The sequence below is a fragment of the Chionomys nivalis genome, chromosome 1 (assembly GCF_950005125.1).
Source record: "Chionomys nivalis chromosome 1, mChiNiv1.1, whole genome shotgun sequence".
In the NCBI taxonomy this organism is placed as follows: domain Eukaryota; kingdom Metazoa; phylum Chordata; class Mammalia; order Rodentia; family Cricetidae; genus Chionomys; species Chionomys nivalis.
Window position 1 is genome coordinate 111,532,418 of NC_080086.1, and position 114,599 is coordinate 111,647,016.

The 114,599-nt window shown below is 44.8% G+C and overlaps 2 protein-coding genes and 1 non-coding gene across 5 annotated transcripts; 2 read left to right on the top strand and 1 right to left on the bottom strand.

Annotated features, from left to right (window-relative positions):
• The first annotated feature begins 8,929 nt into the window (after positions 1 to 8,929).
• Brd4 (bromodomain containing 4) lies at positions 8,930 to 87,687 on the top strand. Of its 3 annotated transcripts, XM_057789039.1 has the most exons (20): positions 8,930 to 9,065; positions 52,005 to 52,323; positions 55,217 to 55,354; positions 56,627 to 56,762; positions 58,597 to 58,889; positions 59,242 to 59,604; positions 60,201 to 60,329; positions 67,627 to 67,836; positions 68,524 to 68,723; positions 69,130 to 69,425; positions 70,440 to 70,550; positions 79,314 to 79,366; positions 79,497 to 79,866; positions 80,414 to 81,004; positions 83,431 to 83,543; positions 83,643 to 83,805; positions 83,927 to 84,057; positions 84,171 to 84,376; positions 84,459 to 84,696; positions 84,951 to 87,687. In XM_057789039.1, the coding sequence occupies exons 2-20, from the start codon at positions 52,039 to 52,041 to the stop codon at positions 85,017 to 85,019; spliced, it is 4,095 nt and encodes a 1,364-aa protein (XP_057645022.1). In that variant the 5' UTR covers positions 8,930 to 9,065; positions 52,005 to 52,038; the 3' UTR covers positions 85,020 to 87,687. The 3 variants fall into 3 exon arrangements, with proteins under 3 accessions (XP_057645022.1, XP_057645003.1, XP_057645012.1); XM_057789020.1 differs by having other exon boundaries at positions 83,431 to 83,805; XM_057789029.1 differs by lacking the exon at positions 8,930 to 9,065 and adding an exon at positions 9,420 to 9,505 and having other exon boundaries at positions 83,431 to 83,805.
• Positions 28,921 to 29,027, bottom strand: LOC130889579 (U6 spliceosomal RNA). Its single transcript, XR_009058608.1, has one exon. It is a non-coding gene; the product is annotated as a U6 spliceosomal RNA (small nuclear RNA).
• Positions 87,688 to 92,268: 4,581 nt separating the features above from the next.
• On the top strand, positions 92,269 to 96,405 carry Ephx3 (epoxide hydrolase 3). Its single transcript, XM_057781989.1, has 7 exons — positions 92,269 to 92,679; positions 92,830 to 92,915; positions 93,275 to 93,432; positions 93,576 to 93,704; positions 95,742 to 95,845; positions 95,939 to 96,075; positions 96,177 to 96,405. The coding sequence occupies exons 1-7, from the start codon at positions 92,269 to 92,271 to the stop codon at positions 96,403 to 96,405; spliced, it is 1,254 nt and encodes a 417-aa protein (XP_057637972.1).
• Positions 96,406 to 114,599: the final 18,194 nt, after the last annotated feature.

Genomic DNA, 114,599 nt, shown 5'->3' on the forward strand with positions numbered 1-114,599 from the left:
CTGGCTGTCACACCATATAGAAATACGGGCCTACAAAGAAGAATGACTGCATTATCAAGCAGGGAATTTCCTCAAGCCTCCAAGGGAATGGAGACCCTTACCTTAGGAAAGGACTTCCGGGGAGCAGACACTTATACCACACTTCACTTTCTTTTTTTTTTTTTTGGTTTTTCGAGACACGGTTTCTCTGTGCTTTTGGAGCATGACCTGGAACTAGCTCTTGTAGACCAGGCTGGTCTCGAACTCACAGAGATCAGCCTACCTCCGCCTCCCAAGTGCTGGGATTAAAGGCGTGCACCACCACCGCCCGGCCTTATACCACACTTTCTTAGTCATACTATATGGACCTATTCCCTTCATAACGCTCCGGAAGGGAAGGAAGGTCCTGGTGTCTTAATCTTTTCCCATTATACCATATAATTCTGATTTCTCTGTATTTATTAACTGAAATCTTACCCTTAATGGCCTCAGGCTCTGGATCTGAACTGTAGGCATTTCATCCTTGGGATCAGGGGTGTCTAGTAAACCTTTAACATTCTTGTTCTTGGTGTAATTAGGAGGGCACAGTGAAATTCCTGTTTCCGTGGTGGTGGGGATTTTTTCCAAAAAAAAGTCTACCATTGTCCATACATATACATATACATATATGTATATGTATGTATGTATATTGATGTATATTGGGTTTTGAGACAGTGATTCTCTGTGTTCTCTGTGTAATAGTCCTAGCTGTCCTGGAAGTAGGTGTTTTTTGTTTTTGGTTTTGGTTTTTTTATTTTGGTTTTTCGAGACAGGGTTTCTCTGTAGCTTTGGAGCCTGTCCTGGAACTAGTTCTTGTAGACCAAACTGACCTCGAACTCACAGAGATCCGCCTGCCTCTGCCTCCCGAGTGCTGGGATTAAAGGCATGCACCACCACTGCCCGGCCCCATTGTAAATATTTTTTTATCATTTTACCAAAGCCACACAAAATTTCCCAGAGGGAAAGGCATTAATTTTGAGAATCATTAAAAATGAAAGTAAAAAAGATGCTGGAGAAGTGTGGTGTGCAATGCTGAAACTCTGTCACTTTGTCAAACAGCAATGGTCACCATGCAGTCCATGCAACAACACCATTAAATAACCATTGAGAACATCTGGGCTGATTCCAGGGTAGGTGTCCATGACCACCACTAACATGAACCTATCTCCATTCTTAAGTGAACAACAGCTGTGCAATCAGAATTCCAGGGCCACAGAACCTCAATAGCACCAGGATAAAGCTACCTTTCTTTTCTTTTTTCATAAACAGCAATGTGTGATAATGTCCCATGGCCCTTCTATAAAGATAACGGCATGAGTGGGGATCCTGGCAGGTCCCATTGCGGGTGGGGACTGGGGTGGGGGGTGACAGAATACCATACAGAGACAGAGTGAGTGTGGAGTTTTATTGAGAAGAGGATATTGGGAGGGTGGGAGGGAGGGAGGGAAGGGAGAAACACAAAGATGGAGGGAAGAAGAGAGAGAGAGAGAGAGAGAGAGAGAGAGAGAGAGAGAGGAGAGGGAGAGAGGAGAGGGAGAGAGAGCGCTGCTTGCTTGGACTTGGGCTGGGCGGGAAGAGAGAGAGCTGGAAATGGGCAGAGCTTGTCTCTTAAAAGAACCTCTGCACCTGGTACAATCAGGGAACTACTTACCATACACAGAGGGGTGCCAGGTTCCCGAGGGGCAGGGCCAAGGTGTGCCTGGATACTAACACCTTCCTCCTTTGAACTTCAGGCTTTTTCCAAAGTGTTTCATTTTAGTTTTCAAAGTTGAAAACTATTTTGTTCATTTTATTTTATTTAGGGATGTTGAAGCTCCAATTCAGAGGGAATTGTTTTCCTTTTATCTTTCTTTCTTCTTTTTCTTTCCTTTTTTTATTTTATTTTATTTTGGTTTTTCGAGACAGGGTTTCTCTGTAGTTTTGGAACCTGTCCTGGAACTAGTTCTTGTAGACCAGGCTGGCCTCGAACTCACAGAGATCTGCCTGCCTCTGCCTCCTGAGTGCTAGAATTAAAGGCGTGCACCACCACCGCCTGGCTTTTGAATCTATTTTCAAAAAAGGGGAAAAAGGAAAAAAAATATTTATGTATTTTATGTATATGTGTGTTTTGTCTGCATGTATACACACCAGGAGATATAGGATCCCATGGGACTACAGTTATAGATGGTTGTAAGTTGCCATGTAAGTAATTGAACTCAAGAGACTCTGGAAGAGGAGCCAGTGTTCTTAACTGCCAATGGAGGGAAGGTTATTATACCCCCACATTATACCATGGTGCCCCCCACTCCTTTCTACACACCACCAGCTGTAATTCTCCCAAGCTTCATGTGGTCTTGGGACTTGAGAGAAATGTGGAATGTGGAGAGCTAGCTGATGGATTCTTTCCAGCCACCTGAGATGAGAGTCTTCGTCCTCGTGAGCAGTTTCTTCCTTCCTTCTTTCTTTTCTTTTTCTTTCTTTCTTTCTTTCTTTCTTTCTTTCTTTCTTTCTTTCTTTCTTTCTTTCTTTCTTTTCGAGATAGAGTTTCTCTATGTAGCTATGACTCCTGGAACTCACTTTATAGACCAGGCTGGCCTCGAACACACAGAGATCTGTCTGCTTCTGCCTCCCGAGTGCTGGGATTAAAGACATGTGCCACTACTGCCCTGCATAATGAGCCGCTTCTTTGGGGTCACCTATGTTCTGTAAGTTAGCCCAACAAACTCATTGCTTTGCTAAGATGAATTTTGGGATCATTACTTTGTTCTGTCACTGACATTCTATCTGGGGTTAGGGGTGTATTTATATCTCCCCAGGAAATGTCCATGGCACAAACTGTGAACCAAAATAAATTGTTTTTTCCTAAAAGGTGTTTTGTTTGTTTGCTTGTTTTTTGTCACAGCATGTCACCCCAGATGCTCTATCAGTCTTTAAGAAATTAGGAGATCTGGGTTGTAAAGTGTGTATGAAAATTCTAGTGTGAAAACATTGGGATCAGGTTCTAATTGCAAACTGACAGAATCAGTACAAGACACAACAAGTACTAAAGTTTTTCCAAAGGTGACAAAGCTATATGTATGCACCTTTGATTTAAAAAAAAATTATTACTAAGCCGGGCACTCGGGAGGCAGAGGCAGGCAGATCTCTGTGAGTTCGAGACAAGCCTGGTCTACAAGAGCTAGTTCCAGGACAGGCTCCAAAACCACAGAGAAACCCTGTCTCGAAAAACCAAAAAAAAAAAAAAAAATCATTACTAGGGCTGGAAAGATGGCTCATTGGTTAAGAGTACTGACTGCTTTTCCAGAGGTTCTGAGTTCAATTTCCAGCAACCACATGGTGGCTCACACCCATCTGTAATGAGATCTGGTGCCCTCTTCTGGCCTGCAGTGGCACATTGCAAACAGAACACGGTATATATAATAAATAACAAGTCTTTTTTTAAATCATTACTAAATGTTACATGTATATTCCCTTTCTTTATTGATGATGGGGCTCAAACATGTGGCCTGGGATGTGCTAAGCAAGTTCTCTATTGCTGAGCTATACCTATAGCCTGATAATTAAAAAAAAATATGTGTATCAGTGGGTTATTTTGGGGGGGAAGTTGAGACAGGGTCTCTCTACACAGCTACAGCTGTCCTAGAAATCACTCTATAGACCAGGTTCGCCTAAAACTCAAAGAATTCTCTGTAATGGTCTGCTCTGTCCCTTTGAGACAAGCCAGCCCACTCTTTCCCCAGTTCTCTGAGGCAGGCTGATCTTCAGGTTCCAGCAGTTCTTTCTTTTCCATCTCCTTCTCAAAAGAGGCAGCTTTTTTTTTTTTTTTTTTTTTTTTTTTTTGGTTTTTCGAGACAGGGTTTCTCTGTGGTTTTGGAGCCTGTCCTGGAACTAGGTCTTGTAGACCAGGCTGGTCTCGAACTCACAGAGATCCGCCTGCCTCTGCCTCCCGAGTGCTGGGATTAAAGGTGTGCGCCACCACCGTCCGGCTAAGAGGCAGCTTTTGTCTCTCCCTTCTCCCCACTTCTCCCCTTCTCCTCTTCTGCCTCCCCCCACTCTCTCTCACCATTACACCCCCTGTCTCTGCCTCCCAGGTACTGGAATTAAGGGTGTACACCACCATGCTCAGTCCCAGTTAAACTGAAAGCCACAATAGAAGCAGGAAGATCAGGAGTTTCAGGTCAGCCTCAGTTATACAGGGTGTTGGAGGTCAATCTGGGCTACAAGAAACCCTGACTCAGCAAAACAATAACAATAAAATATTCCTCCTACTGTAGTCCAAAAGCAAGAAAACACTAAAAAGTATGTAAAGAACATGATTGGTAGAATGTTTGTCTAGCGTGCACAAAGCATTGGGTTCCACCTCCAGCATCTCATGCCTACAATATGAGCACAAAGCCTTGTCTGGAGCCCAGTGCTGGTGACACACACCTTTAGTCTAAGCACTTGGGAGGCAGAGGCAGGCAGACCTCATGAGTTTGAGGCCAGCCAAGTCTACATAGTGAGTTCCAAGACAGCTAGGGCTATGTAAAAAGACATGTCTCAAAGGAAAACTGAAGGTACTATGTTAGGGGGCACTGGAGATGGCTCAGCATTTAAGAGCACCTGCTACTCTTCCAGAAGGCCTGGTTCAATTCCCAACAACCACATACGGTGTTTAGGTTCCTGTACCCATCTCACAACTACCTGTCATCTCCAGTTCCAGGGGATCCTATGCCCTCTTTTAGTTCCTTTTTTTTTTTTTTGGTTTTTCGAGACAGGGTTTCTCTGTGGTTTTGGTTCCTGTCCTGGAACTAGCTCTTGTAGACCAGGCTGGTCTCGAATTCACAGAGACCCGCCTGCCTCTGCCTCCCGAGTGCTGGGATTAAAGGCGTGCGCCACCACCGCCCGGCTCCTCTTTTAGTTTCTTTGAGCACCCGCATTCATATACACACAACACACAAATACAAATAATAATAATAATAAAAAACTACTAAGCCTAGCTTGGCAGTGGTGCTACAAGAGCTAGTTCCAGGACAGGCATCAAAGCTACAGAGAAACACTGTCTCAATAAACCAAAAACCAACCAACAAAACAACACCCCCCCCCCCCAAAAAAAGAACTAAGTCTAGCAGGGTGGTGATGGAACTGGTGCACACTTTAATCACAGCACACGGGAGACAGAGGCATAGGGGTCGGTCTCTGAGTTCAAGGTCAGCCTGGTCTATAGCTGGTCTATAGAAGAGCAAGTTCCAGTACAGTCAGGGCTACACAGAGAAAGACCATCTTGAAAAACAAAAACAAAAACAAATTAGGCTTGGGGGGGTATGACTCAGTGGGTAAATGCTTGATTTAAGGTGGAGAGCAATTGAAGATACATAGCCTGTAACCTTCACCTTTGCTCACAGGCTAGCATTCCTGTGTGTGCTATATAATACATGAGAAAGACAATGTGTGTGAAATATAATGTAAGCAATATACAGGGTTTCTCTGTGTAATAGTCCTGGCTGTCCTGGAGCTCACTTTGTAGACTAGGCTGGCCTCAAACTCACAGAGATCCACCTGCCTCCGCATCCCAAGTGTGCACCATCACAGCCTGGAAATTTTCTATTTTCTAGTAGCTACATTAAACAAAACAGGTAAAATTAAGTACAATGTTTAAATTTTTACATTTATTTAGTGTACACATGAGTACAGAGATTATTGGACAGTTTGCCGGAGTTCTTTGCTACTTTCACCAAATGCCTAGATTTGAAATCAGGTGTTCTATACTAGTTCCCCAGGACTAGATACATTGTATCCTTCAGGGAAGCACTTCAAGGCATGGTGGTCTTTAATGTCTTTAATCCCAGCACTCTGAAGCAAAGGCAGGCAGATCTCTGAGTTGGAGGGCAACCTGGTCTACATAGTGAGTTCCAGTTCAGCTTGGGCTATGTAAACAAAACAAAATTCTGGGTGTTCTAAAGGGTGGCCCTTTTTTAAATTTATTTAAATATTTATTTATTATGTATACAATATTCTGTCTGCGTGTATGCCTGAAGGCCAGAAGAGGGCACCAGACCTCACTACAGATGGTTGTGAGCCACCATGTGGTTGCTGGGAATTGAACTCAGGACCTTTAGGAAGAGCAGGCAATACTCTTAACCTCTGAGCCATCTCTCCAGCCCCCAGGGTGGCCCTTATTGAAAGTTAACAACTCAAAAGCTTCAGGAAGTTCCTGAAATTGACCAGATGCACTAGACCCCTCCCTTCCCAAGCTCATATTAAGCATTGAGGACTACTAAGAGATACTTTCAGACCAAACCAGCAGATTTTTTTTTTTTTTTTGGGTTTTTCGAGACAGGGTTTCTCTGTGGTTTTGGAGCCTGTCCTGGAACTAGCTCTTGTAGACCAGGCTGGTCTCGAACTCACAGAGATCCGCCTGCCTCTGCCTCCCGAGTGCTGGGATTAAAGGCGTGCGCCACCACCCAGCAGATTTTTTTTAAAAGATTTATTTATTTATTATATATACAGTGTTCTGTTCCCGTGTATGCCTGCAGGCCAGAAGAGGGCACCAGATCTCACTACAGATAATTGTGAGAGACCATGTGGGTGCTGGGAATTGAACCCAGGACCACAGGAAGAACAGCCAGTGCTCTTAACCACTGAGCCATCTCTCCAGTTGTGAAGTCCTCAATTTGATCCCCAGCACTTCCCATGACCAGTCATGTTTGCACACAGTTGTAAAATCCTGTCTGGGGTGGGGGGAGAGGAAACACTAGTATTGTTATTAAAGGCAAATATGGGCTCATGTTCTATGAGAAACAAGAACTACTAATTATATGGGTTTTTTTTTTTTCAAGCTATTCTCTTGATCTTTGTTTGTAGACAGGGTCTCTCTTGTAACAGTCCTGGAACTCACTCTGTAGACAAGGCTGGCCTGGAACTCAGAGAGATCCCCTTTCTCTGCCTCCCAAGTGCTGAGATTAAGGGTGTGTGCCACAGTGGCCTGCAACCAGGCTAATACTGGGTATTTTTATGATTGGTACAAGCTAGGTTTAGGCTGCTAGCAGCTTTTGTGAAACTGTTCAAAACTGGACAGACACATAACCACATCATCTCTCTTCTGCCCTTAGCATTTTTTTGTTTTATAAAAAGGCAAGCAAGCAGGTTAGGGATGTGATTCTGTGTTGACTAGCCAGGGCTGTCATACAGAGAAATCCTGTCTTGAAAAACCTTAAAGAACTGCATTTCAGGCTGGGATGTTTTGAAAGCCCCAAGGGGTCAAATACCTAGTTTTAAAGCATGTTGGAAGTTGACTTAGTCTTTGAGTGTTAGTTTGGTATACAAGGAGAGTGCCCTAGGCTTGGAGATCAGTACTAATCAACCTGCAGATCTAGAGAGGCCAGCCAAGAAAGAAAGACTGGTTGTGGTGGTGAACACATGTGATCTCATCACTTGGAAGGCTGAGGCACAAAGTGTAAAAATTCTTTTTTTTTTTTTTTTTTTGCCTCCCGATTGCTGGGACTAAAGGTGTGAGCCAGCACACAGGAAGGGTAAGAATTCTTTTTTTTTTTTTTTTCTTTTGGTTTTTCAAGACAGGGTTTCTCTGTGGTTTCGGAGCCTGTCCTGGAACTAGTTCTTGTAGACCAGGCTGGTCTCGAACTCACAGAGATCCACCTGCCTCTGCCTCCCAAGTGCTGGGATTAAAGGTGTGTGTCACCACCGCCCGGCAGGGTAAGAATTCTTAAGACACTTCTCCGAGAAAAGATTCCCTGATGGTTTGCTCCCTTATATAATTTTATGTTTATGAATATTTGCTTGCATGTATTTCAGTGTACCACATGTACGCCTGATGCCCATAGAGACCAAAAGAGGGCATCAGATCCTCCGGAATTAGAGTTATGAGATAGTTGTGAGTTGCCAAGTAGGTACCAGGAACAGAACTCAGGTCACTGGAAAAGCAAGCAGCAAGCTTTCTTAACCCATGACATCTCTCCAGTTTCTATTTCAGAATGCATTGATACAACGATATAATGAAGAAAATTCCATACCTGGGGGTACTGGATGTACTGAAACACGTCTGTATTTTCAGAAATTGTCAGGTCACAACCTTCTACACCCTAGCACGCCTAACCACAATCCTCTGGCTCTTAATGTCTCTCTTCACCATCTGCCTATTTTTTTTTTTTTTTTTTTTTTTTTTTTTTGGTTTTTCGAGACAGGGTTTCTCTGTAGCTTTTGAGCCTGTCCTGGAACTCCCTTTGCAGACCAGGCTGGCCTCGACATCTGCCTATTTTTGAGTTTGTCATATGACCATTGTTAAATATTTGGAGTTCTGTCTCAGCCTTAAAAATCTTTTCTCAGGCTGGGCGGTGGTGCACACGCCTTTAATCCCAGCACTCGGGAGGCAGAGGCAGGTGTATCTCTGTGAGTTGGAGGCCAGCCTGGTCTACAAGAGCTAGTTTCAGGACAGGCTCCAAAGCTACAGAAACCCTGTCTCTTAAAACAACGACAAAAAAATCTTTTCTCGTCTATCTTCCTTGTGATGATCCCCACTAATCTGCAAGGTTTTTTTCCTTGGGTCTTCGTGATGGCTTCCTCCGAAAAGTCTTCTCTCTTAGTTTTCTGGTTGCTCTGAAGGCTCCTGTCTGTGCGGTCTTCTTTTCTTGATCTTAGCTTAGCTTTTCAGTTTGCGGGGTGCACTGCCTCCTTCCTCCGTCCGTGGAGTCCCTTGATTGCATTCGAAGGTTCCCCCAGCCCAGTCTGCAACACTCAACTTGCTACCTTCGGCTGCTGCGATGCTCTCTGCAACTGGGAGGGCCAGCGGGACGCGCACGCCGGGTACGGCGGCCACGCGGGGCCGCGCGCGCAGCGTGCGCGGTGACGTCACTGCGCTGGCGGCGGCGGCAGGGCTGTTTGTTCTGCTCTTCCCGCAGCCGAGGGAACCGAAGCAGTGGCGGCGGCTGCGGCTGCTGCGGCGGCTGCCGGCGGTGTCCGCAGGCGAGCGGGGCCTGTGAGTGCGGTGGCGCAAAGGGCGCGGCGGACGGGCCCCGGCTCGGCGCAGGTGGCCCGGACAGCGGGAGGCGGCGGCGTGCGGCCTAGCGTCTCAGGTGAGGACCGGTGTCCTTCGCGGTCGCGAGGCGGGCTCGCCGGGCCCCACGGCGCGGCCCGCGTAACCTGCATTGCGTAATGGAGCCGGTGCGCCACCACCTACGCCATCGGCGCGGGGGCGGGGAGGCCGGAGCTTCGTGGGCCCGGAGCCTGCTTGCGGTCTGCTGGGGCCGCCAGCGCCGTTGGGGCGGCGGCGGCGGGGCGAGCTCGCGGGCTTTCGCAGTGGAGCGGTTGTGGCTGCCGCTGTCCCCCGGGGCACGGGCGGCATCGGAGACCGGGACCGGGGACGCGGGCGCGCTGGGCGGCGGGACGGGCGGCCGGGGGCGGGTGGGGGGCGGGCCAAGCGCCCGGCACTTCCTGCCGCCGCCATTTTGTCAAGTGAGGAGGAGGAGGAGGAGGAAGCGGCTGCCGCGGAATCCGCGGTGCGCGCCCGGCCCGGGTAAGTCCGGGCTCGGGATGCTGGCCGCGGGTACTCCTAGTCCCCTTTCTGCAGTTCCCCATCGGGACTGGCCGGGGCTGCGCGCTGTGTCCTGGCGCGCTGTCCTTCGGCCACCTGGGTCCTCCTGCCGGCGCTGGGATAGTGAGTTCCCGCTTCCATAATCTCACCTTTCTGGCTGTCCCTGGAGCTCTACCTAGAAAGAGGTAGAAGATCCCGTCTAGAGGGAGAGGACTGCCACCTTCTGCCTGCCCCAGACGGGTCCCAGGGAACAGGAGGGGTGACGAAAGACTGAGTGGTTCCCTCGACCCACCCACTCCCAGTCTGGAAGCCCCCTCTTTGGGCGCTTTGTTTTGCCAGGTTCTCTGCGCTCTGGCGTCACTTGCAATGATCTTTTTTATTTGCGAGTGTGTGTGTCGGTTTAGGGTGGGGATGTGGGGGAGTTGTGATTCAGCAAAATAAAATGACCCCCCTCCACACACAAACACGGAAATAGCACAACTTGAAGGAGGTACCCCCAAGACCGGGCCTTGGTTCGGGATGGGAAATCCCAGGTTAGTGTAGTGGACAGTGTGAATACTTGTGCTCAGGCCGGTGGATGAGTCATGTGCTTCTGCTAAGTGGCTGACCTCTCTTATTCAAGACAGGATTTTTTTTTAAAGTGTTTTTAGCCTGCTTATTTACTTGTTTATGCTTTGTTCAACCTGGTTAGATTATTATCTCTCGCATTCTGTGTGTGTTGGATGTCAATGATGTCTTGCAGCAGGCCTATAGAAAATTGGAATTATCTTTGCTTACCATCGACGGCCCTGGTTACAAAAATCCGATACGCTGTGTACTAAGCCAATGTGCTCTTTAGTGCTGTAATGAATGGTTGGAAAATTTTTATGAATGGAGATGCCAACTTTTAATAAACAATAGTGCCTGTAATTGGTAGACCTTGGAAGTTGTAAAGAAAGTCAGGTACAAAAAATTTGAAGGTTTTGTGAATGTTTTCAATTTCAAGAAGACTTTGGATGGCACTGTATTTTATGGCCTTTACAATAATTGTTTATTTGGTTTTTCGAGACAGGCTTTTCTCTGGGTACCATGGAACTTGCTCTGTAGACCAGGTCGGCCTGGAACTCAGAGAGATACGCCTGTCTTTGCTTCCTGAGTGCTGGGATTGAGGGCGTGAGTCGTGCTGACACTGTTGTTTTAAGGCCTTTCCAATAATTAGAAGAACATTCTTTTCATTTAAATTTGGATGGGGATGGTCTTTCCATGGAGGGCGTTTATAGATAACCCACTCCTTCCTACCCAGAAGATAAAGCCAGGAAGGTTGGAGAAGATAAAACTGTCAAATACTTTTGAGTTGATCACATCAGGAAGAAAAGTGCCTAATCTACTACAAAATACAAGCACCACATATTTGGGGAGACGGTAGAGTTAGGACTCAGGCTGGAGTCAGTCTCTTAAAATGGTGTGGTAGTTGTTTTTAACTGGAAAAAACCCACCCCCTTTTATCTTGCGAGTATTCTCCTAATGCAAATTTGCCTACTGAAAAAAGCTGGGATACAAAAGTGGCTCGGATAGTTTGTGTGTTCTGAAAGTGTGTATCTAGTTTGGAGGGCTGCAGGGGTGAAAATAGCTAAGAATTTCTGGAGAACCTTAGACCACTTAGTAACAGTTCCACTAAATTATTGGATTTTTTAAAAGGAATTTAGACTTTGTTTTTAAGAGATAGTCCTTTTGAGCCAGTTTCTGTGATCTTTGCCCTAAATCACACTTTCACTATTTGGAAATAGGGAATGATGTTGTATATTCAGGCTGTTAAATGACTTGAGAATTAGAAAATTTTAAAGGTTGGAAGTTATGTTAATTTTTGCGCACCACACGCATTCTTCCCTTAGAGGCCAGAAAAGGGCCTCAGATCTCCCAGACTTAGAGGTGCAGATGTTTGTGAGCAGCCATGAGAGTGCTGGGACCAGAACCTAGGTCCTCAGCAAGTACTGATGATCCATCTTGCCAGTCTCTGGATGTTATTATATTTTGAGACAAGGTTTCACTCTAGCCTAGGCTGTTGTCAAACTCTACAGTCCTCCTGTCTCAGCTTCCCAAGAGCTGTGAGCCACAACATCCTGCTTGGAATTGTTTTCAAAAAAAAGTCATTTTGGGCACTTTGCTTCTGACAGCCCACTGTCATTTGTGTGGTATAAAGTATTTTGATGTCTAGAGTCTGCAGAGCTGGCTCAGCTGCTCTTGTGTAGGACCCACAGTGGTCAGTTTACAATGTCCTATAACTTCAGCTCTTCAAAATTGACACTGTCTTAGGACTTCCTGGAGCCCAGAATGCACTGCACATCCCTCCATCCCTCACCAAAAGTTTGAAAAATGTGGGATTGATGACATTGGTTGGAAAGAAGATGGGCAGAGTGTTACAGTAATCTCAGCACTAAGCAGAGAGGCAGGAGACTCCCCAGTTATAAGATAGCCTGGGCCACACATTCTGATAACAAGAAAGAATATTTGTTATTGAAAATTGCTAATGGAACCAGGTATGGTGGCACACGCCTTTAATCCTAGCATTCCAGAGGCAGGCGGACCTCATGAGTTTGAGGTCCGCCTGCCACACAGAGAAAGTTGCTGGACAACCAGGGCTACTTGGAGAGACCCTGAATTGAAAAACCAACCAAACAAAAAACCCTGTTAATAGTAGTATTGTTAAGTCTTTGATTTTTTTTTATTCTAGTAAGAAAATACTGGACATTTGCAAAGTGAGAATTCTGAGACAACTCTTGCTGCTATTTCATTTAATACATGTGGCATGCACATGTAACATTTTCCTTTAAGTTACTTTTTTTCTTTCATCAGAATTAAATTCCACCAGAGGCTTTTGACTTTGCTTTTTCTTATTCTTCATTTGTCTCTTTAGTGCCTAAAAGAGCATCTTAATAATTGGATAGGAATTTGCCATACGTAATACTAAATGCAAGTTCATTTAAAAAAAATACTACGACTTATAAGGAGTGTGAGTTTTAACTAAGGTAACATTGAAGCCCCTAGTAATTGCGGTAAATTTACTGAGTTTGAGCAATGTGGTACACAGTTACTTAATGTGCACTACTGTATGTTCTGAGTTTTCTACTTAGCAGCTTTCAGTGTGCCTGGGTGGGATTGATCTGTTAGTTCAACCTGGCACAGAGAAAGTTTTTTAAAAGGGAGATAAATTGCATAAGAAATGTAGCATTTCTTAACTTTCATGTCAGTAAAATATTTGTTACTTTTTGTTTGTTTGCTTGCTTTTTCCGGGCAGCGTTTCTCTGTAGCTTTGGGGCCTGTCCTGGAACTAGCTCTTGTAGACGAGTCTGGCCTCAAACTCACAGAGATCCGCCTGCCTCTGCCTCTTGAGTGCTGGGATTAAAGGCGTGCATCATCATCGCCCGGCTAGTTACTTTTTTAAAAAAAGTTGATGGTTTTATCATTGATTCTTGTATAAATATCAATTTCTGTCATTCCTTAGCTCTTACTATGTACAAGAGAAAAAAAAAGATATTTTTTTACAGTGGTTTTGGTTTTTTTTTTTTTTGGTATCTCAAGTGTTGAGTATCAGTTTTGTGCAATCTGAGGTTAACACTGTTGTATAATTTTTATCAAACTTCTTGTTTGCTCTTTGTTTTACATTTTTAAGAACACCTTTGAGGTACATAATTCACACAACAAAATTTACCTAATTTTAGCATGGTCACAGACTTGTGCATCCATCGCTATAATCAATTATAGGACATTTCTATGTCCTCACAAAGGACCCATCTTTCTGGTAGCAAGTTACTTTCCATCCTCCCATAATCCCTGGAAACTATAATCTACTCTGCACATTTGCTCCTTCCAGATACTTCTTTAACCTTTAGTGCCTGACTTTCATTAAGTATGCTTTTAGAGGACTGGAGAGATGGCTCAGAGGTTAAGAGCATCGCCTGCTCTTCCAAAGGTCCTGAGTTCAATTCCCAGCAACCACATGGTGGCTCACAACCATCTGTAATGGAGTCTGGTGCCCTCTTCTGGCCTGCAGGCATACACACAGACAGAATATTGTAAACATAATAAATAAATAAATTTTTTTTAAAAAAAAATGCTTTTAGATGTTTCATTTAACATGGATCAGCACTTTATTTTCTTTAATAGAAAATGATACTCTATTTAGGTGTATCACATTTTATTTACTCAACTTTAATGGATAAAATGGGCTTGAGTATAAACTTTTTGTTTGTTTGTTTGGTTGGTTTTTTAAGATAGGGTTTCTTTGTAGCTTTGGAGTAGTCCTGGAACTCCCTCTGTAGACCAGGCTGGCCTCCAACTCAGAGACCCGCCACCCAAGTGCTTGAATTAAAGGCATTTGTCACCACCGCCCAGCTATAAAACACTTCTTTTATACAAGGTCAGACAGGAGTGGTGGTTCAGGCAGGAGGATAGAGACTTGGTAACCCCCTGGGATACATTGTAAAGCCCTGTTTGTTTGTTTGTTTTTGATTTTTGAGACAGGATTTCTCAGTAGCTTTGGAGCTTGTCCTGGAATTAGCTCTTGTAGACCAGGCTGGCCTCAAACTCACAGAGATTTGCCTGCTTCTGACTTCTGAGTGCTGGGATTAAAGGTATGTGCCACCAGTGCCCAGCTGTAAAGCCCTGTTTATAAGAAAAAAAGTTGTGCATAAGTATTTATGTGGACGTGCATTAATTTTATATATATATAATTTGATAGGTCAGGTGATGATTATAGTTAACATTTTGAAGATGTACAGAGACTGTTGGTTTGTTTTTTGTTTTTGTTTTCCAGCAGAGGGATTAGTTTGAGTCTGGGTCTCAGCCAAGGAAGACCTTGAATTTAGCGTCCTCCTGTCTCCACTTGAGTGCTGGAATTAACAGCTATGCTTCACCATCCTCCATTTATGTAGTGCTGGGGAATCATACACTGAATTTTGCAAGTTAGGCAAGCACCTTACTAGTTGACCTGTTCCCAGCCCTGCAGAGACGAACAGCATTGCTTTGTAGTGCTTATATCATAGGGTCAAAAGAAAAGCCTAGCAAAATGCATTTAGATGAATGGAGATACGGTAGCCTGAGAATGTAGGTGCTTACAGAAAAGTTTGATACAAGTATGTAGGAGAAAGTCTGGAACAGGTAGCCAGAGTTTATACTTAGTTCTCGCTGTCCTGAAATTCACTGTTTAGACCAGGCTGGCCTCAAGTCACAAACATCTACCTTTTTTCTATTTTTGCTTCTGTGTTCTGGGATTAAAGGCGAGCACCAACATGCTCAGCCTTAAAATTTTGAATTGTGTATTTTGGGTTTATGCATGTCTGCCTTAAGCATGTGTAGTGGTCAGTAACTTTTGTAGGAATTGATTGTTCTACTGTGTAGGTCTTGAGGATTGAACTCAGGTCCTCAGACTTTGCTGCGAACACCTTTACTTGTTGAGGCATTTCACAGGCTTTATACTTCTGTTTTTTTTTGTTTTGTTTTGTTTTGTTTTGTTTTTAAGAAGGGTTTCTGTTTCTCTGTGTAGTCCTGACTGTCCTGGAACTCTGTAGACCAGGCAGCCCCTTGAACTCCGAGATTCACCTGATTTTGGCTCCCAGTGCTGGGATTAAAGGCATGCGCCACCATGGCATGCTTCTCTTTTTAAGGCTTATTTTATGTGTTTGAATGTTTTACCTGCATATATGTGTGTTAGCTGCAGGCCTGGTGCTCTTGGAGTCAGAAGAGGTAATAGGATTCTGTGGAACTGGAGTTAAGGATGGCTGTATGGATCTGGGTACCAAACCTAGGTCCTTTAAGATCGATCAGAAATGCTCATAATCGCTGAACCATCTCTCTAGTCCCTTATTTTTATTTTTTAAAGACATCTTCTTTTTCTTCCACACTAAACAGCCGGCCATCTTAATACAACTATCTACATATCCTAGGATAAATTTCAGAATGATTCTGAATAAGTTGATGAAACAATGTCCAGTGTCACGTTTAGAACAGAGCAGGTACTTACCTCTTCCTAATTTCCACATAGGCAGGGGAAGATGGAACCCGGGGCCTCTCAAAAGCTAGGCAAGAGCTTACTATTGGGCTATGTGTGCCACAGTCTTGACTTATACGGTTCTTGTCCCTTGATGTCTCACTGTGTAGATCTGGCTGGCTTTTTTTTTTTTTTTTTTTTTTTTTTTTTTTTTAGTTTTTTTTTTTTTTTAGTTTTTCGAGACAGGGTTTCTCTGTGGTTTTGGAGCCTGTCCTGGCACTAGCTCTTGTAGACCAGGCTGGCCTCGAACTCACAGAGATCCGCCTGCCTCTGCCTCCCGAGTGCTGGGATTAAAGGCGTGCGCCACCACCACCCGGCTCTGGCTGGCTTCTTAACAGAGATCTAAGCTATGCATCACAACACCACATCATTTTATTTTACCTGGACAATTGTAGGTGGTATGTAGTCATTTAAAAAGTTTGGAAAGTTTAAAATGTTTTTTGAAGTTAAAAGCTATCTTTTAATCCTATCATTCTTTCAGTTTTTCCCCCTATACTTTTGTAACAAAATTGGGTTAGACCCTTAAGATCATTGCATAAAGTAGGCAAGCACTCTACTACTGAGTTATCTTCCTAACTCTGTGGGGTGTTTATTATTGTGACAGAGTGTATGAGTGTTAGTGCAAGTGTGGAAGTCAGAGGACAACTTTTTAGACTTGGTTCTCCATTCTCTTTATGTAGGTCCTGACTGTCTCTCTTGTCATACTTGAACATCAAAAGCTCTTTGAACTGCTGAGCAGTCTCATTTGCCCTGGTTGGGGTTTTGTTTTTTGAGGTAAATGCCCTCTGTAACCCTGGCTGGTCTCGAAATAAGTCAGCCAGCATTTGCCTTCCAATTATTGGGATTACAGATGTTCATCAGCAAAGCCTAGCTAATTTCTTTTGTTTTAGCAAATTACTACACGGGTAAGCATTCCTAAAAGTACTTAAACTATCATTTAATTCTAACATAATTTATATTTTTGGATGTGGTTTTCAGATTTTCATCTCTAGGAGCAAGTGTATTTTTGAAATTTTTCAGTTACATGCATTTCCATTTCTTTTGTAAGCGTTTAGCAATGTCTTGTTTATATAAATGAGATTCTTAACATAAGTGACTTGTGAAATATAAAATATCTTCTCTTAGGTGTATTCTCAGGGCTTCTGAGAGAAAAATGTTCCTGAGCACTTGCTCTTTGACCTTTCTCCCCTCGTTTGTTCAGAGTAGGAACCCCCCCAAATCCAGTTTCTTGGTCCTGCCATCAGAGCTCCTATTATCTGATTGGTGTGTGTGTGTGTGTGTGTGTGTGTGTGTGTGTGTGTGTGTTTTGAGACTGGTTTCTTCTAGCTTTGGAGCCTGTCCTGGAACTTCCTTCTTAGGCCAGGTTGGCCTTGAACTCAGAGAGATAGGCCTGTCTCTGCCTTTTGAGTGCTGGGATTAAAGGCGCGTGCTACCACCTCCAGACCTTATCTGGTTGTTTTAAGGAAGGTGACTCCAGAGACCCGAGCAGGCTTTCAGTTGCAACTCAGTTTTACTATTCTGCTCATAAGACTGTACTTGGCATCTTGAATCTGGTCCTGCTGTCTGACTTTCAGTCTCTCATTTGTCCCTGCTTGTCCTTGCCTTTTTTGCATTAATAAATGTCTTGCATGACACTCATTTTAATCTTGTCACCAGTCCAGAGCTCTCTTAAGGTATTTACAATCACCACGCAGTGGTGGCGCACGCCTTTAATCCCAGCACTCGGGAGGCAGAGGCAGGCGGAGCTCTGTGAGTTTGAGGCCAGCCTGGTCTACAAGAGCTAGTTCCAGGGAAGGCTCTAAATCTACAAAGAAACCCCGTCTCGAACAACGAAAACAAGGAAAAAGAAGGTATTTACAATCTGCTTGTATTACGTAGGATAAAGAGAAAGGTGGGAAGAAGGTATCAGGCACTGAGTATATCCACAGGTAGGAATAACTTAACTCTGACGCTGATAAAGCAGGGCTTGGTTTTCTGGGCAAGTCATCTGATCATACCACTATCTACCAGGTGCCTTCCAAGGGTACCATGTCTCCTTCTAAGCCAATTTCAGTGAAGACTAATGTAGACGATTGATAATAAAGGTGGGAATTGCCCATCTTACCTGATGAGATACTAAGAGCAGGATAATGGGATTAGTTGAAATATACTAGTTATGAAGGTATCTGCTTTGATGTTTGCTGCAATTTGGAAAATGATCTAGCAGGAGCAGGCCTGATGATGATGTAACTTTATGAAAGAGCAAAAAGATGCTGGTGGAGTGGAGACAGACATATTTCTGCATATCCTTACTGCATATCCAGCTTCCATTGGCTCCGTTTTGAATTGTATTGATGTCCAGGTTTGATGATGGTCTCCAGCAAGGGATTGGTAGAATGAAACTAACAATTGAATGGCTGAGCTGTTACAGTTCCTGAATGTTAGGCTGGGTTCTTGCGATTGGATTTTAGGTCTTGACCACAAGAACCAATTTCTGAGGGAATACCTTTTTGTTAGTTTATGTGAAATTCAAAAGTGTATTTTACTTGTTTGTTTTGAGACAGGCTTTCTCTGTGTATTCCTCTATAGACCAGGCTTGTCTCAAACCCACAGACATCTGCCTGCCTCTGCCTCCCAAGTGCTGAGACTAAAAAGTGCTGGGATCAGAGGCGTGAGCCGCAACCGCCCAGCTCTTTTACAAATAGGTCGGATAATTTAAACATTAACTCCAAATTAAGAGAAATTGCTGGACATCTTTCATCTCAGCACTGAGGTGGCAGAGTCAGGCAGACAAATCTCTTAAGGCCATCCTGCTATGAAGGCTAACCAAGGCTACATTGTGATACCCTATCTCCAAAACAAAATCAAACGAAGGAGAAATTGAGTAAATTTCACATCTCCTGAATGCTGGGATTAATGGTGTACTATCGTGCTTACTGACCCTTTTTTCCCTCTAGAGAAAATCCTGTTAGATCTTCCATTGTGGGGTGTCTCTAGAACTTTGCAGCAAGCAATGGTCTTGGGTATCATTGTATACCAGAAAGATAGCTGTGGAAGTCACTGTCAGCGGTACAGACTCATCTGAAGTTTGTAAAATGGAGTCTGTATTCTAAGCTTTGAGAACAGGGTGGCATGGTATGTGTGACTAATGGCATATCTTGGGTAGGGAAAGTGCAAGCCAGTAGCATTTGTTTTGTTGAAAGGACTAAGAATATTTCTCTCTCTAATTTATTATGTATACAGTGTTCTATCTGCATGTATGCTGCAGGCCAGCAGAGGGCACCAGATCTCATTGCAGATGGTTGTGAATCACCATATGGTTGCTGGGAATTGAACTCAGGATCTCTGGAAGAGCAGTCAGTGCTCTTAACCTCTGTGACATCTCTCCAGCTCCTGTCTAGATCTTTTCTTTCTTTTTTTTAAAGATTTACTTATTATGTATACAGTATTCTCAGTATTCTGTCTGTATGTATGCCTGCAGACCAGAAGAGGGCACCAGATCTCATTATAGATGGTTGTGAGCTACCATGTGGTTGCTGGGAATTGAACTCAGGACCTTTGGAAGAGCAGGCAATGCTCTTAACTGCTGAGACATCTTTCCACCCCCTTTATTTATTCATTCATTCATTCATTCATTCATTTATTATGTATGCAGCGTTCTGCGTGCCTGTATGCCAGAAGAGGGCACCAAATCTCATTATAGGTACCTGGGAGGTACCATGTGGTTGCTGGGAATTGAACTCAAGACCTCTGGAAGAATAGCTAGTGCTCTTAACCTCTGAGCCATCTCCAGCCCCCCAGATCTTTTCTGCTTTGCAGCGGCAACTCTTCTTTTTGGTTTCTATTCAAGGCCGAAATTGCTTATTTGTTTCTAGCTGCTGTTGCATCAAGAGACTTGGGCGGACACATTGTGGAGACAGTGCCAGGGGAGAGGTATTGTTGGACTTTGTATTATGCAATTTCCAGAAATACTAATTAGTAATTCCTGTGTTCTTGAGTGTAGTTAATATCCCCAGTTGTCAGGTAATAAGGCACATGTGACTACAGGTGGTTTGGCCTTTGAGGCTGTGTAAAAATAAAAAAGAAGAGGACTAGTTAGTTAAAGGGGGACTTAAATTTGAAGACTTTACACCTGAAATAGCTGGCATTCACTTTGAGGAAGCATGTATTTTATGGGAGCTGATCATTATTGTAGGGTTGAAATGAGAAACACATGTATAGAACCTGCTGGTGTGGGTGGGCAGTGGTCATACTGGACAGCTACCCTTGAACTACTGTAATTTTCCAGGACTCAGTTTCTCTTTTTTTTTTTTTTTTTTTTTTGGTTTTTCGAGACAGGGTTTCTCTGTGGTTTTGGAGCCTGTCCTGGAACTAGCTCTTGTAGACCAGGCTGGTCTCGAACTCACAGAGATCCACCTGCCTCTGCCTCCCGAGTGCTGGGATTAAAGGCGTGCGCCACCACCGCCCGGCTAAGACTCAGTTTCTTGTATATAAAATGATATAAAAGGTTTAGGTTCTAGAGTTTGGAGTTTGAGGGAAATATTGTTGATGTTCTGTTCATTTGTTTGAGATATGATCTCTGTACCCTAGGTTGGCATCTAATTCAGCAATCCTTCCTTAATAGCCTTCTGAGTATAGGGATTACAGGTGTTGAGTCACCCCACCAGTAGTAATTCTTTATCTTTTTTTTTCAAACAATGTGCCATAAAACTTGCATTAAAGATGTGACAGGATATTACACTTTTCAAGGCTAGTTTGTAAACCCTTTGCTTGATCTTATGTATTGAAATGGTTTTTTTTCTTTGTTTTTTGAGACAGGGTTATACACAGTTGTGAGCTACCATGTGGATGTTGAGAATTGAACCTGGTTCCTCTGGAAGAACAACCAGTGCTCTTTTTGTTGTTCTTGTTGTTATTTTTCAAGACAAGGTTTCTCAGTAGCTGTGGAGCCAGTCTTGGAACTTGCTCTATAGACCAAGCTGCTGTCGAACTCAGAGATCCGCCTGCCTCTGTCTCCCGAGTGGTAGGATTAAAGGTGCGCCACCACTACCTGGCCAGCCAATGCTCTTAACCGCTTAGCTGTCTCTCCAGCCCTCTCCTCATGACTTAATTTTATTTATATGTGTATATGGGTGCTTCCAAGTATGTATATACACCATGTATGTCTGGTAGTCTCTGGAATTCAGAAGAGGACATTGTATATGTGAAACTAGAGTTGCAGACAGTTGTGAGCTACCCTGTGGGTGCTGAGAATCCTACCTGGTTCTCTTAACTGCTGAGCCATTTCCCCAGCCCACATCTTTTGTTAAGGTAGCTTAAGGAAATGTTAGGTCTTTGGGGGTTCAAGTAGCAAATCATCAAACTTGAGTTGGGCACCAGAGGTAGAACACCCATGTCAGATCATGCTGCTGATAATATAGGTTTCTCAGTGTGGCAAAAAATAACTTTAGGAAATAGAAGGATGAAAGGTTTACACTGTGAAGGAATTGTCAGGAAGTCTTGGTTTAGAAGTCAGATAGGTTAAGTTTCAGTAGGCTTACATGAATGACACTCCTGGAAGATAGTTTAGAATTGTCTTCCAAGTTTAGAGAAGCAACTATTAGAGTTTCATGATTGGTTAAACTGTTTCTTTACCCAGCGTTTTGTTAAATCTGCTGCTTAGTATTCTTCTAGTATTATAGGGAGGGGGTGTATTGAGATTTCCATAATCAAAATAAGCTCAACTATAATAATCATTTTCATATGGTTCTTGCTGTTGAAAACAGTTGTCAAGATTGACTGAAGGAAGACAAGCAAACAGGAGGCAGACCTTTCCATTGCATCACCTTTTATTTATTTATTTATTTAGTTATTTATTTATTTTGGTTTTTCGAGACAGGGTTTCTCTGTGGTTTTGGAGCTTGTCCTGGAACTAGCTCTTGTAGACCAGGCTGGTCTCGAACTCACAGAGATCCGCCTGCCTCTGCCTCCCAAGTGCTGGGATTAAAGGCGTGCGCCACCACCGTCCGGCTGCATCACCTTTTATTACCAGTGTTGGCTCTGAATAGAAGCCTTAGGCATAGTATCCCCCCATCAACCCAGGCATGAGTTCATGAACGAACACCGCATGGGTCTTTAGGCCATGCTCTCCAGGGGAAGTTGAGTGGTCAAGAATTAGACCAGCCGCACTTTTTGCTGGTGCATCAGTTTTTAGGAAAGGTTGGAGAGCCTCTAGAATTAGAAGATCTCTTTTAAAAAAATGCATACATACATAGTTTGAATTTTAAAAACAGATTCATAGCCGGGCGGTGGTGGCGCACGCCTTTAATCCCAGCACTTGGGAGTCAGAGGCAGACGGATCTCTGTGAGTTCAAGACCAGCCTGGTCTATAAGAGCTAGTTCCAGGACAGGCTCCAAAACCACAGAGAAACCCTGTCTTGAAAAAAACCCCCCAAAAAAAACCAAAAAAAAAAAAAAAAAACCAAAACAGATTCATATTCAGAAGGAATTTACTGTGTTTTATTTCAGCGATAAATTCTATGATGTTAAGATGTTTTGTTTTGGAGATTTTCACTTATATCCCGTTCTTGTAGAGATTCACAGACTTTTTTTGACTTCAGATTGGTCTGGAGTACTCAGTAGTGTTTGTCCCTGTAAATATCCAAGGAGGGTTTTCTAGAGTCTTCAAGTTACCTCTGTATCAACAATGCTGCCATATTGCTGGAATTCTTTTAGCCTCCCTCACCTTATTACTTGTGTTTTTTTAATGGGAAGGAGAAATTTCAGAATAGTGTATTATAATCTACAGATTAAGAAAGGTTTTTTTTTTCTTTTTTCTTTCTTTTTTTCCCATGAACTCTACCCTGACTTCTTTTCACATCTCTTATCACTGAGATTTGATGTTTGCCTGGAACCTCTGCTGTAGAAAGCAATCCAGCGGTTCTTAGCCAGGCTGATCATTATTTGGATAGGTAGACTTTGAGTATGGTCTCTTATGTAGCTTTTAGTGCCTGCTCTCAGTTATGGGAAAATTGTTCAGGTATATATGTGAATTTGCAAGCTGAAGAAGAAGATAGTTTATGAGAAAGTAAGTATACCATTCTTGGCACATCAGGTATGAGAGCACATTATACCAGGCTGCATTTGGGACTTCACTCTACTCTCCCTCCCCACTTCACTGCCTGGTGGAAGGAAATACAAAACCATAAACTTAAATAATTCATACTCCTGTAATTGGCAGAATTGAGTCAGGATGGAAAAGAACTCATTACTGAGAACAGTGTAGTGTCTATTATAAACTCCTTCACCCCTCTCCAGTTTCTCTGAATATACACTAATGACTTTCTGCATTCATTTACTTTTGTTAGCTTTTAGTTATTCCCATTTCTTTTTGATCCACCTGCCTCTGCCTCCCAAGTGCTGGGTTAAAGGTGTGCACCACCACCACCTGAATAGTTATTCCCATTTCTTAGTTTAATTCCACTCATGTAAAGGCATGCCTTTTATTAACTCAGGCAGTTTTCCTTTTCTGTTCTGTAAGAGAAGTAAGATTACTTACAGGAGTTTTACGTTTTGTTTGTGTTTTTGAAGTGGGTGCATGGGATTGGATAGGTGGTTTCCATTTCCACCCTCAGCTACCTTCACTTTCCTCAGGTTGCATCCTGTATTCCAGAGGTCCACTTTTGTTACTCCAGCATGCTTTGTGTAACATGGGCTGTGGATAGTTTTGATGGCTATCTTGATTTACCAGGTCTCATTTTGAAAAACCTCACTGAATAAAGCTAACACTTCTATGTGTTGTATCAATGTTGCTAGAGCAGCTTAATGTTATAGATGTTTTAAAGAGAGGCTTCTCTTCTTGAGCACATGTAACAGTGGAAATAGCATCTAGCAATGCCAGTATTGACAAGCTTTGCCTCAGTAGTCTGTGACTTACATGATGGGCATGAATTGCTTCCTCTTCTGTCCAGTGATTCTTGGATACTGAATATTAGTCCTCAGAAGTCCACTATTAAGCTTTGGGATTGAGTGCTATGCAACTTCTCTCTCAGAGGTGCCCCCCCTCTTAGATAATCTGGTTTCATCCTTATAACAGCGATCATCTTTTAATCAGTTGACAGATAGTTTGGTTGTTTCAACTTTCTGTCTCTTACGAGTAATGCTGTGACTTTTTGTACATGAAGGATTTCGTTTTTGTAGAATGTGCTTCCTTTCCTTGGATATATAGGATATATACATGAAAGGATAGAATTATGAGTTTTGTAGTGCCCTTGTTTAAGTAGTTTTCAAGGAACTTCCTAATGGGTGTTGAAAGTGTTTGCCTTATGTTACATTCTGCAGGATTCTGTTTGGTTTTTCGTTTTTTTTTTTTTACACCCTTGCCTGTTTATTTTTTGGGGGGCCAGTTCTCATGTAACCAAGATGGGCTTTGAACTCTTTATGTAACTCAGGCTATTTTCTTTTTTTAAGATTTTTTTATTTATACAGCATCCTGTCTGTAAGCCAGAAGAGGGCACCAGATCTCATTACAGATGGTTGTGAACCACCATGTGGTTACTGGGAATTGAACTCAGAACCTCTGGAAGAACAGTCAGTACTCTTAACCTCTGAGCCATCTCTCCAACCCACTCAGGCTATTTTCAAACTCCCTCTCTTATTACTTTGGCCTTCTGGTTGGGATTAGAAATTTGTGTCACTACACTCAGGTAATAGTCGTGATACTGTTTCTCAGATGAGTCTTGTCATGAGACACTTCAGTTCCTGTAGGGTGATCCTGTATACAGGCCTGAATGCATGATGTGGTCAAGATAGATGTTGAACTTCTTAACTTATTTTCTCTGTGCTTTTGCTCATTTTTCTCATTTTCATATATTTTACGTGTGCGTATTCAATTTTGGTAGAGATTTGTGTAATCAAAATTGTTTTTATTGGGAGTACAGAACAGACACATTAAGAGAGCAGTGTTGTCATGAGCATTTTACATGTAAAATATGTGTAAATTTTTCAGCAAATGCATAGGAATGGAATACCTGGGTCACCAGGGATGCTGATGTAAAATGACAAGTATTTTTTCTTCTTCTTCTTCTTCTTCTTCTTCTTCTTCTTCTTCTTCTTCTTCTTCTTCTTCTTCTTCTTCTTCTTCTTCTTCTTCTTCTTCCTCTTCCTCTTCCTCTTCCTCTTCCTCTTCTTCTCCTCCTCCTCCTCCTCCTCCTCCTCCTCCTCCTCCTCCTCCCCCCCTCCCCTCCCCCTCCCCCTCCCTCCCTCCCTCCTTCCTTCCTTCTTCTTCAAGACAAGGTTTCTCGGTAGCTTTGGGGCCTGTACTGGAACTAGCTCTTGTAGACCAGGCTGGCCTCGAACTCACAGAGCTCCGCCTGCCTCTGCCTCCTGAGTACTGGGATTTAAGACTGCGCCACCACTGCCCGGCAACCAAGTATTTTTAAAAAGACGACTTATTTTTTTGTTTGTTTGTTTGTTTGTTTGTTTGTTTTGGATTTTCGAGACGGGGTTTCTCCATAGCCTTTTGGTTCCTGTTCTGGAACTAGCTCTTCTAGACCAGGCTGGCCTCAAACTCACAGAGATCCGCCTGCCTCTGCCTCCCGAGTGCTGGGATTAAAGGCGTGCGCCACCACCGCCCGGCTAAGACGACTTATTTTTATTTCATATTTTATTTCAAATGAATTGGTGTTTTGCCTGCATATATGTCTGTATACGGGCATCAGATCCCCCGGAACTGGAGTTGCAGACAGTTGTGAGCTGCCATGTGGGTTCTGGGAATTGGACTCTTTAGAAGAGCAGTGCTCTTTACTGCTGAGCCATCTTTCTAGCCCCTGACCAAGTATTTTAAAAACAATCGTAGCAGTTTACTTGCCAAGTTTTTAAATGTTCATTCACATTTTCGCTATATGTTAATGGAATTAATTTTGCCAGTTTTGATTATGTAAAATGTCATTGTGATTTTTAATTATAAAGCTATTGGTAGGATATGAGCACTGTTGTCTTTGTGGGTAGAGTTTGGTGTCCCCTCTGCATGTTTTAGAGTATTGTTTGATAGAGGGTCTTATTTTTAATGTATGTGAATTTATTAACTCCTCCTTTGTGCTTTGCAAGAACACTCCTGATACTAGCTACATTCTATGTTGATAAAATTTTCTGTAAAGGACTAGTTATAAAGGTGCTTTTTTTTTTTTTTTTTTTTTTTTTTTTTTTGGTTTTTTCGAGACAGGGTTTCTTTGTGGCTTTGGAGCCTGTCCTGGAACTAGCTCTGTAGACCAGGCTGGTCTCGAACTCACAGAGATCCGCCTGCCTCTGCCTCCCAAGTGCTGGGATTAAAGGCGTGCGCCACCATCGCCCGGCAGGACTAGTTATAAAGGTGCTTTTACCATCAAGCCTGATGACTTGAGTTTGATCCTCAAGACCCACATAGTAGGAGAGAAATGGTTCCCAAATGTTGTTTTGACTTCCACTGGTCTGCATTCCCCACCCAAATGATTAAATTTGATAAGAATACTTAAAGTCTTTTTAAAAAAGTTGTACGATTTGCCTTTCCAGTCTGTGTGAGTTTGAGGTATAGGTAAAGGGATCATGCAGATTCTTGACTGACTTTTTTGTTTTAGTTAATAAGCTTGGCTGGATCTAAACCCAAGGTCCTATATATACTCTTTTATTGTTCAAGATCCTTATGAGGTTTGAATACCACTGCGAGCCCTATGCCTCGGTGTAGACTGTCAGTAATTGCTTCTTGGTCTGAGTACAGACAGATTTTATTTACTTACTTACTAACTCATTTTTTATTTATTTTGATTTTTCTAGATAGGGTTTCTCCGTGTAGCCCTGATTGTAGTCCTGACTGTCTTGGAACTCACTCTGTAGTCCAGGCTGGCCTCAAATTCACAGATCCACTTGCCTCTGCCTCCCGAGTGCTGAGATTAAAGTGTCTCACTACCACCTGACAAGGTTCATTCTTTAAACATGTGGGTGGTCAGGGAAAGTTGGCACTTAAACTGAGAAAATTGCTACTAATGCATTGCTTACCAATTCCAGTTGTGACAACTAGGCTCAGCAAATTTCCTAGTGGGGGTACTATTGGTTCTCAGGTACATGTGTTTAGTCAGTTTTAGTTCACATCATAGCTATGCATTCTAGAAGTGAAAGCACAAGACTTTTTTGGGAAGCTAGGAAGATAAGGTATAAAATACTTACTTGCTTTACAGTCACGAAGACCTGAGAACTCATGTAAAAAAATTAGAAAAACATTTCAGATGAGGTGACATTTACTTGTAATTTCAGTATTGAGATACTGAGATGTAGTGACAAGTGGATCTTCTGGAACTTGACAGCTAGGCAGCTTAGTTCACTTGGCAAGCTTTAGGCTAGTGAAAGATCCATTCTCCAGAACAAAACAAAGAAACCCAAGCTGGGTGGTTCTAAGGAAAGACATGATGATTGTCCTATGACGCGCTCTCTCTCTCTCACACACACACACACACACACACACCAATAATACCTTCTGTTTTCTGTATCCCTGTGATCAAACAAGTGGGCTGCAGGGGATCTGGTGACTCTTTTTTTTTTTTTTTTTACATTTTTGTCACATGTCTTCTCTGAATCTGAATACTTTGAGACGGGATAGAATGGATTGAAATTGTGTGGTAGGTTTAAAGATGTAGGCAGTGGGAGAAGTATTTTTTCTGGAGGAAGGTAGGTAGTGACCATGAAAGATCAATGGTTAGTTCTTTTAAATTTTATTCGAAGTAATCAGATGTCAGAATGACAATATTCAAAGGTCTTTGAATCTATGCATGGCTTGCTAATGGGATCTTGATTGTGCTGGGGTTTTTTTGGTTTCATTTCTTTGGGTTTTTCTAGACAGGGTTAGACCCTAGCTGTCCTGGACCTCACTCTGTAGACCAGGCTGACCTTGAACTCACAGAGATCCACCTGCCTCTGCCTGGGATTAAAGGCAAGTGCCACCACTGCCCAGCTATGTGGGAGTTTCTGATAAATTTCATTTGTGGGACAGAGTCCTGTTAGCTTGCCCAGGTTGGCCTTAAATTAATCTGCTTCTGAGTAGTGAGACCTATGAGTGGCCACTGTGCCTGGCCTTGCTGTATGTTAGTTAGGGTCTTTATCCTGTGTCTTTTACAATGAAGGCTGTTGTAACAGGAGTGTAATAATTAGCCATCAGATACTTACCCCTTCCTTCACTTTAAAAACTGGAAACATCAGGCAGATGTTGGGACTTGTTGAGTGAGACTGGCCTATAGTGATGGGAAAGCAACTATCTGTCCATACTACAGTTAAAGGGGGCAACTAAGGTGTGGGTACAATTTTGATTCTAAGCACTATTGTGACTTGTCTTAGAAATATGAAAATAGGTGTTTATAGGTTTTTTCATTCTATTTTAATGACAGTTTATATTTTAATCACAGAGTCCCGTAGACAGATATATCATTTTAGCTGCTTTTTCCTCTGAACATGAAGATGTTTTTTAGGGGCTACTTACTAATTTTGACTCTTTAGCATTTCAGCATTTTTTTGTCTAGGATTTTTCATCATCTCTCTGAAGACACAAGTATCTTTACTAGAGATTTAATCAACACTTTAAAATTTGGCAAAGGTCTTTCAGAAAATATTATGAAAAAATATGTTTTAGCAATTTTTGCTATGTCAACACAGTTGAGTTTTCCCAAAAGGTTAGCTATATTTTAGGCACTTTGAATTTGCTGTGCATTGGTTTTCTCTTCCTCTTTTTTAAATACATATTTTTATTGATATTTATTGAGCTCTACATTTTTCTCTGCTCCCCTCCCTGCCTCTCCCCATTCTCTTCCTCTTAACTAGGAATGAATGCTTCCTTTTCTCCGGTGAGTATGAACACAGGGATTATATAGTCTGTGGTTTTTCTTTTTTCTTATATTTTTGATACATGGTCTTAGTAAAGGCTTGACCTCCAGCTTCTCAGTGTGGATTACACATCTGCCCTAATTGATCCATCTATCCTTCCCTGCCTGCCTGCATGCCTCCCTCCCTCCCTCCCTCCCCCCCTTCCTCTGTAGTAAGGAACCACTTGTTCGTCCCAGCAGCCCAGAACTGAAATAATCACACAGAAACTGTATTAATTAAATCACTGCTTGGCTCATTAGCTCTAGCTTCGTATTGGCTAACTCCCACATATTAATTTAACCCATCTTCATTAATCTGTGCATCACCATGAGGTCGTGGCCTACCAGCAAAGTTTCAGCACATTTATCTCTGTTGGATCCATGGCGTTTCCCTTCTTTCTCTCAACATTCAGTCCAGTCTTCCCAGCCTACCTAAGTTCTGCCCTATCAACCAAGGCAGTTTCTTTATTCATTAATGGTAATCACCGCACACAGAGGGTACTCCCACATCATTCTTCCTCCTTCTCCATTTTTAAAATAGGAAACACTTCATGAATTTGCATGTTATCCGTGCACAAGACCATGATAAATCTTCTCTGTATCGTTTCAATTTTAAAATACGTGCAATTGAAGCAAGTACTTTATTCTCTCTCTCTCTTTTTTTTTAAAGATTTATTTATTAAGCATACAATGTACTGCTGGCAAGGAAGGCACCAGACCTCATTACAGATGGTTGTGAGCCACCATGTGGTTGCTGGGAATTGAACTTGGGACCTCTGGAAGAGCAACCAGTGCTCTTACCCTCTGAGCCATCTCTCCAGCCCCACACTTTATTCTCTTAAGATTGTGGTATTGGGGCTGGAAAGATGCTCTTTTAGAGGATCTGAGTTTGATTTCTAGTACCCACATGGCTACTGACAACTCTAAGTCCAATTCCAAGGGATCTGACAGCCTCTCCTTACCTCTGAGGGTACCAGGCCTGCATAAAATAGAGAGGCATGCAGACAAAACACTCAACACACAGGGATACACATTGTCTTGATTTCTGCTTTGCCTTTTCTTTTTTTCTTTTTTTTTTTAATAGGGGCCTTACTATGTAACCTTGGTTTGCCCAGAGTTCCCTTTGTAGACCAGGATGGCCTTGAATTCATAGGCATCCTCTTGTGTCTGTCTTTGCTTTTGCACAAATACTAAAGTCACCAGCACCGTTACTTTACATAGAGACTTCTGTCAGAAACACAAAATTTTCATCAAGCTGTGTTCTACTTTTGTTTTAGAGAAGTTTCTAGTCTGAGCAGAGTTAAGTCTAGTTTGGAGGTTTGTTTTTACTGATGTTCTCTCAGTCTCTGTGATTAAACACGAATCATTTTGTAAAGGTACTTTTTAAATTTATTTATTATATATACACTTTCCAGAAGAGGGCACCAGATCTCATTACAGATGGTTGTGAGCCACCACGTGGTTGCTGGGAATTGAACTCAGGACCTCTGGAAGAGAAGCCAGTGCTCTTAACCTCTGAGCCATTTTTCCAGCCCCTGTAAAGGGGCTTTTTGTAAGTTGTGAACTAGCAATTAAGTTTCTGAACCTTTAAAAAATATAAAAAGAATGCTTTGCTTACACGTATATATGTATTTATGCATGCATGCATGCATATATGTATGTAATATGCCTGGTGCCCTCAGAGATCAGAAGGAGAGATTGGATCCTCTGGAATTGTCATCACAACCTGTTTTGAGCCACCATGTTGGCATTGGTAACTGAGCCCCGGTCTTGGAAGAGCAACAAGTCCTTAACACTGAACCTTCTCTTCATCCCCCGTGTGTGTGCATCTTTTTGTCTATAGGTGATAACTACTCTCCCATTTGTTTTGATTTTGAGATAAAAGACTGACCTCAAACTTACTATAATAGTTCTAGTTGACCTTGAACTCCTTCCATCTATCTCTTGCTGAAATTTCATCACACCAGGGTATGTGTGTGCTTGTATGTATAGACGAGTGGGGTTTTATTTATTTTTATATATTTATTTTTGATTTTTCAAGACAGGGTCTCTCAGTAGCTTTGGAGCATGTCCTGGAACTAGCTCTTGTAGACCAGGCTGGCCTCGAACTCACAGAGATCCACCTGCCTCTGCCTCCCTAGTGCTGGGATTAAAGGCGTGTGCCACCACCGCCCGGCTATTTGTTTGTTTGTTTATTTATTTTGGTTTTTTGAGACAGGGTTTCTCTGTAGCTTTGGAACCTACGAGTGGGGTTTTATGTATTCTAGGCAAGTTCTCTTATCTACTGTGCTACATCCCTAGCCCTCACACATTCTTTTTAAAGATTAATTTATTTTTATTTTCTGTGTATGAGGGTTTTGTCTTCATGTCTGTGCGTGTACTGTATGCCTGGCTGGTGCCTCTGGCGGCCAGAAGAAGGTATTTGTTGTATTCCCTAGAACTGGAGTACAGTGTGAGCTGTGGTGTGAAATGCTGGAAATTGAACTCAGGTCCTCTGGAAGAACAGCCAGTGCTCTTAACCAAACCATCTCAAACTTTTTTTTTTCCTTTTTGAGACAGGGTTTCTGTTGGCTATTCTAGGATTTACTATATAGACCGTACTGGCATTGAATGAACCCTTTGTCTGATTTTGCCTCCCCATTATTGAAATTAACGGTGTGTGCTGCCACTCCCAGAATTTCCACATTCTGTAGAAAAATTATTTTTAATAACCTAGCGGTAGTGGTGCATGCCTTTAATCCCAGCATTTACGAGGCAGAGGCAGGCAGATCTCTGAGTTCGAGGCCAGCCTGGTCTACAGAGAGAGTTCCAGGACAGCCAGAGTTGGTGTACAGAGAAACCCTCTCTAGCTCGCCCCCCCAGTTGTTTGTGTATATGGGTGTTTTGCTTCCTCGTATGTTTGCACCATGAGTGTGCAATACATTAGATCATAAGAGGGTTCAGAGCCCCTGGGACTATAGTTACAGTTATGAAGCTCCTGGTGTAGGAATCAAGTATAGGTTCTCTGGAAGAACAGCCGGTTCTCCTAGCCGCTATCCAACACATGGGTTTTAAAAATAATCTCCCAAGTCATTCATCAGATCTAGAGGCTCCATTTTGCAAGGGTTTTTAGTAACATATTTAGGTTTTTAGTAATACATTTAGTTTTTAAAAAATATTTATTTTTTTAAAAATTATGTATCTGCGTATGAGTATATGCACGTGAGTGCAGTGTCCTCGAGGGCAGACGGTGTCAGATTTCCTGGCTTTGCAGTTGGCCATGGTAGTTGTAAGCTATCTGATGATTGTGCTGGGAACTGAACTTGGTCCTCTGAAAGAATAACACGCACTCTTAAATGCTGAGCCATCTCTCTAGTATCTTATATTCTTTTTACTATAAACCTTGAAAGGGCTTACTTAGGTGAGTAAGATGCGAAGCAGATGACCACTTACTGTAAGATAGCGCTAGAATATCATTTTTTGCTCCCCTAAGTGATGGGTACTGAGTGACTACTCCGGTTTTGCCCAGGGAGGAAGGAACATGAACATTATACCCCAGAATCCACTCATTCTGTATCACCAAAAGAACTATGGAACTATATTACTTTTCCATGTACTTGAGAGTTCTGCCTGAGGCTAGAGCATTGCAAAATAAATTGCAGTTGTGTGAATGAACTCTAGGAGGTGGGAGTAGTAGCTGAACTTGGAAACCCAACATTCTGCCTACATGCCCTTTCATCCCCCCCCCCCCTCTCGTGATAAAAGGATTGGATGACTTGTAGATGGGGCTAGAGAGATGGTTCAATGGTTGAGCCCATGTTCAATTCCTAGAATCCACATGACAGCTTAAAACTGCCTATAACCCTCCTGGCTTCCACAGGCACCCACCTGGCAGTAAAGTGATGCACAGACACAGCAAGTCAAACATTCATACACCTAAAATAGAAAGAAAAGAACTGGGGGTACTGGAGAGATGGCTCAAAAGTTAAGAACACTCAATTCTCAGCAATCACTTGGTGGCTCACAACCAACCATCTATAATGAGATCTGGTGCCCTCTTCTGGCGCATGTATACATAATAAATAAATCTTAAACAAAACAAAAGAACACTTGGCTTGTCTATCTAGACCTCCTTTTCCTACATGTGCATGTGTAAGGCTTAGCCTTTTGTGATCATTTTAAGCTTCAAACACTTTGGGACCTTCCAACCTGCTAGGTTCCTCACTTGATATTGTCACTTCATATCTGATTGGAAAGAAGAGGTTACAGACACAATCACAGTAGCACAGTATAAAAGATATAGTTGGGTGATTGTAATTTCAAATCTCAGTTTGTTGGTGGTTTATAAGAAAACAGCTATTTAGCTGGGCGGTGGTGGCGCATGCCTTTAATCCCAGCACTCCGGAGGCGGAGGCAGGCGGATCTCTGGGAGTTCAAGGCCAGCCTGGTCTACAAACAAGAGGTAGTTCCGGGACGGGTACCAAAGCTACAGAGAAACCCTGTCTTGAAAAACCAAAAAGAAAAGAAAAAGAAAACAGCTATTTTCACGTTATCTGTAAACACCTTGCATTTGCAACTTTGTTTTTAGTTCTTGAACATTTTTTGTTGATTCTTTGGTATCCTCTAGGGAGGTAATCACGACATCTTCAAAGAAAGATTTAGTTACTCCCTCCCAGTCGTACCTTTCTTTTGTTTCCTTTTGTTATTAGGTTAGTTAGGACTTCAGCACAATTTAGAGGACACCCTTGCTTGTTCCAGATCATAAAAAGGGCAAAGCCTCTAATTCTTCAGTTTACTTGTGAATGTGATACAACAATCTGTCTACTTTCAGAACATTTAGGAAGATCACAAGGAGGGCAGATGCAGGGTTGTGGAAGACAGGGTAAGCTAGTGTAAAGAAATCTTAGGTAGAATACCTCAGCAAGAGAGATAGGGAAACTTAGTTTCCCTGATCCTACCATGTAATGGATGCATTACCGAGGTGTTAGGCATGTGGACCACTGACCCTAGACTTAGGGTGGCATCCCTGGACTGCAGTGGAATGTTATACAGCTTTTTTAGCAAGTTGGTTCTCTGAGGTTGACAGATGCTACCAACGTTCATCTTTAACTGTTCCTTGGACTGTTACCCCCTTACTTGGAACCTCTAATTGGTAGCAGAGTAGGAAAATAATAAACAACAGAGGCAAAAGTATAATGTTGAGTGTTTTTGGAGTTAGACATGCTAGTTTGTTTACTGAACGGCCTTTCTGGCATGGAGCCTCCTTTCCTGCCCCTCTCTGTCCTTGACTGCTACACCACTTCACCACTCAGGGACCAGGGTTCCACAGTCCGCCAGTGGCTAAGCCTACCAAGGAGTTTGGATGTCAGCCAGACCTTGAAGCCCTGGGCTCTGAGGGAATTGGTGATTTTGTTCATTTTGGATTATTCCTGGCATCTAGCCGTCATTTGCGTTCTTCCCTGGGAACCTGGCAGAGGAGTCTCAAAAATTGGCTCAATCTGCCCGTGGAAACACAAGCCTGCTCTAGGTTGTTAGTTTTTTTCTGATATATTGAGCAGACTTCAACAAACAGTAGAAAAAGGGTGGGGATGATTATCACTAGGTTTCCAGGTCAGTATTTTATATCATTCTGCCCCCTTTCCATTCTCGTCTTCTAGCCATCAAGATAGCTATGTTCCAGTTTTGCTCGGAATCGGTAGTGAAAATGTCCTCCTCTTCTCATTCCCTTGTTTGTGATTGGACTGGACAAAACAATGGCTCCAAAAAAATCTGCATTCCAGGGTATATTTACTGCATTGCGTTGGGGTTTTCCAATTTGATTTGATTCTTCCTCCACTGAACTGTATATTCAGGCCTTTATTAGTTACAGCTGCAGTAATGGTGGAAAGAGAACGTTACACTTACTCATCCACTTAATGTTTTGTTGAATACAGAAATTTTTAGCTTTGGATTATGAGGAAATTGTTGTCAAGTTAAGTTGTGAAAACTCAGAGATTTCTGGTGCCTCTAGCATGTCTCTCTTATTTCTTCATTGTTCTCAATTGTGCTTTGGGTCAGAATCATGTCTTGAAGTTTCGAATCACCAGGGAAGGCTTTTTAAAATGCAGCACTTGAGTCAGACAGTGGTGACTCACACTTTAATCCCAAGACTTGGGAGACAGAGCCAGGTGCACCTCTGATTTTGAGACCAGCCTGGTCTATAAAGCAAGTTCCAGGACAGACAGGGCTGTTACATAGAGAAACCCTGTGTCAAACTCCCCCCCACACACACACACACAAAGGGAAAGAAAGGCAGGCGCGGGGGATACAACACTTGGTACTTAATAGGGACCCCTCTATTGAAATATCTGGAGGAGCCTAAGTAAGCATCAAAAAAAAAAATGTAAAAGTGTCCTAGATGCTACCGGCTGTGAAGTTATGCACACCATTGCTTCTAGTCTTACCCTGGGTCAATGCTTGGCTATTTAAAAATACTTGATACTAGATTTCTCTTGTTGAGCATGACCATTCAGTCAATGAATGGTTGTTTGGTTTGTTATGGCCCAGTTGACTGTTTCAGCTGTACTTAAACTGATAAAATCTGAGAAATTAATCGTTACCACCTTCAGTTGTAGTGGGAGCTGCGGGCCTGCTTTTTGTCCTGCCCGGCTCCTGCATGGCTAGCTTTACACCAGAAATAACGACACACAAATTGTATTCATTTAAACACTGCTTGGCCCATTAGCTCTAGCCCTTACTGGCTAATTCTCATATCCCAATCAACCCATCTCTAATAATCTGTGTAGCATCAGTCTTACCGGGGAAGATTCAGCATGTCTGACCTGGCGACTTGCTTCATCGTGTCTGCCTCTGAGAGGAGCTGCCCTGCATCTGCCCGAGAGAGGGGAGCATGGCGTCTGAGCTCACTTCCTCTTCCTCCCAGCATTCTGTTCTGTTTACTCCACCAACCTATGTTCTAACCTATGAGGGCCAAGCAGTTTCTTTATTTTTGCTTCTTGTATCATTACTACCATGATAGTACTATTCGCAATGGTCATGGACCTTCAAAAGATTTAGACTAGCGTGGGCTACATAGCGGAGACCTATTAGCAGAATTAAGCAGTAGAAACAACCTTAACTTAGGAAATATGCAAAATGTAGTTATACCCATGCAGTGTAGTATCATTCAGACTTAAAGGAGACTGACATGTTATGATTCTGGTGGATCCTGAACACAGTATACACCAGTGAAAACAGCCAGATGCAAGTAGACAAATAATGTTTTTCTTTTTCCTTTCCTCTCTTTCTTTCTTTTTTGGTTTTTCTCTGAGGCAGGGTTTTTCTGTAGCTTTGGGGCCTGTCTTGGAACTCACTTTGTAGACCAGGTTGATCTTGAACTCACGGAGATCCACCGGTCTCTGCCTCTCGCCTCCTGAGTGCTGGGAGCACTGCCCCTGCAAATAATGATGGTTTTCTACTCAGAAGATATTTGTACAATCATATAGACAAAAATAGAACAGTGGTTCCAGGGCAGAAGTGAGGAGTGACTGTTTAGTGGGCAGACTTTTATGTTGGATGATGGATAGGTTTTGAGGAAGGATGGGATTGATGATTGTACAATGAGGATTGTAAATGTCTTTAGCACTACTGAGTCTCTCACTTTCTAGCCTCGCCTGGCATCCCACCACAAACCATACATGTAAAAATTGGTGTTCTGAGCCAAGTTGTGGTGGCTCACGCCTTCATAACAGATATTTACATCATGATTCATAACAGCAAAATTACAGTTATGAAGTAGCAACAAAATAATTTTATGGTTGGAAAGTCACCAATATGAAGAGAAACTGTATTAAAGAATTCCAGCGTTAGAAAGGTTGAGTGAGAATCATTGACCTAAACTGTCTTAGACCTTTGTGGTACAGGCTGCCTATAATTCGGAAATTCCTCTTTTCAGTACGCTGTAGTTGAAACTGGTTGATTTTAAAATGGCTGTCAGAATGACTGCCAGACAATTTAACTTCCTTATAATTACATCTGCTGTTAACTGATAGACGTACCCCATGTGTCATGACAGTTGATGAATATTCTGGCCTCTTTTGATACTGATAGCAACTGAATTCCTAGAAAATTTCCAGCTTTTCCCAGAAGCCGTGAAGATTCTTTTCTTTATTAGCCTACCCCTCCTCTTTTTTTTTTTTTTTTTTTTTTTTTTTTTTTTTGGTTTTTTGGTTTTTCGAGACAGGGTTTCTCTGTGGCTTTGGAGCCTGTCCTGGAACTACTCTGTAGACCAGGCTGGTCTCGAACTCACAGAGATTCGGCTTCTCTCCTCATTTTTTTTTTTTTTTTTTTTTTTTACTCTATACCTGTAACCTCCCAATCCCTTGAGGATGAGGATGATTTGGAGGTTAATTTTTTTTCCTTTTGTTGTTTACTGAAGTAAAAGTTCCACTGTTGGGTCCATAGTTTTCAAAGTGCAAAAAGAATTAAGAATTTCCAGGATGAGTTGCATATATGTGAAAATGTAACAGTATAAACCTCTGGGTTCTGTCATTATAGCCTGCTTGAGAAGGTGTGGTAGATCAAATCATACTTAACTCATCAAAGAGGAATCGGCAGGTAAAATAGCAAGAACAGCATGTACAGTCACAAAGTTGTAATATAGGTTTGGTTTCGTGAACTGTCTTATGCAAAGTACTACACTACTTTTTCCTGAGCATTTCTGGTGTTGCTGTTGAAGACTGGAAGCTGAGACTAAAACTTCAGAATCAAAAGAGGTAGTTAATCTGGGAAGCCAACTTCATATAAATTTGTTTATGAATGGGATATTTCAGTAGAGAAAGTTGGGTGGATTGCGTCATTCCACTTATATTATATGGAGGAAATGAGGAAAGATTAAGAACCACAGAACCTCAGTAGTGAAACCAATAAGGAATACCGCATTTTCCCTGACCAGGTTCTCTCGTTCCTTTGCTCCCTCCTCTTCCTCTTTTCTACTTTATTTCTAATGGCCTGTCTTTGTGAGGCCATGACAACAAATGTTCTTATATCATATCTTAAAAGTTTTGTTGTACAACAAAGTATGTAATAAGTCATTTGTTGAGTGAGTGGCTGAGTGAGAAGTCCAGTTTTCAACCTAATAGTAATAAACAGTTCAGACTACAGAGTTGAAGTGATGGACGTGCTCTCCAAGCCTACTGTTGTTCCTTGATCAGCCTTAACCAAGATTTAATTTGCAGCCCATTCTTTACCTTCACACAACTTTTGTAGGGAAGTCAGAAGGTATCCTTATAAATGCTTGTTAGTAATTAGGTAAAGATAAATAGTGGGCAGATCTCAGGAGCAGTTTGCACCCTTTCTGCAACTCATTGATTGGGCTATTGTGCCATGGTGTTTATTTTCCATCTAGGTCCTGCTGGAGTAGTCAGATATATTTATCTTCTACCTCTGTAACTGAAGATTTCTTTCCCTCTTTGGTGGTACTGGGGATGAAACCTGGTGCTTTGTGAGGTCTAAGTACTCTGCCTTCTGTTTATACCCCTATACTAAGGACACTGCCTCCCTCAAGAAAGGGTTTCTCTTTGTAGCCCTGGTTATCCTAGAACTTGCTCTAAAGAGCATGCTGGCCTTGAACTCAGTTCTGCTTGTCTCTGCTTCCCAAGTCATCGAATTAAAAGGTGTGGATCACCACCACCTGGCTCAAGAATACTTTTTAAAACCTCAAATTAGTAGATATATCTAACAGTATGGGTTGGTATTTTGTGTTAAAATGAATGAAAAAGTCTTTTCTCTCAGGCTTAGAGCATTTATTTGGGGGGGTGTTCTGGGTTGTATTGCATCCATTTATTATTAAAAAGGTGTGCGCTCGTACTGGATTTAATAAGATTTTTCTTCAGCACCCATAGTACGTTTCTTCACCTGAAAGTCTCATGCATTTTGATGCCATTTCTATGGCAACTAGTGAATTCCCAAGGGAGCAGGTTCTATTTTTGTGTCTAGAATGATAACAGGATTATTGAAGGCATATCTAAAATTCTGTTGTAAGCCAGTGCTGAGTTACGAAGAGAATTGAGCTTACCCACTACAATTTTTTGGTTTTTCGAGACAGGGTTTCTCTGTGGTTTTGGAGCCTGTCCTGGAACTAGCTCTTGTAGACCAGGCTGGTCTCGAACTCACAGAGATCCGCCTGCCTCTGCCTCCCAAGTGCTGGGATTAAAGGCGTGCGCCACCACCGCCCGGCTCCCCACTACAAATTTTTAAAAATTAATTTTATTACTGCTTAACCTGACTGGCTCTGGGACTCACCAAGTAGAGCAGGCTCTTGAACTCACAGAGATTTCCCTGCCTCTGCTTCCTGAGTGCTGGGATTAAAGGTGTATACCACCTCTTCCCACTGTCTGTCCTTTTAATAATCTACATGTCCCTCTACATAGTTTGTATTAGAGTTTGGGGCCGCAGGCCTTGATAGGATATGTTTCTTTTACATGTATGTCTGCACCACAGAAGGGGAGGGCATAAGATCCCCCAAGAACTGGAGTTAACGGACAGTTGTGACCACCTGATGTGGGTACTGAGAACTGAACCTGGACACTCTGGGAAAGCAGCGATGCTCTTTTTGTTTTATTTTGTTTTTTCCCAAATAGATCCTCAGTAAAATAATTAACGACTTTATTCTCTGGGTATACAAATTTGTATATAGAGTATATAAATCTTGGTGCATTTGGTGTGGTAGTCCACTCCTCTCAAAAAACTGAGGGTTGGGCTGGAGAGATGACTCAGTGGTTAAGAGATCTGGCGTGTGAGCATATATGCAGCCAGAATGTTGTATACATAACTAACTAAATAAATCTTTTTAAAAAAAAATATTTATTATGTATACAATATTCTGTCTGTGTATGCCTGAAGGCCAGAAGAGGGCGCCAGACCTCTTTACAGATGGTTGTGAGCCACCATGTGGTTGCTGGGAATTGAACTCAGGACCTTTGGAAGAGCAGGCAATGCTCTTTTTTTTTTTTTTTTGGTTTTTCGAGACAGGGTTTCTTTGTGGCTTTGGAGCCTGTCCTGGAACTAGCTCTTGTAGACCAGGCTAGTCTCGAACTCACAGAGATCCGCCTACCTCTGCCTCCCAAGTGCTGGGATTAAAGGCGTGCGCCACCACCGCCCGGCGCAGGCAATGCTCTTAACCACTGAGCCATCTCTCCAGCCCAATAAATAAATCTTAAAAAAAAACAAACAAACAAACAAAAAAAAAAACCCGAGGGTTGGGAGCGTAGCTCAGCAGTAAAGCACTTGTCTACAGAGTCCCATCTGTAATATAGCAGGGGATGGAAGTAGGAGAAAACATACTTAGCTTTCCAAAAGCTGGGGGGTTACAGAATTGTACCATTATTGCCAGCTCAAGAAGGCATCTGTTTTTAACTTGTTTATTATGTTTCAAAAACCGAATTTCTTCAAAAAGTGAAAATTGTGACTGCTTCTTTCCTTTCACCCACTGCCTCAGGAAACTTGTCTTGACCCCTTGCTACTACCTGTGACACCCTGTGAGGTATCTCTCTGTCTGGACCTGGTTATAGGTGGTGTGCCATGGCGTATAAGTCATTGTCCCCATAAGCCACATCTGTTTTAGCTTTTGTTTTTGTAGCTTGTCAGATTTAGCTTCATGGTACAGTTTAGAGTCAGGAAAAATGCTTCTTCAAATCTGGGGCATGAAAACAAATGCACTTAATCTTGGAGTTCATTCTTTTGAGACAGGGTTTCATGTAGCCGAGGCTGCTCTTGAATACCTTATCTTCCTGCCTCAACAGGTGTGCACCAGCAGCTAGAAAACCTATTCTTCTTCTAGAATCATTTAAAGATAACACTGCCTGGTAGGCTTCTGACTTAGGCATCAGTTGAATTGAACCTAGAATGTAAATAACAGAGGCGTGAGAATGATGGGATAAGGGAGAGCTAACAAAGACAAGCTGAGGTAGAACACTGGACACATTTCTGATTCAGTTACTTGAGTTGTTTTCTTTTAGAGTGTTATGGACAGAGGAATTTATTGGAGCCAGGAGTGCATGCCTGTTGGAGTTTCTTTGACGATCTCACCAATAACTTTGCCTGTCTGTGGAAGCCCCAGCAATCTATTTCTGTGACCTTTCTGTTCCCTAAGCAGATAATTCTGTAGGCATGTTTCCCAGCAATAAAAGAATTCATTCACGGCATTCACAGAGCGGTATGTTCAGTGGTCTGCCTTCACATCCCTGAGGGGTCCGGAATGTTCCCTCACTTATGGCAGAGCACTGACTTGTGTATACTAGTTGCTCAGCTGTTGTGACAAGAAGATAGAATAGATTTCTGTACCCTTTTGGAGAAGCCATGTAATGATGTAAAGAGTTAGATTCTGGCCGGGCGGTGGTGGCGCACGCCTTTAATCCCAGCACTCGGGAGGCAGAGGCAGGCGGATCTCTGTGAGTTCGAGACCAGCCTGGTCTACAAGAGCTAGTTCCAGGACAGGCTCCAAAACCGCAGAGAAACCCTGTCTCGAAAAAACCAAAAAAAAAAAAAAAAAAAGAGTTAGATTCTGGAAACTTCTTTATACTTAATTGGCCATATCCCTTAGTGTATTTTCCTTGTTCTAAGATTTTCCTTCAATTTCTGCTATATATGGAAGTATTAAAGTACCTCACTTTAATATTTTTAGAGTGGATTTCTGCTGCTTCCTTTGCATATATACTATTTATTTATTTGACTCTTGGAGAACAAACTTGTTTTCCCCCTACTTTAAGCTGACAATAACCTAAGACCATGACTCCTACCTGCCACCTCTAACCTGCTGTGCTATGTTCTCTTTAAACTTGATGCTTGAAAATCCAATCCATTCCAAGCTCTTAAACTCTTTTTTTTTTTTTTTTTAATTTGTTTTTTGAGACAGGGTTGGTTTCTCTGTAGCTTTGGAGCCTGTCCTGGAACGCACTCTGTAGACCAGGCTGGTCTCAAACTCAAAGAGATCCACCTGTTTCTGCCTCTCGAGTGATGGGATTAAATATGTGTGCCACCACTGCACAGCTCGTTCCAAACTCTAAATTATTTTTGAGTCTTACTCAGTCGTTTCCTTCCCCTCTTGGAGGATGTGTGCACTAGGAATTGAAATAAGAGCTTTGTACATGATAAACATGTGCTTCACACTGATCTATGCCCTTAGCACCCTCTTCCCCTTTGTGGTTTTTTTCTGGTCCTGTAGTAGCCTCTCCGCTAAACTTGTTGTTGTTCCCTTCCCCTCAACAAAGATCTCAAAGGGTTTGTATTGATGTGTAATTAGTAAGATGACTAGCTAGTAGACAGGTTGCCATCCCTGTGGGAGCATGGTCTTCTCTTTTTAGTTACCTCGGTTTCTCTCACATTTGAGAAGAAAATCTCATCAGATGTAAGAAACCAAATGCAGCCAAGACTGCTTTCATTGTGGTTGTTTTTAAGTTTTTCGAGACAGGGTTTCTCTGTGGTTTTGGAGCCTGTCCTGGAACTAGCTCTTGTAGACCAGGCTGGTCTCGAACTCACAGAGATCCACCTGCCTCTGCCTCCCAAGTGCTGGGATTAAAGGCGTGCGCCAGCACCGCCCCGCCATTGTGGTTGTTTTTATACTGGCTTTCTGTTCTATCTAGCATCTAATGCTGGATTTTAACTTAGGGACTTTTAATTAAAAGTTTTGTTTTTGAGAAGGTCTCACATGTAGGTAAGGCTGGCTTCAAATCTAGGAACTTCATAATTCAGCCCCTATGGTTCTAGGAGTACATGTACACACACCACAGTGGTTTTTGGAAGCTTTCAAATCCTTAAGAAAGATTCATCAGTTAAAATTGTGCTTTATTTACTTTTTTTCTTCTCTGTCCTCCTTATGAGGTCTTACTATGTTGCCCAGGTTGGCCTTTAATTTCGTGCTTTAGAGATCTTCCTCTTACCTCAGCCTCTAGAGTAGTTCAGACTACTCTTGTGTCACCATGCCTCTCTTAATTCACCTCCCTCCCGAAGCTTCAGATGTGATATTATACCTTCTCTGTAATTTCACAAAAATCTTTTTATGAAGATGGCCCAGTGGATAAAGCATTTGCTGTGCAAATATGAGGAATAGAGTTAGGATCCCACAATCTTTGTAAAAACAATGGAGGTGTGTGGCTGTCAACTGTTATCCTAACACTAAGGAAGGAGGGGTAGGATCACCAGGATAAGCTGGCTAATTAGAGTAGGTGATCACCAAACTGAGTTCATAGAGAGATCCTGCTTTAATATGAGTTCAATCAAGGAAGATACCCGGTATCAATTTCAGGCCTATAGGCACATATCACACACAGAGACACATGTATACCTGTATGCATGCTAAAATGAAATAATGAGGGCAGTCTTGTCAGATGTGGTGGTGAATGCTTGTAATATAGGTACTTAGAAGACAGAACCAAAGGATCATGAATTCAAGGCCAGCCCAAGCAACCTTGTCTCAGTAGACAAACAGGACATTCTTTCTTGTAATCAGGGATGGGTGCAAATGGGTATTTATATACCTATACAGCATCATGGTTTATAATAACCACACAAACTGTAAAAAAAAAAAAAAAAAAAAAAAAAAAGAGGGGGGTGCTGGGCAGATGGCCCAGTGATTAAGAGCACTGACTGCTCTAATAGAGGACTCTGGTTTGGTTCCCAGCACTCTTGCAATGGCTCACAACCATCTGTGACTCCAATTCCATGGAATCTGACCTCTTTTGGCACTCGGCATACATGTGGCGTACATACATAGATGTAAGCAAAAACACTCATACACATTAAAAAAGAAAAATATGAAGTGTCCAGAAACTGAATGTGTACATGTGTGGTTTATATGTACAGTCAACTTTAAAACCAGGAAGGGACTTCTGACATATGCTGTAAGGTGGATCCTGCTAAATGAAATAATCCATGAAGTTGCACTCAAGTGAAGAGGCCTCTAGGTAGTTAGTTGCCAGGGACTGAAATTAGCAAAACAGGGTGTTGGTGTTTAATGGATGCAGGATGGAAAAAGTTACAGATATGTGTGGGTGGTGGTTATATAGTAACGTAAATGTACCTAAAGGTTTTAGTATTTGTTGAAAAAGGAGAGGTGGGTTAGCATAGTGGCTGTGCCTGTCATTCCAGTGTACTGGGAAGGCTAGGGCAGGAAGGAGACTCATGATTTAGAGGCCAGATTGGGGCACTGTTTTATCAGTAACCTATCTCCAAAGGGTAATGAGGCTGGTTTGGTGGCTAACACCTTTGATCCCAGTGCTGAGGACCTCTAAGTTTGAGGCCAGCCAGGGCTACAGAGTGAGACCCTGACTCAAAAAATACAAAACAGCAGAGATCACCTGCTTCTGCCTTCCAATTGCAGGATTTAAAGGTGTGCACTACTGCCACCTGAACCCCCTAGCAAGCAGTTGTTTTTGTTTTTCTAAGACAGGGTTTCTTTCTCTGTGTAGCCTTGGCTGTCCTAAGCTCTTTAGACCAGGCTGGCCTCGAACTCAAAGAGACCCCACAGAGACACCTCTCCATCCCCGCCACTGCCTCCCGAGTGGTGGGTTTAAAGGTGTGGGCCACCACACCTGTAATAGGAAAGTCAACGATTTTATCCTATATTGAAATCCTCCTGTGTTGTTTCCAAAGATGTTTTCGCCCGTTTACACTTAACTACATAGTTTGCTTCTAAGTAGGCATTCTGAATTAACAGACATGCACTGCTAACTTCAGCATGTGCTGTGCTAGGGCTTGAGCCTGAAGGCTTCATGCATGCATCTAAGTAACTACTGCCAGTCGATCTATTTTGCGCATTTCTGACCGTAGATTTTTGAGTGAAAATTTTTCTTCGAATTTGAGTTGTACAGTGTGGAGTGCCAAGATTAGGTATGCAACATTAAACATTTTTAAAAATTATTTTGGGGGTTTGTGAAAGAACACAAGTGATTATGTGAAAGCCAGAGGGTAACTTTTGGGTGTTGGTTCTCCTGTGGGTTATGGGGATCAAACGTAGGTTGTCACACTTGTACGGTAAGCCCTTTTACCTATTGGGCTATCTCCCTTCCTCCAACCCTGCTTCTTTTTGTTGTTTGTTTCAGAAGACAAGGCTGGCCTAAACTTGGAGTTTGTCTCCAGGCCTAGCCAATAATGTGATTAATGTTATAAACATCACATGTTGAAATACTTTGGACATAAGAGATTTAGCAAGCAAACTATTGACTTTACCTCATAATGTGCCATATGATAACGTTATCACATTTCTGTGGATACACATGGATACAGTGTCATTGATGGAATTTCCATTTCTGGGGCATTCCACTAGACCCTCTTAACTTTCTGTCCTATGTTGATGCAGAAGTCTTTTGTCCTTTGAATTCTTGGCTGATATCTCATTTGTCCTACTGAGATCTCAGGCTGTTTGAGTGCCCCATTGCCTGCCCAGTCTCCTCCCATTCCACCAAGTGTTAAGTCTAACAAATTAGGTTACTTCTAGTGTGTCCCTGCTTATACCCGGCTATTTAAGATATTTTTAATGTATTTTTCCTCCTAGACTGGAAACATTTACCAGCCAGGGAGATGGGGAAAAAAAAAGACAAAGATAGATTATTATATTTTTTTCCTCCTCTGGTTTTAGTCTGTTATTCTGTACTTTAAACTTATTACATGAATATTAGTTTTATCTTTTTAGTTTTTATACAGAAGCAACAAGGAGTTCCGTGGAGTACTACATTTTCATCTGCTGTGTGATAGTTTCTGCTTGGAGTTTGGTTTGCTGTAGGCTGAAAGTTCCCTATTGATAAATAGCTTTCTTCTTTTCTTTTCTTTTTTATTTTCGGGTTTTGGAGTAGGAGCTCATGTATCCCAGATAGGCCTCAAACTGTTTCTGAAGCCAAGAACAACCTTGGACTTCTGATCCTTCCCACCCCCGTCCTGGGTGTGTATAGGTATAGTCATATGCTACTATGCCCAGATTATATGACTCTATCAACTGATCGATGTTCCAAGTCTAGCTTTTCTTATTTAGACCTTCAAGATGAGTAGTCTGCAGAGGAGTAAGGTTCTGAGTCTCAGATGCATGCCAACCTGTGTTCTTGAGGTTCCTCTGGATACCTAGATACACCAGGGAGGGGTTGATTATTATTGCCCTTTCACAGAGACAAGGGTGATTGGGAAAACCCCAAGAGGAAATGAGACATGCCTTATGTTACCTGCTTTTTTTCCTGTACCACTTCCCTCTTACTAGTGTTGGTTGGGGGTACTTGATTTCTGTGGGTTACTTTGTGGAAGGAAGATGGATTTAATGTCAAATGCAACATTACTTCTTGCGAGGTCATAGCTCTTACTCAAGGGTTTTTCTTTTTCTTTTTTTTCTTTTTGGTGGGGATGCTGCTTTTAACTGTTTTAATTTTAAAATGATGTAGGGTTTATTTCCATTTAGCCCCCAGTCATACTGGAAGTTACTGAGAAGGTGTAAGTGCAAGCACCCCCTTCAAACTGACTTTGGTTAATTTTCTTCTCAGTAAAAAATGGAACATCGGCTGAGGACTCTGCTGCAAGTTCTTATTATTCTTAAAAAGAAAAAAAAAAGAAAGCTGTTTTGTCAGGCCAGGCATGGTGGCACACACCTTTAATTCCAGCACTCAGGAGGCAGATGCGGGCAGATCTTTGAGTTCAAGGCCAGCCTGGTCTACAGAGTGAGTTCCAGAACAGACTCCAAAGCTACAGAGAAAACTCTGTCTCGAAAAATAAACAAAACCCCACTATTTTATAGCATTTTTCTTTCCCCTTCTCTTCAGAAAGTCTGGAATTCTGTGGAACAGTGCCGACAAACTAGCCCTCAGGCTAGTTGGAGTTTCATTCTTACCTTTTTGCCTGTCTGTGGTTGCTTTCACATTGTGGTAACAGAAGAAAAGATTGTTTTGAAAGACCTATGTTCATCATGCACAGCGGATAGTATTTGCTCTGTGCTCCTTTACGAGAAAAGTTAACTCAGCAAGCTTGATCACGTCCATACCAGTGTTTGGTTTGTTTTAATCAAAACAAACCACTGCATGTTCTTCCAGAAATATTTTAAATTCATGAATTTTTTGGGTGGGGGGTTCAAAACAGGGTCTATCTGTAGCTTTGGAGCCTGTATACCAGGTTGGCTTCAAACTCACAGATAAATTCATGAATCTTTCTGTCCAGATTTAGCTGTCAGTGCCATGATGTGACCTCTATGTTAGCTTTTTTCCCCACAACTATACACATGCTGTTTGTCTATCAAGATCACTGGCAACCTTTACAGAGAAGAGGTAAAAAGTTCAACTCTCATATTCCCATTGTAGCTGTCCTGCCTATTGCTTTTTTTTTTTTTTTTTTTTTAAATAAAGGCAAGGCAGTAGAATTCTAGTTAGTGTAGTTGTAGCCAGCCCAGCTTCTGCTCTTCCTGGCTATAAGATCTTTTTTGGCCCATGCCTTCCGCCTTCCCCATGCCGTTGGGGAGGCAGAACTTGAGTGTATATCACATTCCCTTAGCAAAAAGGCTGGCTTATTTTCATCTTCACTTATCTGGTTCAGGAGAAGATTCAGGGTCTGTGTAGTACTGTAGAGTCTAACTTGGCAGGACCAAGAAAGGAGGGGCAGTATATACAGACTGATCAAAAAAGGATTAAGGTTTCTAAGAGCTGCCTCAGCACACAGCCACTGCTCCAGGCAGTGCAGTCTGGCTCATGATATAAGTGTTGTTCTCACCAGCTGCAAGAACTAGTCAGAAAAGTAATCCCGGTTGTACTTCCCCACTGACACAGATTGCACAATTAAATGGTGCTGTCATCATAATTGTGAAGTAGCCACTACTCTGGGACCAGGAGAGGAATGGACCTTTTCACATTCATGTTGTATAACTAGTATTTCAGCAAAGATGTTCCTAGGGCAGGGCAAAATATGCTGCAACTTGACTAGTAATGAGAAATTATGTGTGTGTTTAATTTCTTTCATTTCTTTTTGAGATTGTAATATGATTAGATTATGTCATTCCTCTAGTCCCCCTCCCCCCATATGTCCCTCCTTGTCCTTTTTCAAATTCATGGTCTTTTAAAATTGGTCGTTGTTCACATGCATATGTGTATGCATATATATATATATATATATATTTTTTTTTTTTTGGTTTTTCGAGACAGGGTTTCTCTGTGGTTTTGGAGCCTGTCCTGGAACTAGCTCTTGTAGACCAGGCTGGTCTCAAACTCACAGAGATCCGCCTGCCTCTGCCTCCCGAGTGCTGGGATTAAAGGCGTGCGCCACCACTGCCCGGCTTGCATATATATTTTTAAGTATAAATAAAACCTCAGTGTATGTAAAGTCACTTTTATGTTTTCAAGGTTGACCATTTGGTATTAGATAACCAATTGGTGTGTTTTTCCCTGAGGAAGACTCTCCCACCATCAGCATTCCTTAGTTGCCTGTGTTCTTTGTGTAGGATTGGAGCTTTGTGACCTGCTCTCAATATGTCTATTGTTTGTCCTTGTTCAGCTTGTGTTTAGGCTGTTGTGTTGGTGAGACATTATGAGTATAACTCTGCATTACTAGGAGTCAGTCTCACAGCAATCTTCCTGATCCTCTCTAGCTCTTACAACCTTTCGACCACCTCTTCCACAGTGTTCCATGAGCTTTAAGGTATAGGAGTGTTTTTAGTTGTATTCATTAGGACTGGTCTCTATGAATCTCTGCATTTTGATTGGTTGAGGTTTTCTGTAATTGTCTCTGTTGTAAAGAGAAGTTTCATTCACGAGAAGTGAGAACTGTATTCCTTTGTGGGCATAAAGACAAATATTTAGAAGGTAGTTAGGGATTATACTGATTTAGTTAAGTGGTACTTGTGGTACTTGTAGGTTCTCCTCCAAGATATATGCCTTCACTAGCCCTTGGTAGTTGGCTAAGTTTCTAGTACCAAATATAATTTTCCCTCCTGTTGAACAGGTCTTGAGTGCAGTCTTGGTAGCTCTTGGCTACCATGAAGGGTTGTGTGCTGTGCTTGCTAGTCATCATTATGTTTCATTGGAGGCATACCTGGGTTGGTCTGTTTGTTGCTTCCCTCCTTTGGAAGCTTGCATAGTACCTTCAGGTACCATGAAAAGCTAGTTTTCAGTGAGGAGGCATTCAGGTCAGTTCCAGTTCAGGGACCTTTGTGCCCTGTGTCTGAAGTACATGATGTCTTCAGAAATAGGAACTTTTCTTCCACCTCTCTAGAGTAACCCAAGGCATAGCAATAGCATGCATGTTTGGGAGTCTCTTAAACTGCCCTAATGAACAACTCTAAAGAGGGCTTCTCATGCCTGTTTGGAGCTTTTTTTATTAGGTGGTTTTTGGATTTAGGAGGGATCATTGTGAGCCCAAATGAGAAAATATCATTAAAATATATAATATTTATATACAAACATAATGTGTATATTGGTTTTTCTTTAGTGAATAAGTTAATAGTATGACTTTTATTCTTACTGTTATTTTACCCTCCTTCCATTTTTTTTTCTCCATTCTCCCTCCCTAAGTACTCCCACACATTTGCCAGATCACTTATATCCTGCTATTCACCTCTCTAGTGTTCCCCCAGCCCCTTACCCTGGCAGTGGTCCCTTTCTTACTTCCCTAAGTTTTACTACAGTTACTCCAGGGCATGTACTCATGAGAAATAAGATGAAACATTTGTCTTTCTGCATCTGGGTTACCTCACTCTATGTTGTTCCATCCATTTATCTGCAAAGTCCTTGTTCATTTTTCTTTATTATTGCCAGTATCAGTGCTCCTTACCTCTTTGTTTTTGTTTGTGGTAGACTCTGTCATTGCCTCCAGTGTTTTATGCAAATACCTTGTGCTTATAGAAAGGCACCATGTTTTAAGGATATATGTGAATTTGAATGTATTTTTCCTATGTGCCTGGAACTGACCATATTGGCCAACAGGAAATAAGTTTAAACTATATCCTTTCAGGCCTCTTCTTATACCCAAGCTTCAGCAGGGAATTGTGCTTTTGATTTTGCTTATAATGATGTGCAGTTCTCCTTGCAAACAGATGACCAGTTACCACAAGGTGTCTCCGTTCTGATTGATTTGTTGGGACCGAAAAATGTTTGGAGATAGCACTACTAGAAATGTGACTTGAGCCCCAGCTCATGATGCTCTGTAGTGAAGGTAGGCCTTCTTGAGGGATGAAGTGTTATTAGCCAAGGCAGACGCTCGTGGTTATTGCTCTTATGCTTTTGAGACTGCTCTGAATCAGAGTGCACTAAGTACTCACTACTCCATGTGACATCCATTTGACTGCTGTGTTGTCACGGGTATCATGGTGAAGGTGATGATGCCACTGTCTGGCTTGTGAGGTTTCTGTGAGAATTAAACTAATATAGCTCAAGTCTGTAATACAGAGCATAGAGAGCATCGTTAGCACATTAAAGATATTTTCTACGCTTTAGGGCAGATGATACAGTGATGGCTTTCAATTAATAAGCACTCATAACTGTTACCTCCCTGGCATTTTACTGTCTGTGTGTTATAACTTTAGGAAGAAGGTGAGTCTGACAGGACAAGACAGAACTGGTGGTATTACTGGGACTTCAATGGACTAGGAGACTGGAACCAGAGAAACAAAGTGGGACTGGTCACATCCACTCAGTTTACTAAACTTCTTAGCAATGGGTAACACATATTCCGTACTAGCAGCTGAGGCCTGAGATTAAAGACATTCACCATCATTGCTGAACTATCAACTGTTCTTAAAATAGCCTTATCACAATGTTAAGAGGGGAGATGGTATCAAAGAATGTCTTTGAGAGGGCTGGTGAGATGGCTGAGAGGTGAAGAGCCCTGACTTCAATCCCAGCAATCACATGGTGGCTCATAACTATCTATAATAATGAGATCTGGTACCCTGTTCTGGTATGCAGGCAGAACACTGTATACATAATAAATGAATGAATGACTGAATGAATCTTTTCTTTTAAAAAAGTGTCCTTGAGAAGAAGCCGTACTTAATCAGAAGTTGGTGAACTTTGGGAGTTATATATACACATACACACAGTTTATGTTAATGGATATATCTATATATATCTATATATACACACAACACATACACATACAAATTTAGAGGTTCACAGACTTTCACAGCATCCTTAAAAATCTCAAGTTGGGCCTGTGGAGATGGCTCAGAGGTTAAGTACTTGCTATCCAAGCATGAGGACCAGAGTTCAGATACTCAGAAACGCACATAAATGCCAGATGGACACAGTGGCTATAGGAACAAGTTGGCTAGTAAGGCTTGTCTTATCAGTGAGCTCTCGGCTGGATTGAGAGATTGTCTCAATCAGTTAAGGTGAAAGAGCAATTGTTAATTCTCAAAGTCAACTCAGGGCCTACACACATTGAAACACATGGATATACCCAGCACAAACATATCCGTGTGTATAAAATAGGTAAAGGTAATTTCTGCCTTTTTATGTGTATGCACCAAAGTAAGCATTCTGTGTCTGGGGCAAAGCATATATAGCACAGAGATGATCTATTTAGCCTCCCTTCAACATCATCCTCACTAGGCCTCAACCATCTATGCGCCACTCAAGGCTGGCTAGCTAGCTGGTCTTTATTTAACCATCAGCCCAGTCAGACTTAAGTGAGGTAGATACACCTTTAGTTTAAACTGTGGTACCCTTTCACCATCTCTAATTCTGTGTTGAAGAGATGCCAGGACGAGGCTTTATATTCCATAAAACCCTTCCTCATTCCACTTCTTAAAGAGGGAGAGGTTGCTAGTCCTTGAGCTGTGGTTTATTTATAAGGATTAGTTTATTTCATTAAGGTAGTTGGATTGACAAGTATGAATGGACTTTTTTTTTTAAATGAGCAGTAGCCTTTTATGAGATTTCTTTACTCAGTAACCATGCATTATTTGAGTTACTCAGAAAATGTTCTCAGTAATTGTAAAGCTGTCCAAAGTCAGGTGAATAGGACTTACCTTGCTGATACTTCCTTTGTAGCCCTGGCCTAAATAGAAGTATTGATTTGGCTTTGTGCTTCATAAGCCACAGTTACAAACAAGGTCTTACGTAATCTTACCCTGTCACGCTACCAGCATCCTCTAAAGGTCTTCAGGTGAGGAGAGGGTTGTGCAGATTTGCAAAACATGCCTTTATTATACCTTCTTCCTTGTGAACTCTGTAGTTCTTGGTGACTTTGTTTGTTCCTTATAAGCTTCTACTGAGTTCTCTGCCCCTGGCTGTTGATAGGTTATATATACCTATCTCCTGTGCTAGATGGCCAGGCTTTTTGTTGTACTGGGATTGTGCGTAATAGGCATGCATTTTTACTACTGAACGGTGTCCAGAGAGTCTCCTTTTTATTTTTTGTTTTGAGACAGTCTGACTGAGTACTGAGTTGTCCAAACAGGTCTTAAATTTGGTAAACTACCTTCCTTAGCCTCCAGCGCAACCAGGATTACAGGCCCTTATCACCAGGCTTAGCTAGATAGCCAGTCTTAGAGAAGCACTAGGTCCTTTTAATTGGGTTATTACAATTCCGACCAGTTGCTGGCAATTGATTACAATCTTTGGAGTCTGCAGCCAGGGTCACTTGTCATTTCTAGTGTAGTCTATGTGCTGTGGTCTCTGATGGGACTTTTTTTCTTTCTGTGTAGAGTGCCTGGTGAAGAATGTGATGGGATCTCTAGCATGTCTACGGAGAGCGGCCCTGGGACAAGATTGAGAAATCTGCCAGTAATGGGGGATGGACTAGAAACCTCCCAAATGTCTACAACGCAGGCCCAGGCCCAACCCCAGCCAGCAAATGCAGCCAGCACCAATCCTCCACCTCCAGAGACCTCCAACCCTAATAAGCCCAAGAGGCAGACCAATCAACTGCAATATCTGCTCAGAGTGGTGCTCAAGACACTATGGAAACACCAGTTTGCGTGGCCTTTCCAGCAGCCTGTGGATGCCGTCAAGCTGAACCTCCCTGTGAGTAGCTGGGCAGGGCCTGGACTACCACCACCCTCAGTTTCCTGGTGAAGGCAGATTCTGCAGATGGGTGGAAATGGGTTTAGAATTGTGGTAAGAACTCTAAACACAAGTATCCACAGTGACCTTTCAGTATATGGTTATAGTAGTCCTGCAAATCAAACAGGGGGAAAAAAAGGGAAGCTAACTGGCTTAGGTATAATATTTCTTAGTTAATTGGGACCCCAGTGAAAGTTGTATAGGAAGAGATTAAAATAAGGTGAACTGAAATCAGAACCCCAACTAGTAGTCCAAGCCCTTTTTTTTCCTCTAAGCTTTGCATCACCACCAAAGCACTGCCAAGCTGGTAAAAATATTGGAGCATCTCCCAGAGAACATGGTTGAAGGGGACTGTGTTATATGTCCCCTAGAGATATTACACTTCCTATCGCTCTCCAGAACATACTTTATCTTGGTTTTTCCTTCCTTTCTCCCCTTCCCTTCCATTTTTCCCTTCTTTTCTTGAGGATGTCCCATTTGTATACATCCCTAGCAAACAGCTCTGTAGTCTGAACTAATTCCATGAACCTCAGGGAGTGGTTGGAACAAATGTGTTCATATTTCTAAGTTGCTCTCTGGAATGTGCTGTTTTCATGCACTCCTGGCAAATGTGTTATGTGGATAATGCCATTATCCAAGTTGGGTCTTTGAGAGCTAGAACTCTTCATGTGTCTTTAGTCTCTGCCAGATGTTCAAGTTCTTCAAAATGTGAGACCCTACTCTGACCTGTCTTGAAAACCATAACTGTGATCAGTGTTCGGTGTGTGTCCACCAAATATGTTTTCTGGCCTTTGGAGACAACCACAGCGACATTCTTAGATCAGATGGGATAGAAGGAACTGGAGGTGGAAGGTGGGTTCCAAAACTTTAAAAGAAAGGCTTTATGGAAAAGAGAATTGCCAGCAGATAGCAGTCCCCAGATTTCTACATCAGAGAACACAGAGAAACAAAAAGAGGAGGGTCTCACACCACCATCCTGCTGGCAGTAGGAAGATGTGACACAGAAGTTGAAGCTAGATTTACGATTGTGTGAGTGAGATAGCGAGGATGTGAGACCACTGTTTGAAGAAGCTAGAATAGAAGGTCACTTTGTTATAGGAGGAAACAATAGGGGCAGAGGCACAGAGGCCTCAGGGCAGAGTCCAAGGCAGGGGATTGCTAGGGAACTGAGGCAAGGAGGTTACAGAGATATCCTGACCAGTAAGTGTCCTGTGGTCGTGTGGTAGGTGAAGCTTGACTATTAAAATCTGTCAAGTTCCACAGGCTGGAACTCCTGAACGTATGCTAGAATTTCCCTTTCTTGGGTGGTGTGAATCCTACCCCTCCATTAATTTGGGTGTCACCTTTAGCAGCCTTTTTAAAAATAAAAGGGCAGAGTCTTGCATGACCCAGACTGGTTGTGAACTTGTTACCTATTCTAGTCTGGCCTTTGGGCTCCATACCATCCTACCCTAACCTTCTAAGTTCTAGAATCTCACTGATTTTCATGCCTTCAAAGAAGGGCTGCTGGGCAAAAGTGATCTTAAAAGACCTTTATTCTAAGTAGACCTGGTTCTAACCAGCTGGTGGCCTAAGAGCTAATACTTTTCAGGAGCTATTAGAGAGCTCTAGCTCTGCCTTTTGTATTTTGTATTTATGTCTTCACGTGTAATTTTGACCTCTTGTCCTACCTTAAAACCTACTCCCTTAGCTCTCAGTCTTTTCATCCCCCTGCTCTACTGTTGTCCTTTTTAACCCTTGAATGACTTGCCAGTCTGCAACGCAGGTCCAGATACTATTCTCATAGTTTTGTTCACAGAATAAAATCTGTCCAGATTTCCACAGGAGTTAATTAATTTTGTCATTAGTTCTCAAGGGAAGGGAGGAGGCAGCATGAAATAGGTTGTTTACAAGACTGATTTTGAGTTGCCTTTTGGTATGGTTGTGCACATGCAGCTCTTACCAAATTAAGGCACCTGTATGTGCCTCCTCTTACATTGGTAAGTGTCCTTTTCTTTATGGGTATTGGCGCAACTCAAAACCTTATTGTCCACTTTATTTTTGGGACAGTATCTTGGTGCTCTCCTCTGTCCCTCAGCCCCCCTTTAAAAGGCTGAGTGATTTGATTTCCCTGATACTTATTTAGAATGAAAGGTTATTTTAACACCCTGAAAGAGAAGGGGAGCTTGTAAGACCCCACCCCTACCTAAGGAGCTAATGACAATTGATGGCTGTTGGGGGAAGGACAGTCAGTTTTCTTTGGGGATATGTCCACTGGGTGGTTACTGATGCTCCTAATGGTCCTACCTATGTGCATACAGGCAGCACTAATTTGACTTAGTGGAATATTTAAAAAGGATAAGGAGGCCTGAAAGCCGGGCGGTGGTGGCGCACGCCTTTAATCCCAGCACTCAGGAGGCAGAGGCAGGCGGATCTCTGTGAGTTCGAGGCCAGCCTGGTCTACAAGAGGTAGTTCCAGGACAGGAACCAAAAAAGCTATGGAGAAACCCTGTCTCAAAAATTTAAAAAAAAAAAAAAAAAAAAAGAGGCCTGGATGAAGGGACTAGGAAATGAGGGCAAGCATGATCAAGATATATATTGTGCATATGCGAAATTATCCCCTCTTCCTCCCTCCCTCCCTTTCTTCCTTTTAGTAAAAAGTATTTGCATTTGTTTTTCTTATGAAGACAACTTGTTAGGTTGTACGTTTGCCATCTAGTGTTTAGGAATCTCTCCTTTACCCACTTTACCTTCAGTTCCTTACTGATACCATGAAAAATCTTTGAGTGTGGCGAGAGAGGGGATTAAGCATAGGTAGCCAGTCCAGCATGATGACTGCTCAGGTGACTCTGGCCTTCTTTGATCTGTTTCTCAGGATTACTATAAGATCATTAAAACACCCATGGATATGGGGACAATAAAGAAGCGCTTGGAAAACAACTATTACTGGAATGCTCAGGAATGTATCCAGGACTTCAACACTATGTTTACAAATTGTTACATCTACAACAAGGTGAGATGCGGCAGGGGGCAGGGGTCCAGCTTTGGAATGAGAAGTAAAGATGGGGCACTTGTCAGGATCCTAGGGGCAGTGTTGCTGGGAGCAGCTGGGCTGTAAGTATGATAGTAAGATACTTGCAGAAGTAGGGTGATTGGACCTGTAATTGTGCCTAGGACAGGGTGTTTCTTTTGTGGGGAGGAGGGCACTATCCTTATCAGCCTGAAGTACCTGCCTCTAGTACTCTGGGGATTTTATTTTAGTTCTTGAGCATGTCTGATAGAGAACATATGAGGATAGACGACACTAGATAGTCCATTGGGGTGGTGTGAATTGTTAGATGAAAGAACCTGTGCAATTAGAGTCTTGCAGAGGTGCACTCAAGCACAAACCTTGATGTGAGAATGCACAGTGAGGTTAATTGCAGACCCCCACCTATTCTGTGGGTCACAGTCTCCTGGAACTGTGGACATGGCCATAATATTGAGTGTCCCCCTGGTCTTATATATAGACCCAAGAGTCACTTCCTAACCCTGTAGCCAAACGTTTCGGCTCGGCTATGCCATGAAGCCAGATCATTTGTTTACAGTTCAGACCACAGATGTGATTAAAACCAACCCTTTCAAATAGAACGACTCTGGAGGGAGACACTATACAGAACTCAGCTTTTGACCTCTGCTCGTGTAGTGGGTAAAATTGCCCAGAAGAGATGGGTAGGTGAGTTTCTTGAAGTTTACTGTGTTTTGTAAAGCCTTAGTTCTCACTTAGGTGAACAGCAAAATGTACAGACTAGACCCTCAGTTGAGAGCTGAATGGGGACAGCATGTTTTGGACTTGGTGATTAGAGTGGGAATCCATAAAGGCATTGTGATAAAGGCTTCATCTAATCCCCACTGAGCTGCCTCTAGGGCATGTTGGGGAGCATTCTTTGAGCCCTAAAAAGCATTCGTCACAAGAAATGCTATGTAATTTATTTCTAGTGAATTCATTTGAGTTGTATTTGAAGAAACCCCAAAGTCAAGGAGTATAGAGATAGACCGGGTTGGTAGGTACATAAGGCACAAAGATGGTTTCTTGGAGCTTAAAACTGAAAGAGAAATACAGTTGGAGAGGTCTTGTTAGGGATACCTAGTAGCATAGCCTTTATGGCTCCTTGGAATCCAGATTGTGGAGGGAGCCTAGATACAATGCTCCATGTGTTGGAGCATGGGGGTGGCCTTGTTGTCCTGTCTACAAAGATGGGAAGAGGGGGCCTTCCAGCTCTACCCAACCTGTTTCCTCATCCAGCCTGGAGATGACATCGTCTTAATGGCAGAAGCTCTGGAGAAGCTCTTCTTGCAAAAAATTAATGAACTGCCCACAGAAGAAACTGAGATCATGATAGTCCAAACAAAAGGAAGAGGACGAGGGAGGAAAGAAACAGGTAGGGTATTGGAAATAGCAAGTAAATCAACTGTTTTCTCCCTTTGCCTATTTTTCAAGTTTAGAAGAATATCAGGGATTACTGGTGACAGGAAATATTGGAGTGCTGTTTGAACAGGATGGGTTTAGTTTCAGTATTGCCTGTGCTTTCAGGGGTCTCACGAATCTGTCTCCCCCCAGCAGAAGTCACTGGGCCCTGAGTGGTTGATGAACTTAGGTAATAAAGAAAGCACTGTTTGAATTCTTCACCTTCAGTGTTGTAGTTATTTTTTTAAAACTATTAAGCCCTGCTTTTCCATTTTAGAATAAAGAAATTAACCTGACCAGTGGGTATTGTAACTAGTGTCCCAATCCTAAAATCTTAAGGTTTATTATCTGAATTGATAGTTATGTTTGCCTCTGATGCACAGTCATTTGAAGCCAATAACTTACTCTATTCTTTGTCTGTCTGCACATTCTGCCTCCTCTATGTCTATGTCCTTTATGATTCTGAGCTGCAAAAAGATTGATAGTTTTCAGATGACTCCTGGATGTGAATTTGCTTCTTTGTAGAGATGTTTTTAGCCTGGCTTCCCACCTCGCTCCAAAGTGGCAAAAACACACACTAAATCCAATGTAGCTTTTGAAATAACCAAAGAAAACCAGTCACTCACGTGGATGCTCCCCTTCAACCACCCCCCCCCCCTCCGCTTTTTTCCCTTCTTTCCTCTCCACCCTTTTAGACAGAGTCTCTATGTTAATTTAGACTCTTCATGTCTCTTGAGTATTGTCATTACAGATGTACACTATGATGCAAAGCCAGGTCATTCTTTTGGCACATACACATAATAAGTCATATCCCTTCCTTACCCATACATTCAGAGTCTACCCCTCACTTTTTGGGATCAACAGTTAGGATTCTTTTTTTTTTTTTTTTTTTTTTTTTAAAGATTTATTTATTATGTATACAACATTCTTCCTCCGTGTATGCCCACACACCAGAAGAGGGCGCCAGATCTCATTACAGATGGTTGTGAGCCACCATGTGGTTGCTAGGAATTGAACTCAGGACCTCTGGAAGAGCAGGCAATGCTCTTAACAACTGAGCCTTCTCTACGGGTACTGGGTGAGACCCAGGCTTGGTGACTAGATAAGAAAATTGGAAAACTAAATAGATCCTTCCCCTCTTGCTCTTCATATGGTATCTCGACACACTGCTCCAGGGCAGCCATAGTTGCAGAGTGCCTTTTCTTTCCTTTTTTTCCCTTCCCTTCCCCCACTTCTTCCCTTTCTTCCTAAAACAGGGTCTGTATTTATATATCCTGGCCCCAGACTCTCAGTCCTTTGTACCTTGGCTTCCTCATTGCTGTGATTACAGGCTTTGAAGACTTGCTTTTATGGGGTGTTGGGTTTGTTCTCTTTCCACAGCTTCCAATGTGTAGAGGATGTGGTAGTATGGGGTATAGTCCCTAGTCCATCAGCTCACATTTGAGCTGTAGTTATAATCCTTTGTTTTTTATACTGATTTGGTATGCTGTGTGTATTTTGTGTTGGGACTTATGGTACAACATCAAGGAAACAACCTGGGTTGTCATGAGAGGCAGAAATTGTGTACTAATCCCAGTGGCTCTGAGAGTTGAGGTCATGCTAGTTTCTGAAGAAACCTTGCAAGTTTGGCTGCTAACCTCAACCCTGGGGACACAAGAATACATTTGGTGCACCGTGATGTCTGGAATGTTCGGGATGGTCTTAATCACTAAAGCAAATATTCCACATAAATGTGTATGGGTGTTTTGTCAGGGTCAGCCAGTGTTTGCCAGAATACCCTTTAACCTCCTATTTTCTATGATTGGTAGGGACAGCAAAGCCTGGTGTATCCACGGTACCAAACACAACTCAAGCATCAACTCCTCCGCAGACCCAGACACCTCAGCAGAACCCTCCTCCACCTGTGCAGGCCACAACTCACCCCTTTCCTGCTGTCACCCCAGACCTCATTGTTCAGCCTCCTATCGTGACAGTGGTGCCTCCCCAGCCACTTCAGACGCCTCCACCAGTACCCCCCCAGCCACCACCCCCACCTGCTCCAGCTCCACAGCCTGTGCAGAGTCACCCGCCCATCATTGCAGCCACCCCACAGCCTGTGAAGGTGAGCATCCTGGGCACTGGTGAACTGCTGCCACCAGAGACGGGCTTGAAGGAGACAGGTAGCTTCTTTTAGTTGTTCCTTCTGTGGGCTCTGTGGTATTAAACAGGAAACCTCTTCAGTAGGTTCTGTGGCCCCTAAGGGAGCAAACACTCAGTTTTATGCCTTTCTGTTTCTGGCTGGTCCTGTCCCGGCTGTGAAAAACAGTGGTACGACAGGGTCTCCATGCAGTTACTTTAGGGCCTGTCCTGAGTGTTGGGAGCCTAGTCAGGGCTTGGTTTCAGAGGTGATCCTGAAGAGCAACTGTACTGGCCAGAGCCTCTGATTGAGCCTTTTGTGCCTGTGCTCATGGCAGACAAAGAAAGGGGTGAAGAGGAAAGCAGATACCACCACCCCCACCACCATCGACCCCATTCATGAGCCGCCCTCACTGGCCCCAGAGCCCAAGACCTCCAAGCTGGGTCCTCGGCGGGAGAGCAGCAGACCTGTGAAGCCCCCAAAGAAAGATGTACCGGACTCACAGCAGCACCCAGCACCAGAGAAGAGCAGCAAGATCTCTGAGCAACTCAAGTGCTGCAGTGGCATCCTTAAGGAGATGTTTGCCAAGAAACACGCTGCCTATGCCTGGCCCTTCTACAAGCCTGTGGATGTGGAGGCACTGGGTCTGCACGACTACTGTGACATCATTAAACATCCCATGGATATGAGCACAATCAAGGTTAGCCACCAGGGATGGTGGGCAGAGAAGGGATTTCTCCTAGACTTTGGGTGCTCTGGGTTTAGTGTGATGGGCAAGGCTTTGTTGTCTTCTATGTAGAAGACACAGCACCATCTACCAACATCTTTACCAAAATATTTTTTTCTTCTCTTTTTTCTTTTTAAATAATTGTTATTTTTTTCTCTTAGAAGTAGAATAGCATTACTCAACGCTGTGTTCCTTGAACCAAGTTCTATTCTGTACCTTCAAAACAAGTACATACAAAATCAACTGGATCCAGTCTTTTTAATCTTCTCACCAGCTTTGGCATAATCTCTTCGGGGTTTCCCTTTAGACCTTAGTGACCTCAGTAGAAAAGCTTGATGCTAAGAGGTCATTTCTCAGCTCTGTGGCTTGACAGTCTTCTTGTCCCATAGTGAGAATTGGATTGACAATCTGTTGTCTGGTCCCCCTCCCCCATACCCTAGCCAGGATTAAACTGAGGACCACTAAGAGGCCACCTTATTTCCACAAACATTACCACGTGGCATTGCACACACCACCCTCCTTTAGAACAGTGACAGACTGGCTAACTAGGATCTATCTTGTATTTCCAGTCTAAACTAGAGTCCCGTGAGTACAGAGATGCCCAGGAATTTGGTGCTGATGTCCGATTGATGTTCTCCAACTGCTACAAGTACAACCCCCCTGACCATGAAGTGGTAGCCATGGCTCGAAAACTCCAGGTGAGGCTCTGAGAAGGATAGGCCGTATCTTATATGGGTCTAGGCAGATCGTAATTGTTATTTCATTCATAATATGCTGGGGGACTGGGGAGGAGGTTTGTTTTGTTGTTGTTTGCTTGTTTGCTTCTTTTCTTCTCCTTCCTTTCTTTTTCTTTTTTGAGACAGGATCTCTCTTATGTAGGCCTGACTGTCCTGGAATTCAATATAGACTAGGCTGACATCGAACTAGCAGAGCACGTGCACCCTCCCCCCCCCCCCCCCAGCAACATACGTAACAATTTAAGTAATGGCATATACACATTTTAAGTCAGGGTTGTTAAAACTAAAATAGGGTGGCTGGTTTTGTTCCCACTGAAAGTCCTTTCTCCCTTCTCCATCTACATTCAGTTGCTCTGGTGTTGTGTTAAAAAATCATGCGTGTTGTGCCTGGCCCCAGTCTCTTAAATAGAAGAGACCTACCTGTCTTAAGTGGGCAGGGGCACTCCCAAATGTAGACATTGTGCCACAGTTGTATTCACATGTGAGCCAGAGTAGAGCCAGAGTAGTGGGATATTTTCCCATCAGCTTTGGAAAGCCTTCATTTGCCCTTTAGTTGCAAAGTGGCTGTTTATAGGTTGGTTTGTTTGGTCATAGATCCTAATGGATGTAGTTCCCATGCTCTATTCTTAAAGTTGACAGTTCTGAAGAGTATACAAATTGAATTGAATGTATGAACTGCTTCCTCTTTTCTTTTGTTTATGGACAGGGTCTTATACTGTAGCCCAGGCAGGCAGGCCTCAAACTATCAGTAATTCTCTTGTATCAGCCTTCCCAGTGCTGGGATTATAGATGTGAGCCACTGTAGCTGCCTTTTCTTTCTTCTTCTCTTTCTCTTTCTCCTCAGCAACCTGGAGAAGGCTTTAAGTGGGTAAATGGTGGTTAAAATTGGAGAATAAAGGCAATATTTAATCCCTTTATAACTTGCCTTTTACTTATTGTTTTTAATTTTATTTTTATGTATGTGTCTGTGTATGCCATGTATATGGGTACCCACAGAGGCCAGAAGAGGACACCGGATGCCTTGGATTTGAAGTTAAAGGGAATTATGAACTGCCTGACATGGGTGCTGGGAACTGAACTTGAGACCTGTAAGGTGCAATCTTACTGAGCCATCTCTTCAGCCTCCAGACCTGCCTTTTTTTAAAGGAAACATAATAAGATCATAATTCCCAGCCATTTCTTCTTAGTACATTGGTTGCTATTGTTCTCAGGTCAGTGGTCTGTAGGCTGAGCAACCTGCTGTTAAAAGACACAGGTATGTTGATTGTAGATCTCAAGGTTTCCTTAGGTCTTATAGCAGTCTCTAGGTACTTCCAGGCCAGAGATGAGAATTGCAAAGCTATTGGTGACTCACTGATTGATTGGTCTTTCTCACACAGAGACCATTTCATCCCCAGGATTCCCTGTCTCCCTACTTCTGTTGGCTTCATTACATGCTACATGATAGCAATAGCATCTTCTCCTTTCACCAGAATCAAGACACTTCAGCCATTTGGCTTCTAGTGATTGGTTGCCTTCGGTGCAGAGAATTTTCAGTTTGGAGGATAGCTTGATAGGATTGTTGTTAGCGTTGAACTGGCTCTTAATTCAAATGCATGCTCAGGCTAGAAGGATTTTTTGTTTTGTTTTGTTTTGATTTGTCTTACATTTATGTGTATAGGCGTTTTAACTGTGTGTCTGTGCAGGCCAGAAGAGGGTAGCAGATTGACTAGTCGGGAGTTGTAAGCTGTCAGTCACCTTGTGGATGCTGGGGACCAAACCTAAATCCTCTGTAAGAACATCCAGTGCTTTTAACCACTGAGCCATCTCTCCAGTGCCTGCAAAGTTGCTATCTTTTGTTTTGTTATTTCTGGCTTGCACTGGGGTCTAGTGTTTCCTCATCAATTTGGTGCTAATCTGTCATTTACTAGGTTATAGAATTCAGGTTTTTTAGTTTTACTATAATTTAAAATTTTTATTTATTAGAGATAGTCTCACTGTATATCTCTGGCTAGCCCTACCTCTGCCTTTTGAGTGCTGGGATTAAAGATAATGCTCCACCCTATCTAGGTCACTGCTATTCTTAAACAGGTCCACCAAGTGGCAGTGTACCTTTAGACTTGGACCTTAGGTCACCTCATCTCCCATACAATTTCTTGAAGCCAGGGCCAAGATTTGATATCTGTGCTGTTTACTTGCCTCCTTTTAGGAAACTGCAAAGCTCAAAAAACTCAAAGCCTAGAAAAATGCTACCTTGAACAGCTTCATTTATTTATTTCTTTGGTTTTTTGAGACAGGGTTTCTTTGTGTAGCTTTGGAGCCTGTCTTGGAATTGCTCTGTAGGTCAGGGTAGCCTTGAACTCACTAAGGTCTGCTTGCCTCTGCCTCCTGAGTGCTGGGATTAAAGGTGTGCGCCACCTCCCCGCTTTGAACTACTTTATTAAAGAGGGGAAAGAAAAAGGAATCACTGTATTATCTATCTAGCTTTCCTTTTTGGATTTTTTTTTTTAATTGGATTTTTTTTTTCCCCCTGTCCTGGGACCTTGCCATTATTTCCTTTTTGCAATTTCTACTTCTCTGAAGAGGGCCTTTTTTTGGTTTTGTTTTACATTTTGGTGTCTTGTTTAAGGACTGTGCGTGCGTGTGTCTGTCTGTCTGTGTGCTTGTGCACCTGTGTGCCTTTCTCTTTTTGGTGAAGTTGTCCAAGTGTGTCATTTTAACTCTCATTTTGATCACCAAGCTATTTGCCACGTAGCAGTCTCAAGAGATAAGTTCTTCCTAGGCATTGACTTGATAACAAACTCAAATTAGATGAGATGCCTATTCTCCAGAGGGTCTACTTGAGGCAGGGGTGGAGGTTCTTTGCCACTGCTTCTGAAAGTAGCATTATCTTTTGCCAGGGGAGTTTTTCTTCTGGAACGCAGTTGTGTTTGTAGAATCTTTGTGCTTTGTGTTTTTCTCTAAATGCCCTCATATTAGAATGCTATAAATGGTTAGGAAGGGGCCCACAAAACTCACCCTTGCTTACCTCTTTAAGAGACACTGAAGGGATGAAACTGGGCAAATGACTAGGTGGTTAAGAGTGCTTTCTGTGCATCATGAGGACTAGAATTTGGATCTCAGAACCCACATAATAAACCAGGCATCCTGTACATGCTTATAACCCCAATTCTGAGGAGAATGGAGACAGCAGGATAACTAACCCTTGCTAGCTTCTTACCCAAGAAAACAGGAGCCCCATGTTCTGAGAAACACTTTAAGGAAATAGGTGAGTGACATAGAAAGACACCTGATGTCCTCTTCTGGTATACAAGTGTGCACATAGGTGTGTACACACACTCCCTCTCCATAAGTATATATTCACACAGGCACATACACTCAAAAACAAAATTTTTAAAAATGAGTATTGAGCCGGGCGGTGGTGGCACACGCCTTTAATCCCAGCACTCAGGAGGCAGAGGCAGGCGGATCTCTGTGAGTTCGAGGCCAGCCTGGTCTACAAGAGGTAGTTCCAGGATAGGAACCAAAAGCTACAGAGAAACCCTGTCTCGAAAAATGAAAAAATAAATAAATAAATAAATAAATAAATAAATAAATAAATAAATAAATAAATAAAAATGAGTATTGAGATCCACTTTGGTTTCTTAGTTAGGTTGTGCTGCAAGAGTAGAATTTACTTGGAAAAGTAATATAGAAAAGGATCCATCCACTTCATTTTTGGGTTTGTACCTACATCTCTGACTTCTGGACTGGTTCATCTGAGACCATTTGGACAGACAACCTAGCATCTGAATTTGACTGAAAGGACTTTTATGCTTTTGTTTTGTTTATATTAGATGGTTTCTCTTTGTAGCCCTGGCTGTCCTGAAACTTGCTTTGTAGACCAAGATGACCACAAACTCAAAGAGCTTCACCTGACCCCTTTTATCTTTCTATCATTATGCATCATGTACAGCCTGGGCTAGGTGAGGCTACTTAATATTCTAACATACACACAAAATACTAGATATGGAGTTTTAGGGCAGATTGCAACTGAACCTACCTTGAGCCCAACAAGAGATCTGATGATTGTTATATTCCCGGTGAGTGCTATTGTTACTGCTCTTGAAACCATTGTCTTCCTGTCACTGCCCCATTACAGCCATCTATATTCTCTTCTTGACCTAGGTGTTCTTCTGAGTGAGGTTCTACACATCTTTTCTAGTCCCTCCTATTTCTTTCTGCTCCCTTGCTGTTTCCTTTTAGTACTGCTTTGTGTTCAGTGATGGTCCTGCTTTCCACGGTTCTCTTGGTTCCTGTAAGGTAGGAAGCTCTCAGTAAGGTTGTCTTCTCATAGCTCTGTGTTTTCCTGATGCTTCTACCTCTAGTAGAGCAGGATTCCTGGGTCCCACAAAAAGAAAAGGATGAGTCATATAACTGAACACGTTTTGGAAGCCAGTAGCTCTATTTCTGCTTGTTGCTGTTTTCTCACCTTGACCAGCTTCTTGTCATGTATTACTTGTTATTTGGTCTCAGCCTTGGACAAGTCAGAGCACTTAGAGAATGGAAGGAGCCTCAGAGTGCTGTCTACCCTTCTTGTGTCCATAACAGCCAGTTTTGAAAAAAGGGAAATTTCTTTATGGTAAAGGGTATTTCAAGGGCTCGAGAAATGGCTTAGAGGTTAAGAGTACTGGCTACTCTTCCGGGGATCCTGAGTCCAATTCCCGGCAACCACATGGTAACTCACAACCATCTGTAAAATGATCTGGTGCCCTCCTCTGGCCTCAAGGCATGCATGGAGGCAAAATGTTGTATATATAAGAAATAAAGCTTTAATTTTAAAAAAAAAAAAAAGGAAGGGTATATATAGATACAAGGCCTGATACAGCTTTTCCTTGTGTCTTCCCTGTGTTCTGGGAAGTAGAATTGGTCACTTCCCTTATAAAGTCCTGGCACTTCTCATTATATTTCTCTGTTCTGCTTGGCTTTAGACCTGGTCTTTTGTTTTTCGTTCTTTTGAGACAGAGTGTCTCTGTACTTTAGAGACTGCCCTGGAACTCACTATATAGACCAGGCTGGCCTTGAACCCACAGAGGTCCACCTGTCTTTGCCTACCACGTTCTGGGGTTAAAGGCACATTCTACCACTGCTCAGCTCTAGACCCGCCTTAACAGACACCCATGGCTCTAGCTACGTGCATGCATATGTGTCTGTGTCGGGGGTTGGATTTTGGAAACGGTTTCTGTGTAGCCCTGACTGTCTTAAAATGTACTTTGTAGACCAGCCTAGCTTCAGATTTAGAGTAAAAGATTTATGCTACCACCGGACTGCTTTTTGAGGGGCCATAGCCTGTCTGTGTTAAAGATCCTGAGTAGTGGATTGAGCTTCCCCCACTTAGCAAGTGTTTTGGGAATTGGAGTCTTAGTTGTTTTAATAAGGGACCTCTGCTTTGGTGTGACACCCCTTTCTTTCCTGGTCTTCTGTCTCATCCAGTGCTGGTCACCTCCTGTTGTATACATTTGTCCAGGGCTTTGCTCTAATTTATTTCTAATTAAGAAGTTATTGCATGCCTAATACTTGATCAGCTACACTTACACAGAACAGAATGCCAGATACGACCTTACTATGGGAGAAGGACGCCAAGCTTTGCATAATGGTATCGCAAATGTGAGAAACAGTACCATAGTTACATGGATACCTGCTGTAGAGGGCATCTTCTCCTAGATGCCTGTTTATGGAGCTTTCAGGACAGGCGTCTGGAAAGTTGAGTGTGTCCTGAGTTAAAACATAAACTTTAGCCGGGCGGTGGTGGCGCACGCCTTTAATCCCAGCACTTGGGAGGCAGAGGCAGGCGGATCTCTGTGAGTTCGAGACCAGCCTGGTCTACAAGAGCTAGTTCCAGGACAGGCTCCAAAACCACAGAGAAACCCTGTCTCGAAAACCCCCCCCAAAAAAAAAAAAAAAACATTAACTTTAGTACTTAGCCACCACGTCTCTCAGCAGCAAATACACAGATGAACGCACATACTTGTTGTGGGATAATCATCCTTTACACTGTGACTATGTCATATGGTTGCATTAATAAGCAACCAAACTCGTCAGTAGCTGAACAGGATAAAGTTAGGTAGGAAAGCCAAACCAAGAATGATAGGATGAGGAAGTGTGGAGTCATAGGAGTTGCCAGTCAGCCAAAGAACAAGTCAGACACACAAAATGGGACAGAGATGAAAGCCACGAGTGTAGAGGCAGCACATAGGTTAATAGAAATGGGTTAAGATGTAAGAGCTAGTTAGTAACAAGCCTGAGCTATTGGCTGAGCATTTGTAGTTAATGTAAGCCTCTGAGTGATTATTTGAGAGCAGCTGCATGATAGGAAAACTCTGACTACATACACATCTTTTGAAGCAGGGACACAGCAAAAGGAATGTTCCTTCAGTGTGAATTGCTACACTGATCGTTTTATTCTTTTATTCTTTGAAATTTTAATACAATGTATTTTGACCGTAACATGCCCATCTCCTCTTAATTCCTCCTAGATCTATCCTTCATTTTATTTCATTCTTAAAGAAGATCTTTCTGGGAAGCCAGCCTTATTCTTTACATGTCTGTTCTGCAAGTCATCATTGAATTGACTGTGGAGTCCCCACTATGGGGGAGTGGGGAGGTGGGGTCTGCTATTTGGTTTGCTGCTTGACTTGATCCCTGTGAGCGAAAGCAGGGACTACTGCTCCATGAGTTGTATTATTACTCCATGTAACTCTCAGCTGGTCTTCAGAGTCTCTTGAAGTGAGTTGCTGTGCCCAGAATCACTGGCTTCTCTTCTGATTGATTATTACCACACAAGGTACTCCTCCTTCCTAATACCTGTCATAAAAATCCCGCTCCACTCCCCAGCATTGCTGGAGGTGCCTGAGCCAAGGATTTGCATCTGTTCAATTAAGAGTACAAGGACCACTCTTGAGTTATAGCAAGGCAGATGCAGACGCATGCACTCTGCCATGAATGCTCAACTCAGAGCCTTTGCCAGTACTGTTTTCTCTCTTTGGGAAGGTAAGCAAGCGCTCCTGTCAGACAGCTACAGACCTGGCCTAGTGCTTACTGAGCACCTTCAAACTAATGTTCTCAGACTGGTCTTTCACCTGACTCTCTGTATATCCTCTAGGGAATGAATGCTTAGCCAGATCAGGACTGGTTGTAAAGCTTTGTGTGCTTGCGCACATGTACGGGGGTGGGACTATCCTATAATCTCTTACTTCTTGTTGATTTGGTTGAAGAGGCTCTAAAAGCTTTTCCTCCATAGGATGTGTTTGAAATGCGATTTGCCAAGATGCCTGATGAGCCTGAAGAGCCAGTAGTTACAGTGTCCTCCCCTGCAGTGCCACCCCCTACAAAGGTTGTGGCCCCACCCTCATCTAGTGACAGCAGCAGTGATAGTTCCTCCGACAGTGACAGTTCCACTGATGATTCTGAGGAAGAGCGAGCCCAGCGGCTGGCTGAGCTCCAGGAGCAGGTAAGAGAACTTGTAGTTCTATGCCCCAGAGACCAGGGTAGTTTCTCAGGTTTCCAAAAGATGTTCTTGATTTTGCTTTTCCGAAGATTCCCTTGTGGCATTTCCTCTTAGTCAATAGAGTGTTAATCCTGTAGAAATATGAGCTGTGTGTTTAAATAGGACTCAAGCATGATATTTTCTGGATACATGGGCTTCAGAATCCTGAAGCTGCCTGCCTACAGTAATCTTAATGTTTGCGTTGGTCATCATGCCCCAGTATTTCAGTAGATGCTTTACCTAGCATTTTAGAAACCGTCTCCTCAGAAACATCCTGGGACTAAGATAGCTAGGAAATTTAGCATCTGTCAACTTGAAAAGCTCCTGTTATAGAGATGTAGCAATCCTTGGAGATCAAGTAGTGGGTGGCCATTTTAGGGATCTTATTAATTTGGCAGGTCCATGGCAGCCTATCTTATGTTTCTCCCACGCCCACAGCCTGATACCCAAGCATATATTGTTTCCATGACATAGAGCTGTACTCCAGGGTTTAAGTGGGTTAGTTTGTTTTTGCAATAGGTTCCCACTGTAGCCCTGGCTGGCCTAGAACTTGTAGAGATCTACCTAGCTCTGCCTCCCAAGTGAGGGAAGGAGACTAAAGGCCTGGTCAAATCATGATCTCGTTTGTTTGTTTATTTACTTGCTCCACAGCTCAAAGCAGTGCATGAACAGCTTGCAGCCCTCTCACAGCCCCAGCAGAACAAACCAAAGAAAAAAGAGAAGGACAAGAAGGAAAAGAAAAAGGAAAAGCACAAAAAGAAAGAGGAAGTAGAGGAAAATAAGAAAAGCAAAGCCAAGGAACTTCCTCCGAAAAAGACAAAGAAAAATAACAGCAGCAACAGCAATGTGAGGTCTGTACTTCCCAATTTTTCTGTCTTTGGTAGTGGTGACCCCCCAGAAACCCATGCATGGTAGGGACAAAGACCACTCTGTTGATGCAGCCACCAGTCCCAGTTGGTGCCCTGTCATAAGCACTTAGCTGTTATTTCTCCCTCTGCTTTTTTCCCTTCGTGAACTTTGGTAGCTCACTGTTTGAGGAGAGAGAGTACAAGTAGCCACCATGCAGCCATAACAGAACTTCAGCTCCTGACACCTGCTATTATTTCCTGCTGGTCTTCCTGATTGCTTAGTAACCTTAAATCCTATTTCCAGTCGGGTGTGGGCAGTCAACCCCTACCCACCCACATATTTTGGAGGGATGTGTGCACAGCTTCCTCAGGAGACCCATTCTTAACTGTCTGTATTATCCCTTCGTAGCAAGAAGGAACCAGCACCCATGAAGAGCAAGCCCCCTCCGACATATGAATCAGAGGAAGAGGATAAGTGTAAGCCTATGTCCTATGAGGAGAAGAGGCAGCTAAGTCTAGACATTAACAAACTTCCTGGTGAGAAGCTGGGCCGTGTAGTACATATCATCCAGTCAAGGGAGCCATCACTCAAGAACTCCAACCCTGATGAGATTGAGATTGACTTTGAGACTCTGAAACCGTCCACACTGCGAGAGTTGGAACGCTATGTCACCTCTTGTTTGCGGAAGAAAAGAAAACCTCAAGGTATACTTGGGAACTCTCTGTATAGGGATCCTTTCCGTGGAAACCCTTAGTTAGCCCTCTTCCAACTTAGCACTCCACACTTGAAACACCACTCGCTCATCCACCCCCACATATATGAATTCTATACCTTTGCCATAGAAACTCCAAGAATGATACCACACTGGATCCTGGGTTGTCGGTTCTTTTCTGGACCTCTTTGGTGGTTTGCTGAAGCCTTCTTGAACCTGTCTTGACAGCAGCTGTTTACTTCTCTGTTAGCCAGCCATACAGTCTTTTCCAGAAGTGACCTCCCACCTCTGTTGAGGTGAGGCCAGGAGGAAAGGGGTGCCTGGAATTCCCAGGAATGTGTGATTATGTTAGTTCAGTACTCAGCCCCACTTTTGCAAGCAGAACTGATGTTCACCCCATCCCTACTACTAGCCTTCCAGACATCTCTTCATTTTATGCATGCTTCACATTGGCATATGCCTTTCCCTCTTAGTGCTAGAGGGTTTAGCTTGGAATATCTGTCAAAGTATTTTTTATACTGCTTTCTTAGTCCTTAGAACTTTGCTCTGGATCTGCTGTTTAGTGACATTATTTGGACTTCACTCATAAAACTAATCAGGAAGGCTAGGAGAACCCTTGAGCTCTTTGCATGTTTTGCTGTGCTTTGGACATAATATCCTATATGAAGAATGCCTATTTACCCAAGGCTAGTAGTATATTGTATGAAGAAATTACTGCTCTGCTTGGTCTTCTGGATCCATGAGAAACCATTCAGAGGGTATTATAAGAGATTGATTGAAATTACAGCACAAGCTTTGTTTTAGCTAGTGTGTAGTAGGCTACACCAGTGAGAAGTGTGTGGCTCTCTGGGTCTATACTGGTAGAAGCTGTCAGGAGCAGTCTATAAGCCTATGGGGAACGTGCTTCCCACTGATCCTTCCTCTAGACAGTAGGAGCATGCTGTGGCTAGCAGCAGCTGCCTGGGCAGGTATCCTTTCTGATGGAGGTCTATTATTTGGGTTACAGCTGAAAAAGTTGATGTGATTGCTGGTTCTTCCAAGATGAAGGGCTTCTCATCCTCTGAGTCGGAGAGCACCAGCGAATCCAGCTCCTCTGACAGTGAAGACTCTGAAACAGGTTAGTTGACTCCTGTTTTAAATATGTTAACAAACTACCCCACTCGTCCCTCATAGTAGTCCTTTGTCCATGTTGTTCAAGAGCTCAGAGTTGGTGGTCTCTGAGAACTGCCTGGGCCCTGCTGGCTACCCATTCACCATATTCTCACTGCAGGGTTAGCAAGACACCCTGTATAGCAGCAATTTCTTCTTTCCATGAGGGTAGAGGGCAGACCTGAGGACTATAGGTGTTAGGGTCCCAGTCAACCTTGGTGTAGAATTCTCCTATTCCCTTTCAATATTCTGGCATCATAGTTGGCATGGAAGCAATTTTGTCCACATTGTAGCAAGTCAGCCTGCATGATCAGTCAGTCAGCTTTGAGCCCTGGGCTCTAAACCCTGGGAATTGCCATTTTCTTTTCTACAGTGTGCTCAATGCTGTTTTTTGTTGGCTGTTCCTTCCCAGCTCTGCTTTATCTGTGCACTAGAACATGTATGTCTTGCTCTTCTCCTGGCCCTTTCTTGTGTACTTTGGGCCTATACAAGAGCGTTCGGTTCCTGTGTTCTTTCTGAGCAGCAGCTGCAGAGCTGGAGGTAGGAACAGGTGGTAATGATGGGAACAGGTTGTTTTCCCAGATGTACACTTTTTCTTCATTGTTCCCAGAGGAGCAGGTGCTCACAGGCTTCAAGGGAAAGATAGGGGGAATGGCATGGTGTATACCTGAGTTGCCTGACACATGACTTGTGTGAGTGGGGTTACCTCTAGGCAGGTCAGGTTCCATCAGCTGAGCAGAGATAAATTACAGTCCACCTCGGAACCAGCCCTAGGGTCTTAATGTGCTGATGTGTGTGAGGTTTATAGTGGGAAGAGGGTCTGTGGGCTAAACGGCTCTTGTCAGTCAGTATTCCATGGATTGCTCACTTGTGGAATAATGACCTGATTGTGTCACGGACAGTCAACACTCCCTTACAGCAGCTAGGAATGAACTCTGTTGCTCTAAGTTATTTGCACAGGTCCACCTCTGCCCAAAGAAATTGGGAGTTAAGGGGAAAAGGTATTTTTTGTGGGTCATGGAGTAGACTGGGACCTTTCCAGGGACAGTTTTCGGTACTGCCTTGTTTTTAATTTGCAGTGTAATTACTGAGGAAATGTAATCCATTACATTGGTTGTTCTGCATTTGTTCAACTCAGACTGCAGAAGTTACCACATGCAAAGTGACTGACCTCAGAGACTCTCCCCAATTCTTTCCCGTTTTCATTCTAACCTAAACACTGGCCTTGCTTCCTTGTGAACCAGCAGGGGGAGCTGCACCCTAGCCTGCTGAGAAGCGCTGGCTCTGAGCCACTTTCGGCTTGAACTGGGGCCACCGCCTTCAGTAGGGTGAATGGGGTGAATGAATGTATTCTTGGGGCTCCATTAGCATTCTTGGTGGCCACTGACTTTTCACTTTCATTGCCAGCCAAGCTTCAGATTTGCCTTTCCTCTGGATTTTTTGTGCTTCCTGTATTTTCTAGATCATTCCTCCTAAGATTTTGCAGCCTTTTCTAAGAATCTAAGTAATCAAAAGACAATCACAGAGACTGATCCTGACATGCTGAATAGCTTGGCTTATCTTTGGGATATTAGGGAACTCTGACCCCTCACACAAACAAATGTTTGAGCTATTCTCTCCATAGCCCTTATCTTTAGATAGAAGTCTTCCTATGGTCCCACACGAGCGCTGTGCTCCTGTCTTTCCTGATGGCTGCCATGATGACATTTCCAGCAACTTTCTGCTATTGTTACAGAGAGAAGATTTTTTTTTTCAGCCCGCCTCCTCCCCTTAAGTAGAAAGCTTGTGCAACAAGTAATCCGAGAGTCCTGGGAACAGCTGTCCTGGCGGGAAGGAGAGTGAGATTTAAAGTGATGGAGCTATTAACCGGCAGACTTTAGGCTGGCTGTGGCCGTCTAATGCTGACCATTTGTTTGGCTGCCTGGGCTAAGCACCTCCCTCTTTGCAGATGATGCCCTTCCCACTTTTGTTTTGCTTACTAGCTCTCTTTTGTCTTCATTTAGGCCACTGGTATTGCCAGTGGAGCAGTAGATTTTTATTTCCTGCTGTGTGCAGAGTGCTATGTTGTGGGGTTGTTGATACTACTACCTAGGAAGGACCTGCTGAGTTTTTGTTACAGATCCCCAGATAGGACATACAAACACATACAAGGACATAGACACGAATGGACACGTGCACACACTAATAAATGTCACACCAGTGAAACAAAGCTTTTGTTTCCTCATGCCGCACAGACACTGCTCTTTGTGGGATGTGTATTACAGGATGGGCAGACCCTCTAGCAGCTGATTCATGGGTCTAGGAAGCCCAACAGCCCCAACTTCTAACAAGTTACTGGTGATTCTACCTTGACAGGAGAGTAGGGCAGAGATGGAATAGACACTGAGAGTGTTTTCCTTTGGTCTTCTGGGCTTAGTTTATGTCTTCCTTGTTCTTCATGTTTCTATTTCAATTTAAGCTAAAATTTCTCAAAGGGCCTATTTTTGTCACACAACACTAAGGGTCAGTTCTACAGGCATGGCTCACTGACATGAATCATGTAGAGAAACTGAAGAGAAGTATTCAGTAGGGGAACCTTTCTACCATTACAAGGTATGCAGGGTCAGACCACTCTGCAGATGAGTGGGTGGGATGCTTTGCTAGACGAATTTCAGCCACCATGTATGCCCTTATGTTCTGTAGCAGCACCAGTGACCATCTTGACACTTCTTTGAGCCCAGCTGTTTGTTGTTGGGTTGTTTTTTATTGTTATGTTTTTATTGAGCTTTGATTCTAGCTTGAGTCTGGAACTGCTCAGGGGTTCAGTGTTAGAACAAGCAGAATAAGGCCCAGTTGCCACCTCCCTCCCTCCCAACTTCTAGGAAGTCTTCAGACCTAGGCTGGGCAAGCCGGAACAAGACACTGTGGCTCTCCCTTTTCCATTACTCTCCCAGCTGTGGCCATGCAATCACCAGCATAGGATCAGATCAGCTGTCATGTGGGGTAAGGGATGTCCTAAGATTATTTTTCAGTTCTCTATTGCTGATACCTGGTTCTTCTCACGTATCTTCCACGGGTGTTTATGGGCTTGGGTGGCTACCTAGTGTGTGTTGTGTGTGTGTGTGTGTGTGTGTATATATATGTGTACACACACACATACACGTATATATGTCTGTATATATACACACACACCCTCTTTGGTGCTACCCCCGGACTGCACCTCAGCTGCCTGGGGTGGAATGGATTTGGATAGGAATAGTGAAAAGGCTCTGGGACTGTGGATTGTTCATGCAAGAGTACAGTCCAGCTATTTTAGTCTTATTTCCTTTTCCCAGGATTGGAGCAAGTGGGTGTTCCTTAATAGCTCCAGGGTAAAGAGGAATGCATGGTGTTTTGGAAAGGCTGGAGCTGGGAAGTGCAGACAGAGGCCATGAGACACTCTTGGGGCTTTGATCAGGAAGCCAACCTCAGCTCCCGGGTCCCAGGATCTTTGAGGGACTCCTTCCAGTCCTGTTTCAGGGATATGTTGATCATGCTGCCAGAATGTGGCAGTTGCTTCAGAAAGGGGTAAGGACCCTCAAAATTGTGAATTGTGCAGAGCCAGGTGGCACATCTGGAAGTCCAGGAGTTATAGTTTGGAGGGATTGGGGCTTCCCTGGGGTGAGGGCCAGCCTTGTGGAATGTGGCCTACAGTAAGAGGCTGAGTGGGCGGGTTTTTCCCAGGCATGTTCTGGGACTAAGGATTGTTACATCCATAATTCCAGCAGAGGCGCCACTCTGCTACGTGTGGGAACCAGTCCAGGCCCCTCTCTGGAGCAGAAGCCATATTGGATGTCCTGAAAAGGGATGGAAAAGACAAGGCCTTTTCTCTGGCCTCTCCCGCCCCTCAACAATTGTTATGTCACCAGTTCCTCTTTTTATAGTTTCTGCTTTTGTTTTGTGGATATGGTGGTAGAAGAGATGACTTTGCTCTTTGCCTTCTTCAGTGGGAAATGTTATAATGCCATGCTGCCTCCTTTGTTGGGACCTTTTCTTCCCTAACCACACTATGTGGAAAGATTGGTTAGCTGACGCTTGGTGATTTTGATATACCTGGCTGGTAAGAGACAACTCAGGGGCACCTCTCATATTCTAATGGGACATTAAGAGTAAAGAAAATACTAGTGCACTCAGGCAGGGCACATATGGAACTCATTAAGAGAAACAGTTGTTCTGTTGAGAAGTGCAGACAGGCTTCAGGCAATTTTAGAGACTTCTACATATACTGTGGCCTTTGTGTATGCCGATTTATCCATCCCTGCTGAAGCAGGCCAGGCAGGGATGGGACTCTTGGTTTCCAATAAGGTTCTCCTGTGCCCTTTCAGTCACTAGGGCACAGAAGCTGGCTCAGTCTGCAATTCTTCTGTTCTTGTAACTTGAACGGTACATTCCACACCATTCTCTCACACTGGTTTCTTTCTCCCTCTACGTAGGTCCTGCCTAATCATTGGACACGGACTCTTAATAAAACGGTCTTCAGTTCCAGATTCCTTCCCAGCGAGCTATAGCTTAAGTCCATTTTCTTCAGTGAAAGGGACAGAACTCCATCAAGTTATGGAATTGCTCAGAGCCCTGGGCCTGTCCCCCTGGGGTGGATTAGTCATGTTCAGCAGCATACACGTAGTCTCACCTTCAGGAAGGCTGCCTGCCTGGCCTGCTGCCTGGGCCTCTCTGTACAAAGACTGACTGGCTATCCAGCCCAGCTTCCCTGGTCATCTGGGGTCCTCTGGGTGGGTGGCATCTCCTTGAGGATGATAATAATCCCCCTCTATGCATACGTGTGGTGCTGCTCTGTGTGTGAAGCCTGGTTGTAGTGTGTTTTCTCTCTTCATCCCTTCCCTCTTTTTTTCTGAGACTCCAAACCTTGCAGTGACTTTATATATAAGACTTTATATATAAGAAAGATATAATTCACCCTGAAGATGAACATCTTGACCTCTGTGGGGCCTTTAGAGGCCAGCTGGTTTCCCAAAGGCTATTTAGGTCCACTCTGGCTGACTTGATGAGGTGGAGACTGTGACCAGCTTTAGTTTACCCATTGCCTCCTGAAGTCTCCATTGTTCCCATAGAGCACTAAAAGTTAAGTGGTCTGGTGGGCATTTCCCCAAGTTCTTTGGTCTTTTCTCCTCAAGTCACCTAAGAAAAATACCTTCAAGGCTGCTGATAAGGGACATGCAAGGCCCATCAGGTCCCACTTCCAAGCCCAGTCAGGTTCTGGGAAGTGGGCAAGAAGGATACCATGGCTACTTGTGAGCTGCCTGCAGTGCTTCTCCAAGTTCTGTTGTCACCCATGTCATTGTCCAACACCATCTTCATCTTCCTATAATGACAGCATTATTGGGATTAGAGCAGGAAAGAATTGGCCACATCATCCACACCTTTACAGAGACAAACCATAGTAGGCTGTTTTTTTGTTTTGTTTGGTTTTTGTTTTGTTTTTGCGGAGGGGTGTCCTCCTTAAAAAAACAAGTATTGGCCCTGACCATTTTTTACTCACAATTCTCGCATCTTAGCAGAAAACTGCCCAATATTAAAAGGTACCCCCAAGGAATTGCACCTGCATTTTAGCAGGTTCTTTCTGTCCTTTCCTCTCTTAAAAATTTGCTTTTACATACTTCTAAGAAGACTGACACATTGGAGCCTGCCTTCTCCTAGGGCTTAAAGCAGGCTGAGGTGGTGCTATGCCCTTTCCCAGGTTCCAGAATCCTTGGGTTGCTTGCTGCCCTATACCTGATATGGCCTTTGGGTCTCAGGCTCCCTAGAACATCCAATGGCTCCTCAGTGATACTGCTGAGTTCATAGGCCATTCCAAGTCCTCTGTGTCTAGCTTCAAGTTAGCTTCTTTTGCCAAACAGACTATTTTGAGCTGCCCTTTGGCCTGTGCGTGACGTGTTCCCAGTGAACTTTGCTTGACTGGGATGGGGGAGGGGGGGTGGAGGCTTCTTGCCCAGAGATTCCCACAGGACAGTTGGGAAGCTGTTGGCATTATCTTTCTGGGAAGATTTTGCTATCTTGGACCAAATGATGGCCTACATTCCCACAGTATTTTGGCTATGTGCTGCCCCTGCCCTTCCCCACACCCTCTATACACAGGGCAATTTGTCCTTTATATTCTTTACTGTCCAGAATATCCCTGGCTATGTGGGCCTTATGTGTGACAGGAACACTCAGGACCTGTTGAACTTGAAAGATCTTTTTAGACTATCAATTATACTTGGTGACCTGGGTACACAGCAGCCAGAAAGGACAGCATCCCACCTACTTTTCCTTGTTCCTAGTTTTCTGTTCCTGGGCAATGAGAGGTACCCTTGGAGGGCCTTAGCGTACCAACTGCCTGTGGGGTCCTGATGGAATCTGTACAGGACAGTAGAGGGCTCTTCTCTGCCCCATATTGCCCTTGCCCTGCCCTTAAACCTTTGTCTCCTTTATTCAAGTGGGGCTGGGCTGGGGTGGAAGAAATCAGTGTTTGAAATCAGATTTTACAAGATCATTTTACTTTGTACTATGCCATCCTAATGTAAAGATGGAATTTGTGTTGGAGTTTAAGATTGTTATGGAATAAAGATCACATAGTATTTGAGGCCATCTCCATGTAACTCCTTCTAGAGAGTTTTGTGTGTGGGTGTCTGGGGCTGGTGTGTCATAAGCTGTATGCTTACTGTCTTGTCTTCTTACTGGCAACCCAACACAAGCATTGGGCCCCAGAGCTTCACGGGAGCGTCACAATATGCCACTTCTCTAGTTCCACCTAGGCTCAGGGGAAGAGGGGCTGCCTTGTGCCTCCTCTTCCAGTCTGAAGATAAGCTCCAGAATATTCCTGTGACCTTTCCAATGCAACTGACATGCTTCCTAGAACCCGTGTATCCAACCGCTCTTGCTCCTAAGCCTGGTCTTGTGGACCTCTGCTCATAATATGAGGCATGTGGTGAGGGGTTGGAGCCATTGTCCCTTTAGTGTAAGTGGGCAAACAATGCTTTGTTCAATGTTACCAGACAACAGGCAGAGCCTCTCTCCTTCCTAAATAGCTCACATTCAGTTCAGCATCTGGGTAGCACCTCTAGTGCTTTCCCAGGTCACACTTGACACAGTGATTCAGCTTTATTGCCTAGCTTCTCTATGCTGAGATCCCCTCAAGAGTGTACTTGCTTTCTCTCCCTGCCCACTCCACCTTTTTACACTGGAAGTGCTAATAGAGGAGCCCGTCCACTCACCGTCCACTCACTGACTGTCCCAGCCCTCCCCCCCCAACTACTGAGTTATCAGCTGTGTCCCCTGCCATACAAATCCTTCTGAGTGAGGTGTCCAACCTTCTCTGCTTCCATACTCAAAGCAACCAAATATCCTGATTCTACAAATCTTCCCAGCAACCCCCTTTAAAATCTCTTCCCTGTAAAAAGTTTCTTACCAAGTTTCTTCTTCTGACCCAAGGAGAGCCCTGCTTCCTGGCATCAAGATATGGGTTTCCTTGTGCTAGGTGTCCTTACTTACTGCCCTTTGCCATTGTATGAAGACATAGTTTTGGTTGCTAGGGTCTTTCTGTGTCTTGTCAATCCTGCATGGAGTGGCAAACTTGGGCATAAGGTCCCATCTTAACTCCTGCTGGTAACATGCTACACAGCAGGGGCCATGCCCTGCACAGTAGCTTGACACAGCTATGAACAGAGAAGTAACCTCGGCGCTAGCAGTAAGAACTGGTGCTCTGACAAGGTGTTTGGGGTAAGCCATAGCAAAGAAACAAATCATCCTTTCGTGACAGAATCTGAAAGGCTCTGTACTATGGACCCAGACTCCAACCTGGTATAATTGTATTGTTTGCTAGCCCAGAAGCACTGGCCATGGTGTTAATCACTCTCCTGGAGTATTCTGCTGGTAAACGTTTCTTATTACAAAGTCTAAGGTGGTGACAGAGGTATGCACCTAGATTTTTAACAAGCCTCACAAAGATAGACGCATTCACATACCTGAAGCACCAGGTCTTCAGCCTCTTGAAGAGCCTGGGCACATTAACTGTTCCAGAGAAGGGACATGACTGATAATCAGAGAAAGGGGGTCAATGCCATCTATTTGGCAGTGAGCACCTACCCTGTTTGTTCATGGTCGTTCTGCGGAGGCCATCCTGCTTCCTTATTCCCAAAAGGTGAAACTTTCTTTGTTCTCACTCTACAGAAATTTCCTTGCCCACCCTGTGGCTCTGATCAGGTCATGCCCTATGCCAGTATCACTGATCTTTCTCAAGTCCTGCTTGAACACTCTGAGGCAAAGACTTCAGTAAACCATCTACAAGAGTTGCTAAATTGTTGTTTCAGCTGTGTGGCCCTGAATGGTTGTCTTCGCCTTTTGGAGTGTTGTCCTCAAACATCCCGACTCATTGCAAAACATAGCAGGTTATATATAGTCTAGAGTGTGCTGACACTACTGCCCAAGGTCTAATTCATGAAATGGGGAAGTGTAAGGTAAGGTCTCTATAATTCAGATTCTGACATAGCCAGGGCCTTGGCTATTTCTGGTGCCTGTGGTCTGGAGCTTACTGAGGCATTTTCCAGGCATAGTTCCTTGGGAAAACCACGGAGAGGTGGATAGGTGACATCCACCCTGATGGCCCAGTGCAATCCAGCCATTGTCCTGAGTGTCCTGTATTCTTGTCCTCTTCTGTATCCAAGGCCAATCCATGATTACTTCCCCAGAGTCTCACTACCTTGTCTTCTCTCTGCAGAGATGGCACCCAAGTCAAAAAAGAAGGGACACCCTGGGAGGGACCAAAAAAAGGTATGTGCTTCAGGGGTGTCTCCTCCTCAGGTGTTAGATGACCCTCTCAGCTGAAAGGATGCTGTGGATCTGACCCCGACTATTTTCTCATGTCTGACATCAACCTGTGTATCTTTTTGTGTGCCTACAGCATCATCACCATCACCACCCACAGATGCAGACAGCCCCAGCTCCTGTGCCCCAGCAGCCACCCCCGCCTCCTCAGCAGCCTCCTCCACCCCCACCTCCGCAGCAACAACAGCAACCCCCACCCCCACCTCCGCCACCCTCCATGCCACAGCAGACTGCCCCAGCGATGAAGTCCTCGCCCCCACCCTTCATCACTGCCCAGGTACCCGTCCTGGAACCACAGCTACCAAGCAGTGTGTTTGACCCTATTGGCCACTTCACCCAGCCCATCTTGCACCTGCCGCAGCCGGAGCTGCCACCTCATCTGCCCCAGCCGCCTGAGCACAGCACTCCACCCCATCTCAACCAGCATACCGTAGTTTCTCCTCCAGGTGAGCCATGGCCATCTCTCCCTTTGCCACCTTGGTTCTACCACATCATTATCAGGTATTCTAGGCTCCCTGTTAGCATCAACAATCAAGTCAGTTGCTTCTCTGGGACCTGACTGGCATGTCAGAAGATTGTAGTTATGGGGTCCAGGCATTATGTTAGAAAAGATTGGACTTGTCTGCAGCTCTTGGTTTAGGGCATGGAGGAGACATTTGTTCTCAGTAGTTTACTGTAGAACATGGGTGGGATGGAGAGATTTGCTCAACATGTTGGCATACTGGTAAACGTCTGTGAATAGGTATCAAAGACCTACAGTGAAGCTTGAAGGTCTGTGCAGGGAACTAGAGGAAAGGTCAGGGACACAAAATATAGGACATGATGACTGCAAGGAGCCTACTCCAGTTGGTCTTTTTGGAAGCTTAGGAAAATTGGAGGAAGAACAGAAAGAGGTCACCATAGTCTAAACAAGGTCGGGACAGAGCAGAAAAGACAGTCCAGAATCATAGATAGATAACTAAGGCCTCACTTCCATATTTTTTGTCATTCCAGCTTTGCACAATGCGCTGCCCCAGCAACCATCTCGGCCTAGCAACCGAGCTGCTGCTCTGCCCCCAAAGCCTACCCGACCCCCAGCTGTATCCCCTGCCCTGGCCCAGCCCTCCCTACTCCCACAGCCACCTATGGCTCAGCCCCCACAAGTGCTGCTGGAAGATGAAGAGCCACCTGCCCCACCCCTCACCTCAATGCAGATGCAGTTATATCTACAGCAGCTGCAGAAGGTGCAGCCCCCCACACCACTACTCCCTTCTGTGAAGGTGCAGTCCCAACCCCCACCGCCTTTGCCGCCCCCACCCCACCCTTCTGTTCAGCAGCAGCAGCTCCAGCAACAGCCTCCACCACCCCCACCTCCCCAGCCCCAACCACCACCCCAGCAACAGCACCAGCCCCCACCACGGCCAGTTCACTTGCCATCCATGCCCTTTTCTGCTCACATCCAGCAACCCCCGCCACCCCCAGGCCAGCAGCCTACTCACCCACCCCCAGGCCAGCAGCCACCTCCAACACAGCCTGCTAAGCCCCAGCAAGTCATCCAGCATCACCCTTCCCCCCGGCACCACAAGTCAGACCCCTACTCAGCTGGTAAGTGGCCTATTTTTGTACTCGGAGTCTGGAGGTGGGCCTGGTAATTTATTCTAGCAATGTGGTATTTCTGGCTTCAGAGCCAAACTTTGTAGCACTGTGTAGTTGGGAATATCACTGTCCCTGCTTTGTGTTTATCAGGTTGTCTTGCTCACAAGCAGAGATAGCCCAGACAAAGACCTTTCTTGACCTTACTCCTACTAAGTGGAAGCCAGGATCTACCCATTTAAGGTTAGGATAGGTTTCTTAGAGATGACCATGAGGTGAGCAGAAGTTAATTTGGTGAACAGGTTGGGAATCAGGCTCTGTTCTGAGCCCTGAAGACCCAGGTGGCATTGCATGGCCCATGTTGGTGAGTATGGCTGGGACTCAGGAACCATGCCTCTCTTCAGCCTAGTGCAGACTTCCCATTCTTCAACAGTGTTGCTTAGGCCATACCTTTCACCCTTCTTTTTTGTTTGTTTGTTTGTTTGCTTTTTAAAGATAGTTTCTCTGTGGAGCCCTGGCTGTCTTGGAACTTGGTCTGTAGACCAGACTGGCCTTGAACTCACACAGATCTATCTGCCCGTCTGCCTCCTGAGTGCGAGTGTGTGGGCCACCACCTCAGGGCTTCTCATTCTTGGGACACTTGACTTTCAAATGCTGGTAACCAAAAATGCTTTGGCCATCTCTGGTTGGAAAAGGTTCCAGTAAAGTTTGAGCTATAGAATGGCGCACCTGGACTCACGAGGCACTATACATTTACAATGTGGTCTGTCTTAGGGTTGAGCTAAATTGAGCAGCAAAGCAGGATTGTGACCTCTCCTAGACTCAACACAAGCTGCCAGGTGGCAAGTGAATTACTCCATGCCCTGAGCTGGGAGCAGCTGTTGAGTTCTCTCTGGGAAAAGTAGAGTTGGACATGGCCACCCATGCAGCTATGCTGTTACTACCCTGTGCAAGGAAGCTGATGAACAGGGGGCAGAAGAGTCGGCCAGTTCTGCCCACAACAGCCTCCGTCCACTTTCTCTTAGCGTCCTCAGGGCCCCACCCATGCTCCTGTAACCTAGGCACATAAGGAACCATATGGGTTGGAACCTAGCGGACAGCTTTGGGATAAAGACCAAATTGTCAGAAACATTCAGTTGGATACCCAGCCAATTTCCCAACACCATCCCTGAACTGCTAAGCCAGCTCTTCAAAGCCATCAACAAAACCCTAGACCAAAGCCTTCTGTAGTCCAGGTCAGCCTCACAAAGTGTTCTTGACGACACTGCCACAGGTGAACTACGGACAAGTGGAGCCAGGGTGCTAGCTTCCAAGGGAGTTCTGACAAGCTGAAAACTCACCCTACTAGACTTTGGTGCTAGCACAACAATGTAGCCAAGAGTCTGCCACATAGGTGATATTATGGTCTGCTTTAGGTCTGCCAAATTGGACACCTTAGACTGGAGGAGAGAGGGTGAGATATCGGAGGATCTAAGGAATCCTGTGCTAGTATAGTAGCTTAGAAGTGGAACCTGGAGGACTAGTCTGGGCTGTAGCTGACTGGGTTATAACAGGTGGCAAGGCCCCTTTCTAGCTGGGATTTATGTGGAGAGCAAGCTATGTGGAAATGGCTGAGATTCAGCTTCTCCAGTTCCCAGACTCTGACTCACTAAACTAGCTCAGTTTCCTCATTGGTAGAGCTGAATGTCAGAACTACATGTTCTGAATTTCCTTTGCTAGCATAGAGCTCCCTAGCACTCCTAACCTGTGCCAGGTATTTAGGTGGCCACCTTACACCTGTTGCTTAGATGTGGGTAGTAGACTGACTGTGAGCTCTGGGACCTGTTGTACTTGCTTTGCCCGGGTAGAGGTCAGTCCCAAGTTTTTCTACATTCTGTAGGGTGAGCTTGAAAACAGCATTGGGGGAAGACCACCTTCACCCCAAGGCCTAGGCTCCGTTTCCTCTGCAGCCACACATACTATAGGGGCCAAAGTGGATTATCTGGTTGAGTCTTTAGAATTTGTTTATCTCCCTTGTATAGCCCAGGTTAACGTTAGAGCCTTCTGGGGGCTTTTAAAAAGCTCTGGCATACGCATGCCACATGAGATCTAATGTGTTGGGTTATGTGTTTAACGAAGCTTCCTGGGTAATGCTGAGGTGCAGAAGAATCAAACCTTGGGACTTAGCACCTTAGGACTACAGAAAAGCTTTTGGGCATCCGATTTAGGGCATAAACAGGCTCTACATTTTGGGACTAGGGATCCTCATTTCCTCAAGGTAGGGTGGTCATGTTCTTACCAGGTATAATAGATACTGTGAGTCTCCAAGCTTGTTTGGGCCACGTGATAGTCTATGAATAGCCTGGCCTTTCTTTCATTACTGTCTTCTCAAGGCACAAGTGGCTCAGGGCTAATGGCCTGCATACTAGCCCCAACACAGTTCTTGTTTTGTTTCCTAGGTCACCTTCGTGAAGCCCCCTCTCCGCTTATGATACATTCCCCTCAGATGCCACAGTTCCAGAGCCTGACTCATCAGTCTCCACCCCAGCAAAGTGTCCAGCCTAAGAAGCAGGTAAAGGGCAGAGCTGAGCCACAGCCCCCAGGGCCAGTCATGGGCCGAGGCCAGGGATGCCCACCTGCCTCACCGGCTGCCGTGCCTATGCTGTCCCAGGAGCTGCGCCCACCCTCAGTCGTCCAGCCCCAGCCCCTGGTGGTAGTAAAAGAGGAGAAGATTCATTCACCAATCATCCGCAGCGAGCCTTTCAGCACCTCACTGCGACCAGAGCCCCCCAAGCACCCAGAGAGCATCAAGGCCCCAGGCCACCTGCCCCAGCGTGAGTGTCCTCCCTGCCTGCACATGGGACTTGGGCCACAGACCCATGTTAGTGATGACCTATACGCCATGAGCCACACCCTTCAGGTGGCCCAGACCCACATATTTTTTGTAAATTCTAGGGCCTGAGATGAAGCCTGTAGATGTGGGGAGGCCTGTCATCCGGCCCCCAGAGCAGACTGCACCCCCACCAGGGGCCCCTGACAAAGACAAACAGAAACAGGAGCCAAAAACACCAGTGGCACCCAAAAAGGTAAGGATAGTAGTACTCTGAGGTACTCATTGAAATAATTTTGGTGGGCATAAGCTTCCTGTCATATCCTGTGCAACAGGTCCTTACCTGGCACCCGATCTCTGCCTCTATAGGACCTGAAAATCAAGAACATGGGCTCCTGGGCCAGTCTGGTACAGAAGCATCCAACCACCCCATCCTCCACAGCCAAGTCCTCAAGTGACAGCTTCGAGCATTTCCGTCGTGCTGCTCGAGAGAAGGAGGAGCGGGAAAAGGCCCTGAAGGCTCAGGCTGAGCATGCGGAGAAGGAGAAGGAGCGGCTGAGGCAGGAGCGTATGAGGTGGGCTGGGGTCCATGCAGGGCACTGGGGCTCCCAGGGCCATACTGGGCTCCAGGCTGACCTGGGGCCCCGCTCTGCCCAGGAGCCGAGAGGATGAAGATGCGCTGGAACAGGCACGTCGAGCCCATGAGGAGGCACGACGCCGCCAGGAGCAGCAGCAGCAGCAGCAGCGACAGGAGCAACAGCAGCAGCAGCAGCAGGCAGCTGCTGTGGCCGCCGCCGCCGCCCCCCAAGCCCAGAGTTCTCAGCCCCAGTCTATGCTGGACCAGCAGAGGGAATTGGCTCGAAAACGAGAGCAGGAGCGGAGGCGCAGGGAGGCAGTGAGTAGGGGAACCTGGTGGGAACTTTGGGCAGGATTCCACCTTGAAGATCCTGGGATAAAGATTGTCGTAGGACCTAGGGAGGGAGGGATAGGCAGTGAGCCCAGGCCGGTTGCAGTACACCTGGCTGGTCTCCTGAGCTCACTGGCACCTGGGTTTGAAACGGGTTGAAAGGACCAGGGTGGGTATGAGGGAACAGCACCTGGTGGAACAGTGTATCCCAAACTCACTTCTACCTTCTTCTTCCCCTCCAGATGGCAGCTACAATTGACATGAATTTCCAGAGTGATCTTTTGTCAATATTTGAAGAAAATCTTTTCTGAGAGCACCTAGGTGACTTCTGCCTTTTTCTGGCAAAAATACTGACTCTCCATAGTGTTAGGGGCAGCAGTGGAAGCAGTAGCAGCGGCCAGAGGTGTCTCTGGGCCTGGCTCTCCTGCATGCTATGCCCGGGGCAGGCCTGACGGGCAGCTGAGGATCACAGAGCCCATCTGCCTTACAGCCAGTCGGACAGACGTCCTACCACATGCCACCCCTCAGAGGACGTCAGTTCAGAGCACGCCTCAATGAGTCAAGTGCCGGCTGGACCCAAGGCCTGCGTCCCCGCTTGCGGGGCAGAGGCCCTTCTCTGCGCCAAATGTCTACACAGTATACACAGGACATTGTTGCTGCCGCCACCATGACTGGTTTTCTGTCCCTGAGAACATGACGTTCGTGACGTCCTACCCGTTGGGAGTCTTTCACACCCCAGCCATCGCTGCCCACTCCCAGGAGGCCAGGGCAAGCCTGTGTGGACTGGAACGGCAAGGCACTGGCCCACCCCCTTGCTGGCACTGACTTTGCCTTGAACAGACCCTCTCCCCTCCCCCCACAAGCCTTTAATTGAGAGTCGCTCTCTATAATAAGTGTTCGCTTGTGCAAAAGGGAATAGTGTCATGGAAGTGTGTGTGTGTCCATGGCAATTCAGATAGAGGTGACTGTTCACATATATGGACAGACCTCACCTGGGGAGTAAGGCCACCAACCAAAGTCAGTTCCTTCCCACCTGTGTTTCTGATTTTGTTTTGTTTTTTTCCCTATATATATATATTTTTTGTTGAATTCTATTTTATTTTTAATTCTCTCTTCTCCTTCAGACACAGTGGCACTGCTTATCTCCGAAATGGTGTGATCGTCTCCTCATTGAGTGGCGGCTCCCACCGCGCTGTGGGTAGTGTGTGACCGTGGCTGTACTGTATAGTGAACATAGTTGGCATATCTTTGTTTGAAGTTTGTTGGTGACTCCACCAAACTGGTGTTAAAAAAAAGCAACCAAAAAAAAAAACAAAAACAAAAAACTTCACAAAAAACCCACACAAAACAAAATCCTACTTGTATTCAGTTTCAAACTTTATTAGTCTTATTTTTAATTATAAAACCAGAAAGCTGCAGTTTTTTTCCTCTCCCTCTATTTGTTGACTTCTTTGTTTTTGTTTTTTGTTTTTTGTTTTTTTTTTTTTTTTATGTCAAATCTGTTTGTTTTTACCAAGAAAGGGAGAGCCTGGGGATGAGGTGGGCCCCAGGCACGGGGGGCTGCAGACTGAGGCAGAAGCTCCCCATCTAGCACCTGGTTAGACCAGTGGGCTGCACCCCCCCCCCCTTTTTTTTTAAATTGGAGCCCCTGGTGAGGTTACATGTGCCATGAGAACCCACTCTACACCACAGTGCTGGTGCCTCGGTGTTGGCCAAACTCTGGAGTCACTGACTGGCTTGACTTTCATATGGTGAAATATGCATTTGGTCTGTACTGATCATGGAATAAACACATCTCTCTTTTTTAATGCTGGTGTCTCCCTGACATTTCTTTGTGAACCAACTAGGTTTTCTAGTTTGCTAGGCTAGGCCCAGGTCCCCAGGTACCTTTGCATAAGATTTACCAACAGTGAGCACTGAGCCCCTCTCCATTGGAAGGTCTTTCCTTTCCTGGGCAGGAGTTGCTTGGGCTCAGTTTCCTGACAAACTGAAGCTGTAACAGGGAGCCAGAAACCCTGTCAATACCTGAACTAGGTGGTGATGGGCTTCAGTGATACCTTGGCCAATATCCAGACTACACTCTGACTGAGGGCCCTTTTACATCCTGGTCACCTCTTCACGCAAGGATCTGGGCCACTTTTCCCACCGTGCTTGCCTCTACCTAACTTCTAATTTGATTTAAGCTCAGGGTTAACCAGATACTCTTAGGTAAGTGTACATTCCCTCCACATAGGATCTCTGTATCCCCACATATCAACACATTTCTGCTGAGAAAGCCTCCAGATGGCTTTGCTGCCTTGTGCTCACCTGTTCACACATGCCCCAGCTACAAGGCATGGGTGGCACCCAAGAACAGTCCCTAAGATGTAAGATAAATATATGTATGCAGAGACAAGTTGAAATGTTTCTAGCACTGTTAATCCATACCTTGGACCCCTCAACCAGAAAGGCCAAACCTCAGTGTAGGGCACAGTTAGGGTACCTAGCCAGTGTTCACCTCCCTATCCTTAAGGTCCTATCCCCTTCCAAGCGTTTCATATACTACTGTGCAGGAACAATGGTGTTCTGGTCCTCTGAGGTTTCTACCACATCCCACTCGTGTTTTCTCTCGTTGAGATGATTTCCCCATGCTGGGCCCCACTTTTGAGCTGGGGGAAATGATTTATCTGTACGTTCTTGCTCAAGTTTTACATGACCTCCACACCTTCCTGATAGGTGTTCCTCTAACTGGGTTGTAATTAGAACTGGGATCTATTTAATTTCTGACCATTTTCAAATCCTTCTTACAGTTTTAGTCCTATACAAGAATAAGAGGTGTGTACAAGCCCCTAATGTACTGTATGCACGGGTTGCTTGGCCAATAATTATGTCAGTGAATCTTGTATTAAAATACTTTAGACATTTGTAGAAGGGAATTCGTAGACTTTTCACTTATATACTAAAGGGTTTTTTTTGTGCAGTTCTCATTGCAAAAATAAACATTTGTACTGAATATAAAGTTACCCTCCTGTGATTACTGATGTCTTTTTGAGTGTAGAATTGGAAAATGGAGGTGAATTGGGGTTTAGAGACAAGATTGTATAGTATGGAGTTCAATGAAGGGAAGTTCTCAGATGCCTATCAGTCAAAGAGCCAAGTCAGATGCTCAGGAGAGATCCTGGGAACACTTATGTGAGATAATTGATTTTATGGAGTATTAAAGAAACCAAAGTTAGCCAGGTGTGGTGGTGGTTCACACTTAAATTGCAACACGCAGGAGTGGTGGAGGCAGGCAAAATGTGAGGTGACCAGCCTGTTCCCCCTCCCTCAAAAAACAATACTAGTTAATCATGTGAGAAAAGAAAGGATAGTAAAGTCTAAAAACAATAAAGACGTGTAATTCTGCTCAAGTGCATTGTTTACTGAGGCCAAACAATGTTTATGGCCGTTTGCCACGGGTTTAATCATCCTTGGGTAGAATAAATAATACTGTTTAGAGTCCTGTTTGATAAAGCGTGTAACTGTGAGAAGTATAGAAAAGTGAAGAGCCTTGTCCACTAAATGCTGAGAGTGACTTGATAAGCCGGGCGGTTGTGGTACACGTCTTTAATGCCAGGAGAAGCAGCTCACCGTGAGTTCAGGGCCAGCCAGGTCTACAAGAACTAGTACCAGGACAGGCCCTAAAGCTACAGAGAAACCCTGTCTCGAAAAACCAAAAAATGAAAAAGTGACTTGATAGACAATGCTCCAAGATGGTAAATGTATAACTAGCCACTTAGAAGGGAGTGTGGCCCAGCTGGTAGCGTGCTTGCCTAGCATGAAAGAGGTTCTAGGTTGAGTTGCAGCATCACACAAGCCAGAGGTGGTGATGCATCCCTGTAATTGTAACACTCAGGAACAAGCAGGGAGGACCAGAAGTTCTGATCATTCTCTAAATTGAAACCAGCTCTAGGGTCTATAGGACCCTGTCCCCTAAGAACTAGTCACTTAGGCATCTATGGCTTCTCAGGAGGCTAAAGCATAAGAGGATTATAAGATCTTGTCTCTCTGGGCGGTGGTGGCACACTCTGGAGGTAGAGGCAGGCAGATCTTTGTGAATTTGAGGCTACAGAGTGAGTTCCAGGACAGGCTCCAGAGCTACACAGAAACACTCAGGAAAAAAAAAAAAAAAAAACTTGTTTGAAAAATTTGGGTACAGATCGTCTATGCCTTATAATCTCATAAAGCCAGAAGAGGAGGAGATTGTAAGCCATCCTAAAATACATAATTGCAAGAGTCAGTCTGGAAACAAAAAATAATAATAAATAGTAATTGCCCCCCCCCCTTTATTGAAAACATACTCTTTTTTAGTAAAGGGGGTGAATTCCAATTATAATTTTCCCTTCCTCTACTCCTAGTTTTGCCCCATCTCCCCTCTCCTGGATCCTCTTCCTTTCTGTCTCTCATTAGAAAAGAACAAATTTCTAAAAGACTGAGGTTGGACAAGGCAACCCAGCAGAAGGAAAAAGCCCCAAGAGCAGGCACAAGAATCGGAAACCCTGGCCTGGCGATGGTGGTGCATGCCTTTAAGCCTAGCACTTGGGAGGCAGAGGCAGGTGAATCCCTGTGAGTTCGAGGACAGCCTGATCTACAAGAGCTAGTTCCTGAACAGCTAGGATTGTTACACAGGGAAACCCTGTCTCAAAAAAACAACAACAACAAAAAAAATCAGAGACCCAGCTGGGGCTGTGGTGGCACATGGCCTTTAATCCCAGCACTTGTGAGGCAGAGGCAGAGGAATCTATTAGTTCAAGGCCAGCCTGATCTACAAAGGAAGTTCTGGGACAGTGAGGGCTACACAGACTCAAAAAACCAAACGAACAAGAAAAAAAAAATTTACACTCAGAAGTCCCATAAAAATGCTAAGCTGAAAGCTATATACCTGGAAAACCTGGGCAGACTTATGCAGGTCCTACACTTCCTGCATCAGTCTCTGAGTTCAAATGGGAGCCTTGTTCTCCTGGTGTCCTCCATCCCTTCTGACTCCTTTCCACAGAGGAACCACTGAGGAAGGGGTTCCCTGAGCTCTGAGAGGAGGGATTTGATAGAGACCTCCCCTTTAGAGCTGTATGTTCCAAGGACTCTGTCTCTGCATCTGCTCCATGAGCTGCAGGAGGAAGCTTCTGTGATGATAACTGAATAAGGCATTGATAACCTGCAGAGTACCTTCCCACGCCAAAGACACTAGAATATAGGGATGAAGGCTCCGTGCGAGCACCATCTCTGTTTCTCCATGTTCAGTGAGTTGTTTTAGCAACAGCCTGGATTGTTTGGGGATTCCCATAGGACCCCCAATACTGGAACCCCCGTTGGTGACAAGAGATGGCCAGCTGGGACTTCGTATCCCCTATTTTTAGGCGGCCTCATTAGAATCACCTTATATTTTAGGGTGTTTTCACTGCACTAGGTTTCCATACCATCCCATAAATGCCCAATTCCAGCTATCTCTCCCCCATTTCCTCTCTCAACCCTGTTTCCCCTCCCCACCTGATCCTCCTGTTCCGATCCCCACATATCCCCACATGAAACCTATTCTAAAATCCCTCGCAGGGAGATCCATGTTTCCTCCTAGATCCTTTCTCTATACCTAACCTTTCTGGGTCTACAGATTGTAGGCTGGTTATCATATTTAATGGTTGATTCCCGCATTTAAGTGAACTCATACCATATTTATCTTTCTAAGTCTGGGTTAACTCAAGGTGATTTTTTTTCCTGGTTCCATTCATTTGCCTACAAATTTCATGCCTGCAATTTTTTTTAACGACTGAGTAATAGCAATCAAGTTTTTTGGGTTTTTTGTTTGTTTGTTTAATTTTCGAAACAGGGTTTCTCTGTAGTTTTTGGTGCCTGTCCTGGAACTAGCTCTTGTAGACCAGGCTGGCCTTGAACTCACAGAGATCTGCCTGCCTCTGCCTCCCAGAGTGCTAGGGTTAAAGGCATGTGCTACCACCGACCGGCCAGCAATCAAGTTTTTTAAGGCTAAGGGTGAAGCTCCCTGCTGAAGTGCTTACCCCGCACGAACAAAAGCTCTGGACTCTGTCACTAGTACCACAGTAACAGAAGCAGCACGGAAGTGCATCTTTCTAAATAACCAGTATTTCTCTGATACCTAAATAACGACCAGAAGAAATCTGAAATCTTGTCAGTGGCCTTAGTGTTGAATGAAGCACAGATTGCTGCTTCTATGTCGTCCTAGGTTGCTGCAAAATGACCTCATCCCTGAATTTCAGGTTCATAATCTAATGTGAGAATATGATAATGCTACCTAAAGTACCAGGTTTCTATAAGGGTTAAATAATGGGTGTTCCTAAAATAGTCAAGGATCTTGGGAAAGGTTGCAAAAGAAGCTAGCCTCTTGCTGAGATACGACTCATACCTGGTACTGCCCTGCTTCCTCTTTGAAGCAGAGCCCCAGTGACCCAGTCTGCCCAGGCTAGCTCCAGCTTCCAGTTCTCCGGGAGGCAGGGTCTGCCCATGGTTGTCTGCCACCTACAGAGCCTGCACCTCAACACCCGCTGTTTAACACCTAGGCCCCACCTGTCGTTTAGAAATCAATGGCCACTGCTATCCAATCACAGTCGTGTAGATCGACGGACTTTCTAAACCAACGGAACCAGGTAAAGCACTGGTGGGTACATTCAGACCAGGTCAAGGGAATGTCGCGCCCTCTCGCTTGGGGAGTGTTGGGAAATACACGGGGAGACGACTCCTGCCCACACCTGCCTACTACTCCCAGCTATATAACGTTGTCTGGCCTTCCGCTTCTGGATTTGATCCACACTCATGTTTCCGGCCCCTTTCCAGCTCCAGAACAAATTTCAGTTCTTGGGTCTGGCCTTTACCCAAGCCATCAAGCCCAGCCTCCGTCTTTCTCATCCAAATACAGACTCCGCCTAATTCCTCCTCCACCTTCATAAACCACGCCGTTCACCCATTCGGGGCATCTGGACTAAATTGGGTCTACCCACCCTGGATATGCCACTTCCCTTCGCTCAAGGATCCACCCACCCCACAGGGCGCTTGCCTCTGTTCCTCCAGGCTTCACTTCTCCTTTCTTTAGAGTCTTGCCAGTTCCTGGTTTTGTTTGTTTGTTGTTCGTTCGCTTTTTAATGTAGCCCTGACCGGTCTAGAACTTGCTAAGCGGCTGCCCTCGAACTCAGAGATCTGTCTGTTTCTGCTTCCCGAGAGCTGAGATTAAAGCACCGAGGGGTGCACGTGCTGCAGCATGAGTGTGAACAGAGGACAAGTTGTGAGGGTCAGGTCTCTCCTTCCACTGTGTGGTTCCCTGGGATGAAACTTGGGTGGCCCTTACCTGCTGAATCATCTCCAGGCTCTAGACACTTCCGCCTGCTACGGGAATCATTTTAATCCCCTGTTCCTGTCTTAAACTTCATTCAAGATGTCCCAGGGCGCCGCCCACGGTCCCTCTTTCCCCCCAAGTTCCTCCCCAACCACAGAAACCAGGTCCTCTTAGGCTCCACCCCCTCATCCTTAAGAGTCTCATCCGGCCCAGGTAGTTCACCTGCCACTTCGGAGTGAGTCATGTGCGGTGGCAGTCTTTGCCCCAGCGGGTCACCTGCTTCCTCAGCGGGTCCCGCAGCGCCGGACAGCACAGTGGGATCCCAAAACAAAGGCGGTGGGCCCCCGGAGCCAGCACCCCCGGCTCAGTCTTCCGTCCAGGACTCTGTCGTCGTCCCCGAGCGCGAAGACATGCCGGAGTTTGTGGTGACGGCGCTGTTGGCGCCCTCACGCCTCTCGCTGAAGTTGCTGCGAGCTTTAGTGATGAGCCTGGTGTATTTGGCTGCCTTGGTGGCCGCGGTCATCTACAGCTGCATCGCGCTCACCAACGTGCTGTGCCGCCCCCGCCGGGGCTGTCGCGGCCGCCAGCGGTTGTCGGTGCCGGACTGCCTAAGAGACCCCACTCTGGGCCAGCACTGCTTTCTGACCCTTAGGGTGAGTGCCTCTTAGAGGCAGGTTTTGTGGGGTGGATGCAGAATGAAGAAAGGGGGTTGAAACGTCGAATCCAAATCGATCTCGGGGCTCATCTAGGAAGGAAGCTCCCTTACCTTCCTCAGTTCTTACTTAGATTGGGCCCTCCTGCAGAGTTCGGGTCTGCGGCTTCACTATGTCTCCGCTGGTCGTGGCAATGGGCCCCTCATGCTGTTTCTGCATGGCTTCCCAGAAAACTGGTACGTCTGGGTCCCTGGGTTCTGGTGCTCCCTGGACTGGGTAGAGTTCTGACCACGGTTTACTTAGGAAATGGGAACCAACGGGATTGAGTAGCCATGGGGGTGCAGAGCATATGAAATCCACATGGAGTGCAAAGGGATCTAGATGCTGGCCCAGAGGGGGCTGGTTATCCCTCTGGAGAGATTGAACAAGAGGGTTGCTGAAGGGGAGGTGGCCTTGGGCCTCTCTGCCTGGGACTCCCCCATTTCCTTTCTAAGAAGTCCAGAGCAGAAATGTGGGGTGACTCAAGGTATCTGCCAGGTGTAGGAGGTACATCCTGCAGGCGGCTGACTCAACTCCAAACTCCCTCACCGGGCAGGTTCTCCTGGCGCCACCAGCTTCGGGAGTTTCAGAGCCGTTTCCATGTGGTAGCTGTTGACCTGCGTGGTTATGGCCCCTCTGATGCTCCAAAGGATGTGGATTGTTATACTGTTGACCTGCTGTTGGCTGATATCAAAGATGTCATTCTAGGCCTGGGTATGAGTCAGTGCCCAACTCAGGAGAGGCCTCTCCCCTCCCCTCATCTCCTCATCTTTGCCCCTTTTGGGACCCACTCCCATACTTCTGCCTCACCCCTACTACATCTTACACCATCGTGTCTGTGCCCCCTACTTCCTCAGGGTACTCCAAGTGTATCCTTGTGAGCCATGACTGGGGGGCTGTTCTTGCCTGGAATTTTTCCATCTACTTCCCGTCTCTAGTGGAGCGGATGGTTGTGGTCAGTGGACCTCCTATGTCGGTGTTCCAAGGTGCGTTGGGAGTGTTGGGATATGCCTCAGTGCCAGGGTACGTATCTGGGACCTATCACCATGTCAGGGACTGAAATAAATGAGAGTACCCTTAGGAACAACACACATTTTTTCTTGAGCACTTCCAGGTTGGAGGTGAGTCTAACAAAATGCTTTGGACTAGGGCTGGAGCATATGGACATTTGTTTAGTATATTAGAGGGCCTGGATGTAATCTCCAATGTTTTGAAAGAGAAGAAGGGAGGGAAAGAGAGAGAGAGGAGGGAGAGGACGCCCCAGTCAGGAGTGTTTCTGATTTTGTATTTTGTTTTATTTTACAGTATTTACACATATAAGAAGATAACTTGTTGCTAGAGCCTAAATCTAAGCATAAAATTAATTCAATCATCTTGTACACTTTCTACACATAAACTGAAAGTAATTAGCACAATAATTTTAGCAATTTTGCAAATGAAGGAAGTTTGTGGAGCTGGCTATACTAACATACGCCTATTACTGGCGGGGGCGGGGCTGGAAAGAGAGCTCAGTAGGGAAGTGCGCTTGCTGTTCAAAGAATCCAAGTGCACACCTTTAATCCTAACACTTGGGAGGCAGAGGCAGGCAGATCTCTGTGAGTTCAAGGCCAGCCTGCTCTATGGAGCTAGTTCCAAGGGTATACAAAAATACCCAGTCTTAAAAATACAAAAAAGAAAAAAAAAATGGGGGGGATGAGGGTGGTCAACCCCTGCCTGCCAGTTGCCTATGATAAACTTGCAGGAGTCACTTTACAAGGCTCTTGAGGTTACAAAAGTGCTGTTAGCTTCATGTTCCAGCAGAGGGAAACTGAGGTAAAGGCAACGATATTGTCTCTTCAACCCCCTTCCCTCTCTTTCTGACAAAGGAGTCACACTATGTAGCCTTAGCTGGCATGGAGCTTGCTATGAGCCAGACTGGTCTCAGACTCACAGAGAGACATTTGCCTCTGCCTCCTGAATGCTAGAATCAATGCCTGTGCCTCTACACCCAGCACTGATGTCTTTTGACAGCAGAGACACAGGAAACTCATCAACCAACCACAACAGAGTCAGGTGCCCTCTCTGGCCACCTAATGTCTTTTGTCACTTGGCCTTTACTGGTTAGATGGTGTGGGGGTGGAAGGGGAGGTAACAGAATCTAGCACGTCAAGATTGCTAATCACATACTACTCTACACTGAACTACACCCCATACCTTACCTGGAATAGCACTGAAATCTTTACTGTGTTGGGTATCTGTCTCCTTTTATCCCTTTCTGCAGGAGCCTGGTACACAGTAGGTGCTCAATAAATGTTTACTGGGTGAAGCAGGTGTCCAGGCCTAAGCAGGGGAAGCCTGCAGGTATCTCTGGGGGCACTCAGGAGCTGCAGAGGGAGGCACTCCATTCTTTTTTGTTTCTTTGTTTGTTTTTGCTTTTTTGAGACAGGGTTTTCTGTGTAGCCCTGACTGTCCTGGAACTTGTGCTGTAGACCAGGCTGGCCTTGAACTCAGAGATCCACCTGGTTTTGCCTCCTGAGTGCTGGGATTAAAGGTGTGCGTTACCACTGCCTGTTCTTTTTAATGAGTTATTTTTGTTATCTTTCTCTGTTTCTCCCTCCGCTCCCCCATCTCTCTCTCTCTCTCTCTCTCTCTCTCTCTCTCTCTCTCTCTCTCTCTCTCTCGTGTGTGTGTGTGTGTGTGTGTGTGTGTGTACAGGAGTGCCATGGAGGCCAGAAGAGGGCATTAGATTCCATGGAGCTAGAGTTACAGGCCACCCAATATGAGTACTCTTAGGGCCTCTGGGAAAGCAGCAAGCACTTGTAAACACTGAGCCATGGCTCCAGCTTTGCCTGTTCTGCAGCTGTAAAGACAGCTTGGTAGGTCAGTACCTGGCCAGAGTGTTCGCAGTACCTGACTAGCATCTTCACAGATAGACCAGCAGTAGTGGTGCTCTAGACGCCTGTGTGCCTGAGCTGGGTGCGTAAGGGTATAGGATCACAGGGCTATCTCAAGCCCAGACCTCACATCTTTTACGCTCTTCCCAGAATACTCAACCCGTCACATTGGCCAGTTATTCCGATCAAACTACATGTTCCTGTTCCAGCTCCCCTGGCTGCCAGAGACGTTATTATCTTTGTCCGACTTCCAGGTGCAGTGAGGGCTGAGGTCTAGGAATGGGGGATAGCAGATTGGGGTTGAGAAGGCCGGACACTGAAACCGGCACTCTACTGTGTACACCCAGATTTTAAAAGCCGTTTTCACTGACCGCAAGACGGGCATCCCGCGTCTCACCCCTTGTGAACTCGAAGCTTTCCTTTATCACTTCTCACAACCTGGAGGCCTCACTGGGCCCATCAACTACTATCGGAACGTGTTCAGGTAAGGCTACACCCAAGAGAGAAGCTCAGGAGAGTCCCACCCCCTCCCACGAAAAACCGAGGGTAGCCATTCATCTTTCTAATTGTCTATCTTGGCCACAGGAACTTCCCCCTGGAGCCCCAAGAACTGTCCACGCCCACACTGCTGCTGTGGGGGGAGAAAGACCACACCTTACAGCAGGGGCTTGTGGGAGCCATTGGTAGTCGCTTTGTGCCGGGTCGGCTGGAAAGCCACATCCTGCCAGGCAGTGGGCATTGGATTCCACAGAGCCATCCTCAGGAGATGCATCAGTACATGTGGGCCTTCTTGCAAGACCTGCTGGATGAGTAGCCCCTGCTCCCCAGCCCAACAGATACATGATACATGCGGGATCACGTACCCACATCCTTGTGTACCTGAGAGTCTGCAGTGTCTGCACAGAATGGACTCCCAGCTCACCCACAGCAAATGGCTCCTGCATTGCACACAAAAAGCAACTATGGGTGCTCTGCCTCACACATAGCATAGGTGTTTGCATGTGTGAGAAACCACTTGGACTCTGGCAGCCAGGAATGCTTCTCCCTTATGGAGTTAGTTGATGGGACTCACCTTTCCAAAGTGTTCCTTCCTCAGTCGCTTCACAAACCCCAAATTCTAACCTTTCTATCTGATTTTCCACCTCCAGTCTGCAGCTTAGGGCTTATTCAATAGTGCATGCAATTTATTTATTTTTTATTTTTTTGTTTTTTGAGACAGAATTTCTCTGTGTAGCCCTGGCTGTCCAGGAACTCACTTTGTAGAGCAGGCTGACCTTGAACTCAAACATTTGCCTGCCTCTGCCTCTGGAGTGCTGGATTAAAGGCATGCACCATCACCACCGTCTGCATCCAATTTCTTCCTAACCTACAGGGATACTTCAATTTAAATGTTAACTAGCGAAAATGAAGTTTCATTTACTATGAAAAATACAGTGTCTCTGGGAAGGTGACTTAGGGGTTAAGAGTATTTGTTGCTCTTGTGGAAGGTATGAGTTCAGTTTTTAGCACTCATATGGGGTTTCACAACCATCTGTAAATGCATGTCCAAGGGATCTGATACCCTCTTCTGGCATCCCTGAGCCACAGGCATGCACATAATGCACATACATACATTCAAGCAAAACACTCATATACATAAAAAAAAAATTCAATGAAGAAAAAAAAATTATTTTCAGGACAGGGTTTCTCTGTGAAGCCTCCACTGTCATAGAACTCACTCTGTAGACCAGGCTGGCCTCGAACTCACAGACACCCACCTGCCTCTGCCTCCTGAGTGCTGGGATTAAAGGCGTGTGCCACCGCTGCCCAGCAAGAAATACACTGTATTTTAAAAATACAGTGCCTTGGTCACAACAACTGTGTTTTAACTGCCAAATCACGTAAGCACAGAACGTTGTATCAGACTCTTTCAGTGATGGTATCACCGGTTTGAGAAAGATGTCCAGTAGATGAGGGCACTTGCACCAAGCCTGACGGTCTGACTTCAACTGAATGTGCACACAACCACATGCATACAAAATAAGTAAATCAACTTTTACAAAGAAAGAGGGGCTTGTTGGACATAATGGTGCCCCCTGTAATCTCAACACTTGAAGAGCTGAGGTGCGAATATTGTTTTATTCACGGCCATCCTGGGCTTCACAGCAGTACCATGCCTTAATAAATGAATAACAAGAGCTTTTCCTCTGCTGCTTCGGAGTTGTGAGGAGGTGGAGGGTAGGGTGTGATCAAGATTCGGCCTTGCCTGTAATCCATAATCCACTGCCAAGAGCCACGGCCGAGGAAGGCATTGCAACTGGTGGTGTAACAAGAGGCGCTGAAGATCGTCCTCATCCACAACAGCCGAGAGCTTGGCATCCGTGAAACTGTCAGGATCTCAGACAAATGCTAAGTCATCCTGTGTGCTGACATCCAGCTGCAATGAGCCTCTGCCAAGCCGGTGGAGACGCTTTGTGCTGAGCACCAAATCAAGGTAGTCACGGTTGGCGACAGCAAGAAACCAGGGGAATGGGTAGGCCTAGAGACCGAGGGGGAGGTAAGCCAGGGACAGTGCTTGGCTGCAGTTGTGTAGTGGTTAAGGGCTACGGCAAAGACTCTCAGGCCAAGGATGTCATGGAAGGGTTTAAATGGAGGAAAAAAAAATACAACTTTTAGCTCATTTTCTCAAAAAATAAACAAATAAATAAGAACAACAAAGAGTAAGGTGCCTCCCTGCCAGCTTCTAATCACCTCACCAACAATGAATCCTCGTAGGAAACAGGTGAGTGCTCCCACTCCTCTCCAGCTAACCCAGGGCAGCTCCCAATGATCCCCTCGCCATCATGACCAAATTCCAGGCAGGCTCTCTTCTCTTCATGTCTTAGATCCTCAGGGAAATATCTCTGGGCTCTGTTAGAAAGCCTGGGATGCTAGACTCGGCACAAGAAGTCCCCAGCTCATTGCGTGGCCATCTGGGAGCATGTGATGGTGCTTGCCACTAGGCCTGATGACCTGATGACCTCAATCCTCGAGGCTCACATGACGGAAGGTCAGACCTGACTCTCTCTCTCTCTCTCTCTCACACACACACACACACACATGCAGAGAGAAACACACACTATACGAAATATATATATATTTCATCTGTGATCCATCTGGGATCTGAGGCCTCCAGTTCTTATTATCTTCTCTTCCAAACTGCCATTTTTGTTATTCATAACTGAGGCCAGTGTTGAGCAGGAGATTTTTTTTCCCAAAGCCTCCTGAGTACTGGGGTTACAGGTGTATGCCCTCATATATGACTTGGCCAAAATTCCGCCGAGTGTCTACAGGCCTGTGGACCCAGCCTCCAAATGATGGGGTTACAAATGGAGGGTGAAGGTCAGGCATGGTGGGTGGTGCAAGCCTATAATCTCAGTACAGTGGAGGCTGTGGAGAATGATCATAGGATCGAGGCCAACCTGAGCTTCATAGTGAGCGTGAAACCAGCTTAGGCTACAGAACAAAACCCAGTCTTAGAAAAATAAAATGAAAAAAAAAAAAGAAAAATAAAATGATTACAGACCAAGTGTGGATGTGGGCCACCGGCTCCAGAATGGTCATAATAATCATAATATTATTTCTATTACTTAATCTTTTATAATTAATTAATTAGCTGACGTATTTATTTAGAGACAGGGTCTCACTGTATAGCCTAGAATTTGCTATGTAGACCAGGCTGATTGGGAACTCACAGAGATCAGTTGCTCCTGGCTCGCTAGTACTTGGATTAAAGGTGTATACTACCATGTCTAGCTGTTTATTATGTTGTTGCTGTTTTTAATTTTTATTTATTTATTTTGAGACAGGATCTCGCTGTGTAGCCCTAGCTGGCCTCAAACCCACAGAGATCTACCTGTCACTGCCTCCTAAGGACTGGAATCAAAGGCGTGTACCCCACTCTCTCTTTTTTAAAATTGCATTTTATTTCTTTATTTCATGTGCATTTGTGTGTGTGTGTGTGTATGTGTGTGTGTGTGCATGTACATGGGATGTCAGAGGACATCTTGCAGGAGTTGGTTATTTCTGTCCGCTAGGTGGGTCCTGGGACCAGAATGTAGATCATCAGGCTTGGTGATCAGACATCTTTATCCACCCAACCATCCTACCTGTCCGCCTTCTTGTTTTTTAAAATTACATTTATTTATTGTGCGTGTGGTGCTAGAGTTACAATGCTTGTTGAGAAAGTCAGAAGTCAGCTTGCAAAAGTTCCTCCTCTTCTACTGTGTGGGTCCCAGGGATTAAGTCAGGACATCAGGCTGCAGCCAGCACCTTTACCGGATGTGCTATCCTGAGGGCCCCCACTGCCCTGGCTTTTGCTCATCCTCTGGAAACAATATCACCTGTAGCATGAGGGCTTGGGAAACCTGAAAAAATGCTTTCTATTTTGGAAATGAGCCTGCCTAAGCAGAGCCCCCTGTACAGCCATCATTCTCAGAGACGTGCTGTACTGACTGCCGTCACTGTTGTCAGTTCGGGGCACAGATCGTGAGTCATAGAATGGACCACCTTGGAATTCTGGAGTTCACAGATGGGGAGAGATTAAGACGCTATGTCAGTGAGTGACAGAATTCAGATAAGGCCTCCCTGAGGAGCCACACGAGGAGGCAGGCCCTGATGAACTTTTCCCAGGAATGGGAAACAGTTCCTAGGAAGGTCTGAGGAGAGAATGAGCTCTGGACATTGGAATAACAGGCTAGTCACTCCCAGACCATCAGGGGCTGCAAGCTGACTGATCGTCAAAGAAAGCCGAGCGCCTCCCCCGCCCCCCTCCCCCCCCCCCCCCCCCCCCCCCGCAGAGGCGGTACATGGCTTGCATTTTGAAGAGCTGCCTGTGGCGGCTGGACAGTTCATGCAAGAATGAGCAGGGGGAACAGGAAAGGACTTTCTCAGACTGCAGAGCAGGGGTGGGGGGACCCTTAGGGCCCGGCCTACACACACTATAGAGTGGAACCAAGGCCTGACTCCCTGCAGGTCAGGAGGAGGGGCTCTCAGAGCCTAGAGTGGAGGTCTGGGACGAGAAAATCTGTAGGCTGGATGAGAATCGACACCAAGGTGATGGGTCCACTGATGGTTGCCAGGGTGACGGGAGAAGGGTTGATGGTTGACCAGAACGAGGTAGCGGTTGTCTGGGTGACTAGAGAGGCCCAGGCAAAGGCTGACCGGAGGCCTTGGACAGTTGCTGGGACGGTTGCCAGGGTAACCAGAAGGCTCTGCCTTCTGTCAGTCCATCCTAGTCAGTCTTCCCTACCCCCACCCCACCCCATCCCACCCCGCGTGCAATTGCAGAGAGGGAGTGGGAGCCTGGAAGACAAGAAGTCTTCTAAAGGATCATATTCATTGGTCAGAGTCCTCTGACCAAGGTTGGTCTTCCCCAGCCTGAATCAATCAATCGGGGAGCCAATTTCTTCTGACCTGGGGACCTAGCATAAACATCGCTTTGGGCGGGAGTGGAGGGCTGGGTTCCAAACCAGGTTCTCTAAGCCTTTGCCTTCAGCCCCCTTTCCACCATCCATCCATCCACCCACTCACTCATCCATTCATTCATTCATTCATTTGTCTGTTCATTAGTTCATGCCTCTCTGGTCGAACACTGTCAGTCAGAGGAGACAAAGCTAAACAGGGACAGAGATGTGGCAAGAATGTGATCTGGCTCGGTGTAGTAAGGAATGGGGCAGGGGCAGTGACCTGGTAGGAGAAAGCTAAGGAAGATTACCTGGAAGGGGCCAGTTTAAGAGTGGCCACGTGCTCCACTTTAAGTAAGCCCCTCACCCTCGCTGATTTATCGTTTCTTCCATTCTTCAGGCCAGTGTGGGCTAAAATGACATAGGGTTGTAAGAAACTTCAAACTACCAGCAAGGAAGGAGATCGGACAAATTTGTGCATGGAACTTTATTTGGGGGCGAGTAAGAGGGTCAGATAGAGTGGAGGCAGAGACAGAGAGGGTGAGGCAGGCTGAACTGAGATGACCGTGGTTAAGTCTAGGCAAAGAGAGACACAGATGTACAGGGAAGGCACTGAGGCAGATGAAAGGCACGTCTAATCTAAGAGAGCTGGATTCTTGGGACAGGGTTCTAGAAACAGCTTATGGGTTCAAGGACAGAGATAGCCTTAGCATGCACAGGGGGAGGATGAGGTGGTGAAATACTGGAGCTGGGACATCTTCCCAGAGCAAGGAGGGCCCCAGTATCTAGGGAGAGAGAAGAATCAGGCTAGTGTGCGCGTTCCCCCACCCCAGTTGTGGAAGCAAGACAAAGGTGTCAAAAGAAGCCTGGTATAGACTGTGGTTTCAAAAGATGCTGAGTGATGGAGGGTGAGGACCAAGTATGCAGACTCCTGGAGGTATCAGAGAGCTGCTTTTCCCCATATTGAGAAGTAGGAAAGCTGGACAGACCTGGGTACCCTGAGGGAGGCTAAGCGGGGCCAGAGGTCTTGGAACCTTCCTGTACTGAGTGGGTAGGCAGAGGATGGGGAAACATTGGGAGCCTCTGATGAGGCATGGGAAAGAAAATACATCTTCAGAGCCTAGAAACAGGCATTTATGTACACGGGCCAGCTATAGTGATCCAAATTGGGAAGGGCCCAAGAACTAATGTCTTTCTCTCTTCCAAAATCATCTTCTGTCAGTGCCTCTCTTTGTCCAAGCCTACAGAAAAGGTAAAACAGACAAGGGAAGGAAGGAGTTAGGCAGGTCTGGGAGTTGAGAGATGAGCATTGGCTGTTGTTAAGGAGGAGGAAGTAATTTATTCTATAGCCTTTTCCTGTGTATTTTATTTTTATTGTGTGTGTATGTGCGCGCACATGCATATAGATGTATTCATGGCATTAATACGAAGGTCAGAGGACAGCTTTGTAAAATGGGTTCTCTCTGTTCACCTTTATGTGAGCTCTGGGGATTGAATCCATGAAGTCAGGCTTGTGCAGGAAATGTCTTTGCCTGCTGAGCCACCATCTTGCCAGTTCTTCACTTTTTTTTTTTTTTTTTTTTTTGGTTTTTCGAGACAGGGTTTCTCTGTGGCTTTGGAGCCTTTCCTGGAACTAGCTCTTGTAGACCAGGCTGGTCTCGAACTCACAGAGATCCGCCTACCTCTGCCTCCCAAGTGCTGGGATTAAAGGCGTGCGCCACCACCGCCCGGCCCAGTTCTTCACTTTTTAATTTTGCCTTTTATCTATCTATCTATCTATCTATCTATCTATCTATCTATCTATCTATCCATCCATTCATCTCTCTCTCTCTCTCTCTCTCTCTCTCTCTCTCTCTCTTTTGCTTCTTGTGTCAGGATCTCTCTATGTAGCTTGTTCAGAGCACTCTTGAATTTTCTCTGTAGCTTAACTTGGCCTCAAACTCTCAGCCTCCACTTCCCAAACTCAGGGATCACAAGCATGTATAGCATGCCCATCTCCTCTAGGCTTTTTGAAGAATAAATATTCATTTCATTTTTGTTTATGTGTATGTTTGAGTTTATGCATAGTCGTGTCCATTTATGTGTACTTCATATGTGCAGACTTTTAAGAATTGTATCCTTTCTCTGAGTTTGAGTACAACGTGGTGTGCAGAGCGAGTTCCAGGACAGCCAGGGACATATAGAAAAACTCTGTCTCAAAAACAAACAGCCGGATGGTGGTGGCGCACACCTTTAATCCCAGCACTCAGGAGGCAGAGGCAGGCAGATCTCTCTGAGTTTGAGACCAGCCTGGTCTACAAGAGCTAGTTCCAGAACAGGCTCCAAAGCTACAGAGAAACCCTGTCTCAAAAAACAAACAAACAAACAAACAAACAAAAAAAACCCCACAAAAACCAAACATACAAACAAAAAAACCAACAAACAAAGCAAAAATTGTATCCTTTAGTTAAGAGCATGCATTACTCTTTTAGAGTACCTGAGTTTGATTCCCAGTACCCATATCCAAAAGCCACTCCTTCTAATCCCTTTGGGGGCCACTTTCTTTCAAACCACCACAGGGAGTGGGCTAGTCCTGAGGATGTACTCATTACTAGTCCCGCCTTCTGATTGGTTCAATTGACAGTTCGTTAGGACTGAGGCGGGGTACCTAGTGACAGAGCCCTTGCCAAGTCTATGTGCAGCCTTTGGTTCTAGCTCCAGCAGCCTACTAAATAAGACAATTATTTTACCTCCTGCGCACCAGGCTGTGTGGTAGTCAGTGGAGCTTCAGCACTGAGTAAGGCCAGGAACCCACAGAGCCCATGGTCTCATGGAGGAGCCAAGCAGGATCATGTAGAAGATGGGGCCTCTGATGGAGAAGGCTGTGGCAGCAGGAGCATGGGGGTCCTCCAAGAGAAAAGAAGATGGAATTTTTTATAATAATCTACTCAGCCTCTCACTAACATTCTCCAGTGGTTTCCATTATACTCGGCATAGAATCTCAGCGGCTTTGACCTCTTGGAACTCAGCCTTCTCGTTTCCTTGCTATCTCTACCCCAGAGCTCTTGCCTCCTTCTTTGACCAGAAATGCCTATTTACTGCTCCCTCTGCCTGGGATACCCTTCCCCAGGCTGCTGGCCTCCCTAGTTCACTTGCTCTTTAAAATTTTCCTTTAATCCTCTCCCTCTTCAGCAAGTCCTCTTCACGTCATCCCTCCCTTCCTTGTGCCATATTTAACCGTCACATCTCAGCAGGGTTTTGTTTTGTTGTTTTCTTTTCCCCTCGCGGTACTAAGGACTGACTGAACTTCAGGCCCCACAAATGCCAGGCAAATCTGCTACTGAGCTATACGCCACACCTTTTAATTTTGAAACAGGGTCTTATTAAAGTGTCCAGGTTAGCTTTACCAGTGCTGGGATTTCACGTATGCAGCACTATGGCTGGCTCCAATAGTCTTTAATGTCTTATTTATTTATTTTTGGTTTTTTGAGACAGGGTTTCTCTGTGTAGCCCTGGCTGTTCTGGAACTCGCTCTGTGGACCAGACTGACATGGAACTCACCAAGACCTGCCTGCCTCTGCTTTCTGAGTGCTGGGATTAAAGTGCTAGGAATGTGGCTCAGGGTACCACACCACCCAGCTTATTTATTTATTTTTAATTATTTAATTTTTTTATGTGTGTGTTTTGCCTTCCTGTCTATAAGTGCACCACACCATGTAGGTGCCCTCCAGTGGTGACAGATCCCCTGGAAGTGGAGTTGTAGGCAGTTGTGAGCTACCACATGGGTGGTAGGAAGCAAACTCAGGTTCTCTGCAAGAGTAGCATATACTATTAACTGCTGAGCAATTTTCCCCATGCTCCCTCTGATTTTTTTTTAAAGGTAGGGTCTCAATTGGCTGTCTTGAAACTTTATGTAGACCAGGCTGGCCTTGAACTCACGTAGATCTGCCTGCTTCTGCTTCTGAAGTCTGGAACTAAAGGTGTGAGCTGCCATCATGTGAGGCTCCTTTTTTGTTTCTATTTACATTTTGGGGATCAAACCCAAGACCACATTCATGCTAGGCAATTCTATACTCTGAGCCACATTCCTAGCTGTTTGTTATTTGGTTGTGTGTGGGTTAGTTATCAACTTTACACAAACTAGGGTTATCGTGGAAGGGGGAACAGCAATTTAGAAAATGCCTCCCTTGAGGGCTGGCGAGATGGCTTAGCAGTTACGAGCACTGGCTGCTCTTCCAGAGGTCCTGAGTTCAATTCCCAGCACCCACATGGTGACTTACAACCATCTGTATTGAGATCTGACACCCTTTTCTGGACTGCAGGCATATATGCAGACAGAACACTGTATTCATAATAAATAAATAAATATTAAAAAAAAAAAGAAAATGCCTTCATCGGATTGACCTATGGGCAAGCCTGTAAGTCATTTTCTTGATCAATGATTGACGTGGGATGGGAGGGCTCAGCCCACTGTGGGAAGTGCCATCCCTGGGCAGCTGGTCTTGAGCTGTAGAGAAAAGCAGGCCGAGCAAGCCATGTGGAGCAAGGCAGTGAGCAGCACCTCCATGACTTCTTCCGTTCCTGCCTCCAGGTTTCTGCCTTGGCTTTCTTGATGGATGGGCTATGCTGTGAGATGAAATAAACCCTTTCCTCCCAAGTTGCTTTTGGTTTTGATATTTTATCACATCAGTAGAAAGCAAAGTAAGATAGGATTTTTGGTGGTGGTGTTTTTGATACAGGGTATCACTCTGTAGGCCAGGCTACTCTTGAATTCACAGTCCTCCTGCTTCACCTGAGTGCCGTGGTTACAGGCATCTACCCACTATGCCCAGCATCATTTATTGTTTGTTTGTTTGTGTCTGTCTGTCGTGTTTCATCAGAGAACTGGCTCTGACTTGGGCCACCTCCATCTACAACAGGGCCTGGAACCAAGTAGGTTATTTGTCAGGCTGGATGTGCTACTTGGAATCCTAGTACTTAGAAGGCTGAGAGAAGGAGGATTTCATGTTCAAGTCCAATTTGGGTTACATATCAAGACTTTGTATCAAAAAACAAATGGGGCAGGCCTGTCAATGGTGGCACACACCTTTAATCCCAGCACTTGGGAGGCAGAGGCAGGTGGATCTCTGTGAGTTTGAGGCCAGCCTGGTCTACAGAGTGAGTTCCAGGACAGTTAACAGTTAAACTTGTTACACAGAGAAATCTTGTCTCTAAAAAAAAAATCAAACCAGAAAACGAACAAACAAGCAAGCAAAACCCAAGAAAACAGGACTCAGTGTGAAGCTCAGTTGATACTGTGCTTGCTTAATATATACAATGCCTTGGATTTGATTTTCAATGCTGCATAGAATGTTGTATACCCACAATCCCAGCAGTTGGGTGGTAGAGGCAGAAGGATCAGGAAATCAAAGTCACCTTTGACTATCTAGTGAGTTAGTGAGTGACTTCAAGTCCTGTGTAGAATACTTGAGAACCTGTCTCAAAAATAAAGAGAGCTGGTAGGGTGGCTCAACAGGTAGATAGATATACGTGCCACCAACCTGAGGACCTGGGTCTATTCCCAGATCTACATGACAGGAGAGAACCAGCTCACCTCCACAAACATGTGGTATACACGCTGTACAGGCACGCGCGCACACACACACACACACATACACACACACACACATCAATAATGCTTTAACATAATTAAGGAGGCCAAAGAGATGGTCCAGTGGTTAAGAGCACTGGCTGCTCTTCTATAGGACCCAGGTTCATTTCCCAGCATTCCTGTGGCAGCTCACAGCTCCAGTCCTAGGGGACCCCTTGTCTTTGTGTCGTTTTTGGCTTTGTGGCTTTTTGAATGTACGTGCAGTCAAAACACGCATGGCAAATAGGAAAATAAAAGTAAAAAATTTAAGTGTAATTTTAAATAAAAGGGACAAGTAAGTAAACACAATTTAGTGAAAGAATGAAGAAAAGGTGGAGTATTGGGATGACCCCCCCCAGGTGAAGAGCTGTCCTGGGCGTGAGGCTGGTGGTTTCAGCCCTGGAGACAGCCTGTCAAAGGCTCAAAAGGCCTCCAGGAGGGAGATGAAGCTGCTAAGGAGAGTGGCCATGCCATTTTAGGCAGTTTGGTAGTTCAGGCATCAGAGGATCCCAGGGAGGCTGTGTCAGTAAGCCTGGCTGGGTCCCCAGCCCACAAGTCCTGGAGTTTAGCCTTGCCACACGTATCCAGGGAGCCCTTGCCTTTCTCCATGGCAGTGGTACCCTTCCTGGGTGTGCGGTAGGAGGACCTCGCTGCGGATTCGACACAGAGGGCGGTTCTCGGACGAAAAGCTAAGGGCATGTTCTCAGGTTCCTGGTCCGTGTGCCTACAGCTGTGTCTTGGCCTGGTCCCACGTCCCAAGTCCCCAGGGACTGAGCTCATGGACGAGAAATGTAGTCCCTAGCCAAGGCGGCCAGCAGGGTCAAGGGAGGAGGCGCTTGCCCATCCACACCACACAGGTCTGAAGCAGCCAAAGGCTGCAAAGCTGTGGGAACGGCCACTGTGCCACTCCTGTGCCCTTGGGACCCTGGAATCTTGAGCAATGCTTCCACCATAGCTAGAGAAAGGCAACCAGGATTTGAAGCAGATGGAAATCCTCTTTCTGTCCAATTCCTCTTTTGTGGCGGCCTCTTCCTTTGGTCTCCACTCTCATATGTCAGCTTCGCCGTTGTGTGCACAATTTCCTGTCTAACAGAAGCCCCTGGATCAAGAAATTCCCTGGGTCTTTTTGTGCAGGACGTCTCAGCACCCTTTAGAGCGTCCATTCTGAGAAAAAGCTTCCGTTCAGATGGCTCGGGAGAGAACAAGGCTTATCCGAGGGCTCTAGCTTTGCTCTCTCTACACGCAGACCCTTCTCTGAATTCCACGATCCCTTGGATGGTTCTGAAGAGTGTGGTTTGGAACCACTATGACGAGTTTTACAGGCATCCTAACCCCTCCAGTCGCTTCCTGGGTTACCAAACCCTGCCCTATAACACCCCCGCTCCTCCCCGTACTCATTCGCTGTTGGGGGTTCTTGGGAGTCTCATCTTTCATCCGAACCTCAGGAAACCCTCAATTTCCCGTGGGAGGGTCGTGGCTATAGAGGGAGATATAGACACCTCCCGCCTCTTCTGAACAAGGCTGAATCATGGGGACAGCTAAGGGGTGGGAAGACCTCAGCTAGAGGGGAGGAAGGGCTTCCTGGAGAGGAATCCCTTTCTTTTTTATCGTTAAAATGTGTATTCATCTTGTAGGGAGAGGGGCGTGAGTTTGGAGGTCGGTCAGATAATGACTTGCTAGAGTTGGTTGTTTCCTAACACATGGGGCCCAGGAGTGGAATTCCGGTTAGCAGGGTTGGTGTTGAGCACCTTCAGCCATTTATGTATTCATTTCAATTTTGAGACATGATAATACTACTCAGCCCTGGCTGGTCAGGAATTTGATATGAGCACTTATGAGGCCTTGCTCAAACTCATAGAGATCCATCTCCTCTACCTCTCAAGGGCTGGATGAAAGGCCATGCCACCATGACCAGTTTCAATTTCTTCTTAAATTAAATGTATTTATTTATTTATGTGTACATGCGTGAGACTTTTTTTTTTTTTTTCCGAGATAGGGTTTCTCTGTAGCTTTGGAGCCTGTCCTTGAACTAGCTCTTGTCGACCAGGCTAGCCTTGAACTCACAGAGATCCACCTGCTTCTGCCTCCCCAGTGCTGGGATTAAAGGTGTGTGGCCACCACTGCCTGACAATTAATTAATATTTTATGTATGAGTGCTCTGCATGCCAGAAGAAGGCATCAGATTCTATTATAGATAAACCCTGCCTCGAAAAACCAAAACAAAATAGAACAAAGAAACTGGCAAATTCTGAAGTGTAGCTCTTCACATGGGATGTGGAAGCCCCGTTTTCTTTAAGGACATGGTCACTGGGAGTTTGACCATGCTCCAATCCAACACAAGTTGGACTTGGTGTTTTCTTTTGGAGGGGAGAAGGCCACAGAAATGGGAAATTAATGTGATTAGGGTGCATTGTACAAAATTCCCAAATAATTAATAAAAATATTATGTTGGGGAAAAATAAAAGCATTTGTTGTCAGTTCCTGATTGGAGAGTAAGCCAAAGGGTCCTCCCATCCCTGACAGAGAGAAAAGTCTGGGCCAGGACCAGAATACTACAGGCCTGCTGGTTGAAGAAAGAGTTTGACATAGGATAGTGAAGGGTTTTTAAGAGTTATGGCCTAATGCCAGACCTAGTGACCTGAGTTTGATGCCCAGAACCCACATAGTAGAAAGAGAAGACCGACTTGCAGGTTGTTCTTTGACATATACACATGTGGCAAATGCATATGCATCACATCTCTTATACACAAAATAAATAAAATGCAAACCAGGTAGTGGTGGCCACGCCTTTAATCCCAGCACTCGGGAGGAAGAGGCAGGCGGATCTCTGTGAGGTCGAGGCCAGCCTGATCTACAGAGAGAGTTCCAGAACAGCCAGGGCTGTTACACAGAGAAACCCCATTTCAAAAAAAAAAAAAAAAAAAAAGACAACAAAACAAAACAAACAAACAAACCCAAAAAACCAAAAACAAACAAATAAATAAACAAATGCATTTTTAGATTTATCTTTTGTTAATGTTGATCATGTGTGTCTGTGTACATATTTATGCACATGAGTACAATTATCTTTGGACGCAAAAGGAATCAGATTCTCTAGAGTTGGAGCTAGAGGCAGTTGTGAGCAGTTCAACATGGACTGAGCTGTCTCTCTAGTGCCAATAAGATATAACAGAGAACTGTTTTAAAAGGGAGGCTGTTAGAGAGGAATGAACGGCAAGATAGGGAGGTAGTGCTGGGATTGCCTCCTGGGCCTATAGAGAGGAGGGGCTTGAGCTGCACCTGCCCAGACTGATTAGAGACACGGCTGAGTCAGCTGACAGCTTACTCAGCACACTGCGGAGAATCAGCCTGCCCTCCTTCTTATGCAACATTTTTTCCCTTTGTCCAGCCTCTACTCCTTCCTTACCCCTCCCCTGTAATCCACATGGCCTGGGATCCCTTAGACCCCAGTTCAGATCTGAGTTCTTAACGCTAAGGAAGTAGCTCATTTGTACAACCAGTTGCCTGGCATGCACCAGGTCCTGGGTTCCATCTTCGGAACTGCAGAACCAAACCTAATGACAAAGCAGGCAGAACAACACGCACCTTCAATCCCAGTACTCGGGAGACAGAGGCAGATGCGCCTCTGTGAGTCCAGAGCCAGGCTGGTTTACTGAGTGAGTTCCAGAACAGCCAGGACTACAATCTCAAAACACCAAAACCAAAGAAAAACCTAATGGAAGCAACAGGGCTGGTGAGATGGCTCAATAGGTAAAGGCACTTGCCAGGCAAACCGGTGACCTGATTTCAATCTTCAGAACCCACACAAAGGAAGGGGAGAACCTACGTCACTAAGCTATCCTTTGACTCCACACTTGAGCCATGGAGTACAGGAACACACACACACACACACACACACACACGCACGCACGCACGCACGCATACACATGCACTACTAAAACCACAATAAACTCAGCTCTTTTACAGAGCATCTGTGAAATCATGGTTGTTGTCAAAGTTGTCCTGCTTCATCCGTAAGCTCGGCAGGTAGCTCTTCTCCTACACAAGGATATACCTGGGAGGGGGCATGGACGCATCCTGGAGGTCAGCTCTGACACCATCTCTGGCCAGTCATTTAGCTTTCCCTTTATGTCCCCCTGCTTTTCCTTCCTCATTAACATTCTCTCTCAGTCTCCCTCACCTGATTCTTCAGCGGTTGTTAAGGGGTGTCTAAAGGGACTGAGGGAACTTGTATAGTAAAGCTCTTACTTAGCTCATGTGAGGCCTTGAGTTTGATACCTACCAAATAGATAAATAAGTAAACATTATCTAAAGGAATCTGGGCTGTATGCTCATGGCAAACTGAAGCAGGAAGATCATTCAATCTTTAAAAATGTTTTTAATATTTGTTTGGTGTGTGTGTGCATGCATATAGGTATGTGGTGGTTTGAATAGGTATGGCCCCCCATCCCATAGAGTCATGTGTTTGAATATTTGGCTCATAGGCTGTGCCGCTATTAGGAGGTGTGACCTGGTTGGAGAAGATGTGGCCTAGTTGGAGGAAGTGAGTCACTAGGGGTGGGCTTTGAGGTCTCATATGCTCAAGCTATACCCAGTGTGGGAATACAGTTCACTTCCTGTTGCCTACAGATCAGATCAAGCTGTAGAACTCTCCGCTCCTTCTCTAGCACCATGTCTGCCTACAAGCTGCCATGCCTCCACCCATGATGATAACAGCCTAAACCTCTGAAACTGTAAACCAGTCCCAATTCAATATTTTTAATAAGAGCAACAGAACCCTGTCTAAGATGGTGCATTTGTAGAGATCAGAGGACAGCTTACAGGAGTCACTCTCTCCTTCCACCATGTGGCTCCTAGTGACAAGCCATCTTACTAGGGCACTTTTTTCTTGTTTGAGACAGCATCTCAGGTAGCCTAAGCTGTCCTGGGACTCTCTACATAGCTGGAGATGACCTTGGGTGTCTGGTCCTCCCACCATCACCTCCAGTGTACTGTGATTACAGGCACATGCTACTGTGACTGCTTTTTGTTTTTAAATTGTGGTGTTGGGATCCAACCCAGGGTTTTGTGTACAATAAGCTAGCACTGCACGGATTAAACTACATTCTTGGCCTTGGAAGAGCATTTGAGCACAGCAAATCAAGATCAGCATGGCAATGTAGTAAGTCTTTCTCCCCATCTCAAAACAAAATCTACACACACACACACATAAAATAAAAAAAATGTAGTGATGATGTAACTCAGTAGAAGGCACTTGTCTGGCAAATATAAGGTCTTTAGGTAGATCCCCAGAACTTCCAAATTCTAAGTGAAAAAGAAAAGCCATGGTGTGGTGTGGTGTGGTGGTGCATATCTTTAATCCCAGCAGTGAGGAAGCCAAAGGCAGGCAGCTCTCTATGGGGTCTAGGCCAACTGGCCTACATAGTGAATTCCAGGCAACCCAATGGTACATATTGACACCTTGTCTCATCTCACAGCCACAAAAAAAAAGAAAAGAAAGAAAGAAAGAAAGAAAGAAAGAAAGAAAGAAAGAAAAAAGAAAGAAAAGCCAGTCAGAAAGTTCAGGATTCCATTTATATGGAATACTGGGGGGCCAAGAGAGATGGCTCAGAACCAAAGCCAATGACCCGCATTTGATCCAAGTCCACCTGGTGGAAGAGGAGAATTGACTCCTGCAAGTTGTCCTTTGACCTCCGTTCAGATACTGTGCACCCCTTATTAATAAATAAATTTATAGAAATTTATAAGTATCTAGAGCAAGCAATGCCATAGATAAAGAAAGCAGATTCATAATTGTCAGTGACTGGTTGCAGGGAGAGGAGAAGTAGCTCTTGTTAGGAGCAAGATCCTTTCTCCAGGATAATGGGAAGTTGTGGAGCCAGAGAGGTGAAAATTAACTCAAATCTTTGATTATTTATTAAGTGACACTGAATTGTTAACAATAGAATAGCAAATAGGTAAATTTATGTAATATAAATTATAGCTCAACTTAAAAAAATCAAGAATCAGGTGTGGTGGTATACACTTTTAGTATCGGCACTCAGGAGGCTGAAACAAGAGGATCTTTGTGAGTTTGAAGCCAGACTGATCTACATAGCCAGTTCCAGGCCAGCCAGGGCTGTGTAGTAAGATCATATATATATATTTATATATATATATAAAACCAAACCAGCCAGGCAATGGTGGCACATGCATTTAATTCCAGCACTCAGGAGGCAGAGACAGGTGGATCTCTGAGTTTGAGGCCAGCCTGGTCCAACAGAGCAGACTGGTCCAACAGAGCAGGCTGGCCTCAGACTCATAAACCAAGCACGGAAGCACACACCTGTAATCCCAGCACTGGGGAGGTAGAGGCAGAAAGAGTGGGACTTCCAGGTCATTCTGGACACACAATAAGTTCAAGGCCAGCCTGGGCTGCCAGAGACCCTGCCTGGAAAGGAACTGCAGCGAAAGCAGGAAAACAGCAGATTGGGCCTGAAAGATGGCTCCGTTGTTAAGAGAGCTTGCTGCATAGTCGTGAGCACCAGATTCCAGATCCCAGCTCTCATGTAACAAGCTCGTATTCCATAAATGTCCGTAACTCCAGCTTTGAGGGATCCAGAGCTCTTTCCTGATTTCTGCATGTGCACGTGTGCACACACGCATGTGTACATGCACACACACACACATACACATCCACACACACATTAAAGACAGGGTCTCGCTATGTAGCCCTGGCTGTCCTGGAACTTGCTATGTAGACCAGGCTGGCCTCAAACTCACAGAGATTCTCCTGCCTCTGCCTCCAGAGAAGGTGTGCCATATGAAATCCAGCCCAATAAAAAATGCATTTATTTATTGTGTATCTGGTGTTGGGGGGCATGTGTTCTACTTCTTGGGGTCAGAAGACAGCTTGTGGGAATTGGTTTTCTCCTTCCACCACACTGATGTCTGAGTGTGCGCTTCCAGGATTCTATGTGTCCCTCAGTGCTGGGGATGTCATTTCCACCTCTCCGCTCTTGACACTCCCCGGGACAGAGCTTAGGACCTCTAGAATTTCCATTCTCACCCCAGAAGGGGGGGTCTGTCAGAAGCCTTCGCAGGTCAACTGGTACTGTAAATCAGTTAATGACCATGAAAAGATAGGCCTCCCCAGGCATGGAGAGCTCTTAATTCCAGCACTTGGGAGGCAGAGGCAGATGGATCTCTAAGTTCGAGGCCAGCCTGGTCTACAAACTGAGTTCTAGGACAGCCAGGGTTACACAGAGAAACTCTGTCTTGAAAAACCAAAATAATAAAAAAAAAAAAAAAAAGAAAAGATGGGCCTCATGGTGAAAACACATAGAGTGTGGGTGTGCTAGGGGCTGGTGCGAACCTTTAAAGAGTTTGCATCTTATGTGTGTGTGCACAATGTCTGTTTAGGGGTGCGTGTGCCACAGGGTGCATGTGGCGTCAGAAGACAATTTATATGTGTTGGTTCTTTCATTCTACTTTGGGGGGGGGGGTTCCCAGGAATTGAACTCAGGTCTTCGGGATTGACTGCAAGCACCTTTCCCCCTTCAGTAGACCTTTGTGACCAGCACGCTGTAGGAGAAAGGAGGCTGCTTCCTGCAAGAATGGCACACAGGCACATGAGACTCACGTGCACTCGACTCCTGGCAAGACTGCCCGGGTTTATGGCATAGTTAGGTACGAGTTTTGAACTGGTTGATGTTTCGTGGCCTCACGAAACTTCTGCATGGGTTTGCTACGGTCTGACCGAGGCTACGTGTTCATTAGACTCTCCGGACCTAGGCTGGGAAGGTTTGGAGTGCTGTTGTTGTTGGTGGGTGTCTGCGTTTGTGTCCTGCCTATGTATGTGTGCCCTGGCTTTGGTTGTGTGCTGGAGGATGGGGATGGGGATGTCCATGATCTGGATGCCTGTCATGTCACACCGGTTAGGTCCACATCTCTCGTGGCCGACGTGAGTGTACCAAGGTCCGCTGGTCCAGGCTTGCG

Coding starts and splice junctions, on each gene's coding strand:
- Brd4 (XM_057789020.1), top strand. CDS start 52,039: ATGTCTACGGAGAGCGGCCCTGGGACAAGATTGAGAAATCTGCCAGTA. Junction 55,355..56,626: donor ATTGTTACATCTACAACAAG/GTGAGATGCGGC, acceptor TTCCTCATCCAG/CCTGGAGATGACATCGTCTT. Junction 60,330..67,626: donor CCATGGCTCGAAAACTCCAG/GTGAGGCTCTGA, acceptor TTTCCTCCATAG/GATGTGTTTGAAATGCGATT.
- Ephx3 (XM_057781989.1), top strand. CDS start 92,269: ATGTGCGGTGGCAGTCTTTGCCCCAGCGGGTCACCTGCTTCCTCAGCG. Junction 92,680..92,829: donor ACTGCTTTCTGACCCTTAGG/GTGAGTGCCTCT, acceptor GCCCTCCTGCAG/AGTTCGGGTCTGCGGCTTCA. Junction 92,916..93,274: donor CATGGCTTCCCAGAAAACTG/GTACGTCTGGGT, acceptor CTCACCGGGCAG/GTTCTCCTGGCGCCACCAGC.